The sequence below is a fragment of the Rhinoraja longicauda genome, chromosome 22 (assembly GCF_053455715.1).
Source record: "Rhinoraja longicauda isolate Sanriku21f chromosome 22, sRhiLon1.1, whole genome shotgun sequence".
In the NCBI taxonomy this organism is placed as follows: Eukaryota; Metazoa; Chordata; class Chondrichthyes; order Rajiformes; family Arhynchobatidae; genus Rhinoraja; species Rhinoraja longicauda.
Genome location: NC_135974.1, coordinates 16,918,721 through 17,046,815, shown reverse-complemented (window position 1 = coordinate 17,046,815; position 128,095 = coordinate 16,918,721). Strand labels below are relative to the sequence as shown.

Here is a 128,095-nt window from a genome sequence, read left to right as displayed (position 1 = left end):
ATTAGCACAGCTTCGTTACACTGCTATCTCCCCTCCAGCTCCGGATGCTAAACTTCTCTAGTTTAGTTTAGTTTAGTTTAGTTTAGTTTAGTGTTATGGATGTGGAGAGGACGCTTCCACTAGTGGGAGAGTCTAGCACCAAAGACCACAGCCTCAGAATAAAAGCATGTACCTTTAGAAATGATATGAGGAGGAATATCTTTCGTCAGAGGGTGGTGAATCTGTGGAATTTATTGCCACACAGGTGGTGGTGGAGGCCATCATTGGGTATTTTTAAGGTGCAGATTGACAGATTCTTGAATCGTAAGAGTGTCAGGGGCTACCTGGAAAAGGCAGGAGAATGGGGTGAAGGGGGAAAGATAGATCAGCCGTGATTGAATGGTGGAGTAGACTTGAAGGGCCGAGTGGCCTCATTCTGCTCCTCGAATTTATTAACTTTAGTTCAGTTTATTGTTGTCACGTCTTAACAACTGCAGCATGGTCCTGAGTTACTATCGACCTCATTGGAGACCTTCGGACTATCTTCAATCGGATGTATTGGACTTATTCTTGTACTATATGTCATTCCATTTATCATGTATCTGTCGATTGTAATCATGTTTAGCCTTTCTGCTGACTGGATAGCACATAACAAAAAGCTGTTCACTGTACCTCGGTACACGTGACACTAACTCTAAACGAAACTAGGTGTACTGAGGTACAGTGAAACACTTTTTGTTTGGCTTTAGACTTTAGACAGACTTTACAGATACAGCGCGGAAAACTCCCTTCGGCCCACCGAGTCTGCACCGACATGTGATCATCCCATACACGAGCCCTATCCCACACACGAGTGACAATTTTTACAGCTTACTGAAACCAATTAACCTAAAAACCTGTACATCTTTGGAGTGTGGGAGGAAACCATGGTACAATAGTACAGTGCAATAATAGTATCAATCTTCTCCAGAGATGCTGCCTGACCCGTGGAGTTTCTATAGCACAGTACTGTTGTACCACTGTATAGCATGGTGGTGCAGTGGTAGAGTTGCTGCTTCACAGCACCAGACCCGGTTAAATCCTGAATTCCTGTGCTGTCTATACAGAGTTTGCATGTTCTCCCTGTGATGCGTGGGTTTTCTCCGGGTGCTCTGGTTTCCTCCCACACTCCAAAGATACGCAGGTTTGTAGGTTAATTGTCTTTGGTAAAAATTGTAAATTGTCCCGAGAATGTAGGACAGTGCTAGTGTACGGGGATCGCTGGTCAGCGCGGACTTGTGTGCTGTCTCTGAACTAAACTAACTCAACAGTCTCTTAGTTTAATGTAGTCCAGTCTGGTTTGCTCGCTCGGCCTTCTGGAGCGGCGTTGCAATCTCCCTCCATCATCCTCTCTGGCAGGGCCAACTTGGTGGCTCCCTCTGGCCGAACGAAAAGAGTCCCGACCAGAAACGTCACCATGTCCACAGATGCTGCCTGACCCACCGAGTTCCTCCAGCACTTTGTTTTTTGCTCAAGATTCCAGCATCTGCAGTTCCTTGTTTCTCCCCATACCTGGCACTGGGTCACAGTGTGTAAATCACCACCTGTCCCTATATTATTGAAATTTATGACAGACCCACACCTGATATCCAACCAACATCACCAACATCAGGCATCAGAGGTTGTGGGGAGAAGGCAGGAGAATGGGGTTAGGAAGGAGAGATAGATCTTGCTATTGAGGGAATGCATTCTTGCTATTGAGGGAGTGCAGCGTAGGTTCACGAGGTTAATTCCCGGAATGGCGGGACTGTCGTACGTTGAAAGACTGGAGCGACTAGGCTTGTATACTCTGGAATTTAGAAGGACGAGAGGGGATCTTATTGAAACATATAAGAATATTAAGGGATTGGACATGCTAGAGGCAGGAAACATGTTGCCGATGTTGGGGGAGTCCCGAACCAGGGGCCACAGTTTAAGAATAAGGGGTAGGCCATTTAGAATGGAGATGAGGAAAATCTTTTTCACTCAGAGAGTTGTAAAGCTGTGGAATTCTCTGCCTCAGAAGGCAATGGAGGTAAATTCTCTGGATGCTTTCAAGAGAGAGTTAGACAGAGCTCTTAATGATAGCGGAGTCAGGGGGTATGGGGAGAAGGCAGGAATGGGGTACTGATTGTGCATGATCAGCCATGATCACCGTGACTCGAAGGGCCGAATGGCCTAATCCTGCACCTATTGTCTATTGATTGAATGGCGGAGTAGTCTTGACGGGCCAAATGGCCTAATTCTATTCCTATTACTTATGACCTTATGACCATCCAATGCCTGCAGTTAAGTCTAAAATACACAGTTCAGCTTCACTCTTCTGAGGTTGCCCGGATTCCTGTGGTTTTTGGATTTGTCAATATTACAATTTAACTCGGTCTATAGCAACAGAAACAAACTGGATCCAATTCTGCCCTTCCATCCGTCATAATCATTCATATGTCTGCTCATGGTTTAAATGGCAATTCCAAATTAACTTGTTACCTCCTGCTGTGCTTTCTCAGGGCCTTGAGTGTCTTTGTAAAAAATTAAGTTGAGGTTTATTATTGTCACAAGTACCAATGTAAAATGAATAGAAACATAGAAACATAGAAAATAGGTGCAGGAGTAGGCCATTCGGCCCTTCGAGCCTGTACGCACCGCCATTCAATATGATCATGGCTGATCATCCAGCTCAGTAACCTGTACCTGCCTTCTCTCCATACCCCCTGATCCCTTTAGCCACAAGGGCCACATCTAACTCCCTCTTAAATATAGCCAATGAACTGGCCTCAACTACCTTCTGCGGCAGAGAATTCCACAGACTCACCACTCTCTGTGTGAAGAAATGTTTTCTCATCTCGGTCCTAAAAGACTTCCCCCTTATCCTTAAGGGGGAATAGCTTTGTGTTGAATGCTATCCAAACAGAACAGATATACACAAAGTACTGGAGTAACTCAGCGGGTCAGGCAGCATCTCTGGAGAATAAGGATGGGTGATGTTTTGGGTCATAGGGGTTCTGACCTGAAATGTCACCTATCCTTTTTCTCCAGAGATGCTGCCTGAGCTGCTGAGTTACTCCAACACTTTGTGTCTATCTTCAGCATAAACCAGCATCTGCAAATCCTTCCTACACAGAACAAATATACCATACATAGATACAGTCATCAAATTCAAGTACATTAGATAAAGCAAAGAGGAAGATACAGCACTGCATGGGCAACAGTTCCATAGACAAAGTCCAAACTTGGACGTGCTTTCAAACTTCTTTGAGTGTTTGAAAAGTGCTATATAAATGTAATGCATTATTATTATTATTATTATTACCTTCTGCTGGATGGGAGCATAGAAACATAGAAAATAGGTGCAGGAGTAGGCCATTTGGCCCTTTGAGCCAGCACCGCCATTCAAATGACCATGGCTGATCATCCAAAATCAGTACCCCATTCCTGCCTTTTCCCCATATCCCTTGATTAGGGAGAGGAAGGTGGGACAAGTCTTTGATTATGTTGACTGCTTTTCTGAGGCAGTGTGGTGTAGATGGAGTTAATGGTGGGGAGTCTGGTCTGTGTGATGGACTGTGACCTAGATTTTCCTGTTGTATAAGAAAATAACTGCAGATGCTGGTACAAATCGAAGGTATTTATTCACAAAATGCTGGAATTTATTTTGTGAATAAATACCTTAGATTTTCCTGTTGATCAGGACACCTTGCTCATCTGATACCAAAAAAGACACAAATTGCTGGAGTAACTCAGCGGGTCAGGCAGCATCTCTGGAGAACATGGATTGGTGATGTTTCCGGTTTGGAACCTTCTTCAGACTGATTTAGTAGTGCGGGAGAAAGCTGGAAGAGAGGAGGAGATGGGACAAAGCCTGGCGAGTGATAGGTAGATGCAGATGAGGGGGGGAGGGGGGGTTGGTGATGTTGATTTCAGACAGAGTCCGAGAGAGTCTTAGAGTCATACAGCGTGGAAAAATATCCATAGCCTTCTGTGACAATGAATTCCACAGATTCACCACCCTCTGGCTGAAGAAATTTATCCTCGTCCTCTTTCTAAAAGTACGTCCTTTTATTCTGAGGCTGTGGTCTTTGGTCCCAGACTCTCACACTAGGGGAAACATCCTCTCCACATCCACTCTAACCAGGCCTTTCACTGTTCGTTAAGTTTCAATGAGGTCCCCCCTCATCCTTCTAAACTGCAGCAAGCACAGGCCCAGTGCTGTCAAACACTCATCATATGTTAACCCTATCATCCCTGGTATTGTTCTCATTAGGGCGGTCACGGTGGTGCAGTGGTAGAGTTGCTGCCTTACAGCGAATGCAGCACCGGAGACCCGGGTTCAATCCTGACTATGGATGCTGTATGTACAGAGTTTGTACGTTCTCCGCGTGACCTGCGTGGGTTTTCTCCGAGATCTTCGGTTTCCTCCTACACTCCAAAGACGTACAGGTTTGTAGGTTAATTGGCTTGGTAAATGTAAAAAATTGTCCTTAGTGGGTGTAGGGTAGTGTTAATGTGCAGGGATCGCTGGTCGGCGCGGACCCAGTGGGCCGAAGGGCCTTTTTGCGCGTTGTATCTCTAAACTAAACCTATAAACCAGCAAATGCAGTTCCTATTGTCTACATTCAACTGATACCACTTTGGCTGAGATTCACGTACGACAAACCTCAGTGGTTTCCTTCAGCTCCCTGGGTCCTGCCTCCACCCCACACGGGTGGCCTCGGTCACACATCCTGCATGGACTCCCCTGCTTATTAGTTTAGTTTAGTTTAGAGATACAGCATGGAAACAGGCCCTTCGGCCCACTGAGTCCGCACCGACCATCAATCACCCATTCCATGTTATCCCACTTTGTCATCCACCCCCTACACGCTCGGGGCAATCTGCAGAGGGCCAATTAACCCACAAAACTATGTCTTTGGGATGTGGGAAGAAAGTGGAGCACCCGGAGAAAACCTACACCCACACCTTCATAGGGAGGACGTGCAAACTCCACACATAGACAGGAGCTGAGGTCAGGATGGAACCGGGGTCTCTGGCGCCGTGAGGCAGCGCCTCTACTTGCTGTGCCACTGACCAAGTAATGTGTTCATTGCAGTGGGGTCTAAATCTAGATGGTTTGGATTGGTCTGTGTTATCTAGCTCTACCAGCTGTGTCACTGTGCCACCCCTTTATCTGGAAACAAGCAGATATTAGGATGGCACTGTGGCATAGTTAGTAGAGCTGCTGCCTCACAGCACCAGAGACCTGGGCTCGATCCTGACCTCGGTTGCTGTGGCTGTGTGGAGTTTACATGTTCTCCCTGTGACCGTGTGGGTTTCCTCCAGGTGCTCTAGTTTCATCCCACACTGCAAAGGCGTGCGTGTTTGTAGATTAATTGGCCCTCTGTAAATTGCTATTAATGGGTAGGGAGTGGATGAGAAAGTGGGATAAACTAGTGAGAACGAGAAAATAATGGTCGTTGTGGACTTGATGGGCCATAGGGTCTGTTTCCATGATGTATCGCTAAATGAAACTTTAGACAGGCATATGGATATGCAGGGAATGAGGGATATGGTTCATATGCAGGTAGATAAGAGATGTTCTTAGCATCACATTTAGAACAGACATTGTGGGCTGAAGGGCCTGTTCCTGTGCTGTACTGTTCTGTAGACACAAAAAGCTGAAGTAGCTCAGCGGGTCAGACAGCATCTCTGGAGAAAAGGAATAGATGACGTTTTGGGTCGAGGCCATTCTGAATGTGCTGCCTCACAGCGCCTGAGACCTGGGTTCCATCCTGACCTCGGTTGATGCGTCTGTGTATATGTCTGAAGAAGGGTCTCGACCCGAAACATCACCTATTACTCTTCTCCAGAGATGCTGTCTGACCCGCTGAGTTACTCCAGCTTTTTGTGTCTATCTTCGGTTTAAACCAGCATCTGCAGTTCCTTCTTACACTATACTGTTATATGTTCTATTAAACTATGAGACTGGAATCCTTCTTCTCCATTCAGAAGCATTATGTTACTGGGAAGCGTTTCGTTATTCAAAATGTTGCTGAGCATTTCGCTTGTGCTCGCCTCAGGTTCTGAGCTCCTTTTAAACCAGCCAGGAATGAACCAATTCCTGGAAGTACAATGTGCCCAAACCATTTTGTTTTGATATGTTGGTCTGTTCACGCCCCAAACAGCTGCTTCGGGTTGAAGGTGGCTCACTAGCGCCTTCTTCTGTCAGAAACATCAGTGAACAGGCACAATATTTTCCTGGACATTTATTTCTGTTTTAAAGGTACTGTCCAGTGAGCACCCTTGCTCACGTTATATGTCTCATTGGCTCAGCAAGTCCCATTTGGTTATACAGCCAACAACGTACTTTGTGAAGCCTGTGACACTTGGCATGGTGGTGCAGCGGTAGAGCTGCTGCCTTACAGCGGCAGAGACCCGGCCGGGTATGATCCTGACTACGGGTGCTGTCTGTACGGAGTTGCTACTTTCTCCTTGTGACCGTATGGGTTTTCTCCGGCAGCTCCAGTTTCCTTCCACATTCCAAAGACGTGCAGGTTTGTAGGTTAATTGGCTTCGGTAAGTTGTAAAAATTGTCCCGAGTGTGTGGGATAGTGTTAGTGTACGGGGTGATTGCTAGTCATCGCAGACTCAGTAGGCCGAAGGGCCTGTTTCCGCGTTGTATCTCTAAAGTCTACATTCTACAGCAAACACGCCAGTTAACCTACCAACCCGCTCAAGTTTGATATTTTCATGTTCATAGGAGCAGAATTAGGCCAATCGGCCCATCAAGTGTGCTCTGTCATTCGAGATCATGACTGATCTATCATTCACTGTCAACCCCATTCTTCTGCCTTCTACCCATAACCTTTGACACCATTATTAATTAAGAACCTGTCAATCTCCACCTTAAAAATACCTAATGACAGCCTCCACTGCCATCTGTGACAAGACTTCCACAAGAAATTCCTCCTTATCTCCTTTTATTCTGAGGCTAAGGACTGTGGTCCTGGACTCACCCACTAGTGGAAACATCCTTTCCACATCCACTCTATGTTGGCTTTTCTTGTTTAGTTTATTGTCACGTGTACCAAGGTACAGTGAAAAGCTTTTTGTTGCGTGCTAACCAGACAGCGGAGACTATACATGATTCCAATCGTGCCGTCCGCAATGTACAATATACAGGATAAAGGGTACAACATTTAGTGCAAGATAAAGTCCAGTGAAGTCTGATTAAAAGTCTGAGGGTCACCAATGAGGTAGATAGTAGTTCAGGACTGCTCTTTAGCTAACGCAGATGCAGGGGGAACGTAAAGTCCAATGGATAGTACTGGAGAATAATGAAGATTTTTTTTTGAAAGTTAGAAAACATAGACATAGGAAAAAAAATACATCATGGATCTGGTCTGAAGAAGGACCCCGACCTGAAATGTCATCTACCCATGTTCTGCCTGAATTTTTCTGGAAAAGTCATTCTTTCTAGCTTCACTAGTGTCTTGGTCTTTGGTCTTTAGAGATAAAGCTTGGAAACAGACCCTCCATGCCACCGATTCCGTGCCGACCAACGATCACCCCGTACACTAGCACGATCCTACATGCGAGGGACAATGTCACCGAAGCCAATTAACCTACAAATCTGCACGTCTTTGGAGTGTGGAAGGAAACCGGAGCACCCAGTGAAAACCCACGTGGTCACAGATAGAACACACAAACTCCGTACAGACAGCACCCGCGGTCAGGATGAAACCTGGGTCTCTGGCGCTGTAAGGCAGCAATTCTAACGCTTCGCTTCTGTTGATCTAAATCGTTCTGAGTACTTACTTGTCAAATATGAGGAACCCTGCTAGAGATCTCAGGTCTGTTAAATTACATTTATACCTGCTGCCAGAAGATTATACCTACTGCCTGTGTATCTACCTTTGTTCAGCTGTACCAAGACTAGGGTGATGAACATCTGTGGCCCTTTCTTTGTGACTTCCCTGGTACACACTGGAACCTGGCTGACCTAGAAAGTGGAAAGAGTGCAGAGATGATCTATGTTGCCAGGACTCAAGGGGCCTGAGATATAGGGAGAGGCTGGGACAGCGCCGGGTTTGATCTTGACCATGGATGCTGTCTGTGAGTGGAGTTTGCACGTTCTTCCTGTGACCGCCTTGATTTCCTCCAGGTGCTCCGGTTTCCTCCCACATCCTAAAGACGGTGGGTTTGTAGGTGAATTGCCCCTGGGGGTTAAGGAGTGGATGAGAAAGTGGGCTCACATAGAACTAGTGAGGAGAGAATAAACAAAGTGCTGGAGTGACTCAGCCAGTCAGGTTGCATCACTGGAGAACATGGATAGGTGATGTTTCAGCTTGGGGCCAATGTTCAGACTGATTGTGGTAGGGATTAAGAAGCTGGAAAAAAGGCCTCTGTAATTTGCCCCAAGTGTGTAGGGAATGGACGAGAAAATGGGATAACATAAAACTTGTGTGACTGGCTGATCGATGGTCGACGTGTTTTGTGAGCTTAAGGGTCTGTTTCCATACGGTATGTCTAAACGTAAACAAATCAGTCTGAAGAAGAGCCTCGACCTGAAATGCCGCCCATTCCTTCTCTCCAGAGATGCTGCTTGACCCACTGAGTTACTCCAACATTTTGTGTCTACCTTCTATGCGAAAGAAGGACCCTGGTTATGGACTGTGGTGTTCTCAGGCAATTTAACGTTAATGACCACAGGACACAGTACAGTTTTCAATCACATGAAGTGAATATTTATACTTTAATCCCGAAATATTATCTGATACAATACAATAGTGAAATACCCATTGCTGAGTGAAGTGTTTTAATACAAACCGAAAGAACTTCACAAAAGCCAAAATATATATTTTTCTGTACACTGGCCTGTTTAGATTAAGAAACAAACCCCAGCACAGATCAGGGAGAGAGCTACTGCCTGATCTCCATTCAGTTACAAGAGACATTGACTTTGTTTCTGGGCCATCTCCTGCACCAGTAGTTCATGCAGCCTCAACCTTTCTTCACCAAATCCTACGATCTTCAGCCCACCAACTCCACGGATAGTGAAAGGCCTGGATAGAGTGGACGTGGACTGGATGTTTCCATGAGTGGAAGAGTCTAGGACCAGAGGCCACGGCCTCAGAATAAAAGGACGTACCATTTGAAAGGAGGAGGAATTTCTTTCATCAGAGGGTGGTGAATCTGTGGAATTCATTTCCACAGACAGCTGTGGAGGCCATTGGATATTTTGAAGGCAAAGATTGACGGATTCTTGATGAGTAAGGGTGCCAGGGATTATGGGGAGAAGGCAGGAGAATGGGGTGGAGAGGGAAAGATAGATCAGTCATGATTGAATGGCGGAGTAGAATTGATGGGCCAAATAGTCTAATTCTGCCCCATGAACATAAATTGCAAGAAAAATTGAGCAGGAATGGGGGTGAGGCTGTGATTAAGTTCCAGGGAGATCAAGCTAAGGCTCACAATACTTGGAATCAATCCCATCCCAAATCGACTTGAGGTATACATGGACTCTTGTCAGAAGGCTATGTCAGGGGGGGAGGGGGCACTTGTCAGCTTTTAACTCCATTCTTTTCCAACAATCTTGCTTCCCGCAACGCTTTATAGTCAATTAACTAGTACTGACGTAATCGGTTTGTCCGTGTGCCGATGAAACATCACTTCCTTATTGAAACACAGTGTATGTCCCACACTTAACGGCCCGCTTTTGAGAATGTTCCTGCAATTTAAGATTTCAGTGAGGGTTTGTAGTTAAAAAAAAAACGACAGGACAGTGTGTGAGCTTTGTTCTACTGACACCACTCCAGCCTCCCATCGCACCTGTTTACAAAAAACACAAAGTGCTGGAGTAACTCAGCGGGTCAGGCAGCATCTCTGGAGGGCAGGGATAGGTAACGTTTTGGATCGGGACCCTTCTTCAGTTTTGCAAGGGTGTTGCTTAAGAACATGGATAGGTGGGACCCTTCTTCAGTCGGAAGATTTACCATGCTTTCTTATCCCATTTTCTCATCCATTCCCTAGACACTAGGGACTAATTAGAGAGGCCTCTTTTCCAGCTTCCTCACCCCTACTACAATCAGTCTGAAGAAGGGTCCCAACCCAAAACATCGACAATCTACGTTCTCCAAGGAAGCTGCCTGACCTGCTGAGTTGCTCCTGCACGTTTGCTTTTTTTGTGTAAACTAGCATCTGCAGTTCCTTGTGGACACATTTCTTAAGGTGTGTTTGATCTTTAGGCCCATTAGTTTAACATCAACACAGAAGCCACATGGTTAGATTGCCGACAGGACAGATTAATCACAAGGTTTCAGCCCAATGACTTCTCATGGCCACCAGAAACGTGAGCAGTGTCTTACCCTTTCAAACTGTGTTGCCTTGTTGTTCAGTTGTTTAGCTTGGAGTTTACAATACTGCAGATCTTGAGGAAGGCCTCTATTGAAGGTCTCTTCAGTTAACCAGGCATTAACACCAGCAGGAAATGCCACCCACCTTGCCCAGCCCGCATCAGAAGGGAGGGAGGATATCTTATCTCACCTGCCTGGGGTCTAAGGAGCAGGACCGGGTGACAGGCAAAACATGACACTCCTAACAGGTGGATTGGGCAGAGGGCAAGAGAGAGAAACCCAAGGATAAATACTATGCTATTTCAGGTTGGAGGAAGGACTCGGGTTATCCTAGTCACGACGATGATTGGCACTAACGCTTCTGCAACCGAGTGAGGGAAGTGTTTGGGCCCCTCGGTTAGACGGCACCCTCTGGTCAGAGTCCCACATCATTGTAGGCTGGCGCCTCGGGCTTCAGCACGCTCTGGGGGTTGTCCTCCAGTAGAGGTCGCCACTTGACCTCTCCTGTAAGCAGCAGGTCCAGCCCATTCATCGAGTCCAGGTACTGCATCTGCAGAGGGAAGAGAAAGCGTCACAGAGCTACACAGCTTGGAGACGGACTCTATACGTGATTCCCTTTATCCTGCACGTGTACACTGTGGACGGCTTGATTGTAAACATGTATAAAATGGCCGATCTGGATGGAGGCGACGGCCGCAATGGGCCAGCTGCAGCTGGAACTGTGAAAACAGCACCAAACCCTGGCGACTCTTGCATCTGGACTCAGTGGGCTGTTTCTTTGTATTATGCACTTAATCAGGGATTGTACTTATATACGGCAATAATCTTACTGATTTATATGCAAAAAAGGAATGTCACTGTATTTTGGTGCGTGTGATAATAAAGGAACCATTGAACCTGACAATACCACGCTTTAGGCCCTGCCCCAGAACTGTTCCCCTACCCTGAAACACTGCGGAAAGTCACGACTGATAGGAAGTCAAACCTTAACTCAAGAGTCAAGAGTGTCAACTTCCATTAATTGTCACACCCACTTGATCCAGAACAATTATTTTTTTACTTGCTGCAGCTTTAAAAGCACATTAAATGCAACAAGGCAAAAATTAAATACCCAATACACATTTTCGGTTACTCAAGGTAAACCAGACTATGACAAATCAAGCCAAAGTATGAAGTGCAACCTTGGAGAAAGGCTGTAGTCCCACCCCGCTCACTCCCTCTTCTCCCCATCCCCACCTGAAAGATGTACAGCTCCATCCAAGACTGCAAGAAAGTGCAGACGTGGACGCAGCCCAGACCATCACACAATCCAACCTCCCTTTCTTTGATTCCATTGACTTCACGCTGCCTCGGCAAGGCCACCAGCATAATTAAAGACCAGTTTCACTCTGGGCACACCCTCTTCAATTAGGCAAGAGGTACAGAAGTGTGAAAATGTACACCTTCAGATTCAGGGACAGTTTCTTCCCAACTGTTTTCAGGCAACTGAACCATCCAATCAACAACTAGAGAGCGGTCCTGAGCTACTATCTATCAAATTGAAGATTCTCTGACTATCTTTAATTGGACTTTACTAGACATTATCTTGCACAAAACGTTCTACCCTTTATCCTGGATCTGGACCAAAATGGCGGCGCTGCCCTAGCAGCTGCGGCTCACCTGCAGTCCATTTGTCTTTGTGTTTTTGTTGTTTTTTTTGTCTTAATTGTAGTTGTGATGTGGTGTTTTTGTGTTTGTGTACTATGTGTGTGTGTGGGGGGGAGGGGGGGAACTGTAACATTGTAAATATGTGTCCCTTCCGAACGGAGACCCGACCTTTGTTTTCTGGGTGGTGTCTCCGTTCCTGCTGCGGCCTACCATCGGCCCAACTCCTGGAGCTGTCGGCCTCCAGGGCTCTGGTTCGCAGAGCCCGCGGATCGGACTTACCATCACCGGAGCCGGCCGTCCTCGGAGGCAGCGGGAGCGGCTGCGACTCGCCTTAGGCTCGGGCCGCGTGGATGCCGACATCGGGAGCTCTGGCAGCGGCAGCGGGTTCGCCCACCCCGGATCGCGGGGCTTGGGTTGAGGACATTTCACCGTCCGGCGCGGCCTAAGATATGCCGCGGGATATTTCTCTGCTGGGCGGGGGCTTCAATGTCGGGAGCCACGACCGCCCCGACGTGCAGCAACAGCAGCAGCGTGTTCGCCCGCCCCGGATCGGACTTATCATCGGCGGAGCCGGCCGTCTTCGGAGGCTGCGGGAGCGGCTGCGACTCGCCTTGGGCTTGGCCCGCTGTGGACCGTCCGGTGCGGCCTGCAACCACAACAACCTGACTGCGGGCGAGGACAGCAGGAGAAGGGAAAGACATTGTGGCCTTCCATCACAGTGAGGAGAGGACTGGAGGAGACTCACTGTGATGGATGTTTCTTTGATGGATGTTTCTTTTTTGTGTGTTTTTGGGGTTGGGTAATTTGAATGCCTATTTAATGCTTTTATTGTTGGACTGTGTTTTTTGGGGGTTTTGGGGTTGTGTAATTTGAATGCCTATTTAATGCTTTTATTGTTGTACTATGTTTTTGGGGGTTTTGGGGTTGGGTAATTTGAATGCCTATTTAATGCTTTTATTGTTGTACTATGTTTTTGGGGGTTTTGGGGTTGTGTAATTTGAATGCCTATTTAATGCTTTTATTGTTGGACTGTGTTTTGGGGGTTTTTGGGGTTGTGTAATTTTAATGCTTATTTAATGCTTTTATTGTTGGACTGTGGGTGACTGAATTTCGTCCAATATTGGATGACAAATAAAGCTATCTTGAATCTTGAATCTTGAATCTTGAATGGCTTGATTGTAATCATGTATAAGTCTTTCCACTGACTGGTTAGCAAGCAACAAAGGGCTTTTCACTGTACCTCGGTACACATGACAATAAACTAAACGAACAAACTAACTAGTAGATAGACACAAAAAGCTGGAATAACTCAGCGGGTCAGGCAGCATCTCTGAAGAAAAAGAATAGGTGACGTTTTGGGTCGGTGCTGAATTAGGGTTACATAGAAACATAGAAAATAGGTGCAGGAGTAGGCCATTCGGCCCTTCGAGCCTGCACCGCCATTCAATATGATCATGGCTGATCATCCAGCTCAGTAACCTGTACCTGCCTTCTCTCCATACCCCCTGATCCCTTTAGCCACAAGGGCCACATCTAACTCCCTCTTAAATATAGCCAATGAACTGGCCTCAACTACCTTCTGTGGCAGAGAATTCCACAGACTCACCACTCTCTGTGTGAAGAAATGTTTTCTCATCTCGGTCCTAAGAGACTTCCCCCTTATCCTTAAGCTGTGACCCCTGGTTCTGGACTTCCCCAACATCGGGAACAATCTTCCCGCATCGAGCCTCTACAACCCCTTAAGAATTTTATATGTTTCTATAAGATCCCCCCTGTTTTCTAAATTCCAGCGAGTATAAGCCTAGTCTATCCAGTCTTTCTTCATAGAATCTAGCTGGTTGTGGTTAAGGTTATGTAAGGTGGTTTAAGAATCTGATGGTCGATGGGAAGAAGCTGTTCTTGAACCTGTAAGTCACGGTTCTCATGCCCCTGTACATTCTCCCCGATGGTAGCAGTGAGATGAGAGCTTGGCCAGGGTAGAGTGGGACATTGTCAAGGTTTCTCTCTCCACAGATGTGCCTGATCTGATGAATTTTGAGGCGTTTTTTGAATCACTTCACCAAAATGATTCCAGGTTGTAACTAAAGATTGAACAGAGTGGTATTCCATTCTCACTCAGAGGGTAATACAGGTCCAACACTGATTTTCTGGCAACTGGTGGTCCGGCTCCTCCTTTAATCCGGACCCCCTCCCCCCGGAAGTTCCCCCCAAAATGTGGCGGCCTGGGTGAGGCAGCTGTTCCTGACCTCACTGGCAGTCCCGCACTAATCGGCTGGGGATCTGGAAATCCGGTAAAACGGATAATAAGGCAAAGCTCTGGAACCAAATGTGCCAAAAAATCAGTGGTGGACCTGTAAAAGATCTCCAGGAAAGGATTCGCAACGGGAGAGATGGGGTTAGTGTTTCCACTTGTGGTCTGGAATAGACCCAAGGGAAATAAATGTGAGGTGGTGAGAAATTCATTCAGTTTGGAAAACTATCTTCCACCCTGGGAGGGCTGTGCAAATACACCTGGTGCTTCCGAGGAGAATCTAGCTGTTGCCTGATGTCAAAAAAGGGCTGTTAAGTTCCTGGTCAGATGAAGAGGTTCTTGAAGGAGAGTGATGTGGATAAAAGTGATGGTTGAAAGATACAGCATGGAAAGAGGCCCTTCAGCCCACCGAGCCCGTGCCACCCAACAATCACCCGTACACTAGTTCTATCCTACACATTGGGGACAATTTACAGAAGCCAATTAACCTACAAACCTGCACTTCTTAGGAATGTGGGAGGAAACCGGAGCACCCGTAGAAAACCCACACGGTCACGGGGAGAACGTACAAACTTCGTACAGGCAGCACCCGTACTCAGGATCGAACCTGCATCTCTGGCGCTATAAGACAGCAGCACTACCGCTGCGCCACTGAGCTGCCCAATGTGATGAAGAGTGATGTGGAGCAGAAACCAACTGTCCCATTTCTCTGTTGTAAATTCTTGGTGTTAAATCTTTGGGGTGTAATGCCAGGAATAGGGCTACATCAGTTCCAAATCTCAAACACAAAATTCAGCAAGGAACAACAGGTTAAAGCACAGTCTGTCAACCCCACCATTGAAGGGATCTAGAGGAGTTGCTGTCTAAAAAAATGCAGCTAGCATCATCAAAGACCCACATCACCCTGGCCACACTCTCATTTCACTCCTACCAAGATTAACTTCTTCTCAACAACCATCAGGCTGTTGAACACAACACACTAACCCCGACTGTGAACTGGGGAGTGTCTTTGGTTGCACTAAGGACTTTTGAGTTCTTATAGTTATAGTTTATTGATTTTTTTGAACATAGAACAGGAAGAGGCCCTTCGGCCCATGATGTCCATACCGTACATGACTCCAAGACCAACTCTTAACTACTTGCACGTGATCCATATTCCTCTATTCCCTGGATATCCACGTCCCTATCCAATCCAAAAGTCTCTAAAACTATCGTATCTGCCTCCACCCCCGCCCCCGACAGCACGCTCCAGGCACCCACCACCCTCTGTGAAAAAAACTTGTCTCGCACATCTCATTCAAACTTTGTGCCTCTCACATTAAAACTATGCCCTCTCATATTTAATATTTTCCATCCTGGCAAAGATTCTGGATGTCTACCCTATCTATGCCTCTCATAATTTTATATACTTCTATCAGCTCTGCCCTCGACCTCTTGCATTCCAGGGAAAAAAGTCCAAGTCTATCCCACCTCTCCTTGTAGTAAAGAACCCCCTATCTCAGGCATCATTCCTGTAAAACTGAAGAAGGGTCCCGACCTGAAACGTCACCTGTCCATGTTCTCCAGAGATGCTGCGAGACCCGCTGTTACCCCAGTAGTCTGTGTCTTTTTTTAACCTTCTAGTAAACCTCCTCTGCACTCTCTCCAAAGCCCCCACATCCTTCCTGTAATCTTTATTATATTTTACCTGTGCGGATTGTGTTTACAAGCCTGTGAAGCTGCTGTAAGTGAGAATGTAGTTGTTCCGTTGTCAGTACATATGATCATTAAACATTCTTGACCCTTAAACAGCAACAGAGCTGTAGAAATGGCTGTGCTAGATTATTGCCCATTCAGCTATGAGTGTAAGGGGTTAATGCAGTGAAGGGTTTGCTTCAGTTTTTGATTGACTCCAAGGGGAAAATAAAACTGGCAGTGAAGGGAGGTGAATGATGGTCACTGCCCGGTACTGTGCAAAGCAACGTGCCCCTCCCTGCCTGACTCTGCTGACTAACTTTACCTGACTTCACAAAACCCTTCTCCCCCTGTCAAACCGGTTGAGAATGGAAGATCAGGTAATTGTTCACTTCCTCCTGTTTGAATGCGCACTGAATGTACGATTCGCAGCCCCAACACATCCCAGCGCCCAAGGTTTATGTTTTAGAAAGGAAATTTCTCGGATGATCTGACCGCACTGGTCACGGCTCTCTCATTCCCCCGTGGTGGTGAGTACAAGTCGCCGTCTGTTCAGTGACACCTTTCAATGCGGCTAAATCCCCGGCACTTCCAGAAATTAAAAAAATATTCTTTCCTGTCGGGATTGCGGCTAACCTGGAGGAGGAATTCACAGCACATGTTCGTGTTTTGCATCGAGAGCCCTCCCTTAGCGCAGAGGTTTCTTTGAGGAAGGTGTGGAGCGGGGAGGAGAGGGTTTTATTTGAGCCCCATTGCCAACCAATCCTTGTGCACACATTCACATTCACGCTTCCCATCTCCGGGGCTGTTGTTGGATTCTCACAACATTTTTTGCTTTTACCATTTTTAAGGGGCAGCTTCCCTTCTATTATCAGGCTTCTGAATGGTCCTTCCATAAGCTATGGAACTGTCAGATTCACCTCTACCCCATTGCAGACATTAGACTTTCTCTGGAACTGGTGTACCACAATGCTGAGAACCATATTCTGCACTCTGTACCTTTCCCTTTGCTCTACTGATTGTACTTGAGTTTGATTTGATAGGACACAAAGTGCTGGAGTAACTCAGCGGGCCAGGCAGCATCTGTGGAGGGAATGGACCGAAGACATAGAGTGATACAGCATGGAAACAGGCCCTTCAGCCTGTCCATGGACCATGCTGACCAAGATGCCCCATCACATCCAGTCTGTCCACCCCACCATTGAAGGGATGTGTAAGAGTCGCTGCCTCAAAAAGGCAGCCGGCATCATCAGCGACTCACATCAGAGACCCACACCAGAGACCCACATCAGAGACCCACACCAGAGACCCACACCAGAGACCCACATCAGAGACCCACACCAGAGACCAACACCAGAGACCCACATCAGAGACCCACACCAGAGACCCACACCAGAGACCCACACCAGAGACCCACATCAGAGACCCACACCAGAGACCCACACCAGAGACCCACATCAGAGACCCACACCAGAGACCCACACCAGAGACCCACACCAGAGACCCACATCAGAGACCCACACCAGAGACCCACACCAGAGACCCACACCAGAGACCCACATCAGAGACCCACACCAGAGACCCACACCACCCTGGCCACACTCTCATTTCACTCCTGTCCGGCAAGAAGCTATAAATCTTGACCATCGGGTTCAAGATGAATTTCTTCTCAACAACCATCAGGCTCTTGAACACGACACAACTCTAATGCCCCCCCACCCCCACTAGCATAAATGAGGCCCTCAGACATGTCTCCTCTGTATCCCGTAGCTCCGCATTTGGTCCATATCCCACTAAGCCTTTCCATCCATCTCAGATTTCCGGTTAGTTCAGACTGATCCATCTGAAGAAGGGTTCCAGTCCAAAGAAACGTCTGTCCACAGAAGCTACCTGGGCCTCTGTTCCTCGAGCACTTTGTACTTTGATCAACACAACAGGTATTGGATTGGCAAATTCATTTTGAGATGAATATGTGATGAATCAAATCTTGGAAACAAAAGCAGGGGTTTCAATGTATTTCAAAAATATGAATCTAAATAGAGTGCAGGAACAAAGATCAGGGGATACCGATAAATCAGAAAAAGCAGCATTGCATGCTGCCAAATAAAAGCTTTATTTTTAGAGAGATGGAATTTTGAAGGCAGTGAGGTGATGTTAAACTTGCGATGAACCTTGATTGGAACTTAAGGCCAATACTAAAGCTGTGAAACAATACCCAAGATAAAAATAAAATGCTGGAGTAACTCAGCGGGTCAGGTAGCATCTCTGGAGAGAAGGAATGGGTGACGTTCTGAGTCGAGACCCTTCTTCAGACTGAGAGACAAGGAAAGGTGGAGCCCACAATGGTCCATTGTTGGCTGTGGAAAAGGTGATAACAAATTATACAAACAGTGAAACTCAACAGGACAACAGTGAAACTGGTACGACGACTAGGGTGGGAGAGGGGTGGGGAGAGGGGATGTAAGGGTTACTTCAATACTATACTTGATACTATACCTTTTGGTTTGGCTAAACGTACTGGGTTTCTCTCTCTCTCTCTCTCTCTTTAAAAGAGAACCCTGCAGGAGTTTTAATGGAGACCCTTAAAACTAAAGCATGTCTACGACAACATTGGCTCACAGTTGCCAACTGCGTGTTGGCCAAATAAAGATACCTTATGTTTCCTGTTCAGGTTTAAATCAAGAAGTTGTGTTTATTGTCATAGGCACAGATACAGTGGAAAAAAGTTTTTCCTCATCTCCGTTCTAAATGACCCACCCCTTATTCTCAAACTGTGGCCTCTGGTTCTGGACTCCCCCAACATTGGGAACATGTTTCCTGCCTCTAACGTGTCCAACCCCTTAATAATCTTATATGTTTCGACACCCATGGCTGGCTGATCGAGGTACGAGTGCCACAATCCTTGCCGCTTGTTTCATACACCCTCTCCAGAAGCCCCCAGGCACCCGAACACCTCCAGCATTTGCCATTCCCACTCCTGATTTGGACTTTATTACAGCGCGGAGACGTCCTTCAGCCCACCGAGTCCACGCCGACCAAACGATCACCCCTTATACTCGCATTATCCCACACGCGAGGGACAATTTACTATTTTTACGACTTAAAGAGCCAATTACCCACAAACCTGCACGTCTTTGGAGTGTGGGAGGAAACTGGAGCACCCAAATAAAACCTGCGTGGTCCCAGTGACGGCGTGGGTTTTCTCCGGGTGCTTCGATTTCCTTCCACACCCCAAAGAAGTGCAGTTTTATAGGTTAATTGACTTCTGTAAATTGTCCCTATAGTGTGGGATAGACCTAGCATATGGGTGACCACTGGTGGGCACGGACTCGGTGGACTGAAGGGCCTGTTTCAATGCTGTATCTCTAAACTAAACTAAAAGTTCCCTTTGCTGTTGGTTTGCTCCATGGGTCGAGCTTGCTATTGAGCTTGCAAGCTGGAGGGCTGCCAAACAGGATCAGTTTCTAGCTGAGCCAGAGTTTGGTTATCTGACACTATTCCTAGAACTGTTTTAGCTGGTTCTTGGAGGGCAGACTAACTCTGCGGTTGTTAAGAGAGGGTGTATTATACATCTATAAATAGGGAGTGCCCCTGAAATTACTGGGAGCACTCTGTACTGGTAGTAACATCCTACCACTGGAAACTGCTGGGGCCTCTTGTGGCTTGTACTGAATAGAAACTTTTCTTACTCAGTATCCCAGTCTTTGCCAAGTGGTACTTCTATATCTGAGAAAGAGAGAGATACAGATAGAATAAGAGAGAGAGCGAGAGAGAGAGAGAGAGAGAGAGAGAGAGAGAGAGAGAGAGAGAGAGAGAGAGAGAGAGAGAGAGAGAGAGAGAGAGAGAGAGAGTGTGCGTGTGCGTGTGCGTGTGCGTGTGCATAAAACAGCTCTTTCAACTATTGTCAGCCTCAACTACTAGTCAGTCAGAATCACACCAACGTACAACCTCTAGACTTCAGACTTTACAGATACAGCGTGGAAACAGGCCCTTCAGCCCAGAGTCCACGCCGCCCAGTGATCGTACACTAACACTATCCTACACACTAGGGACAATTTTACAACTTACTGAAGCTAATTAACCTACAAACCCACACGTCTTGAGAAACCCCACGCGGTCACAGGGAGAACGTACAAACTGGGTGTAGGCAGCGGCTCTACCCGTTGAACCAGTGTGCCGCCCCGGTGAAGTGCTGCTTGTATTATTGTAAAGTTGTGGCTCTGTCGGAGATTGGAGTTCGTCAGTGCAATTTAGTGACAATGTTCTGTACCTGTTTGCGGACATATTCAACCATCAACTCCAACTGTCTTGGGTCATCGCACTGTTTACTGAAGAAATGTCGCCATAGGGAAGCAGCTAACACACGGTCATCCGATAAAATCCCCTGATCGAAGGAACAAAACCAAGAAGACATCATCACACCATTGCATCTGTCCTGCATTGTACCTGTGCCTGTGACAATAAACACAACTTCTTGACTTAAACCCCCTGAACACGATACATAAGGTATCCAAGAGTTTAGTTTAATTTAGTTTAAATTAAACTAAACTTGCAGTGCTTTGTCTGAGAACCATTAATTTGCAGCCTTTGAACCTCAAAAGTAAGAGCTCTCACTGGGCTGACGATGAAATGGGTAACGTAAGGAGCAATAGTGAATTGAAAAATATATTCAGCACCAGAATGAGTAAAGCACTCAATGTCCAGCAGATCATTAGGTCATAAGGCATAAGGAATAGGAGTAGAATTAGGTCATTCGGCCCATTAAGTCTACTCCGCCATTCAATCATGGCTGACCTATCTCTCCCTCCTAACCCCATTCTGCTGCCTGAAGAGCTGGAGGCAAGACAAGACCAGGAACAATCAGGGCCGGCCACAAATGACCTCAGGTGCCTGGTGGGTCAATTGGTGGCTGGGGAAGGTGTGATCTTAAGAGAAACAACGTGGAGAACTGTGGAACTAATAAAACAACTAGGGTGGAGTAAGGGGGCGTGAAGGGAGGGGGAGGGGAGGGGAGTATGAGATGAAGTTACTTAAAATTAGAGAATTCAATGTTCATGTCGCTAGGTTGCAAGCTATCCAAGCGAAAATATGAGGCGCTGTTCCTCCAATTTACGTGTGGCCTCACTCTGGCAATGGAGGAGGCCCAGGACAGAAAGGTCAGTGTGTGAATGGGAAGGGGAGTTGAAATGCTTGGCAACTGGGAGATCCAGTAGGCCCAGGCGGGCCGAGTAAATCGGGCGAGTTTAAATCACCTCTGACTTATACCATCCACTGTTCTGACACCGACTTATGGCAAAGACCGAAATTGCTTCTCAATTGGATCACAAAGCCATTCCACACACTGTCCTCAAATCCATTCAGAGGTAACAAAGTAGCAGGGAAAGTGGACACTCATTTTGCCTCTGCACAACTCAGTTTATTGAGGCAGGATTCACGTAGAAAGTAAGTACGGAAATGTACAAGTGCCTAATGGCATTTCACAGAGATGAATTCCAAACAAAATAAAGCAAATCAATGTCGAATGAGTTTGGTCTGGAAGCACAGTGTAGGCTTGTTCTTTTGATGGAAGCCGTATTATTTTAATACCTTGTGGATAAAGCATATATAAAAGAGTTTTGGCTGCTGGAAAGGTCAGATCAGGAGCGAACATCCTAAACCAGGGGCCATCAAGAGAGAGGGAGGGGGAATGTGGACACAAGGAACTGCAGGCACTTGTTTATAAAAAAAACACAAAATGCTGGAGTAACTCAGTGGGTCAGGCAGCATCTCTGGAAAATTATTAGTAAGGGTGTCAGGGGTTATGGGGAGAAGGCAGCAGAATGGGGTTTAGAGGGAAAGATAGATAAGCCAAGATTGAATGGTGGAATAGACTTATGGAGAATATAGATTACTGACATTTTAAGTCGGGACGCTTCTTGAGAGAGTTTAGTTTAATTTATTGTTATGCGTACCAAGGTCCAGTTAAAAGTTTTTGTTGCATGCTGACCAGTCAGCGGAAAGACTATACATGATTACAATCGAGCCGTCCACAGTGTACAGAAACATGATAAAGGGAATAATATTTAGTGCAAGATAAAGTCCAGTAAAGTCCAATTAAAGATGGTCTGAGGGTCTCCAATGAGGTATACAGTAGATAAGAAACAATCTCGAGTTCTTGAGAGGACAGTTCAGTTGCTTGATAACAGTCAAGAGTTTTATTGTCAGATGTACAGACAAAGGAACAATGAAATTCTTGCTTGCTGCAGCATAACAGTCTCATAAAGCACACAGATAATATATAGGAAACAAAGCTTAAGTTCAATAAAATAATAACTACAATACGTGCAGAAACATAGTCTTTTGACCAACAAAAATCTATAGAAGTTTAAGAATTTTGCGTGATTCCATCCAATCAGATGGAATACAATACATAATTCAAGCCAAACATGGGTACAATAGGTAGAGCAAAGAGAAGATACAGAATGCAGCATATCGTTCTTAGTTCTTAGCATAGCACAATTTATTTTGATCCATAGACAAAGCCCAGTCCTCAGTGGGGTGGAGGTGTTGTGTCGTGTTCAAGAGCCTGATAGTTGTTGGGAAGAAGCTATTTTTCAACATAGGGCACTTACTAAAAAACCCAAATGAGAGCTGGGATGTATTTTTACCTGGAGAGTGGCAAGGATGCGGCTGGTAGAGCTGCTGCCTCGCAGCGCCAGGAACCCGGGTTCAATCCTGACCTCGGGTGACGTCTGTGTGGACTTTGCACGCTCTCCACGTGACCGTGTAGGGAGTGGATGAGAAAGTGGGATAACATAGAACTAATGTGAACAGGTGATCGATTGTCGGCATGAACTTGCTGGGCTGTATCTGTATCTTTCAATCAATGAATTAATTAATGGCAGCTAGTCAGGAGAGGGCAAATCCATGGCACCCAAGATAGCAAGGGAATTCCAAAAGGGTCTCAGTGAGAGAAGAGAAAGGGCAAGAGTGAATAGGATTAGTGAGTGGAGGGCTGTGTGTTGTGGGACTTCACTGGGCTCAGTGCTCGGTCCCTTGCTTTGTGCAATGCACAAACACTAATAATTTGGTCTTAAATATCATTGTGCAAATGGAAGTCAGAGGTCCATAAATTCAAAGATAAGAAACACTTACCTCGTCGTACCCGAAAATGGCCGCGTAGAAGTTTTGCGTCATCATTCGTATATGGTCCTTCAACATTCCAGATTCAATCTGAGGAGCACAAATAGAACCATGAATGAGCATTGTGCAAAAGAGAGTAGACTGAGAAATGTGGTTCCCAGCAGCGGACCATAGCAAGTTACAAGGGCATCCTTAAGTGGTCAGGTTACCCCCATTGCAACGCACTGATAACCTGGTGGCTTACATTATAAAGAAAAACACAAAGTGCTGCAGTAACTCAGCGGGTCAGGCAGCATCTTTGGAGAACATGGATAGGTGATGTTTCGGGTCAGGGCCCTTCTTCGGACTGATTGTGGGGGTGGGGAGGGGGGGAGGTGGAATCTGGAAGAGAAGTGTGGGCAGGACAAAGTCAGACAAGTGATAGGTGGATACAGGTGAAGGGGTCTGAGTGGCAGATGGGTGGACATAAGCTAGAGATGAAAAGATAAAAGGGTGTGAGGTCAGGAATAAAGTGCAGTCAAATGTGAAGCCAGGTGAAGGGATTTAGGTGGAAGGGGATGGGGGTAAAGGGATAGAATTGTGGGAGAAATGGGTACGCATCCTGGTGGGGCACAGGGAAGAGAGGGAAAGGGGGAAAAGGGTGGAGGCGTTTACTTGTGGGTTACTAGCTTGCATTATAAACTGCTCAAACTTGAGCTTGGACCAGTTGGGTAAAGACCCGGTTCTGATCTGTACATTTTGTACAATAAAACAAAAAAACACGAAATGCCGGAGTAACGTCAGAACAGCAAAGTGGCTCAGCGGTAGAGTTGCTGCCTTACAGCGCCAGAGACCGGGTTCGATCCTGACCACTGGTGGCCTGTATGGTGTTTGTACGTTCTCCCTGTGACTGTGTGGGTTTCCTCTGGGTGCTCCGGTTTCCTCCCACACTCCAAAGACGTGCAGGTTTGTAATTAATTGGCTTCTGTTAATTGTAAATTGTCCCTAGTGTGTTAGACAGTGCTAGTGAACAGTGTGGTCGGTCGTTGGTCGGCGTGGACTCGGTGGCCTGAAGGACCAGTTGCTGCGCTGGATCTCTAAAATCTAACTGAGTGGGTCAGGCAGCATCTCTGGAGAACAAGGACAGGTGACGCTTCGGGTCGGGACTCTTTTTCTGACAAATATTTCATATAATATTTATTTTTTTCCCTTTATTGCAGCTCTCAGTATTCTCAGCCACTTATTTCATCCCCCCCAACCACTACACCCTGCCTCGGTCCTTTTTCCATTAGGCAAAACAAAGGCACACTTGTGTACCTAACTGGGTGAACTAGAGAGGCAACACAGAGGTCACAGATGCTTCAGAAATCTGAGTCAACCCAGTTTGCATATATTTCAGACATGGGCAGATGAAAGGTGGTGTTCAGAGTTGAGTGTAAACGCAGTGAATGAAAGGCTTTTACCATGGAGGGATTGTTACAACGTTCCTCGCGGAATGTCTTTTCCTTGCTAGAGGAAAAACAAATGTCAGTGCTCTTAATCCTTGGATCCATTTCAAATCGGACCAATGTCAGCACCTCCTTGTTTGGCTGCAGATCTTCCATCATTGCTCCTAAGGCTTGTGAGGGATTGTAAATTAGAGAGACAGTCCTCGGGGAAGAGCTGGATGGTGTTGGTGGTTAGCATGCTGACTGCTCCTTGCTGTAATATGACCTTCCTTTCCCATCGATTTCCTTTGCCTCATTCTTCACACGTTCCCTCTCTCCAGGATATTAAGCTTCTTGGCCAAGGATTTTTCTCGGGCTAAAAGATGGCCCAAGGCTTCAGTTGAACTCACTGCTCATCATGGTGGACTAGTTTAATTTAGTTTAATTTAATTTAAACATACAGGCCCTTCGGCCCACCGAGTCCGCACCAACCAGTAATACCACTATCCCACACACTAGGGACAATTTACAATCTTTACCGATGCCAATTTACCTACATACCTGCAAGTCTTTGGAGTGTGGGAGCAAACCAGAGCATCCAGAGAAAACCCTTGCGGTCACAGGGAGAACGTTCAAACTCCGTATAGCACCCCATGTCAGGATTGTACCTGCATCTATGGCGCTGTAAGGCAGCAGATCTACCACTGCGCCACAGTTTACAGATAGTTTAGCAATAGAGTGCAGAAATAGACCCTCCAGCCCACCATTCTGCACTCTGTATCGTCCCCTTTGCTCTGCTTATTGTATTTGAGATTGATTTTATTGTATTGGTATATAGTATTATATGATCTGATTGGATAGCATGCAAAACAAAGCTTTTCACTGTACCTCAGTACACGTGACATAACTAAACCTAAACATCAATAGACATACTTCAGCAGAGAGCATGTGGAATATGTGTCAGGACAAATAGTCATGGGGTTGATACAGTGGTAGGATGTGTAATCTAAGGAGCTGTTTGCTAAAGTGCGCCAGAACTTTACACTGGGGCTGGGCTGAGTTAACAGGAAGGAATATAACCAGCTTAGGTTTAGGTTTTCCGTGAATATTGATGCAAAAGAAATATCCGCTTATCAGGCACCTGAGTGTGATTTTTGGACTGCTATTGCCCAGTCACCAGGACCTCTGAATATAACCAGCTTAGGTTTAGGTTTAGTCCAGGCTTTCAGAGGTTTTGTGGATCCTAGTGGAAGCGGACTGCATTGGTTCAGCAACTGCAAGGTAACTCTCTTGTGTAAGGAAATGCAAATGCTGGTTTCCACCGAAGATAGACACAAAATGCTGGAGTAACTCAGCGGGTCAGGCAGCACCTCTGGAGAAAAGGAATAGGTGACGTTTGGGGTCAAGACCCTTCTTCAGACTGAGAGTCAGGGGAGACGAGAGATATGGAAAGGTACATAGAACAAATGAATGAAAGGTATGCAAAAGGACAAATGGAAGCCAGCAACACACTCTTATTCCTCTCCAGGCAGTACCATGGAACGTTTTACTTCCATCAGAAAGGCATATTCAATCTCCAAGAACTTCTCCACACCGGCATAAACACATGATAAGAGGTGGAATTTCTCGGTCGACTTGTGGAGGTAAACATTTTGGACTTTTAGGAAAAACTGGATGCCTATGTAGCAGGGAATGGTCTAGGAATCATGCTGGCTGAATGAATTAAGATAGCCTTAACGACTTGGGCAGCACAGTGACACAGGGGTAGAGCTGCTGCCTCACAGCGCCAGAGACCCAGGTTCGATCCTGACCTTGGGTGCTGTCTGTGTGGAGATTGTACGCTCTCTCTGTTATCACGTGGGTTTCCTGCAGGTGCTCCAATTTTCTTCCACATCCCAAAGACGTGCGGGTTTTGTACATTAATTGGCCTTCTATAAGTTGCCCCTAATGTATAGGGAGCGGGATAATATGGAACTAGTGTGTGGGTGATCGTTGTAATCGGTGGGCCGAAGGGCATGTTGCCACGCTATATCTCTAAACTAAACTGAACTAGAAACAGAAAGATAGACACAAAATGCTGGAGTAACTCAGCGGGTCAGGCAGCATCCCTGGAAAAAATGGACAGGTGACATTTTGGGTCAGGGTCAGTACATAGTCTATCTCGTGTGATGGAGACAGAGAGATTGAGAAGGGTCCTGACCCGAAACCCAAAATGTCACCTGGTTCATTTTCTCCAGGGATACTGCCTGACCCGCTGAGTTACTCAAGCATTTTGTGTCTACCTTCGGTATAAACCAACATCTGAAGAAACAGAAAGAGTTGTTTTTCCACAAGTCAGAAGCAGGCTGCCTGCAAAGCACCAGTCAAACTACATTTGGCCAGTACTTCAAGAGTAAAGCTGCTGTCAATTAAAGGCAAAGCAAATGGCTCAAGAGCTGTGAACAGCCCTGGCCTCTGGGATGGGTGCTGTGCCTTGTGATGCCAATTGCAGCAGCTTTAGTGCTGCACGTTCATCTGTCTGTGAGGGAACATACAGCTTCAGTTCTCCCCCCCACCCCCCTCCCCCTTCCATCCCACATTGCTTGGAGCAAGGGAGCAGTGGCAGGCTGGAATATATTACAAGCTGAATGCAAGCAGTAGCTAAAGTGCCAGCCTCCAACAAGGAGGGAAAACATTCCCTCATTAAATAAACTGACAAAAAAAAGTAGTAGAAATAAAACAACATAGCACCAGCTCTTGAAAGAGAACCTAATTAAATAACATTCTTTTAACCCTTGCAATAATTGGTTGAAATGATGGCTTTCAGCACTCAACTGAAACATCTAAAAACCTTCAGGATGAATGCACTACTAAAGTGATAGAGCTATGGCTTTTCAATCAAGTCCTAGTTTATCCACATTTTATGAGACTGAGCAAAATCGGCATGTCTCCAATGGCTTTTACAGATGCACCATAGAAGGCATACGATCGGGTTGCATTACAGCTTGGATTGGGAACAGCTCTGCCCAAGACCGCAAAAAATTGGAGAAAGTTGTAGATGTAGCTCAGTGTATCTCACAGACCAAACTCCCTACCACTGGCACCATCTACACTTCATGCTGCCTTGGGAAAGCAGCCATCAAAGACTTGCCCCACCCCAGTCATTCCTTCCTCACCCTGCTCCCATTGGGGAGAAGGTACAGAGGCTTGAAAGCGTCAGACTCAGGAACAACGTTTTGCTGTTATCAGACTTCTGAATGTTTGACATGGACTTCACGGGTCAATGACCATAAAACATAGGAGCAGAATTAGGCCGTTCAACCTATCGAGCCTGCTCCACCTTTCAACTATTTCTGATCTACTTTTCCCCCTCAACCCCTTTCTCCCCGTAACCTTTTGACAACCTTCCTAATCAAGAAACTATCAAACTCTGTTTTCATAATACTGATGAAGGGTCTGCTTCCATGCTGTATCTGTAACTAACCAACCCTAAATCCATAATGCCAAGGTCTAGAATTAAAGCAAACCTTCACCTAAATCAATGGCACATCGTCCACAGATCCATCGAGCATTCAAACTATGTGTAGGGAAGAACTGTAGATGCTGGTTTATACCGAAGATAGACACAAAGTGCTGGAGTAACTCGCAGGTCAGGCAGCATCTCTGGAGAAAAAGGATGGGCACCGTTTTTGGTCAGAACCCGTTTCAGTCTGAAAGTAGAGGAGAGGGGGAACTGGAGGTAGGAAAAGGCCAGAACAAATCAGGGCTGACAACAGATGACCAAGGGTGGAGCCCATAATGGCCCATTGTTGATTGGTTGGCAGCCAACAATGCAACATTCAAACTATTTGGACTTTAGAGGAAAACGTCAAATGAAAACTGCTTGTCATAATGCATTTTGTTTTGAATGAATGTTATATTAAGGTGGTCGACGCAAAATGCTGGAGTAACTCAGCGGGACAGACAGCATCTCTGGAGAGAAGGAATGGGGGACATTTCAGGTCGAGACCCTTCTTCAGACTGATTACCCCAGCATTTTGTGTCTGCTGAGTTACTCCAGCATTTTGTCTACCTTCGATTTAAACCAGCATCTGCAGTTCTTTCCTACACATATTATATAAAGGTGGAATGAATCCTTTAAGGGCATAAGCAGCAGTCTGGCAATGCACCTGTTCTGATAGTCAACACAATTGCTGTTGTTCTTGGACCTTAATCACTCACCTGCCCAATCCAAGTATCCCCTGAACATCCAAATGTCTCTCAACTCAGCCTTGAGTTTACCAGCACCGTCCTCAATCCTCAGAGAAACCATCAAATCTATACAAACCAGCTTTGTCTCCAATCAGTTGCTGGCAAGATCCTGGAACTCATTATTAAATACTTGGTATGAGCACTTTAGAGTTTAGAGAGAGATAGCGCAGAAACAGGTCCATCAGCCCACTGAGTCGGCGCCGACCAGCGATCACCCCGTACACTCGCACTATCCTACACTCTAGGGATCATTTATAATTTTACCAAAGCCAATCATCCAAAACCTTATGCTTTAGAGCGTGAGAGGAAACCGGAGAACATACAAACTCTGTAAAGACAGCATCTGTAGTTCGGATTGGACCTGGGTCTCCGGCACGGTCAGGCGGCAGCTCTACCGTTGCGCCACTGTGCTGTCGTTCCACTATGCCACTTCTCAACCATAAAAAGTCAAAACGTATTGTAACTTCACAAAGGAAAGTCTTGTTTGACAATCCTAACGTTAATGTCACACTTCCTGACAAGAATGAATTTGCATTGAATGCTACCTTTCTCACACTGTCTCCGCCCATTTAATAGTTACCAAGCATTTGCAGAAACAAAGACCAGTGTAAATTGTGCAAGCAAAATCCCACACCCAGCATTAAAGGATGAAGGAGTTCAGTTGAGCGGCAAGACTTGAGAAGCTGGGGTTGATTTCCCTGGAGCAGAGAAAACTACAGAGAAATTGGTGAATTATGATTAAGAGGTCCAAAACAGAACAATATAGGGATCAACTATTTCCACCAAGTAGGGGATACTTGGAAAATTATAATTTGAAAAAGAGCCACTGGATATTCTTTTATATATTAAAAAAGCACAGATTTGCTCAAAACACCAACTCAGCGGGTCAGGCAGCGCCTACGGAGAGAATGAACAGACAACGTTTTAGGTCGGGAAGATAGGGCATAAAGTGCTGAAGTAACTCAGCGGGTCAGGCAGCATCTCTGGAGAAAAAGGATGTGTGATGTTTCGGGTCGGACCCTTCTTCAGAATCCTGGAAAGAGTGCAGAGAAGATTTATGAAGATGTTGCCAGGACTTGAGGGCCTGAGCTGTAGAGAGAGGTTGGACAGGCTAAGACTTTATTCCTTGGAGAGCAGGAGAATGAGGGGTGATCTTAGGGATGGGGATTTTGGGTCGGGAGATTAAAGTGAGACGAGAAGAAGGGATAAGTCTGAAGAAGGGTCTCGATTCGAAATGTCGTCTCCACAGATGCCGCCTGACCCGCCGAGTTCCTCCAGTGCTTTGTGTTTTGTCATGACTGCAGCATCTGCAGTTCCTTGTGTCTGCAGATTTGCTCAGCTGGATAGCACCATCTGAAAGGGCAACAAGTATGGACGTAGGAGTATATCTTAAGACATAAGGAACTGCATATGTTGGAATCTTGAGCAAAACACAAGTCTTGCAGTGACTCAGTGGCTTAGTCACCATTGGAGAATTGAAACAGTAATTTGCACATGCAAGTTTTATGCTTACTGGGTTAAAATAATCAAAACAAGTTTCTGAGCTGGAGCTGGAGCCAAACGCAAGGGAGACACAAGTACAGATGCTGGAATCTTGGGCACAATACAAAGTCCTGGAGGAACTTATGAAGGCCAACGTGGCATGTTGGCCTTTATAACGAGAGGATTTGTGTATAGGAGTAAAGAGGTCCTTCTGCAGTTGTATAAGGCCCTAGTGAGACCACACCTGGAGTATTGTGTGCAGTTTTGGACTCCTAATTTGAGGAAGGATATCCTTGCTATTGAGGCAGTGCAGCGTAGGTTCACAAGGTTAATCCCCGGGATGGCGGGACTGTCATATGAGGAAAGATTGGAAAGACTGGGCTTGTATTCACTGGAGTTTAGAAGGATGAGAGGGAATCTTATAGAGACGTATAAAATTATGAAAGGACTGGATGAGCTAGATGCAGGAAAAATGTTCCCAATGTTGGGGGAGACCAGAACCAAGAATAAAGGGGAGGCCATTTAAAACTGAAGTGAGAAGGAACTTTTTCACCCAGAGAGTTGTGAATTTGTGGAATTCTCTGGGATATGGGGAGAAGGCAGGCACAGGTTACTGATTGTGGATGATCAGCCATGATCACAATGAATGGTGGTGCTGGCTCGAAGGGCCAAATGGCCTTCTCCTGCACCTATTTTCTATGTTTCTATGTTTAACTTAGCGGGTCAGGTAACATCTGTGGTCAGGACCCTTCTTTAGAGTGAGAAGAGATGGGGAAAGAAAGCTGGAAACAAAAGGTGAGGGGAGGACAAAGCTGGCAAGTGATGGGTGGATGCAGGTGGGGGGGGTTGATTGGCAAATGAGTGGAGTAAGTGACAAAAACTAGAGGTGTCAAGGAGTCAAAAAGGGCATCAGATAAGGAGAGAAGAGGAGGAATGAAGTGTAAAGCCAGAGGGAGGGATATGGCTGGTTGGGGATGGGGGGTCAGGGAGGTGGGGGGGGGGGGGGAACGGGAGGGAGGAAAAGAGGGGGCAAAAAAGAGGGGGCGGAGAGGAAAAGAGGGGGAGGGGAGGGAGCGGGGAGGAAAAAGGGGCGGGGTGCGTGGAGGAAAAGAGGGGATGGAGAGGAAAAGAGGGGGGAGGGTACAGGGAAGAATAGAGGGGAGAAAAGAGTATGAAAGATGGGAAAAGAGCAGGGTGACTGGGAAGGGGTGGGAGATGGAGGGCAGAAATGGGTGGAAGGGGTAAAACTGGAAAGAAAGGGGGGGGGGGGGATAACGTTTGAAATAAAATCTCAACGGAAACAAATCGGATAAATGACCTAAAGTTATTCTGCAGTCTTGATCAATCTCACAGCTTTCCTTTCTTTGAAAAAAATGCGCAGCCTTAATGAAACTTGACTAAAATAGTTGAAAGCGCTGACTGAGGTCAGGAGCTCTTTGCGATGTTTACACAGCTGTGTCAATTTTTCGATTCTCAAACTTCAACCAGTTGAGCTCAAGCTGCCCTGATTAATTCAAAGACGTGCAACCAAGAGGGGAGCCTCTTACCAAGACCAATGGTAAGCGTTTTATCCGCGCTTCAAATCTCCGAATTTGATGACCTAAATTCAAACAAACATTAGCTATCTAATAATGGTTGCCATATGTGTGCTGTTAAATTGCAGGCTACACTGGGATTGAGGGTTTGTCACAAGAACGTTTCAGTAAAGAGCTATTTGGAAATTTTCTTTTGAAATCCCCACTTTCAAAAGGGTCAGGCAGCATCCCTGAAGAACGTGAACAGCTAACATTTTGGGTCAGGTCCCTTCTTCAGACTCAAGGATCCCGACAGAGAAAGGAGAACTTCTTCAAAGTAGGCATACCTTGAGGTGATTTTGCAGTGGAGCTGTAAAATTGTAAAACAAACAAGGAACTGCAGATGCTGGTTTACAAAACAAGACACAAGGTCCTGCAGTAACCCAGCCGGCCAGGCAGCTTCACTAGGGAATATGGATAGGCAATGTTTCGGGTTGGGGCCCTTCTTCAGACCTGGCACATCATGTATCCATCGTTCAGACATTGCCTGGTCAGCTTTGATAGGCTGCAGGGATTATTAGGACAGATGACTTGGCCACAAAAAGCTGGAGTAAAGCTCAACGGGTCAGGCAGCATCTCTGGAGAAAAGGAATAGGTAACCCTTCTTCAGGCTGAAAGATAGAGACGTTTTGTTCTGGCCTTCTCCATCTTTCAGTCTGACAAAGGGTTCCGACCTGAAATGTCATCTATTCCTTTTCTCAGAGATGCTGCCTGACCCGCTGAGTTACTCCAGCATTTTGTGTCTATCTTCAGTATGAACCCATATCTGCAGTTCCTTCCTACACAGGTAACTTGGCCAATGTTCTAGGCTTTAACGAGTATCACAGGGGAGGAGAGGTGGAGCAGATACATTTAAGGAGGGATCTCCAGAGTTTAGAGCTTTGGTTGCAAGTGTGTCAGTGTAAATTTGGGATTACATTCATGGCTAGAATTGGATGAGCCGAAAGAGAGCACCAGGTGATTAATGAGGTGTGAAGGGGTGGGAATATACTCATGGAGGGAAGATAAGAATTTATGTTTGAACAGGGGGCAGGGTCGTACTGCCCAGAAACTATCCCTTCGGCCCAACTCATCCATGACTAAGATGCCCCATCTAAGATGCCCCATCTAAGAAAGTCCCAATACCCTCGTTTGGCCCATATCCCTCCAAACCATTCATAGCCAGGTATTAATGCAACATTTAAGAAACATTTTAGACAGGTACATGGATAGGATAGGTTTAGAGAGATATGGACCAAAAGCAGGCAGGTAGGGCTAGTGCAGATGGGGCTTGTTGTTCAGTGCGGGCAAGTTAGGCCAAAGGCCTGTTTCCATACTATATGACTCTATGGCAAGCCATGTATCTGTCGGTGTCTTTTAAATACTATTATAGTATCTGCCTCCTCTGGCAGGTCCTCGTTTTGTTTTCTTTCCATCTCCTGCCTTTGTCCACACAGCTGCCAACTAACCCCCACACCTATATCTACCCATCACTTGCCAGGCTTTGTCCTGCCCCCAACTTTCTTCCCCCCTCCCTCCGCCATCATTACAATCAGTCTGAAGAAGGGTCCTGACATTAAACGTCATTTACCCATGTTCCCCTGGGATGCCTGACTCGCTAGGTTGTTCCAGCACTTTATATATTGTCTCAACACCTACATCTTTTCCGGGAGTTGACAGGGGCAGCAGAGATGAGTGTGTTTGGGCACGAGCAAGCACAAGTGAAAGTATTCCTTTCGCATCTGGGACAATGACTCATATCCAGTTCTGACTAGGGTTGAGGGATCTCCTCTGAGAGTCATAGGAAAGTGATGGAAAGGTAATTCTAATCCAGCTCCTGTTGGGCATCAGTTCACAAGCCTAACTGCCCATAATTTGGCACCTATGGTCAATTTCACTCAGCGAGGCCTTAGGGATGTCTGCTGTGGGAATTGAAAAACATTCCAGACATTTTAGACTCACGAATGTGGAGGAGTGGAGGGAACATCCAAACTGCATCTGACATATACTAAGCGTTGCATCGGGGAGTGCTAGAACTGAAAATGGAAGTGTGTTCTCTTTTACATCTCTCGGCTGAGTGGTACCAAAAATAAATTCAAACAAGTTCACTGCCATTCTACACCAAGCCCTCTTGCCAAATTGGCAGTACAATAAGCGTCCAAGTTAATGTGGACGTAAATAGCCCCATGTTAAAACAAAGCTGCACTGTTTGGTGCTAGAGGGAAGGAACCTCTCAGATTGTCTTGGACTATTTGCATTTGACCTGCAGCCCAGTGATAGGGATGTTGCAACTGGCCTCTGCTCATTTCTAAGCCGTTGACTTCATATCAATCAAATTAAGTGCCTCCTGTTTTTTTGCAAAGGCATTTTATTGCCCATGCACACACGTGTATAAACCAACTCAGAGTTGGTTTTTCCAGTGGCACTTGTCAAGTTTTGCTTCATATACCTCAAGGCCCCCCAATCCATCGCTCCTTTAACCGACATCTGTTTACTCAGCTGATTCGAATGGTTGATCAGAAATGCAATTTGCCAAAAGATTTTGAGTGGTGTCTAAAGGGAGGTTATTTCTCAGCTCGGGTTTGAGGAAAGTATTTGGACCGGAGTAATACTACCTCGCACGGAAGGCTCATTGGTCGGCAGGACCTTGCCCAAAGACTCGTTGGTCGGCAGGACCCGCCTGAAGATTTGTCAGTCTATGAGACCAGGAACCCGCCTGAAGGCTCGTTGGCGGTGGTACCCACCTGAAGGCTCATCAGACCGCAGACCCGCCTGAAGGCATGGCAGACGGCGGGACCAGTAACCTGCTTGAAGGCTTGTCTAACGGTGGAAGCGTGAGGGAGCTGGGGATGTCAGTTGCTGGGAGCAAAGGCCGGTAGAAGGGTGAATCGGGGTGACACCTCCAGCGCCTTCAAGGTCGGCTGCAGGAGGCACCCCCGGGACACAAAAATGGCTGGGCCAGGAGAGGAGAGGGACGCCTCACGGTTCATGGGAACTGCTCATGTTCTTCGAGCACACCAGACGACCAGATTTTGAATGGTGCCCAAAATGGCGGCGCCAGCATGTGTAATGTAGGGAAAAAGAATTTCACCGTGCAGTTGCAAAGTGACTAATAAAGCACCATTAAATAAAGCATCATTGCACCATTGAATGAAGCATTGGAATTTCATGGTTTGTCACCTGCGCTCATGTCTGTGGAAGTAAATTCAGGATGAATTAGCAGTGCAAGAGAGAGATCACAAGCTCTGAATGTGGACACAATGTTGATATCTGTAGTGATCCTGCATTGCCCAATAACAGTATTCAATGCAAATGTTTAATGATTCCAGTGGCTTAAGATGCACTAAAGATAAGACATAAAATGCCATTGTAACTCAGCTGGTCAGGCAGCACCTCTGGAGAACATGCATAGGTGACGTTTTGTGTCGGGGCCCTTCTTCAGGCTCAGCATAAGATGCACTGTTTAATATATTAATCTGTTCCGCATGTGGATTTCTCATGGTGTTTTTGTTTTAGCTTACAGATACAGCATGGAAACAGGCCTTTCAGCCCACCGACTCCATATCCATCATAGATCACCCGTTCACAATAATTCTGTTATCTCACTTTCCCTACACATTAGGGGCAATTTTACAATTAACCTTCAAACCTGTACGTGTTCGGGAAGTGGAAAGAAACTGGAGCACCCGGAGAAAACCCACGCGGTCGCAGGGAATGTGCAAACTCCACACTGACAGCACCCGAGGTTAGGATTGAACCCGGGTTTTGGGCGCTGTGAGGCAGCGGCTCTACCAACAAAAGCTTTCCTCTGTACCTCGGTACACGTGAGAAAAAACTAAACTGTGCCAACCTACATTGGGAAATCACCCTGGCTCAGTTTAGACTTTAGAGATACAGTACAAAAACAGGCCCTTCAGCCCACCGAGTCCATCCTGACCAGCGATCATCCCGTGCAATAGCACTATTCTACATACTATTCTACACACTGGGGACAATTTACAAATTTGTTTTACAGAAGCCAATTAACCTACAAACCTGTACATCTTTGGAGTGTGGGAGGAAATCGGAACACCCAGAGGAATCCCACGCAGATACAGGGAGCGTATACAAACTTCCTACAGATAGCACCCATGGTCAGGATCGAACCCGGGTCTCTGGCACTGTAAGGCAGCAACTCTACCACTGCGCCACTGTGCTGCCTCAGATCGAAACTTAATGTGAGTGAGTATTCAAGGGTCGCATGACTTCATCTGTCTGATTTGCCAGACTTTATTGCTCAAACACTAATGCTGATAAGGCCAAGGATGTAAAAATTCATCCAGCAATTGAGTTGCACACGCACAATGTACTGGTGTTCATGGGCTGTATTCCCTTCCATGAAAGTTAATACAAGCAAACTTCAGAAGCAGAAGACAATGTGCACATTTAGCAACAATTTCTACGTGCAAGTTTCTCTGGACTTCTTGCACGATTCAGTGATCTGTCCATGGCGATCAGCCCAGTGCCTGCAGTGCTCAAATATTTTTCTTACCCCGTGATAGCCTAAAATGTCTGAGAGACACAACATACTAAACAGCGTGTCGAAAGGAACTGCAGATGCTGGTTTATACCGAAGATAGACACAGAGTACTGGAGTAACTCAGTGGGTCATGCAGCATCTCTGGAGAAAAAGGATGGGTGCCGGGCCTAATTTGTTCTCGTCTTTTCCTACCTCCAGTTCCCTTTCCTTTATTTTCAGTTTGAAGAAAGGTTCTGACCCGAAACGTCACCCATCCTTTTTCTCCAGAGATGCTGCCTGACCCGCTGAGTTACTCCAGCACTTTGTGTCTACCTTTGGTACACACTTAACAATTTGGTTTAAGTCTAACTTTTTTGTTGTTGTTTACAGCTGCCAATGACAATACTGGTGCAAGGTTTGAAGGATCTCAGTCACTGTGTTTCTAACTTATGTCGGTAATAAGAAAGTTTCTGTGCCGAGTTTCTGTGTGTATGTATAAACACGCATACCTCCACATTCAGGGACAGATTCTTCCCTGCTGTGATGAGGCAACTGAACCATCCTCTCACCAGCTAGAGAGCGGTTGCGACCTACCATCTGCCTCATTGGAGATCTTCGGACTATCTTTAATCGGACTTTTCTGGACTTGGACTTGTACTAAATGCTATTCTCTTTATCATGTATCTGCACACTGCGGACGGCTTGATTATAATCATGTATAATCTTTCCACTGACTGGTTAGCACACAACAAAAAGCTTTTCACTGTACCTCGGTACACATGACAATAAACTTAACTAAACGAAACAAGTCTGAAATAAGAGTAAATGCTGGGAAAATGCAGGGACGAGGCTTCCAAACATTAGCACCCTCTCCCCCATCTCTCTCCACAATGTGCCTGACGGGCAGATATCTTTGGCCAAATATCTTTGGCCAAATATTGCAAGAATTGGGACTATTTTTTTGTCTACAATTTCTTAGTCTCTAGCACTACCCCCCTCCCTTGCCTGAACAACTTTGTGGACAGATTGGAGGTGGAGGGAGAGGGAGAAAGAAAGAGCTATAAGTCTCTTCTGCACTTGCATGAAAGGTTGCTGCCTGACATCACCTCTACATGACTTAAGGCTTCATCCCAGAGCTCTGTAAAATACCCAACCTCAAAGCTGATGATCTCATGGACCCGAGGGAAACTGGGTTGAAAATTTACGAGCTCGGGTAAAAAACAAATCAAATTAATTCAGCCAGGCACACTTCTGTGGTTATTGCCAGCGAACAATAAAATCCAAGAGGTGTATTTTATTTGTGGAGCGAATGTCAGGTAGATGACAGGGTCTGGTCATTCTCTTTACATGCATTTGCAAATAAGTACTCATAGCAGTATATAATCAGTATGCAATGCCATATTTAATCAAGCAACGTGAATTCTCCTTCTGAGTCAGTTGTACAAATTCTTCAATATTCTGCATAGAATCAGAATATTTTAGTCTTGACAGTTTATTGTCACATGTACCAAGATATAGTCAAACAATTTATTTTGCATGCTATCAATGGAGATCATACCATTATACATCAAGGTAGTGCAAAAGAGGAAAGGAAACAGTGCAGAATATTGTGTTATAGTTCCATTGAGAATGTGCAGTTTAAACAAGTGCAAAGAGGAGGGGGGAACAGGGGAGTTTGGAGTTCTACCCTTGACATATGAGAGGTCTGTTTAAGAGTTTGATATCAACAGGGAAGGAGCTGTTCTTGGATCTGGTGGTACGTGCTTCCAAGCCTTTGTATTTCCTACACGACAGGAATTTAGTTCAGTTTACTTTAGAGATACAGAGTGGAAACAGGCCCATCGAGTCTGCGCTGACCAGTGATCACCCTATACACTAGCACTATCCTATACACTAGGGACAATTTTTAAAACTTTTACCAAAGCCAAATTAACCTACAAGCCTGTACATCTTTGGAGCATGGGAGGAAACCGGAGCACCCGGGGAAAACCCACGTGGTCACGGGGAAAAGGTACAAACTCCGACAGCACCCATAGTTAGGATCAAACCAAGGTCTCTGCCTCTGTAAAACAACTCTGCTGCTGCGCTACCAAGTCGCCCTCTAAAGGGAGAGGGAAAAAGAGAGAATGATCGGTGTGAGAGTGGCCTTTGATGATGCTGGCTGCTTTCCTGAAACAGTATGAAATGTAAATGGAGGGTGGGTAAGACTGGTCTGTGTGATGGACCGGCTACTTCTACAACTCTCTACAATTCCTTGTGGTCTTGGGCAGGGCTGTTGGGTTTCACTCAGCCAAGCTCTGGTGCATGCCGATGGTGTGCTTTCTTTGGTGCATCTGTAGAAGTTGGTAGGAGTCATTGGAGACATGCCCGTATTTCCTTAGCTTTTTGAGCAAGTAGAGGGGATGGTGTGCTTTTTTGGCCATAGCGTCAATGTGGTCGGATTAGTACCAGTCATTGGTGATATCTACACCTAGGAACTCGAAGTTCTCAACCATCTCCACCTCGGCAACACCAATGCAGACTGAGGCATGACCTCATCCATAAGTAGCATGACCTCTTCCTGAAGTAAAAAATCAGCTCCCTCATTTTCATGACATTGAGGGAGAGGTTGTTATCTTTACTCCATGCTACTAAACTCTCAGTGTTCTTCCTCTAGTGTGTTATCATTACTTGAGATCTGGCGCAGTATGGTGGTGTCTTCAGCCAACTTGTAAGTTGAGTTAGAGCAAAATGTGGCTTGTATAGGGTGGTAGTAACGAGTGTATAGTGTGCATAGTAAGGGGCCAAGGACACTGCCTTGCTGGGCTCAGGGGTTGAGATTTATCATGGATTGCTTTGTTGCTTGTTCTTACTGATTGTGATCTATGAATCTGGTATTCAAAGATCCTGGTAGAGGGGAGTACTGAGACCTAGATCCAGGAGGTTCGACATGGGCTTGGATGGAATTACGGTGTTGAATAATGGTTCCGGAGCTGTAGACAACGTAGTCTGACATGGATCACCTTGTTATCCACAGGTTCAGGTGGGTCTGAGGTCATTTGTGGCTGGCCTTAATTGGTCCTAGTCTTTTCACACATCCAGCTCTGATAAATTCATAAGCTGTAGGGTAGGAATTAGGCCATTCGGCCCATCGTCTACTCTGACATTTAATCATAGCCGATCTATCTTTCCCTCTCAATCCCATTCTCCTGCCTTCTCCCCATAACTTCTGATACTTTCCTAATCATGAATCTATCAATCTTCGCCTAAAAGATACCCATTGACGGCCTCCACAGCCGTCTGTGGTAATTAATTCCACAGATTCACCCCATTCGGACTAAAGAAATTCCACCTCATCTCCTTTCTAAAACTACGTCCTTTCATTCTGAGGGTATGGGCTCTGGTCCTAAACTCTCCCACTAGTGGAAACATCCTCTCCACGTTCACTCTATTCAGGCCTTTCACTATTCGGTAAGCTTCAATGAGGTCCCTCCTCATCCTTCTACACTCCAGGGAGTACAGGCCCCGTGCCTTCAAATGCTCATCATATGTTTACCCAATCATTCCTGTGATCATTCTCGTAAATGTCCTCTGGCCATTCTCCAACGCCAGCACATCCTTCCTCAGATATCGGACCCAAAATTGCTCACAATACTCTAAATACTGTCCAACCAGTGCCTTATAAAGCCTCAGCATTACATCCCTGTTTTTGATTCTAGCCCTCTCATAATAAATGCATTCACCTTGCTGACTAACGTTTCAACTTGCAAATTATAGGAATCCTGCACCAGCACTCCCAAGTCCCATTGCACCTCTGATTTCTGAATTCTCCCCCATTTAGAAAATAGTCTATGCCTTTAGTCCTACTACCAAAATACATGACTCCCTTCTCAGCCCACTCTGTTGGCCTGTCCAAGTCCTTCTGCAGAGTCCCTGCTTGCTCTACACTACCTGCCCTTCACCTATCTTCGTATCATCAGCAAACTCTTCACACCCCACCCCCCTTCCACCCCCTACTTTCAGTCTGAAGAAGGGTCCCAATCCAATTCATCACCCATCCATTTTCTCCAGAGATGCTGTCTGATCCACTGAGTTACTCCAGCAATTTGTGCCTACACTTGGATTGATCACTGGCATGTAGCCTCAACTCTTACTGATGGAGCCTGTGTCAGCAGTTGCATGCTCACTTAGATTGACCAACGTCTTTGAATATGGGCCAGTTCCCCAACACCAAACAGTCATGAAGAAGCTGATGGACCCGGATGGTCTATGCTGCACCTGAGCCTCCTTGTGTAACCACATCAACATATCCATGGCTCTTTCTGTGGAAAGCCACATTCCATTTCCCTCCTAAAACACCTCATTCATGCAGCAGTAAACTTCACATTCCAACTCTTGAGGCAAAGAAGAAAAATGAGACTGAAGGAAGGTCCCAACTTGAAACGTCACCTGTCCATTCCCTCCACAGATACTGCCTGACCTGCTGGGATCCTCCAGCATTTGTGTTTTGCTCAAGACTCTAGCCTTGTGTCTTTGGGGTAAAAATGGTTCCCTTGAATTTTTGACCATCATGGCCTCTCTCGCAAATGGTACAACCTTTGATATATTGATTGAACTGATTGAAAGATTGGTTGATGGAAAAGTACACTAAGGAAACAGGCTCTGGACCACTCCGCCATCATGAGAGGAATAGATTGGGTAGATGTACAGAGCCTTTTATCCAGAAAAAGGGAATCGACAGCCTGAGGACATAGGTTTAAGGTGAGGGGGGAAAGGTCTAATAGGAACCTGAGGCCATTTTTCTAATACAAAGGTTGGTAGGTATTTGCCGGAGAGACAGTTGAGGCAGGTACTATCACAAGGTTTAACAACTTGAACAATGAGGGGCGGCACAATGGCAAAGTTGCTGCCTGACAGCGTCCTAGTCAGGTTTGATCCTGACTTTGGCTGCTGTCTGTATGGAGTTTGCTGTGACCGTGCGGGTTTTCTCTGGGTGCTCCAGTTTCTTCCCACATTCCAAAGATGTGCAGGTTTGTAGGTTAATTGGCTTTTGTAAAATTGTCCTTAAGAGTGTAGGAGTGCTTGTGTATGGGGATCGCTGGCTGGTGGGCTGAATGGCCTCCTTCAGCGCTGTATCTCTAAAGTCCAAACAGTTAGACAGGTAGATAGATGGATGGGATAGTTTTATAGGGATATGGGAAAATTCAGGCAGGTGGGACTAGTGTAGATGGGGCATGTTGATCAGCATGGGCAAGTTGGGCTGAAGGGCTTGTTTGCATGATGTAACTATGAATCAGTTTGTGTCCATTATTTTAAAGAAGGGACAGCAACATTGGAAATAAAGCAAGCCATTGTTAAAGAGTGGGGTGGGGGTGGTATATGTGTAGGAAGGAACTACAGATGCTGGTTTATACTGAAGATAGACACAAAATGCTGGAGTAACTCAGTGGGTCAGGCAGCATCTCTGAAGAAAATAGGTGACGTTTCGGGTCGAGACCCTTCATTAGACAGGATATATCTACCTTGTACCATCAATTAAACTGCCTTGTGGAAGTGAGACACCACCATAGGCTTGCAGAAAGAAGCTCTGAGGCAGATTTAAAACTGAACACCATATAATGGCAAGGCTGCATGAGGTCGCTGGCAAAGGAGTCAGCAGTGGCGAAGGAACCACTAACACTCAAAGTTTAATTTGGACTAGTTTATTTGGTTTGCATTTCACAGACCATATTTCAGAATGCTCCGGTATTACTGAAGGACCCCTATTGTGCTGCCATATTGGAAACAGGCACTTAAAAGAACGCAAGCTAGTTTAACTGACCTGCATTTCCAGGGAGGACAACTAATCATAGAGAATGCTTTCATGGAAAACTGGCTCCCGTTTTATAACTTCTCTTTTCATTCTAGTCTGCCCTGCACAGATGCCAACCGACAATTTGAATCAAGTTTAAATATTTCCTTAGATCGGAGATTAGTAAGACTTGTTTGAAAAAGTGGATGTGGGATCCCACAAAATAATCTTAGGAGGGAGTTGGATGGGTAATGTTGAACAAGGATTTATAGGATGTGTAGAAAGGAACAGCAAATGCTAATTTATAACGAAGATAGACATAAGGTGCTGGAGTAACTCAGCGGGTCAGGCAACATCTCTGGAGAAAAAGGATGGGTGATGTTTTGGGTTGGGACCCTGCTTCAGAGTGATCCTGTTATAGGATAAATGGGCAAAAGCAGAGAAGTTGCACAAATGTGATTGCTGTCAAACATGCGGTGGTGATGGCACAATGGTCTGAATGGCAATGTTTTTAAGCAAGGGTGGCTCGGTGGCGCAGCTAGTAGAGCCGTTGCCTCACAGCGCCAGAGACTTGGGTTCGATCCTGACCTCGGGTGCTGTCTGTCTGTGTGGTGTTCGTATGTTCTCCATGTGACTGCGTGAGTTTCCTCCAGTTGCTCTGATTTTCTCCCACATCCCAACATGTGCGGGTTTGTAGATTAGACTTTAGAGATACAGCGTGGAAACAGGCCCTTTGGCCCACCGAGTCTGTGCCGACCACAATCGCCCCGTACGCTAGCACTATCCTTCACGCTGGGGACGTGGTCACAGGGAGAACATACAAACTCCGTAGACAGCACCCATAGTCAGGATTGAACCCGGGTCAAACCCGGGCACTGTAAGGCAGCAACTCTAGTAAAATTGGGGTAAGAATGGTTGATGTGGACTCTTGACAAGTTGACCGAGGGTACTAATTCCGTGCTGTACTTCACTGTGAGTTATCAAACACGGTGAGAGTATTTTGGAGCCATTCATTCATGGAGAGTTGTAGAGTCATACAGCATGGAAATAGGCTCTTCAGTGCAACTCTTCCATGCCGACCAAGATGCCTAATCTAAGCTCATTCCATTTGGCTGCGTTTGGCCCATATCCCTCTAAACCTTTCCTATGCATGTACCTGTGCATGAGTTCATACACCTCTGTAAGATCACTCATTAGCCTCCTGTGCTCCAAGGAATAAAATGCCAGCTTTCTCAATCTTTCCCTATAGCCCAGGCCCTCGCGTCTTTGCAACATCCAGTATAAGAAAATAACTGCAGATGCTGGTACAAATCAAAGGTATTTATTCACAAAAAGCTGGAGTAACTCAGCAGGTCAGGCAGCATCTCAGGAGAGAAGGAATGGGCGACGTTTCGGGTCGAGACCCTTCTTCAGACTGATGTCAGGGGGGCAGGACAAACGAAGGACATAGGTAGAGACAGGAAGACAGTGGGAGATCTGGGAAGGGAGAGGGGAAGAGAGGGACAGAGGAACTATCTAAAGTTGGAGGTCAATGTTCTTACCAATTGACACAGAGCACTATTCTTCATCAAATAAAAATTGAATTTATAAATTGAAAATACGTACTCTAAAGAGTCGATTGCAAGAATTACAAAGTTGTTTTTTGGTAAGTTGAGGAATATCTGTAAAAGAAAAGGTCACAATGTGCTGGAGTTACTTGGCGGGTCAGGCAGCATCTCTGGAGAACATGGATATGCAAAGTTTCAGGTTGGGAGTCTTCTCCAGTCTAAAGACTTTCCAGGCTTTGTACCACCTCTACCTCTTTCTAGCTTCCTCATCCTTGACCACAATCAGCCTGAAGAAAGTCCTAACCCGAAACGTCACCTATCCTCCAAAGATGCTGCCTGACCTGCTGAGTTAGTCCAGCACTTTGTGTCCTTTTGTGTAAACCAGCATCTGTTGTTCCTTGTGTCTACATGAGGAATATCTGTACACATGTTTAATTTTACCTGAGTTTTATCAATTCCCAGATTCGTCATGAAATTACTTCCAGGCCGGGGAGATATGTCAGATATCTCTTTGAAATGAAGCAAGCTACGAGTATTTAGAGTGCAGAAGAGTGACCTTTTGTGCACTGGTTCCAGTCCCGTGTGGACTGCTCTGAAAGAACAAACCCTTCATTCAGCTGCAGAGTTGGTGGGTTTTACACTTGTGCTTGCCAGCTTGTGATGACTCTCTCTGCCTTCAGTACACTGACTGGGCAAAGGTGGAAACACCCAGTCACAACCTATGACAACTTTCTGACCGGCAGAAGTATATCAAATGACAAGATGCATGGACAGGGTAGACAGTCTGAATCCCTTCCCCACGGTGGAAATATCAGACTAGAGGACATAGCTTTTAGGTAAAAGGGGCAAAGTTTAAAGGAGACGCGCAAGGCCATTTTTTAAACATAGAATGTAGTAGTTGCCGGGTGTGGTGGTGGAGGTAGATACGATAGTGGTGCTGAAGAGGCTTTTAGATAGGCTCATGGATATGCAGTAATCTGGATCATGTGCAGGCAGAGATCAGTTTAGCTTGGCATTATGTCCAACATGGATATTGTGGGCTGAAGGGCCTGCTCCTCTGCGGCACTGATCTATGACAGTACACAGAGAATATGTCTTGCCTACAATCAGCTGACCAAGAAAAATCAGCCCTGAAAATGAACATTCACGAGACTATCACCAAAGGAATAACAAATCAGGCTTGGCAGTTTGGATTTGTATTTCTTATGAGTTTAGAAGAATAAGGAGTGATCTTATTCAAGCACATAAGAATACAAGATTCTTAATTCCGTAGATACAAGAAACTGCAGATTCTGCTTTATAAAAACAGTCACAAAGTGTGGGAGTAACTCAGCGGATCAGGTAGCATCTCTGGAGAGTCTGAACAGGTGCCGTTTCAGATCAGAACACATTTCAGTCTAAAGAAGGGTCCTGACCCGAAACGTCGCCTGTCCATGTTCTCCAGACATGCTGCCCCACCCGCTGAGTTACTCCAGCAGTTAAGCTGGAAAGGGTGCAGAAACGATTTACGAGGATTTTGCCAGGACTCGAGGACATGAGCAATAGGGAAAGGTTGAGCAGGCTAGGACTTTATTCAATGGAACGCAGGTTTGCCAAAAGGCACAAAATGCTGGAGTAACTCAGTGAGTTAGGCAGCATCTCTGAAGAACATGGATAGGTGGTTTCGGGTCAGACTGATTGTAGTAGGGGGGGAGAGACCTCCCTACTACACCCCGCCCTCATTTCTCCCCGTGTCTTCCCTGTGCCCCACCCATTTCTCCCTTCCCCTCTTTTTCCACCTATATTTCTTCCTCTGGCTGCAAATTTCACGCTTCTTCTATCCTTATCTCCCAATCTCATATTTTTTGTCTTTTCAAATCAAGCCTTTGTCTAACCGTCAGCCAATCAAATCCCCGCTGACCTGTATCCACCTATCAGTTGTGTAGGAAGGAATTGCAGATGGTGGTTTAAACCGAAGATGGACACATTAGAGGCAGATAACATGTTCCCAATGTTGGGGGAGTCCAGAACAAGGGGCCACAGTTTGAGAATAAGGGGTAGGCCATTTAGAACGGAGATGAGGAAGAACTTTTTCAGTCAGAGGGTGGTGAAGGTGTGGAATTCTCTGCCTCAGAAGGCAGTGGAGGCCAGTTCGTTGGATGCTTTCAAGAGAGAGCTGGATAGAGCTCTTAAGGATAGCGGAGTGAGGGGGTATGGGGAGAAGGCAGGAACGGGGTACTGATTGATAGTGATCAGCCATGATCGCATTGAATGGCGGTGCTGGCTCGAAGGGCTGAATGGCCTACTCCTGCACCTATTGTCTATTGTCTATTGTCTATTGTCAAAATGCTGGAATAACTCAGCAGGACAGGCAGCATCTCTGGAGAGAAGCAATGGGTGACGGGTGAAGAAGGATCTCGACCCTAAACGTTACCCAATCCTTCTCTGGAGAGTTGCTGCCTTTGTCTTGCTGAGTTACTCCAGCATTTTGTGTCTATTTTCCACGTGTCAGTTGCCAAACCGTATCTTGCTCCTCTGTCTTCCAGCTTTCTCCTCTCTTCGACAAGCAATCTGAAGAGGGGTCCTGACCCAAAGCACCTATCCATGTCCTCCAGAGATGCTGCCTGACCCACTGAGTTTCTCCAGTACTTTGTTGATGCTGGCTTACAAAGAAAATACACAGTGACACAGCGCGAAAGCTGCTGGCTCACAGCACCCGAGACCCGGGTTCGATCCTGACTATGGGTGCTGATTGCTCGGCATTTGCACTGTGACTATTGTCCCACATAGGAGATTAGTGGGCAAAATTAGGGCACATGGTATTGGGGGTAGGGTACTGACATGGATAGAAAATTGGTTGACAGACAGAAAGCAAAGAGTGGGGATAAATGGGTCCCTTTCGGAATGGCAGGCAGTGACCAGTGGGGTACCGCAAGGTTCGGTGCTGGGACCCCAGCTATTTACGATATACATTAATGACTTAGACGAAGGGATTAAAAGTACCATTAGCAAATTTGCAGATGATACTAAGTTGGGGGGTAGTGTGAATTGTGAGGAAGATGCAATAAGGCTGCAGGGTGACTTGGACAGGTTGTGTGAGTGTGCGGATACATGGCAGATGCAGTTTAATGTAGATAAATGTGAGGTTATTCACTTTGGAAGTAAGAATAGAAAGGCAGATTATTATCTGAATGGTGTCAAGTTAGGAGGAGGGGGAGTTCAACGAGATCTGGGTGTCCTTGTGCATCAGTCAATGAAAGGAAGCATGCAGGTACAGCAGGCAGTGAAGAAAGCCAATGGAATGTTGGCCTTCGTAACAAGAGGAGTTGAGTATAGGAGCAAAGAGGTCCTTCTACAGTTGTACCGGGCCCTGGTGAGACCGCACCTGGAGTACTGTGTGCAGTTTTGGTCTCCAAATTTGAGGAAGGATATTCTTGCTATGGAGGGCGTGCAGCGTAGGTTCACTAGGTTAATTCCCGGAATGGCGGGACTGTCGTATGTTGAAAGGCTGGAGCGATTGGGCTTGTATACACTGGAATTTAGAAGGATGAGGGGGGATCTTATTGAAACATATAAGATAATTAGGGGATTGGACACATTAGAGGCAGATAACATGTTCCCAATGTTGGGGGAGTCCAGAACAAGGGGCCACAGTTTGAGAATAAGGGGTAGGCCATTTAGAACGGAGATGAGGAAGAACTTTTTCAGTCAGAGGGTGGTGAAGGTGTGGAATTCTCTGCCTCAGAAGGCAGTGGAGGCCAGTTCGTTGGATGCTTTCAAGAGAGAGCTGGATAGAGCTCTTAAGGATAGCGGAGTGAGGGGGTATGGGGAGAAGGCAGGAACGGGGTACTGATTGAGAGTGATCAGCCATGATCGCATTGAATGGCGGTGCTGGCTCGAAGGGCTGAATGGCCTACTCCTGCACCTATTGTCTATTGTCTATTGTCTATTGACTGCGTGGGTTTTCTTCGGTTTCCTGCCACATTCCAAAGACCTGCAGGTTTGTATGTTGATTGGCTTTGGTAAAAATTGTCCTTCGTGTGTAGGATAGAACTAGTGTATGGATGATCGCTGGTACGTGGAGGGCCAAAGACCCTGCTTCCACGCTGTATCTCTAAACTAAACTAACTAAACAAGCTTTCAAATAAAGGAATAAGAGGACATACCTTTAGAAAGGAGATAGGAAGAATTTCTTTAGTCAGAGAGCGGTGAATCTGAGGAATTTATTGCCACAGATTCTTGATTAGAATGGGTGTCAGGGTTTACAGGGAGAAGGCAGGAGAATAGGGTTGAGAGGTAAAGATAGATCAGCCGTGATTGAATGGTGGAGTAGACTTGATGGGCCAAATGACCTCATTCTGCTCACAGATCTCAAGAAATTATGAACAAATGCAGGACAGGATCCCAACGTCTATTGTCAATTATTTTCTTGATTAATCTCACACCGGGGCGACTAGTTCACATGAACTGCGTACTCTCAGGTGTCATGCGATGCTTCTTACACATCCGTTATACATCAGGAGAAAATATCTTGCAGATTTGCTGACTTACCCTCATTACTTTACCCCGTTGCTCCAGATCTTCCCACATAGAGTGTACAATGTACTTGCACATATACTTGCCCTCTCGGCCTTCCTGCTTCATGCGTACCAACGCCATCCTGCAAGCACAACAGCAAAGTTTGACTCATCTGCACATCGATCATCCTCCCATCTCCGTTAATCCTTCTCCCTGCTCCTGTCCGACAGAAGGTACAGAAGCTTGAAAGCGCACACCACCAGACTCAGGAACAGCTTAGAGCCATAAAGTCATACAGTGTGGAAACCAAGCCAACCAACATGTCCCATCTGCATTACTCCTACGTGCCTGCGTTTGGCCCATATCCCTCTAAACCTGTCCAAATGTTTCTTAAACATTGTGATAGTACCTGCCTCAACTATCTCCTCTGGCAACTCGTTCCATACACCTAACACCCTTTGATTGAAAAAGTTACCCCTCAGGCTGGTGGGACTAGTGTAGATGGGGCATGTTAGTCGGCGTGGGCAAGTTCAGCTGAAGAGCCTGTTCCATGCTGTATGACACTAAGATGCCCCAAGATGCCCATTCACAAATGTAGTTAAATACACAGGTAAAGATGCAAAGAGGATTGGGGAAGATCTTGATCTATCTACGTTTATTGAATTAAATCTCATTATGAAGTGGGGCATTTCACAGCACAGGAGTGACCTTGCACTCCTAGGGACCTCTTTCCATTGCACCTAGCAGTCTCAGCATTGCCACGCTCTCCAGGGACCTAAGTCCATGGCACACAGTGGCCAGCCAAACTGCCTGCACTTGGGATTTCTCAGCCAATTTTTATTGAAACTACCTGCATAATGTAACACCTCATTTACTAATTTGAAGCTGCAACTGGGAACTTGTAGACAGTGACTTCACAATCTGGAGCATTCACCTGTGAAACCAGCCCCCGTAGTGTGTACATGACCTCACTCCCACATTCAGTGTTACATGATGTCACCATTCAGAGCCCATATTTCAAGAATGACTCGCACTAACATGCCTGCGGTGTCTGTGTTGACAGAGTTTACACTTTAAAGTAGAGGAAACAGCACTAGTTATGATGGGCATCAAATGCTGGCGTAATTCAGCGGGTCAGATAGTGTCTCTAGAGAAAAGGAATAGGTAAAGGTTTCGGGTCAGAAACCTTCGTCAGACTTTCCGATCTGAAACGTCACCTTTTCCCTTTCTCCAGAGATGCTGCCTGACCCGCTGAATTATCCCAGCATTTTGGTCTATCTTTGGTATGAGCCAGCAGTTCTTTCCCACACACTCAGTTATGTTAACTAGCTCCACAATGGCACTTTGGACTATTTCAGTGTGGCAGCACAGTGGCACAGCAGGTAGAGCCGCTGCTTCACAGCGCCAGAGACCCAGGTTCAATCCCGACCTCAGGTGCCATCTGCATGGCGTTTGTGTGCTCTCACTGCGACCGCAAGGGTTTCCCAGATGCTACACTTCCACAACCCAAAGACGTACGGGTTTGTAGGTTAATTGGACATCTTTTAATTTGCCCCTATTGTGCAGGGATTGGAAAATGTGGAACTAGTGTGAACAGGTGTTTGATGGTCAGTGTGGACTTGGTGGGCCAAAGGACCTGTCTTCTTGCTCATAGGTTCTAGGAGAATTAGGCCATTCGGCCAATCAAGTCTACTCCACCATTCAATCATGGCTAATCTATCATTCCCTCTCAACCCCATTCCCCTGCTTTCTCGCCCTAACCCCAAACACCCTTACTACTCAAGAATCTGTTAATCTCCACCATAAAAATGTCCATTGATTTGATCTCCACAGCCATTTGTGATGCTGTTTCTTTCAATCAATCAATCAATCAGTACCCCTCTTCCCTTGAATGAATAACCTCAGCACTCTGACAATTATTCCCCTAACATTTTCAGGTCTTTGCTATTGATAATTGGTTTCCCATGTACCAATACTACACCACGTTCCGAACTAAAGTCCTTCATTGGTTACACGATGCTTTGGCCACCTTTAAGTCAGAAGAGGTGCTACAGCAATGCAGCACGATGGAGAGGTTGCATTGACAGCGTTGATATACATCAGATGGGATGGCAACATAGATCTCCCGACAGGGGTGGACTACCGATCTATTGACAACATCTGAGAAAAGGATATTGATCCCAATATGCATCTACAGTTATTATCAGTCAAAAACAGCAACTGTAGATCTTTCTACATTCAAACTGATTGCTATCTAAAGATAACAAATCAAAAGATAAAGAAATTAGCTACAGGGGACAGTAGGGTGGACAGACTGGGATTGTTTTCTTGAGAGTGTGAAAGGTTGAGGGGAGACCTGATAGTTGTATATAAAGTTATGAATGACATAGACAGGGTAGACAGTCAGAACCTTTTTCCTGGGGTGGAAATGTCAAATATTATAGGGCATTGCTTGAAGGTGAGAGGGGTAAAGTTTAAAGGAGATGTTTGTTTTGTTCATACACAGGGTAGTGGATGTCTAGAAAGCATTGCCATGGGTGGTGGTGGAGGCAGATACGATAGTTTAAGTGGCTTTTAGACAGGCACAAGGATATGCACAGGGTGAAGGGATATGGATCACGTGCAGGCAGAGGAGATTAGTTTAACGGCATCATATTCGGCATGTACACTGTGGGCCGCAGGGCCTGTTTCTGTGCTGAACTTTTCCATTTCTATGTTCAATGAGAATTTGAGATATTGAGATAATGCTCCTAGTGTCCATCTACAATAAGCATCAGCCAAAAACAGAACACTGCAATTGAAGATAGATACAAAGTGCTGGAGAAATCAGCGGGTCAGGCAGCATCTCTGCAGAAAAAGGATAAGTGACGTTTCGGATCGGAACCATTCTTCAGACCTGAAACATCACCCATCCTTTTTCTCCAGAGATGCTGCCTGACCCGCTGAGCTACTCCAGCAGTTGTGTCTATCTTTGGTCTAAACCAGTACCTGCAGTTCCTTTCTACACTGCAATTGAAGAGCTTTCTACATTCAAATCAATGGCCGATTTGCTGAAAAAGCATTCCACCGATAATCAAGAGTGGGAAAAATCAAAATTAATCTGTTGGAACAATGCTGTGAGTGGTCCAAACTCGGCATAGGCTTGCTGTGGGCACGGTGTTAACAGCTTGTGAAGGAGAGATGAATTTCAGACAGTGACGTTCTGATATCCAGTGTTACATTCCCAAGTCCCTCTCTTACTATGCACCCAAAACAGCTGCTTCATGAGGAATTATACATACACAAATCCTTTTGTAAATTATGTCCTATATCCCACCTATCATAAAAACTGTCCGGTGCCCTGTTTATCTTTGACTTTGGCCTCTCTTGCTGTTCTTAAAGCTGCAACTGGAGGGACTGAACGAGACTGAATTTTGTAACGTCAGTAGAGGGAGCCATTTACCACCTGCACTATTACTGCAAGCTGAGCCTGCACTGGTGCCTTGCTGCATCCATTCAGGTGGACATTGGCACTGTGCATATCTTCCAGGAATAGCACTCAGGGCTGCGGTTCCAGTAACTGAGTTAAGCCTTACTACAGAAGCTGGAAAATTAAAATTGCATTAATGAAGTAAATCAACAATAAAAATCTGCTCTGCCCAATCCATTTTACCACCACTGCAAAATCTACTCAAGATGTGCCTACTTTGAACAAGTTCTCCTTTTCTCTTCAATCCATTTTACTTCTCCACTGCAAAATCTCTTCAGGGTATATCTACTTTGTGAAAGGTACACTGAATGCTGCAGTAACTCAGCAGGACAGGCAGGCAGCATCACTGGAGAATATGGATAGGTGACATTTTAGGTTAAGACCCTTTGTTTCTCCAGAGAGTTGACTGCCTTCCTGATTTACTCCAGCATTTGGTGTCCTTTTATGCATTAACTAGCATTAGTAGTTCTTTGTTCCTACTTTGAACATGTTTTCCTCCTCTCTCCGGGCCTGAAGGGCCCAGGCCTGAAATGTCACCCAGTCATGTCCTGCGGAGATGCTGCCTGACCTGCTGGGTTACTCTAGCACTTTGCGTCCTTTTTTCATAGTAGACATACCCTGAGCAGATTTTGCAGTGGATCAGTAAAACACATTGGAGAGAAAGTCAGTCACACAACTTAGAAACAGGCCCTTCAGCCCATCTAGCCCACACTGGCCAACATGCCCCATCTACACTAGTCCCACCTGCCAATGCTTGATCCAAAACCCTCTAAGCATATCCCATTCCCGTTCCTGTCCAAATGTCTCTTAAAAGAGACATTTGAGAGTTACTCAGGCACTTTGAATTCTACGCAAGGTTCCAGCAGCTGCAGTTCCTTGAATTCAATAATAAAAAGCTCTCTGATTGACGAGTGTTTTTTATGGATGAAGTCTGCCATGGTTAATCACCCAAGCTACACATTGACTTCTGACCAATGCATCAAGGCTGCCTTCTGAAACTGGCCAGCGAAGCATCAAAAGTGTTGCCCCTTGCAAAAACATCTGTATCACATAGATTGCCGTGATTCAAGGTAAAGCTCAAAACCATTTTCTCAGGGATTCAGAGGAATTGTCCAGCATTGCTGGGCTTGTCAGTGTTTCTGAAGCCAAAAATGGGAAAATAAAATGATTCCCAGGATTTTATACTGCAACTGATTTGCTACTCAGTCGTACAGCGTGGAAACAGGTCGTTTGGCCCAACTTGCCCACACGGACCAACGTGTCCCATCTACATTAGTCTCACCTGCCCGCGTTTGGCCCATATCTTTCTAAACCTATCCTGTCCATGTACCTTTCTAAATGTTTCTTAAACGTTGCCTCAACTACCTCCTCCAGCAGCTTGTTCCATACACCCACCATACTTTGTGTAAAAAAGTTACCCCTCAGGTTTATAAGATCACAAGTGACAGGAGCAGAATTAGGGCATTCGGCCCATCAAGTCTACTCCGCCAATCAATCATGGCTGATCTATCTCTTCCTCCTAATCCCATTTTCCTGCCCCTATAACCTCTGACACCCATACTAATCAAGTATCTATTTCTCCCTTAAAAATATCCACTGACAGCCTCCACAGCCTTCTGTGGCAAAGAATTCCACAGATTCACCACCCTCTGACTAAAGAAATTGCTCCTCATCTTCCTAAAAGAACGTCCTTTAATTCTGAGGCTCTGACCTCTAGTCCTGGACTCTCCCACTAGTCGAAGCATCCTCTCCATCTCCCCCCACCCCCCCACTTCTGTAATACTGTGTTGGAAAAAGTATAATGCTATAGAATACCATAAATATAATGGTATAAAACACCGTACACAAGTGGCACAATTAATTGTACTTGCCTCATCAAATGATATAACATAATGGTACAATAGACAGAACAATGGTGAGTGGTAGAGTTGCTGCCTAACAGCACCAGAGACCCGAGTTCGATCCCGACTACAGGTACTGTCTATGCTGGGTTTGCACGTTTTCCTGCCTCGGTGTGGGTGTCCTCCGGGTGCTCTGGATTCCTCCCACATCCCCAAACCATGCGAATTTGTAGGTTAATTGGCCAAAGTCGCGTAGGTTTTGTAGGTGAGGTGGACTCTGTAAATTTCCCCTAGTGTGTAGGGAGTGGATGCAAATGTGGGATAACATAGAAATAGTATGAATAGATGATGGAACGAGGGGCCTATTTCCATGCTGAGTCTTTCATTCAATGAAGTGTTACAAAGCAAGACTGAAGTCCAAGACTGAAGATGCAGTCTCACCCTTAAACACCTACATTTTAATTGAGTAACACAACTATTGACAGCACAAAGTCACTGCAAGCAAAATCATTGATGACAAAAGATATGAGAAATTAGCAAAGAAAACAAATTTGGAAGACAAAAATAACAAGAAAGTAATCAACCTTCAGTTAATATTCGTCATCCCTGATCAATATCATGGTACTCGACCTTCTCACCATCAGACTTCTGCTCCCAGTATTTAGATGGTGCTATCACCCTTGAATGACTCTTCCACTCCAAATCTGGCATATTTTCAGTCCCCCACTTTAAAAAGCCATGAGCTCAAACATCTCTCCCAAACCTGCTTTTCCATGGATAAATTCTTTGGTTATCAGCTTCTTTTTTAATTCAATTTTAAAAAATGGTTAAAATGGTACTTTATTTATTGCATGTACCAAGGTACAATGGAATTCATTTTTGTACAGTTCAACTATGATTGTACATAAGCACTTGCCCACATCTTAGATAAGCATGTCAGATACAGTACAAGTGTACAGCAGTAGTGCACTGAGGCAGTATACAGAGTCGCCAGTTTGGCACCATTTTCAAGTCCTGGTTGTATGTGCAGGGTTTCTGCACTAGTGTTTTAATAGTTCCTGTGAAGCACCTTTAAGTGTTCAACCTTGACAAAGGTGCTATATTAATTCATGTTTAACTAGTGTGTTGTTCTTACAATTAAATTATTTTCCACACGAGGCTTTTATCAGTTCACAAGTTGAGTTTATTATTATATACTCAAGTACTGTGAGGTAGAGGTGCAATTAAAATCTTGCATCACAGGCACACAGAGTCAGACCAAGGTACAAAAACATAAGATAGAACAAAATTCTAGAGTAACACAGCAGGTCAGGCAACATCTCTGAAGAAAAGGAATAGGTGACGTTTCAGTTCTTCAGACTGAAGAAGGGCCTCGACTCGAGACGTCACCCATCCTTTTTCTTCAGCGATGTTGCCTAACCAGCTGTGTTACTCCAGCATTTTGTGTCCATCTCCGGTGTAAACCAGCATCTGCAGTTCCTTCCTATACTAAAACATAAAACCTACAAAAATTATACAAGATACTGAAAAGAGAGACTGCAAAAATATTAATGCAATTAGAAAATTAGCCCATTGTAGTTTTCTGTTATTGAGGAAGGATTAGTGTTGTGCAGGTCGGCTCAAGAACCTGTAGGAAAATAGCTGTTCCTGAACCTGGTGGTGTGGGACTTCAGGCTTCTGTACCTCCTGCCCGGCAGTAGCAATGAGAAGAGGGCATGGCCCGGATGGTGGGGATCCTTGGTGGTTGATGCCGCCTTCTTGGTGGGGAGGGCTGGACAGGCACCACTCAACCATGCGTTCAATCTCTCTCCTGTATGCTGCCTCATCACCCCCTGTAATTCAGCCAGCAGCAATGTCCATTGTCAATGAATTTGGTTGGTGAAGTTATAAATGCATCAGAGCTGTGCTTAGCTGCAGTCATTGGTGTAACGAGGGTAGAGCACAGAGCTAACTGTGCAACCCTGAGGTGCAGCTGCATTAATGATGAGCGAGGAGAAGATGCTGCTTTCCAATCGTCACTGAATGAGGAGTGCTGAATGCCGTGCTGTAGGGGATGAACAGCAAGCAGACATATGTAATTCCGTTATCCAGATGGCCCAGAGCACAATGGAGTAAGATAGCATCTGTTGTTGAGTTGTTGAGCAAATCAAACCAGATCCAGGTCATTCTTGAGGCAGGAGTTGATTTACACCATAACTAAATTCTCTTTAGACTTCAAACTTTAGAGTTACAGCGTGAAAACAGGCCCTTTGGCCCACAAAGTCCATGCCAACCAGCGATCACCCCGTACACTAACACTATCCTACACACTAAGGACAATTTTCAATTATTCACCGAAGCCAATTAACCTATGTTTTTGGAGTATTCTTCCCACATCCCAAAGATATGCGGGTTTGTAGGTTAATTGGCCTCTGTAAGTTGTTCCGTAGAATGTAGGCAGTGGGAAAGTGAGATAGCATAGAACCAATGTGATCGGCATAGACTTGGTGGGTTGAAGGGCCTGCTTCCCCGTTGTATCTATAAACGAAATGGACTTTAAATTAATCCCACGTCTCAGCTCTTTGACCATAAATAACTGCAGGTTATGCTCTTTGAGTGCCTTAACTGAGCTAAAAATGCACCTCCCTCTAAGATTGTATAATTCAACACACAGAAGGACATCAGTTGACCCACTGTGGTTGTTCCAGCTCTTGGGTAGTACTGGTCTTTTGTCTCAATCCCGCATTGTCCGATCCACACGCTGTGAATCACAATGCCCTTGCTCCAGAAAGCAGCTGGCATGCTCCAGGTTCCATTTGAGTCACAAATACCATGCTTATTAGTCATCATTTCTCAACCAGGTTTGGTGACTGGAACCCGAACAAGAGAAGAACCATCTGGCCAAAAAGGTTCCAGTTACAAAGACCGGTTGCATAGAGCTTGGCGGCATTTCCCTTGCAAACAGAAGGTTAAGTGATGATCTAATTGGGATGATTAGGACTTGCAATTGGATGGAGATAAAATATTTCTTCTGGTATGCAGGGGTTTGATCCAGGGCCCTGAACAAGGAGGAAAAACCTTAAAATTAGAGCCAGCTGGACCCCTTCTCAAATATATTTGGAACACTTTCCAAAATAAAACTGGAGACTGCAGCTCACTGGGGAGTTTCAGAAGTGAGATTGATAGACTTTTGTTAGGCAAGGGTATTAAGGAATCTAGGTGGATAGATGGTGTTAACATGTTATGGGTGGTGGAACTGGGTTAAGGGATTTTATAGGTCACTGCTGCTTCCAAAGAGCAATACGCCATATAGACACATAAGTTCATAAGTCATAGGAGCAGAATTAGGCCATTCAGCTCATCAAATCAACTCCGCCATTCAATCAAGGCTGATCCATCTTTGCCAACCTCATTCTCCTGCTTTTTCCCCATAACCCTTGACACCTTACTAATCAAGAATCTGTCAATCTCCGTCTTAAAAATACCCAATGACATGGACTCCACAACCGTCTCTGGCAATGACTTCCATAGATTAATTGACTTAAGAAATTCCTCCTCATCTACTTTCTAAAAGGCACGTCCTTCAATGTTGAGGCTATGGTCTCTGGTCCTAGACTCTCCCACTAGTGGAAACATCCTCTCCCCATCCACTCTATCCAGGCCTTTCACTATTTGGTAAGTTTCAATTAGATCCCTCCCTCATTCTTCTAAACTCTAGCGAGTACAGGCCCAGTGCTGTCAAATGCTCATCATATGTCACAAGGAACTGCAGATGCTGATTTACCAGAAAAAAAGTGCTGATTAACTTTGTTTACTTCTGGTAACTTGACATTCAGGTTTGTAGGTTAATTTGTTTCTGTAAATTGCCCCTATTGCGTAGGATGAGATGGAATAGAACTAGTGTATTGATGGTTAGTGTGGATTCAGTGGGACAAAGGGCCTGCTTCCACACAGTATCTCTAAACTCAACAGGTCATGCAGCACCTCTTGAGAACATGAATAGGTGACATTTCGGGTCGGGATCATCCTTCATCCTAACCCAGACTGAAGAAGGGTTCCGACCGAAACATCACCTATCTAATGCACTCCAGAGATGCTGCCTGACTGGGTTTAGAGATACAGCAAGGAAATGAGCCCTTCACTCCAGGCTGACCATCAATCTCCCGCACATTAGTTCCATGTAATCCCATTTTTGCATCCTATGCACAAGGGGCAATTTACAGATGCCAATTAACCTGCAAACCTGTACGTTTTTGGAATGTGGGAGGAAACTGGAGCACCCGAAGAAAACCCAGGCGATCACAGGAAGAGCATACAAACTCCACACAGACAGCACACGTGGTCAGGATCGAACCCGGGCCTGGTGCTGCAAGGCAGCAATCCAGCAGCTCGACCGCTGCGTGTTTTTCGCTCAAGATTCCAGCATCTGCAGTTCCTTATGTCTGCTATAAATCTGCTGTAACTGGATCATAAATACCCTGAAATATCCCTGGGGTTTACTGCCAAAAAAGCACAAGAGGGACTAGTGGAAATTCAATAGTGTTGACAATACAAAAATTATGAATCATCTTACTCGATTACAGATTAATGAGAAAACAACATTTCAAAATAAACAAAAAGTTATTGCCAACGGGTATATTCACACAGGAAAAGGCACCTGGAATTCCAGTGTTCTTCTCATAAAGTTATCCAAACCACCCGATTAGATTACACCTAGTAATCACTCCCAGCTATCCATTATTCTACCACTAGTAATGTTTTTCTTTAAGTCACTCATCTCAACAACAATCACCAAGCCTGCTGTGCAAAGGTTCTGAAAAGAAACAGATTTTCCCCAATCATTCATTAAAGTGCATGGATGATATAAAAAAGGACACATGGGAGGGAGGAGGGAGGATTAAAAGGCAATCATAAGATCGCTGCTAACAAGCAAAGACTGATGAAAACTCCCAACCTAACAGCCTCACCAGACTTGGAAAGTGAAGTTTTAACCCACTTGCAGGTGCATAGTTTAGAAGGATTTTTTTTTTAAAACACACTTGTGTATTGCAAGAGAGAAGTGGAAACGATTCAGAGAAGTTAAAAAAAATGCACTTAAGTAGTCACGGAGAGAAAATAAACAATTATGGGCCGCTCAATCGTCCTTTACTGCTCCGTGGATTTGAAGGACTTTTAAAAACAGCAAGATCCAATCTCTTTGGAGAACGGGGCCTGATACTGTGGTGGAGCTGAAATAACACACTTAAGGTGAGCCCCATTAGATTAATGGCCATTTCTCTCATGTTAACTTAGCTCCCTTCCTGTTATTGCCAGACTCTAACACACTCTGGTACCTCCAATGACATCGCTACTCAGCGTTTTCATAAAATATCCACAATGCTGCAGTGGACCGAATAAAGAAATCCTTCATTCAGACCATGGCCCTCTGTAATTAATTACATTTTAAAAAAAAGAGGGTTCGCTGATGACAAGAGGTACAGTGGGTGTACACTGCACACGACTGGCTGCTGTGTTTCTCTGCATTACCACAGCAACTAAACTTCAAAAGTATCTCACTGGCCGTAAAGTGGTTTGCAACACCCAGGGATCACAAGGAGTACTGCATTACTGTGCACCCTTCATAACACTGAGATACATCCTTTTATTGGAAAATAAACCAAATTCAGGCCTTGAAGACCAAACACCTTTGGCAAGGTGGCGCAGCGGTAGTGTTGCTGCCCCACAGTGTCAGAGACTCGGGTTCATTCCAGACTACGGGCGCTGTCTGTATGGCATTGTATATTCTCTCCGTGACACGCATTGGTTTTCTCTGGTTTCCTTGAACACTCTTAAAGACATGCAGGTTTGTAGGTTAATTTGCTTCAGTAAAATTGTAAATGATCTCTAGCGTGTGTGTGGGATAGTGTTACTTTGCGGGGATCGCTGGTCAGCCTGGTCTTAGTGGGCCGAAGGGCCTGTTTCCGCACTGCATCTCAAACAAAAAAAAACCTTTCTCCATCAAAAAAAGACGCAGTGCTGGAGTAACTCAGCAGATCAGGCAGCATCCCTGGAAAACATGGATTGACATCGTTTCGGGTTGGGACCCTTCTTCTGAAATGTCAGCTATCCACGTTCTCCAGAGATGCTGCCTAAACCACTGAGTTACTTCAGCACATTGGGTCTTTTGTTGTAAACCAGCATCTGCAGTTCCTTGTGTCTTCACCTTTCTCCATCTTTTCCTTTCCCGCCAATCCTTATCCTAGCCTCTCCAGAAGAGCACAATTTGTCCAGTTTTGTTTAAGATACAACATGGAAATAGACCCTTCGGCCCACCAAGTCCATGCCGACAAACGATCACCCGTTCACTAGTTTTATGTTATCTCACTTTCTCATCCACTCCCTACACACGAGGGGCAATTTTACAGAGGGCCAATTAACCTCCAAACCCACACATCTTTGGGATGTGGGAGGAAACCCTCGTGGTTACAGGGAAAACACGTAAACTCCACACAGACAGCACTTGAGGTTAGCATTGGACCAACAGAAGTCACGTAATAATGATACAATGCAAACTCGGTCTCGGAAGTCAGCTCTGGGAAGGGCTCCGCCCACGCCGGAGCTCCAGAGCCCCAGCTGCAGGGAGCAAATTCGAGCCGTTGATCGGCTGCGGAAGTCACGATGAGGTCGAGATCGGCCACCTCACCCAACCTAGAAGTCACATTTTTGGGAGGACCTAAAGGGGTGGGTGGAGGGGGGGGGGAGATTTTAAGCGTGCTCTCGTAATTTTTTCTGGATTAAAGGAGGTGCCGAACCACCAGTTGCCGGGAAAAAAAAATCAGTGGTGGTGGACCTGTATTTAGGATGATTAGCAACTAAAAGACTTTGAATACACTTTAAAAGAAACCGCAGTGGAGCCATTTCACCAGCTCAGTCCCCATCATCCACTTTCTCCCTGCACTGTGTCATTCCCGAATAAATCACGTCAGTCATACAAAATTTTCTCACCCACAGGAGTCCGCTCACTTGACATATTGCACAGCTTTAGCCTCATTAATCAGAGATTACAGGAGGGTGAGGTAATAAGGCCGACCATTTTCCTTTTTAAACTGCTGCCGTTTATTATGGTGACTGTCACAGGTTTCTCCTTGCATTAACTGTTCTGCACGCTTAACGTATTGTGGCACTGATTAAAAGAAACACTCATACAGTGGTCAATTGTCACCAGAACACTCGACTGAAAATGCTCCCTTTCTCAAAAAAAACGTTAAGTCAATAATTAAATTAAAAGGAAAACATTCAGAACCTTAATCAAAGCCATTAAAGCAACCACATAAAAACAAATCACTGCTGATTGACCAAAGATGTTTCATACAGTTTGGTATTTGGGCAAAGACTTGCTACAGGAATTAGTGGTTATGGCATTGCCCGAGAATACTGCAAAGAGACCTTCATGGAGTTCACTTACTGCCTTATGAAGGGCTCTTTTGATGATCTAGGTTTGGCTAAAGTTGGTCATTGCTTGACTTTAGAGGAGGTTTGTGTTTCTGCCTCCGTCACAGTTCTTGCAAAACCCTTTGACTCTCCACTCCTTCCCCTCGACTTCCCATCCCAACTGTGTTTAACTATACCACCAAACTTGGCTATGGCTATGTATACTTTTATAGATGTAGAGATTAACATTTGAACAACTTTACAAAGCTGTTTTGAGCAGCAATGTGTTTATCCTCAAGCCACATTTCATTACTCTTTGAAATAAATGTGCTCAGATTTAGCAAAGTGACTATTAGCAGACGTGCATGAAATAGCCTTGTCTGTTTTTTTTATATAGACAAGGTGATGTTCTGTTGACTCAAGCGCCTTGATTAAAATAATGGATGCGCAAATTTTATCCGGTAAACCAAGACTGCAGATCCACAACACTTTGAAGGGGCGGCACAGTGGGAGAGTTGCTGCCTTACAGTGCCAGAGACCCGGGTTCGATCCTGACTACGGGCGCTGCCTATATGGAGTATGTATGTTCTCCCTGTGACCGCGTGGGCTTTCGCTAGGGGGCTCCGGTTTCGTCCCACACGCCAAAGACCTACAGGTTTGTAGGTTAATTGGTTTTGGTAAAATTGTAAATTGTCGCTAGTATGTAGGATAGTGCTGGTTTACAGGGATCGCTGGTCGGTGCAGACTCAGTGGGCTGAAGGCCCTGTATCGCACAAGTAAAGTAAACTAAAGCAACTTTCCTCCCTCAATAGCACATTCTAATTTCCTCTAACGGTAATTTCCTTCATCAATTAAACTCTTGAAGCTACTCCCTAAACTTCTTCCTCTCTTCCTGCTCCCCTTAATCAGTTGTTAAAACCTACTTGTTATAGGAAAGATGTTGTCAAGCTGGAAAGAGTGCAGAAGATTTACGAGGACGTTGCCAGGTCTCGAAGGCCTGATCTCGAGGGAGAGGTTGAGCAGGCGAGGGCTTTATTTCTTGGAGCGCAGGAGGATGAGGGGTACAAAATCATGAGAGGAATAAATCTGGTAAATGCAGTCTTTTGCCCAGAGTAGGGGAATTGAGAACCAGAGGTCATAGGTTTAAGGTGAAGGGGGAAAGATTTAATAGGAACCCGAGGGGTAACCTTTTTTTTAAACATAAAGTGAGGTGGATGTTTGGAGCGAGCTACTGGAGGAGATAGTTGAGGCAGGTACTATTGCAACATTTAAGAAACATTTTAGACAGGTACATGGTTAGGATAGGTTTAGCGGCCAAACGCAGGCAGGTGGGAAAGTTGGACAGAAGGGCCTGTTTCCACACTGTATGACTATGACTGCCACTTTTATCAAGTCTTTATCCCCATCCATCCCATCAGCTCTCACATATGTTGGTCAAAATTATTCACGTAAAGTTCCAGAGAGGAGCTTTGGTGTTAGAATGTTACGGTGTTATTAAAGTTTAACTTTGTTGTTCCTTCATGAATGAAAAGCCTGTAATCACCCAAATGAAGCGCTGGTGATATAATTATTACAGCTCTTCCATTTCCCAATGGCGAGCTTGCTTTAAATCTGTTCGGAACACCAGTGCCCAGAGGACCAAGATAAATAAAGAAATCCATTATTCCAAGGCAATTCCAGACATGAGAATTGTGACCAGATTATATACAAAAAAAAGAGTGACTGAATGTTGCCTTTGGTTCGGCTCCAGTTTTCCAAATAAGACTGGGGTCAGAATAGTCAAGGTAACAAGTGACTAGTCATTGACAATATCAAGCAAGGAAAAATCGAACCAATTTACAAGCGCCGTGGCTCAGCCTGAAAAAAACCTCTCTGATAGATTGTGTCACAATGCCAGAATAACCTGGGGTTGAACACTGCCCATTCACTTTTGTAGTTTGTGTTAAAATAAACCCCAGTCTCATTCCCTCGCGCTTTTCCTACGATGGAAACTCAGCTGCTCAGTGCCAGCGCCACCTGGATCTGAAGTACAGATGAAAGTCGACAGAAGTGGGTAGCAGCTGTGCGTTCCCTGGCACCGGTGAATACTGGGCGCAGATGACGCTGATCGACCTGGCCGGCTGCACACTCAACCCTGCCAGTTTATTCAGCTGCTGGCATAGCCACACAGAAGCTCCAATCGACCAGGCAACGGTTTGAATGGGAAAGGAAAACACTTAACATTAATCTGAAAAGAGAAAGTAGAATACAAAAGTAGTCTACAAAGTTACATAAAGGTAGGGCAGCACAGTGGTCGGGTTGCTGCCTTACGGAGCAAGAGGCCCCAGTTCGATCCCAACTACGGTTGCCGTCTGTACGGATTCTGTACGTGCTCCCTGTGACTGCGTGGGTTTGCTCCGGGTGCTCCAGTTTATCTCCCACACTCCAGACATATAGGTTTGTAGGTTAATTGTCTTTGGTAAAATTATACATTGTCCCAAGTGTGTAGGCTAGTGCTTATGTACTAGCCTACACACTTGGGATGATCACTGGTCAGTGCAGACTCGGTGTTTCCATGCTGTATCTCTGAACTAAATCCCGCTCTCATACTACCTCCAAGACTCCTTCATAGAACACAAGGAGTTGAAGTATCTTTAGAAGACATGGGCAGATGACGTTTCAGGTTGGGACCCTTCTTGAGATTGATTGTGGTGAGGTGGGAAAAGGGGAGAAAGCTAGAAGAGAGGAGCTGGCAGGACAAAGCCTGATGAACGATAGGTGGAAAAAGGACACAAATTGATGAAGTAGCTCAGCGTGTCAGGCAGCATCTCTGGAGGACATGGATTGGTGACATTTTGAGTCGGAGCCCTTCTTCAGACTGTAGTGGGGGCAGAGAAAGCAGGAAGAGGGGTGGGCAAGACCATCCCCCCTCTTTCTCTTACTTCTCTGCATCTACAGCACACTCAGATGACGACCAAAAGGCACAGCCTCAGAATAAAAGGACGTAACTTTAGAATGGAGCTGAGGGGGAATTTAGTTCGCCAGTGGGTGCATTGGTGGAATTCATTGCCACTAGACGGCTGTGGAGGCTGACATTAGGTATTTTTAACGTGGATAATGACAGGATCGTGATTAATAAGGGTGTCAAAGGTTAATCAGGATCAAACCTGGGTCTCTGGGGCCTTGAGGCAGCAGCTCAACCACTGCATCACCCCAGTGCCATTGTACTTGGCTCTTTACAACTTAATTCTTGAAGACGGGCTTACTCACCAGACATGAAGCTGTGCAACAAGGAACCAGGAGTTCAAAGTGTCAGGCAAATTGCATCCTGCATGCAACAGAAACATATACATTTCAGTGTTATTAACATATAACAGAGGATAGTTTCTTCCCAGCCGTTATCAGGCTATTGAACCATCCAGTCACCAATTAGAGAGTGGTCCTGACCAACCATTTACCTCATTGGAGGCCCTTGGACTATCTTTAATTGGAAATTTACTGGACTTTATCTTGCACTAAACGTTATACCTTTACTCCTGTACCTACATTGTGGATGGCTTGATTGTAATCATATATAGTCTTTCCGCTGACTGGATGGCATGCAACTTTAGTACATGTGACAGTAAACTAAACTAAAATATAATATAAAACACAGAAAACCTCAATTTGAGTTACATCCCACCCAAAACAGAAAAAAAAGATCCTTCCCAAGAACGACAAAAGACTACTGCCAATCTGTGAGAAGTTCAAAATTAGTGTTCCCTGATTCCAGTCGTGGTTCAGGAAAGAAGACTTTGATGTAATTTGTTTTTTTGATACAGGGCATGGAGTCCATGCTGACCATCGATCACCTGGTCACACTAGTTCTATATTATTCCACTTTCTCTCCCATTCCCCACACTGAGTCAGCAGCTCTACCTGCTGCGCCACCCTAATTAATAACCTTTTGATGCAGGCAGAACTTATGGAAACCCGATTTTCCAATTTACTTCATTGTGGATACTTGACTTCTTTTCTTGAACCGTTATACAACAATGATGAGAACTATAATCTGCATTCTGGTATTTTTCTCTTTGCTTTCCCTGTGTACTTGTGTATGGGTTGATTGAACCGTCGAGCTGCCGCTGCAGGAGAGGTTTCCACCGAACGCGTCCACGGCTCGCTCTGGCCGACGCGATGGCTGCCCGGGGTTGGAGTGAGTGGCTCCCTCTTCCCTTTCCTCTTCCCCCCTCGCCCGCCCAAAGCCCCGGGGGAGACTCCCAGGCTGGCAACAGGCCCACGGGTCCTCAGTTGGGGGAGGGTTGTGGGCCCACAGGAGAGGTTTGAACCCAACGGGGGTTGCTGCGCCTGCAGGAGAGGTTTGGACCCAATGGGTCCACGCCCGTCTAGTTTATGTATAAAGCTCCTATGCAAGGACAGAGTGCGATCCCTACCAAGGTCTAATAGCCTTCCCATGGCGACTGCAGAGAAATATGGCCACAGAAGCCATGGGGCTTAAGGCTGGAGATGCAGGGGAGAAATCAATGGGCAGAGTGGCGGGTCAAACGCAATCATTTTAAAACCACCAGAAGGCGAACAGAACATAAGGTGAAGTTAACCTCCTAAATCAATGAAAACCCATACGGAGATATCTCTTGGGTTATTAAAAAAAAACTCTGATTTTTCAGGAAGTACAAATGAAAGAAAATATTATGCAGAAATGGAGAAATTAATTAGTAAAGCAGTCATGTGGGGGTCACAGAACGGCGCAACCTGTCGACACCAAGCCAATTTTCTACTTCGTACTAACACTGCCTTGCTTTCATTTGGCCTACGTTAGTTAATTCTAGTCAAAGAAAGGTGTGTTTCATCACGGAGACCATGTAAGGACACTGGAATTGGAAAGTTCAATGAAGAGGAGGTGCCCCTAAAACTGTCACTCTTCATATTCCCGTCAATAGCTCCAGGCATTTATCCAGAGTCGAGGTAGGTGCCAACTTTAATCCCCTGCTCCATTCTCACTTAGACCTCGAATTAGAGGACTTGTAGTGTGCCAGCAGTTAGTTAGGCTTGTTCTCCTTGAAGCAAAATAAGGTTGAGAGGTGATGTGATAGAAGTGCATAAGATCGTGACTGACAAAAGTGACAAACAATACGATATTGGAAAGGGAATGGGAGAAACACATTGTTTTGATGTTGAGAGTGGCTCTACTCTGGAGCTCACTGCTGAAAGATAGTGGAGTCAAAAAGGGTTTTTGAAGGAGAGGCAGACAGGCACTTGGAGGGGTTAAAGTAAATTTATAAGACCAGGGCAATGAAACGACCGAGGAAGGGAAATAAAAGAGACAGAGTGCTGGAGTAACTCAACAGGTCAGGCAGCGTCTCTGGAGAACATGGATAGGTGACATTTCAGGTTGGAATACTACTTCAGACTTCCGAGTCGTAGAGCAGCAGGAATCAGAGAGGGGGAGCGGTGAGAGAGGGTGCCACAGAACTCCTGTCGGAGAAAGGAGAACTTCTTCAATGTAGGCATACCTTCAGGAGATTTCGCAATGGAGCAGTCAAAATGTAGAAATGAGGAGTGTTTACAAAAAATGACAAAGTGCTGGAGTTACTCAGCGGGTCAGGCAGCATCCCTGGAGAAGGTGGGTGGGTGACGTTTTGGGTCAGGGCCCTTCTTTAATGAACTATTCCTGTACTACTCCAGAATCCCTAGGTTAATGAGGTGAAAAAATGGCTTGGGGTTCCTAGCACCAGCTAGTTTATCTCCTGCCCCTTGTTATAAATGGTCGTGAGGCAGATCAGAATCCAAGTCACGTAGCCTATTTGCTGACACGATATTCAGACTCAAGGCAGTGTAGTAAGAAACTGCAGATGCTGGTTTACACCAAAGATAGATACAAAATGCTGGAGAAACTCAGTGGGTCAGGCAGCGTCTCTGGAGAAAAGGAATAGGTGACTTTTTGGGTCGAAACCCTTCTTCAGACTCAAGGCTATTTGGTTGTGACATATGGATGTCCATTAACACTTCTTACAAGTACACCCCGATAAGTCAAAATCATTGAGGAGTGAGGAGATTAACAGGAAGAGAGGTGCAATCCACTTCTTGGTATTGATTTATATTCTATAAATAATAGTTTAATTGTTGAAGTTTAACTTTCGACTTTAGGGATACAGCGTGGAAATAGCCCCTTCGGCTTGCCAAATCCATGCCGACCAGCCAGCACGCCATACGCTAGCACTATCCTACACACTAGGGACAATTTACAGAAGTCAATTAACCTACAAACCTACACGTCTTCGGAGTGTGGGAGGAAACCGAAGCACCCAGAGAATATCAACATGGTCAATAGACAATAGGTGCAGGCCATTCGGCCCTTCGAGCCAGCACCGCCATTCAATGTGATCATGGCTGATCATTCTCAATCAGTACCCCGTCCCTGCCTTCTCCCCATACCCCCTGACTCCGCTATCCTTAATAGCTCTATCTAGCTCTCTCTTGAATGCATTCAGAGAATTGGCCTCCACTGCCTTCTGAGGCAGAGAATTCCACAGATTCACAACTCTCTGACTGAAACTTCAAACTCTCTGACTGATACTTCAAAATGGCGGCGCTGCCCTAGCAGCTGCGGCTCACCTGCGGTCCATTTGTCTTTGTGTTTTTGTTGTTTTTTTTTGTCTGAATTGTAGTTGTGATGTGGTGTTTTTGTGTTTGTGTACTGTGTGTGTATGTGGGGGGGAGGGGGGGAACTGTAACATTGTAAATAGATGTAAATAGATGTCCCTTCCGAACGGAGACCCGACCTTTGTTTTCTGGGCCGTGTCTCCGTTCCTGCTGCGGCCTACCATCGGCCCAACTCCTGGAGCTGTCGGCCTCCAGGGCTCTGGTTCGCAGAGCCCGCGGATCGGACTTACCATCACCGGAGCCGGCCGTCTTCGGAGGCTGCGGGAGCGGCTGCGGCTGCGACTCGCCTTAGGCTCGGGCCGCGTGGATGCCGACATCGGGAGCTCCGGCAGCGGCAGCGGGTTCGCCCACCCCGGATCGCGGGGCTTGGGGCGCGGACATTTCACCGTCCGGCGCGGCCTAAGATGGCCGCGGGATATTTCTCTGCTGGGCGGGGGCTTCAATGTCAGGAGCCACGACCGCCCCGACGTGCAACAACAGCGGCAGCAGCAGCATGTTCGCCCGCCCCGGATCGGACTTATCATCAGCGGAGCCGGCCGTCTTCGGAGGCTGCGGGAGCGGCTGCGACGCGACGCGCCTTGGGCTTGGCCCGCTGTGGACCGTCCGGCGCGGCCTGCAACCACAACAACCTGACTGCGGGCGAGGACAGCGGGAGAAGGGAAAGACATTGTGGCCTTCCATCACAGTGAGGAGAGAGAGGACTGGAGGAGACTCACTGTGATGGATGTTTCTTTGATGGATGTTTCTTTTTTTGTGTGTTTTTGGGGTTGGGTAATTTGAATGCCTATTTAATGCTTTTATTGTTGGACTGTGTTTTTGGGGGTTTTGGGGTTGTGTAATTTGAATGCATATTTAATGCTTTTATTGTTGGGCTGTGTTTTGGGGGTTTTGGGGTTGTGTAATTTGAATGCCTATTTAATGCTTTTATTGTTGGACTGTGTTTTGGGAGTTTTTTGGGGTTGTGTAATTTTAATGCTTATTTAATGCTTTTATTGTTGGACTGTGGGTGACTGAATTTCGTCCAATATTGGATGACAAATAAAGCTATCTTGAATCTTGAATCTTGAATCTTGAATCTTGAAAACGTTTTTCCTCATCTCAGTTCTAAATGGCCTACCCCTTATTCTTAAACTGTGGCCCCTTGTTCTGGACTCCCCCAACATTGGGAACATGTTTCCTGCCTCTAACGTGTCCAACCCCTTAATAATCTTGTACGTTTCGATAAGATCCCCTCTCATCCTTCTAAATTCCAGTGTATACAAGCCTAGTCGCTCCAGTCTTTCAACATATGACAGTCCCGCCATTCCGGGAATTAACCTAGTAAACCTACTCTGCACGCCCTCAATAGCAAGAATATCCTTCCTCAAATTTGGAGACCAAAACTGCACACAGTACTCCAGGTGCGGTCTCACTAGGGCCCTGTACAACTGCAGAAGGACCTCTTTGCTCCTATACTCAACTCCTCTTGTTATGAAGGCCAACATTCCATTGGCTTTCTTCACTGCCTGCTGTACCTGCATGCTTCCTTTCAGTGACTGATGCACTAGGACACCCAGATCTCGTTGTACGTCCCCTTTTCCTAACTTGACACCATTCAGATAATACTCTGCCTTCCTATTCTTACCACCAAAGTGGATAACCTCACACTTATCCACATTAAACTGCATCTGCCATGCATCCGCCCACTCACACAACCTGTCCAAGTCACCCTGCAACCTCATAGCATCTTCCTCACAGTTCACACTGCCACCCAGCTATACAAACTCCCTACAGACAGCACCCTTAGTCAGGATCAAGCCGGGTCTCTGGCACTGTAAGGCAGCAGCTCTACTGCTGTGTCACTGTGCTTTTGCTGGCTATTTCAATGTTGTATCCTTTGTTTTGGGTTTCGACTGCCTCTAACCACAGCTATTTCAAGCAATTATCTTAATACTGTTGGGCTGCATCCAATCACAGATATACCCTCCACCTCGTCCTCTCTACTGCCTAAAACACGTCCGTTCTGCCTGTTCTGAAGACAGGGTGGGACAACTCTCCAGAGAGGCTTCTTGTCTGACCAAGCATTGAACAATTCCTGTTTTTATAACACCTTTTATAGGATAGGGAGAAGGGAGCTTGGACTCAGTGTGAGAAGAAATCAAATACAATTTGGTTACCAATTCCTATTTTTTTAAGCTTCAAAATTATTTCTTTTTAAAAGGACCCAGAAATTTGCTCAAGCATGAAACTGAGGACTGTGAGATCTGCATGCAGCCCAAACTCTTTATTTCCTGACATATCTCTCATCTCTGTGCATGCCAGAAATCTAACCCCTACTCCCCTGCCTCTAGCTCCCTTCCCTAACCCAGTGTCCCCCACAAATGTGCTACACAGTGGCCCAGCTGGTAGAGCTGCTGCTTCACTGGGCCAGGCAAACAAAGAACAACAGACGCTGGTTCACAAAAGAAGAGTGCTGGAGTAGCTCAACAGGTCAAACAGCATCTCAGGAGAACACGGATAGGCGACATTTCAGTCTGAAGAAGGATCCTGACCCGGAACGCCACCTATCCATGCTCCCCTGAGATTCTGCTTGACCTGCTGAGCTACTCCAGCATTCTATGTCTGTCAGAGGCCTGGCTTCGATCATGACCTCGGCTGCTGTCATTGTGGAGTTTGCACATTCTACTTGTGACCACGTGGGTGTCCTCTGTGTACATTGGTTTCCTCCCAAAGATGCATAGATTTGTAGGTCAATTAGACTCTAAATTGCCCGTAGTGTGTAGGGAGTGGATGAGAATGTTGGATAACATAGAATTATTGTGACCGGGTGATTGATGGTCGACGTGGACTTGGTGGGCCGAAATGTCCGTTTCCATGCTGTGTCAATGCTAACTAATCTAAATCCCTCTCTCACACTACCTACAAGGCTCTTTCTTAGAACACAAGGTGCTGAAGTAACTCAGCGGGTCGGGCAGCATCTCTAGAGGACAGGTGATGTTTCAGGTCGGGATCCTTTGTCAGACTGATGGCGTGGGGTGGGTGGGGAGAAAGCTGGAAGAGAGGAGGGAGCAGGACAAAGCCTTGGTGAGATAAAGAACACAAAGTGATCAAGTAAGTCAGTGGGTCAGGGCGTATCTCTAGAAAACATGGATAGGTGGCATTTCGGGTCAGATCCTTTCTTCAGACTGGTTGTAGTGGGGGAGAGAAAGCTGGAAGAAAAGTGGGTAGGACTCTCTCTCTCTCTCTCTTACTTCTCTGCTTGTACGACACACTCAGATGAGGATCGGAGGGCACAGCCTCAGAATAAAAGGATGGACCTTTCGAATGGAGAAGAATTTCTTTAGCGAGAGGGTGGTGAATCTGTGGAATTCATTGTGATTGGCAAGGGTATCAAAGGTTATGAGAAGTCAGGAGAATGTGATTGAGAGGGAAAGATAGATCAGCCGTGAATAAATGGCGGAGGGGACTCGATAGGCTGAATGGCCTAATTCTGCTTCTTTGACTTGTGGAGCCAACTTGAATCCGTGGTTTATGAGTGGGTTGCCCCTGATCCAAACCCGGCTAGAAACACTGGCCACGTCAGGCCTGAGTCAGGGACCCCAGCTCTGAAAGGAGCTTATTCCCAAATGCATCATATGGACACAGACTTTAAAAACCGAGAGTTAACAGTAGCCAAACGACATGAAAGAGTTCTACATCCACAACCCAAATTCTCAGGAGTCCCACCAAATGCTTTCCATGTTACAAAGCAACTCCAAAAAAGGAAGAAAAAGTTTAAGTGACTTTTCCTGACCTTATTTTCATTGCCTGCTTGGCTGCAATGCAGTTCTCCACTGGAATTCTATCTCGCAAGAAATTTCAGGAACAGGAAAAGGTGATTAGCCCAACAGGCTGGTGCTCTTTCCATGAATCAAACCCACTGATCAGACCCCCGACTGAATGCCACAATGCTTCCCTACTCCGAAACAAGCCATGTGGCTCTTTGTCTGTCTTCAGAACATGCAAACACCACACAATCAGCACTGGAGATCAAAGAACCATACCAGCACCGAAACCGGCCCTTCGCCCCCACCCGCCCATGCCGACCCAGATGCCCCATCTAACCTGGATCAATAGAGCTTCAAAGCAACAGCTCTACCAGATGCACCACTGGTTCACATTCACATTCCCCACATCACCCGAGTCTGAAGAAGGGTCTCAACCTAAAACGTCGCCTGTCCATTCTCTCCACAGATGCTGCCTGACCCGCTGAGTTCCTCCATCACTTCCTAGGCCCTCATTCACTTACCTCTGAATTATTTTATTTACCTGTAGTTCAGTTTAATGATCCATGCACTTGGATTACTAGCCGCATACAGCCTCTAGCTTTAGGTTGATTATTATTATGTGAACAGAGAAAAGTTTTGTTTTGCATGCTAACCAAACAGGTCAGAGATACACTATACATGAATACAATCAAGCCAAACTCAAGTACAATAAATAGAGCAAAGGGAATGATACAGTTCCCAGTACCATTCACATCATTGTAGTGTATCAGTTCCAGAGTGTAATGTCCTCACTGGGGTGGAGGTGAATCAGACAATATCCTAAGTATTGGAAGGACCATTCAAAAGAGGGGAAGATGCTGTTCCCGAGTCTGGTGGTGCACGCTTTCAAGCTTCTATCAGTACCTTCTACTGGATGGGAGCAGGGAGAAGGAGGAATAACCGGAGTGGGAAAAGTCTTTGAATATGTTGGCTGCTTTTCCAAAGTGTAGGTGGGAAGTCTGGTCTACACTTTCAACATTTGGAGAAGGCTCCTCTCTCCCCTTTTAATCTGGAAAGCAGCTGAGATCCTACTTGCGTACATCCATATGTCGACCGGCCTTTCACTTAATCTATTAACGTCTCAGTGCTTTTAAGCTACCATCTTATTGCAACCATTATAACAGTAGATTTAATTTTAGCATTACACCTTAGACTGCCTAACACTGGTAGAGTAGAGGGATCTCGGAGTGCAGGTACATAGTTCCTTGAAACTGACATCACAGGTAGATAGGGTGGTCAAGAAGGCTTTCGGCATATAGGCCATCAGTCAGGGTATTGAGTATAGAAGATGGGAGGTCAGGTGACAGTTGTATAAGACATTGGTGAGGCCACATTTAGAGTACTGTGTTCAGATTTGGTCATCATGTAATAGGAAAGATGTTGTCAAGCTGGAAAGGGTGCAGAGAAGATTTATCAGAACACAAGGGCCTGAGCTATAGGGCGAGGTTGAGCAGACTAGAACTTTTTCTTTGGAGCACAGGGCATTGAGGGGTAATCCTAGAGGTGCACAAGATCATGAGGAATAGATTGGGTAAATGCACAGAGCCTTTTGCCCAGTACAGGGGAATCAAGAAGAGGATATAGGTTTGAGTTGAGGTGAGGGGAGATTTAATAGGAACCCGAGGAGTAACTTTCTTTTTTTCACAAAGGGTGGTGGGTGTATGGAATGAGCTGCCAGAGGAGATAGCTGAGGCATGTACTATTGTTACGTTTAAGAGATATTTGGACTGGTACATGGATAGTATAGGTTTAGAGGGTTATGGGACAGGCGCGGGCACATGGTGCTAGTGTAGATGGGGCACGTTGGCCGGCGTGGGCTAGTTGGGCTGAAGGGCCTGTTTCCACACTGTATGACTCTATGATACTGATGCAATGAGATATAACTTTGGGTGTCAGGAGACAACTTTCAACAAAATGCAAATCTATATGCCAAATTAAAAAATAAGCATCAAGTACAGCTTAGTTGGATAAACGGCAGAGGCCCATGACTATACGTACTTTCAAAGAGTTCTTCGTAGTCGGTTTTCTCCACACAGCAAGTGTACATGCGCAGGCCAGCAATCTTAATTTTCTACAGAAAGAATAAAGGAATGTTGACAAGGGTAAAACCGAGAGGGGAAAAAGACCGAGATGCCAGGCATTGTCATTTTACATACAGTCCACAGAAAATGAGTCACGTTTAAGCCAATAAACTTAACCCAAAGATTTTCTATAGTTAGAAACAAGGAACCGCAGATCCTGGTTAAAGTGCACAAAAGGACACAAAGTACCGGAGCATCTTAGTTTAGTGGTAGAGTGTGGAAACAGGCTCATTGGCCCACTGAGTCCGCACCGATCAGCCAGCACCTATATAACTAGTCCTGTTCACTAGGGACAATTTACAGAAACCAATTAACCTACAAACCTGCATGTCTTTGGAATGTGGGAGGAAACTGGAGCACCCGGAGAAAACATACATGGTCACAGGAGAACGTACAAACTCCGCACAGACAGCACATGTAGTCAGGATCAAACCCAGGTTGCTGGTGCTGTGAGGCAGCAACTCTACCACTGCGCCACTGTGCCGCAGGATCTCGGAAGAATATGGAAGGTAAATTATTTTTTACTTCATTTGCCACTCGTTCTCCTAGGGCACCTTTAAGAGGGGAGATATATACGGTAAGCTCTCATTATCGGGAAACATGGCGTCTGAAAAAGGGTCCCAGCCTAACAGTCACCTGTCCATGTTCTCCAGAGATGCTGCTTTAACCCGAGTTACTCCAGGACTTTGTTCCCCATTGTCAGAAACCTGACAATGTTCAGGTGGCCACAAAATGGTGGAGTAACTCAACGAGTCTGGCAGCATCTCTGGAGAGAAGGAATGGGTGACGTTTCGGATCGAGACCCTTCTTCAGACTGATGTCAGGGAAGGGGGCTGAACAAAGATAGAATGTAGTCGGAGACAGTAAGATGAGTGGGCGGACTGGGAAGGGGATGGAGAGAGAAAGCAGCGGCTCTTTGAAGTTACAGAAGTCAATATTCATACCGCTGGGGTGTAAACTACCCAAGCGAAATATTAGGTGCTGTCCTCCAATTTGTGCTGGGCCTCACTCTGACAATGGAGGCCCAGGTCAGAAAGGTCCGATTGGAAATGGGAGGGGGAGTTGAAGTGCTGAGAACCGGGAGATCAGGTAGGTTAAGACGGACTGAGCGGAGGTGTTCAGCGAAACGATCGTAGAGCCTGCGCTTGGTCTCCCCGATGTACAGAAATTGACACCTGGAACAGCGGATACAGTAGATGAGGTTGGAGGAGGTGCAAGTGAACCTCTGCCTCACCTGAAAGGACTGTTTGGGTCCTTGGATGAAGTCGAGGGGGGAGGTATAGGGACAAGTGTTGCATCTCCTGCGCTTGCAGTGGAAAGTACCCGGGGAGGGGGTGGTTTGGGTGTGAAAGGATGACTTGACCAGGGAGTTTTGGAGGGAACGGTCTCTGCAGAAAGCAGAAAGGGGTGGAGATAGGAAGATGTGGCCAGTAGTGGGATCCAGTTGCAGGTGGCGAAAATGTTGGAGGATTATATGCTGTATGCGACGGCTGATGGGGTGGAAGGTGAGGACAAGGGGGACTCTGTCCTTGTTACGAATGGGGGGAGGGGGACCAAGAACCCCCTTTTCCTAAAGAATGAAGACATCTCCGATGTCATGGTATGAATCACCTCATCCTGGGCGCAGATGCGGCGTAGACAGAGGAATTGGGAGTAAGAATAGAATCTTTACAGGAAGCAGGGTGGGAAGAAATGTAGTCAAGACAGGGCCGTCTTAACGCATGGGCCTGATGGGCACTTGCCCAGGGGCCCACGAGCATAGGGGCCCCATGCTGATCTGTGAATGTTAAGTGACTTGCAATAAATAAATACTACTTTAAAAATGTAGGTTCAATAAGTGCTTTTTTCGCAACATTTTCGGTCCCTAAGTGCTTCTCCCAGCGATCTGTAAGTGCTTTTCGCAACAATGTAGCACCCTAAGTCCATCGCTAAGTGCTTTTCGGTAAGTGCTTTTCGCCGGCACGACAGGGGGGGGCTGGTAGGGAAAGGGGGGTGGGGGAGAGTAACGGGAGGGGCCCCAGTACACTGCTTTGCCCGGGGGCCCATAATGCTGTAAAAACGGCCCCGAGTCAAGATAGCTTTGGGAGTCAGTGGGTTTGTAATAGATGTCGGTCAATAGTCTGTTTCCTGTGATGGAGACGGTGAGATCTCAAAACGGTTGGGAGATGTCGGAGATGGTCCGTGAATTTGAATGCAGGATGGAAATTAGTGGCAAAGTTGATGAAGTCAGTGAGTTCTGCATGGGTGCAGGAGATAGCACCAATGCAGTCATCAATGTAGCAGAGGTAGAGCTCGGGGATAGGGCCAGGGAACGCCTGGTCTGGGATTGTTTGATGATCCCTACAAAGAGGCAGGCATAGCTAGGGCCCATGCGAATACCCAATAGCTACGCCTTGGATTTGGAGGAAGTGGGAAGAGTCAAAGAAGTTGTTGAGGGTAAGGAGGAGCTCTGCTAGGCGGAGGAGAGTATTGGTAGACGGAAATTGTCTGGTTCTGCGTTCGAGGGAGAAACAGAGGTCTTTAAGACCCTCCTGGTGGGGGATAGAGGTGTAGAGTGACTGGATATCCTTAGTAAAAATGAGGGGTCTGGAAAATGGAAGTCACTGAGGAGATGAAGAGCACGTGAGGTGTCTTGGACATAGGTAGACAATTTCTCTACATCGTCGAGACCAAGCGCAGGCTCGGCGATCGTTTCACTGAACACCTCCGCTCAGTCCGTCTTAACCTACCTGATCTGGTGGCTCAGCACTTCAACTCCCCCTCCCTTTCCCAATCTGACCTTTCTGTCCTGGGTCTCCTCCATTGTCAGAATGAGGCCCAGCGCAAATTGGAGGAACAGCATCTCATATTTCGCTTGGGTAGTTTACACCCCAGCGGTATGAACATTAACTTCTCTAACTTCAGATAGCCCTTGCTTTCCCTCTCCCCCGTCCCAGTTCTCCCACTAGTCTTACTGTCTCTGACTACATTCGATCTTTGTCCCACCCCCTCCCCTGGGTTACGCCAGCATTTTTTTCTATCTTTGGTTTAAACCAGCACCTGCAGTTCCTTCCTAAGCATTTCTGGAGAACTTGGATAGGTGACATCAGAAGTCAGAACCCCTCTTCAGACCCAAAAAGTAAATTATTTTTCTCTAGAGATGCTGCCTGACCTGCTGAATTACTCCAGCACTTTTTCTATCTCTGATATAAACCAGCATATGCAGTTCCTTCTTACACAAGTAGAGTTAAAACATCATGTGGTGTTATTGGCCCAGCTTTGCTCTTCTTGGATGTGATATTTTATGTACACTGAACATAAAATTGAAATAGGTTACAGATGATCAGAGTGGCTATGCCCGTGGGCGATTATGCAGCAAATAATTAAATAACATAGAGAGATTTTGCCAACCAGTATTCTATTCTTTGGTACCTTGAAGGTCAAGTGGCAATTTGGTTCTGCTGGCAATGCTGGTGTTTATGACCCAAACCTAATTGTCCCATGAACTACACGACATGCTAAGCTTTCGCACAGGGCAGTCATCTGCATCGATGAGTCAGGATCACGTAAAAGCCAGTCTGATGCTCCCTGACCCGCTGTTTTCTTCCAGCAGTTTGTTTCTCATTGTAAGAATTTTGTTGTTCTGTTTTGGGACAAATGATAATAAAATACTCTTGACTCTTGTGCAAGAGGGAACTGCAGTTGCTCCAAAGATAAAGTACCAAAGATTGACACAAAATGTTGGAATTACTCAGTGGGTCAGGCAGCATCTCTGGAGAAAAGGAAAGGTGACGTTTCTGATCGAGACCCTTCTTCAGACTGAGAGTGAGGGGGGGGGAGGGAAAATAGAGGTATGAAAAGGTACAGAACAAATCAAAACCGGCACCAATGACTCAGGAAAGGTGGAGCCCACAACGGTCCATTGTTGGCTGTGGAAGAGGTGATAATGAAGGGATACAAACAGTGAAACTAGCAGGACGACTTGGTGGGGGAGGGACAGAGAGAGAGGGAATGGGTTACTTGAAATCAGAGAAATCAGTATTCATACCACTGGGTTGTAAGCTGCAACTTGGAAGGGTGTTCTGCCAGAGCTACTCACTTGCTGATGAAACATTAAGGCAAGATCCTCCGTTCCTTTCCCACAGAACATTAAAGCTTTTTTTGTTAGAAAGAAATAGAGCTAAGGCCTATCCTACCCCAGCCCAACGTTCTGGCCGATATTTACTCCACAAGAAGCAGTTCAAGAGTTGATCAGCCATGATCGACCTGCACCGTCAACCTGGCTTGGGGGCTGATTGTCTACTCCAGCTCATAATTCCTTGTGTAGGAAGGAACTGCAGATGCTGGTCTACTCCGTAGACACAAAATGCCGGAGTACCTCAGCGGGTCGGGCAGCATCGCTGGAGAAAAGGAGTAGGTGATGTTGCTGATTGGAACCTTTCTTCAGACTGAGAGTAGAGGTTGGGGGGGGGGGGAAATAAACTCACTGTGAGAAAAGGCCAGAACAAATCAGGGCCGGCCACAGATGATCTCTCTCTCTCCTTCCCTCCCCCACGCTAGTCGTCCTACCTGTTCCACTGTCCGCATCCTTGTATCCCTCTTGTTGTTACGCCTTCCTCAGCCAACAGTGGGCCGTTATAGGCTCCACCCTTCCCGAGGTCATCTGTTGTCGGCCCTGATATGTTCTGGCTTTTTCTCGCCTCCAGTATATTCCCCCCCCCCCCCCCACCCCTCGCCCTCTCCTAAATCCTACTTTCTGTCTGAAAAAGTGTTCTGATGCAAAAAGGCACATATTCTTTTTCTCCAGTGCATGACCCGCTGAGTTACTCCAGCATTTTCTTGTGTTCTTGACTTAAAAATCAAAAAAGGAATAACATGGTCATTGTCATAACCGTGGTGAATATTTCCTGCACTACCTCAGAAGGGCTTCAGTGGCTGTAAAGTCCTTTGGAATTCCCCAAAGTCACAACAGCAGTGAACGCCTGTCTTTCTTTGGTAAATGAGTGCCATTGATCTTTGACTAGAATGGAGTCATCGATGTGAAGTTTTCCAAGAGTCGGGTTGATGCAAGATAAAGTCACAAAGGGCATTCTGCATCTAGCCAGATGAACAAGATTCACATCATGTGCAGATCAGATGCTGATTGTTAAAATGAAACGAGGAAGATAGATCAGTAGAAAGAAGGAACTGCTGATATTGGATTATAAAAAAACCACAATAGGCAACATTTTGGGTCAGGACCAGATCCGAGACGCCACCTATTCACGTTCCCCAGTTGTTTGTAGGTTAATTGGCTTCTGTAAAACTGTAAATTGTCCCTAGTGTGTAGGATAGGAGCAGACGGTGGGCCAAAGGGCCTGTTTCCACACTATGTCTCTAAAGTCTAAAGATGCTGCCTGACCCACTGAGTTACTTTGTGCCTTTTTTTAGCTTGAGTCCACTCCGTTTACCCGCAGAGAGAGCTCACCCCCTCCCCACTCATCGGCACCATTGCAAAATTAAAGCAGTACCCATTTGCTGTACTTCAGAGGTCCTGTGAATCCTAGTGCTTCAACCAGTTTTGTGAAGGGTCCCACTTGTTCCTCCACAGGCCGAGCTGTATCTTTCACATTGTAAAACTGTTAAAGATAAAACAGACATGTCAGTGACCAGTCACCAGACCATTATTATTTACGCAAACTTGAACTCAAATGCCAAGGACAACAATAAATTAACCTGGATAATCAAAGAACTGCAGATGCTGGTTTCCAAAAAGTAACCGTTGTGCTTTATAGACTTTAGATACAGCACGAAAACAGGCCCTTCGGTGCACTGAGCCCGCGCCGATCAGCGGTCAACCCGTACACTAGCACTGTGCTACACACTGGGGACAATTTAGTGTTTTTTTACTGAAGCCAATTAACTCAAAACCTGTACGTCTTTGGAGTGTGGGACGCAGTCACATGGAGAACATACAAACTCTGTACAGATAGCACTCGTAGTCAGAATCTAACCCAGGTAGATGATGTGTGTTTGTCGGTTAATTGGCCCTCTGTAAATTGTTCCGCATATGTAAGGAGTTGTTGAAAAAGTGTGATAATGTAGAACCAGTGTGAATGGCCGATCAATGGTCAGCTTGGAGTCAGTGGGCCAAAGGGCTTGTTTTCATGCTGTATCTCTAAACTAAACTAAGTAACCTGCATTTATATTTAATAGGAACCAGAGGGGCAACTTTTTCAAACACAAAGAGTGATGGGTATAAGGAACAAGCTGCCAGAGACGGTAACTGTGGCTGGTACTATTACAGCATTTAAAAGACACTTGGATAGGTACATGAATAAGAAATGGTTTGAAGGGATATGGACCAAGTGCAGACAAAGTAACAGGACACCACAAACAGAGTCTGAAGAAGGGTCCCAACTTGAAACGCCACCAATCCATTATCTCCAAATATGCTGCCTAGACCCTGCCTGAGGTACTCCAGCACTTTGTGTACTTTTTTTGTAAACCAGCACCTGCAGTTCCTTGTTTCTATACCAAGCAACATCAGCCACATATGCTGCAATAGTAACGTTGAAAATCGAGTTGTGGTTTTGGACTAAATTTAACTGAACTCAAGATTCACTTCTTGAACTGCATGATGTGATTCATCCTAATCTTTGGTGGAAATTCAGCACAGTAAATTCAAATTCAGTCAATTGAGGGGAATAGGTAGGGTGAATGCACAAGAGTCTATTATCCAAGCTACCCAACATGGGTTTAAGGTGTGAGGGGAAAGATTTGATAGTAACCTGACAGGCAACTTTTTCAGAAGGTGGTGGTTATATGGGACGAGCTGCCAGAGTAGGCAGTTGAGGCAGGTACTATAACTGCATTTAAAAGACACTTGGACAGATACATGGATAGGAAAGATTTAAAGGGATATGGACCAAACGTGGGCAAACGGGATTAGTGGAGATAGGGCATTTTGGTTGGCATGAACGATTTGGGCTGAAGAACCCGTTTCCGTGCTGTGTGACTCTATGATCAAGGTCATAATTGGACTGCACAGTACAGATTTTTAGGATAGAGTTGGGGAAGAGGGCAATTACTTATACACTCAAGATTTTTCTGTTTTGAATTGAAAGTACTGCTAATAAAAGTAGACACCTTGGCAACAAGGACAATTTAGTACCAAGGACACTAATTCTGACGCTCTACATGGTTTGTTTACCCGGATCGATTGGCACAACTTTGGCTTCATTGGTCAGGGAACTGTGTACAAAGTCAGGAAGTCATGATGCAGCTTTATAGTACTTTGGTATATTGTGTGCCGTTCAGGAAGAATATGGAAGCTTTGGAGAGGATGAGGTTCGCTGGTCATTGCCACCGCCATCCAGAAATACCAGCAAACAAGGTTGTGCTGTGGGAACCCACCCATGGAAGACGGAACCCAGGACGACCAAACAAGACGATGCTGAAGGCGTTGACAGAAGACGCATATGTAGAGACAAAAGAGGAGATGGCCAGCTGTGTGGAGGACGAAGATGTGTGGGGCGTCCGTCACTGTGCCCGACGGAAACCAGCACCACTGCGTCGCTAATATTTTAAAACAATTTTAATTAATTAATTAATTTGGAGAGGATGCAGAAGAGGTTTACCGGAAGGCTACCTGGTTTTAGCAGATATTTGGTTAAAGGAGAGGTTGGACAAACTTGGATTGTTTTTTCTGGAAACTCAGAGGTTGAGGGAAGACCTGATGGAAGTATATAAAATGATGAGAGTCATGGATATGATAGACAATCAGAACCTTTTCCTCCCAAGGATGGAAATGTCAAAGACAGTGATGCAGTGTTGAGGTAGACACAAAATGCTGGAGTAACTCAGCGGGTCAGGCAGCCTCTCGGGAGAGAAGGAATGGGTGACGTTTTGGGTCGAGACCCTTCTTCAGACTGAAGGTTGCAGTGCTGAGGTTTTATAAGGCACTTGTCAGACCACGTTTGGAGCATTGCGAGCAGTTTTAGGCCAAATATCTGAGGAAGGTTGTGCTGGCTTTGGAGAGGGTCCAGAGAAGGTGTACACGAATGATTCCAGGGATGATTAGATTAACATATGATGAGCGTTTGATGACACTGGGTCTGTACTCGCTGGAGTTTTGAAAGAAATGGGGGGACCGTCATTGAAACTTACTAAATAGTGAAAGGCTTGGATGGAATGGATGTGGAGTAGATGTTTCCACTAGTGGGAAAGTTTAGGACCAGATACCATAGCCTCAGAATAAAATGACGTAAGTTTAGAAAGCAGACGAAGAGGAATTTCTTTAGTCAGAGGATAGTGTATCTGTGGAGTTCATTGCCGCAGACGGCTGTAGAGGCCAAATCATTGCCTATTTTTAAGGCGGAGATTGTCAGATTCTTGATTAGATAGGGTGTCAATCCTAGGGAGAAGGCAGGAGAATGGGGTTGAGAGGGATAGATAGATCAGCCGTGATTGAATGATGGAGTAGACTCCATGGGCCGATTGGCCTACTTCTGCTCCTATGACATGAAAAACTGGAGGATGTATGGTGAGAGGGGAAGTGGTGAGTGCCTGGAAAGTGCTGTCAGGGGTGGTGGTGGAGGCAGATACAACAGTGACATTTAAGAGGCTTTTGGACTGACATCTGAACAGGAGGGGAGTGGGGGGATATGGACGACATGCAGACAGAGGAGACTTGTTTAACTTGGCATCTTGTTCAGCACAGACATTGTGGGCTGAAGGGCCTGGCAAGGCAGCATCTCTGCAGTAAAGGAATAGGTGACGTTTGGGGTAGAGTCCGAAGATGGGTCTCGACCCGAAATGTCACCTATTCCTTTTCTCCAGAGATGCAGTCTGGCCCGCAGAGTTACTCCAGCTTTTTGTGTCTATCTTCGGCCTGTTCCTGTGCTGCACGGTTCTGTGTTGTAACCCACCGTTGGCGTTGAATGAACGGCCCGAAATGGCAGCGGGTGTCCCGGTGAAGCATGGAGCAGCGCAAGGCCCGAGGCAGGAGTGGCGAGCCTGAGAACGTTGCCGCCGATCCCCAGACTGCGAAGCACCGCTCGAAGCTGAAAGAAAACAAGAAACCAATTCAGACCTGCGCCATTGGCAAATACCAACAGTGGCCACTGTGGAAGTGAAAGACGAAGAGCTACATTTCCCCCATCTCGTTACCTGCTGTGAATTTTTACTCATGCTCATAAAGGAAAAGTGTAAGTAACTGACCTCACCAGGTATATCACTTAATTAGAAACCAGAGTGTATAACAGCATTGTGCCACCTTAAACTCCCCCACCACCTGCTCCAGCGTCATGCAATGAAATGAGTTTACCCATGAGTATAATCCAATATCTAGAAGCCTTCTTGATCCTCTGCGATGGCTGTAGTACCCATGCACGACTTCAGCACTGGTGCTCCCTGCAAAGTTTAACTAGCAAGCAAATTATGAATACTAGCCCATTGACACCAAGTGTGTTAAACTATAGGGGCAGGGCATCACAGTGATGCAGCGGTAGACTTGCTGCCTTACAGCGCCAAAGACCTGGGTTTGATCCTGACTACGGGTGCTGTCTGTACACAGCTTGTACATTCTCCCTGTGACCGCGTGGGTTTTCTCCAGGTGCTCCAGTTTTCTCCCACATTCCAAAGATGTGCAGGTTTGTAGGTTAATTGGCTTCAGTGTATAGGATAGTTCTCCTGCAAAGAATGATCGCTGGTTGGTGCAGACTAGATGGGCCGAAGGGCCTGTTTCCACACTATATCTCTAAAGTTTATAGCATCATATAGCCCTTCAGCCCATCTCATCCATGCCAACCAAGATGCCCCATCAAAGCTTGTCCCATTTAGCTGCATTTGGTCAGTTCTTTCTTTAGTTCAGTTCCTTCTCTAAATGAATCTGTCTCCATTGCCTCGTTAGCACCTGTGTGGTTCCAACCTAAATAAAAACACGGGGCAAATCCAGCTGGTTGGGTGACAGGTTCGAATCGTGGAGTTACACAGCATGGAAACAGCACCTTCAGCCCAACTAGTCCTTGCAGACCAAGAAACCCTATCTAAGCTACATACCAATTGCCCGTGTATGGCCCACATCCCTCCAAACCTTTCCTATCCGTGTACCTGTCCAAATATCTTTTAATTGCTGTTATAGCACCTGCCACAACTACCTCCTCTGGTAGTTTGCTCCATACACTCACCACCCTCTGTGTGAAAATTCGGCTTCCGATTAAATCTCCATCTCTCACCTTAAACCTCTGCCATCAAGTTCTTTACTCCCCCTACTCTGGGGGGAAAAGACCCTATCCAGACCTCCCAACATTTGATTTTACAAATTCATAATTTTGATATCCAAAATTCAGAATTTTACATCAAAATACATAATATGGCGCGTAATGCAACTTTTCAGCAAAAAGAAAAGTATGCACGCCAAATGCGCGTACGCGTTGCGCTACATTCATGTGTGAAAAACGACTATTATTTCCAACAGTCTGTAGTTCTTGGACTACATGTACAATGTCAGGCCTATCATGAGTATATTCTGCTATTTATAGAAAGGTTATTGAACAGAGATACTTTCTGCAACACAAAGAAAAAATTGTGTTGTTTTATTTTTTCTATTTTGCTTTTTCCTGACAAATCCCAATTCTCTTGGTATTGAATAAAAGAATGGTCGGAAAATGTATGACTATGAGTTGATATATGCGACTCGACTAAGCATACGGAAGTACTTGTTGAAGTAAATTCGCACATTAATTGATAATCAGCCCAAAAATGTGGTAATTTGCTTTTCTGCTGTGTTTTATATTTTAACTCCGTCTTAATTAATATAGTTAGTTATATAATCTTGCACTTAAATTTAATATTTACTCATTACAGTTCCACCACTGATTTTCTAGCACGCTTGGTTCCAGAGCTCTGCTGGTTTATCCAGCCGGCCAAGGAAGACGGCTATGGGGATAGATGTGCTGGCTCCAGCTGGGCTGGAGTTCCAGAGCCCCCGGCCACAGGCTGCAAATTCAACCCACCGATCAGTCATGGAAGTCCAGATGAGGCCGAGATTGGCTGCCTTGCCCAGCCTGGGTGCCACATTTTCGGGGAGACTTCCAGGGCGGGGAGATTTCCCGCGGAACCCCTAGCGACCGAATTGACAAATTGGCCATGGCAATCCCGATGAGGTTGAGATCAGCTGCCTTGCCCAGCCTAGGTGCCACATGTTCGGGGAGACTTCCAGGGCGTGGAGGATTTCTCGTGGAACCCCTAGCGACCGAATTGACAAATTGTAATTACTGATGGTTTTGCGGAAAAATGTGAGACGAAATCGGAATGGCGGAAATGAAATGTGAGGCGAAATCGGAATGGCGGAAATGAAATAAGAAAGCGGAAACTTTCCGCCAAATTCGGTAGGGTTGCCTATCTATTGATTCTCCCATCTTGGGGGAAAAGACACTATCTATTGCTCTCATGTTTTAATACACCTCTATAAGATCACCAAACTCAGCCTCCTATGTTCCAAGGAATAAAGTCCGAGCCTGCCCAACTGCTCCCTGTAGCTCACGCCCTCAGGTCCTGGCAACAAATGTGAAGATTGCATGGTTTATGTATTTCCAATAATGAAGCCACATAACTAATGCACTCCCTTTTGAAAAATAGAAAGGTTTGACAGGAGCACGAGACCGTCGTGGAATGACAAACTGTTTGTTCCATTACCATGGCTACCTCTGTAATCCTGAAGCAAACCAAAACTTGGAGAAAATACACACCATCAGCACAAGGGAATAGAAATACATCAAAGTACTCTCTGACCTTATTCCAATTGGAAACATCAAGAAGATGGCACTCCCTCTCTGTTGCAACAGTCAATTTGGTACCAAATCCCAACGGCAATTCCGGGGAAAGATTTGTTACAGCTCTGAGACATGCAAGTCTTTCTGAACCACCAAAATATTTCCTCATGGTAGGTCATAGATAAAGTTACTACATATTCAGCAGAGATATTAAACTTGTTTACAGCAGCCAGATTATTACACAAAACATATCCTTTTATTCTGAGGTTGTGCCTCTGATCCTACTCTCTCACTAGTGGAAACATCCTCTCCACATCCACTCAAGCCAGGCCTTTCACTATTCGGAAAGTTTCAATGATGAAATACCAAAGAGTGAAAGGTCTAGACAGAGTGGGTGTGGAGTGTTTCCACTAATGGAGGAGTCTAGGACCAGAGGGCACAGCCTCAGAATAAAAGGACGTACCTTTAGAAAGGATATGAGGAGGAATTTCTTTAGTCAGAGGGTGGTGAATCTGTGGAATTCATTGCCACAGAAGGCGGTGGAGGCCAAGTCATTGGGTGCTTTTAAAGCAGAGATTGACAGGTTTTTGATTAGTAAGGGTGTGAAACGTTATGGGGAAAAGGCAGGAGAATGGGGTTGAGAGGGGAAGATAGATCAGGTATGATTGAATGGTAGAGTAGACTAGACTTTAGAGATATAGTGCCGACCAGCGATCCACCTGTACACTAGCACTGTCCTACATACTAGGGACATTTCAAAGGTCTTTTATTGTCACGTGTACCAATTAAGGTACAGTGATATGCGAATTACCATACAGCCATACTAAAAAAGCAACAAGACATACAACTACATAAAAGTTAACATAAACATCCACCATAGTAGCTTCCCCACATTCCTCACTGTGATGGAAGGCTATAAAGTCTAATCTTCTTCACTCATTTTTTTATCAAAGCCAATTAACCTACAAACCTGTACTTTTTTGGAGTGTGCGAGGAAACAGGAGCACTCTGAGAAAACCCACGCGGTCACAGGGAGAACGTACATACTCGGTACAGATAGCTCCATAGTCAGGATTGAACCCGGGTCTCTGACGCTGTGAGGCAACAACTCTACTGTAGAGCCACTGTGCCTTCCCAGAGTCCTCGATGGGCCGAATAGCATAATTCTGCTCCTATGACTTATGAAAACACGTAGCAGGGACTGTTCTGATATGCAATGTGATCAAGGGAGATTCAACAGGAACCTTAAAGGCTGTTGGATAAACACTCGAGCGGCAAATTTGTAAAGGTATTGGGAAGCAGCAAGGGAATGTGACCAAAAAATTTAAAAAAGAGAGAGAGAGAGAGATGTTCCTCCAATTGCAAAGTGACCAATTGGATAAGCTTTTCAAAGACCTACCATAGACTGAACAGGCCGAATGGCCTCCTGTGCTGCATCCTCTATGATATAGATGCAGTCAGTGATGGTAGTCAAGCAGCAGGATGCATGTGTCTCTCTGGATCGTAGTGCGACTACCAAACCCGAGTCCAATGGGTCCAAGGTGGGTAAAAAAAGGACACAAAAGCTGGATCTGTGAAGTAAATGGACAGGCAACGTTTCTGGCTGGGTCCCTTCTTTGGACTTATTGTAGTAGGGAGGGAGAAAGCTGGAGGAGAGATGACGGAACAAAGCGTCAGGTGACAGGTGGATACAGGTGAAGGGGGAGAGGTTGATTTGTAGATGGGTGGACAGGCCAGAGATGAAAAGGAGCAAAAGGCAGTGAGATAAGGAGAGAAAAGACATGAAATGCAAGGCCCTGGGGAGGGATGAGGTGGAAGGGGAAACGTGGCAGATTGTGGGAGAAATGGATATGCATCCCGGTGGGACACAGGGATGGGAGGGGGAGAAAATTGAGGGGTAGGTGGGTTTGTTAGTAGGTTAACCAAAATTGGAGAATTCAATGTTCATACTGCTGGGGTATAAGCTACCCAAGCGGAATATTAGCTTGCGTGTGGCCGCACACTGGCAATGGAGCAGGCCCAGGACAAAATGGTCAGTGTGGGAATGGGAAGGGGATTCAAAATGGTTAACAACAAGGAGATCCAGTTGCTCGGAGAAACGGTCAGAGTCTGTGCTTGGTCTTGCCGATGTAAAGGAGGCCACATCGGGAGCACCGGATGAAGCCAATCTCGGTGTTGGGTTCAGGTCTCGGTGTTGGGTTCAGGCTTCAATTACATTACAAAATAGGAGGAGGCTATTTGACCCATTAGTTCAATTCCCTCTCCCAGATGTGTGAATCAATCAGTCCCATCCCACCTCATTGCTCTCTGCAAAAGAGCTACATCCCACTAAGTTGCAAATCCATTGCATTTGACAGAAGAGATTGGTGGAGAAAATAGGAAACTAGGCGCTAGCAACTGCAGTTGCCGGTTTACAAAAAATGCTGAAGTAACTCAGTGGGTCAGGCAACATCTCTGGAGGACATGGATAGGTGACGATTTGGGTCAGGACCTATTTTGAGACTAAGGGTTCCGACCTGAAAATAGAAATCTACATTATCTAGAGATCAATAAACCAGAGAACATTGACTGAACTGATGGCAAAAAACAAGACAATAACTATTGGAGGGACTCAGACCCAAAGACTCCGGCGATTTATAAAAATTACGATGCTGTCAGATTTCTCCCTCTCCTGCCCTCTCCCATCAGGCAAGAGGTACAGAAATGCGAAAAGGCACACCTTCTAATTCAGGACCAGTTTCTTCCCAGCTGTTATCAGGCAACTGAACCATCCTAACACCAACTAGAGAGCAGTCCTGAGCTACTATCTACCTCATTGGAGTCCCTCAGACTATCTTTATTTTGCACTAAACATTATTCCCTTTATCCTGTATCTTTACACTGCGGGTGGCTCGATTGTAATAATCTATAACCCTTCTGCTGACTGGATAGCATGCAGCAAAAGCTTTTCACTCTACCTCAGTACACAATAAAGCAAACTAAGCACTCCTGAAGCACAATGCAAGACATTCAAAAGGCAAATTTCAGCTGCAGGAAACATCAGTAAAGGGAACAAAGCCATTCAGGAAAGCTGGGAAAGAGTCACCAAATGCAAATAGGCGGTTCCACATGTGGTACTGGTGTTCATTCCAAGTTGTGTAACCACGCCCCAGAGCAGTGTGTTGGTTGCACTAATATCCAGATGGTTTTGTATAATTTGTGTATAAATTTTCTCTCTCAATTCCATGACCATTACTGCTGCACTGAAATATTAAGGTTTCCAAAACATTGAACATGGAACAGTACAGCACAAAAGCAGGTCCGTCACCCCACAACATCCGTGCCAAACCTGGTGCCAAGTTTCACTCGTTTGTAGGTACTATCGCAACATTTAAGAAACATTTAGACAGGTACATAGATAGAATAGGTTTAGAAGGATATGAGCCAAATGCAGGAAGGTGGGACGAGTGTAGATGGGACATGCTGGTCGTTGTGGGCAAGTTGGGCTGAAGGGCCCATTTTCAAGCTGTATGACTTTATAGTACATGATACCATATTTAAAAAATAAAATCTCTGTGCAATATCTGGAACGGCAGCCACTAATTCCAATCATGCGTACCTGGCTGTGATAACAGGTGAGTATATGCAGCTTTGCCTGAGGAGGCCCAAAGCTCATTCCAAAGTCTCGTGGTATTTCTCATGTTACTGGAAGCTCCAAATTAAATCCAGAAAGTGCCTAGTTATGACACAAAGTGCTGGAGTAACTCGGCAGGTCAAGCAGCATCTCTGCAGATCAAGGATAGGTGACGTCTCGGGTCGGGGCCCTTCTTCAGACAGATTGTAGTAGTTGGGAGAAAGCTGGAAGAGAGGTAGGGGCGGAACAAACCCTGGCAAGTGATAGGTGGATACATGTGACACAGGTTTGATTGGCAGATGATTGGACAAAGACCAGAGATTAAAAGGTGAAGAGTAATGACCTGCTCCCACCTCTCTTCCAGCTTTCTTCCCACTCTCCCAGAGACTCTCCCACTCTCGGATATCCACTGTGAATCTTAATATCATTCCAACAAGAACACTCCCACCTTTCAACTCCACTCTAGTTGTAATCCTGTGAATTCCATTCCTCTGCTTTTGTGGTCTGGTAAAACATCCCCCTCAAACATCCAGGGAATCCCTTTCGGAATGTCCCGATTACCTTTTTGGTCTCTTGCATGCAGTGAAGTTCATATCGTAACGGCAAATTTTTTTTAAATTCTGCATTGCCCCAAGCATTTGCCCATTGTATTGAATCTCAACTGCAAAGAGAAATATCTTCACTCTTTCTACTCCACGTAAACCCTTCACGACAGGATAACGGATTTCAGCTTCCAGTTTAGACTGGGGAAAATAAAGTTGAGTGAAGATTTGATAGTGATGGACAAGATCATGCAGACACAAGGTATTGCTTGTCCATTCCCTCCACAGATGCTGCCTGACCCAGTGATTTCCTCCAGCACTTTGTGTTTTCCTTAAGATTCCAGCATCAGCATTTCTGTGTCTGCATGATCTTGTACATCTTTATCAAATCTTTGCTCAACTTTAGTTGCTTCAGTCTACACTGGAGGTTGAAAGCCCTTATCTCTAGAAGTCAGGGCCATCCTAAGATGGCGAATGAGACTATATCACTTTAGAGACACAGCGTGGAAACAGGCACTTCGACCCACTCAGCCCGCACCGACCAGTGATGCCTGTACACTAACACTATCCCACGCACTAGGGACAATTTACAATTTTACAGACGCCAATTAACCTAAAAACCTGCACGTTTTTGGAGTGTGGGAGGAAAGCAGAGCACTGGAGAAAACCCACGTGGTCACAGGGAGAATGTACAAACTCCGTACAGACGGCATGCGTAATCTGGATCGTACCCGGGTCTCTGGCACTGTAAGGCAGTAACTCTGCCGCTGTGCTGCTCTGTCTATTCCCTCCACAATGGAATACTTGTTGCTCTAACGGAGGAGTGATTAAACCGGTTGGATTTATACTCTCAACAGATTGGGAGTGAGGTTCCATCGCAGTGAAACATCATGAGGCTAGACCGCTGGAAATAGGGGCGAGAGTTCTCCTGTCTAGGCATCTAGAATCTCAACCTAATACATTGGCCTTAAGATGATGAGAACTTTTTTTCACTCAAATAGCGAATCTTTCGGAATCTCTAAGCAAGAAGGATGTGGAGGTTCGACTGGTGAGTATATTTGTGAAAGAGAATGGTATATTTTTTGATTTTGAGGGGATTGAAGTGTGACATTAGTGCAGTAATGGTGGTAACAAGGTGAAAGACTCTGCACGGTCTTTGCAAAACTTGGAGCACTCAAGTTGTCAGAAATTCACCCCTCTCGATAGAACAAGAACGTTTTGCACTCTGTTTACTTGTAAATACAATCCCAGAAAGTTCAAAAGCTGGCATAAACCTCAGATCCGAGTATGTTCTTAGAATTTCCGAATATCACATTAGTATTCTGTGGTAATGGTGGTCTTGCTGTTTTCAATCAGTATCATTTTCAGCATCACTGTTAAATATCACCAACATGGTTTTCATTTCACTGAAGCCACCGTTTATCAGCACATATTTTGAAAACTGCACACAGTAGAATGGTTATGAAAGCCACACCTAATCTGAAAAGTCACAGAAATCTCTTGACCTTCACCCTCTCTCGTTCCATTGTACCTACAAGGGAATTTGTACGTTAGTTCCCTCAGAGGGAAAACAAAATCCTTCATAAGCTCTTCTAAATATCACTGCCCAATATATATTCATTGAGCAATGTTAACCAAATGTAGTTTGAAAATTAAAAGCCTCCAGGGAATGTTGCGGAGAGAATCCAATCAAGGGGCCAGTACAGAAAGCGAGCTGGGAGATGGATACCATTTATGTTTGACACAGAGCGGCATCGCATCTTGCAAACATCACCAAGCAAATGAGTCTACCCCCCCTCTTCATTCTCACACAGGCATTAAGGACCCCTTAACACAATGGTACAGAAGTGTGAAAACGCACACCTTCAAATTCAGGGACAGTTTCTTCCCAGCTGTTCTCAGGCAACTGAACCATCCTGTCACCAACCAGAGAGCAGTCCTAACTTACCATCTACCTCATTGGTAACCCTCGGATTATCTTTCATCAAACCTTACAGAACTTTATCCTGCACCTGTGCAATGTGAACAGCTTGATTGTAATAATGTATAGTCTTTCCGCTGACTGAATAGCACGCAACATAAAAACTTTTTTACCTCAGTGCATGTAACAATAATAAACTAAACTATCTATGAAGGAGGACCCTAACTGGAAACATCACCTATCTTTTATCTGTTAATGCAAACAAAAGCTTTTCACTGTATCTTGGTACACGCGACAATAATAAATTAAAGTAAATAATCTATGAAACAATCCTGACCCGAAACGTCACCTATCGTTTATCTGTGCACGGTGAACTAATGGATTATATTCATGTGTAGTAGCCTTTTTTTGACTGGATAGCGTGCAAACAAAAACTTTCCACTGTACCTCGGAACACGTGACAATAAACTAAACTAAACCATCTATGAAGTAGGGTCCCGATCCAAAACGCAACCTACCCATTTTCTCCCGAGATGCTGCCTGAACCGCTGAGTTACTGCAGCACTTTGTACCTACCTTTGGTATAAACCAGCGCCTGCAATTCCTTTTTATTATATCTATCCTTTATTATAATATCTAGGTTTCATATTCGACCATGGCAAGATAATTTTCCCCTTCCCTCCCTCCTATCCCCTTCCACATGATGTCAGAACAATAGCCTCCTCAATGTCAGCGAGACGAAGGAGCTAGTTATTGACTTCAGGAGGCACAGTGGAGCGTCCCATTCAGCTTCAATGGTGCGGAAAAGGAAATTGTCGAGAGCTTCAAGTTCCTTGGCGTTAATATTATCAACTATCTGTGGTGCAACAGCCAAGAAGGCACATATTCACCTCTATTTCTTGAGGAGTGAGGAAATTCAGCAATGATTCTTACAAACTTCTACAGATGCTCCAAAGAAGGCATATTGTCAGGTAGCATCATAGTTTGGTTTGCTCTGCCCAAGGCCACCAAAAAAAGTGAGAGTTGTGGATGTAGCCAAGTCGATCACACAGACCAGACTTCCCACCAGTGTGATGAGCTATAAAAGCTGACCTTGAGAATAACGTCCAGCAAAGACATCCTACTTATCACAACACAAGAGGCCATTCAGCCACCAAGTCTTTGCAAGGAATCTTTGTGCCCTGAAATCCATCTACCTTCTTGAAGACATGAGGAACTGCAGATGCTGGAATCTTGCATAGAACATAAAGTGCTGGAGTAACTCAATGGGTCAGGCAGCATCTCGAGGACATGGATTTCTGGTCAGGTTTAAGGATGGGACCCAACCTGAAACATCACCTATCCATGTTCTCCAGAGATGCTACCTGACTCGCTGTTTCTCCGGCACTTTGATCGCTGCACCCTCTGTGGCACTTTCCACTGCTTCTCCACATCTCAGCAGGATATATCTTATCCAGATTCAAAAGAAGACCAGGATTCTTCCCCAACGCCCCCACAGCCCTGGATACACCTTCCCTACCTCCAGCCTGTCAAGCCTCCACCACAGAATTTATTCAATAAGCCCATTTTTTCTTCCAGATCTTATCCTCGAAATCAATCACTGAGAAATCAACACCTTCTCTGGCTTCATCACACAAAAGGCAGAGAATCCATTTGCTTCCATAAACACCCGTCCTCTCCCCTGCACTCAGTGCCATCCTCAGAACGCAGCCCCACACATGCCCACCTTCCAGACCCTCTCCCCTGTCTGCCCTCCTCTCCCCTGCTGTTCCTCCCACTTCTCCCTCTCCACTCATCCCCTCCCCTCTGCACTACATTCCCAATCTCCCACCCTACTATTCCCCCCAGCCTAAGTATCCTTTCCCCAATCTCCTTCTCACATCCACATATTCCACCTCTCTCCATACTCCACCCTTTCCCCACCCTATCCCTCCTCCCCTTTCTCATCCCTTCTCCTACCAATCCCAACCCTCACACCTCCATTAACCAATCCCAACCCTCACACCTCCATAAACCAATCCCAACCCTCACACCTCCATAAACCAATCCCAACCCTCACACCTCCATAAACCACTCCCTACCCCTTATCCCTAAACCCCTCCCCTTCATCCCACCTCTGCCCTTTATCCTTCCACACCACCTAACTCACTCCACATCACATCCCATCCCTCATCCACAACTCACTCCCGGAGTCTCTGTCCCCTCCACACTACTCTCCCCCGCCCCCTCTCTCCCGCCCCACTCTCATCCTCACCCCCTTCTCCACCCCACCCCCCGTCCCCCTCTCCTCTCCCTTACCAGAGGGCCGCCACTCATCCCCCCGCCGATCTTCCCCTGACCTTCTCCTCCGGTTTCCGGTCCGTTAACGCCGCCCGTCCGACTCCGACCTGAACCCCGTGTCCCCCGCTCCCCGCTCCGGAAAACCCGGAATGCAGCACCAAGGTTCCCGCTGCGGTCGGGTCCGGCACGAGTCTGCGCTGCCTTGGGGAATGGAGACCGTCCCTGGGAATTCCCCACCTGCACTCACTCCAGCAGCAAATAATCGGGTTTATTGCCCCCTGAAGCTCGTTAAACTACTTTATTATCAATAGAAGCACAAGAGACTGCAGATGCTGCAATCTTGAGCAAAAAAAACCCCAAACTGCTCAGTTTGTATAAATAAAGAACTGCAGATGCTGGTTTATACCAAAGATGGACACAAAAAAATGGAAGTAACTCAGTGGGTCAGGCAGCATCTCTGGAGAAAAAGGATGGGTGGCGTTTTCAGTCAGGAACCTTCTAGATGACCGGAAACATCATCATCCTTTATCTCTGGAGATGCTGTCTGACCCGCTGAGTTACTCCATCACTTTGTGTCTATCTAAACTGCTCAGTTTGTTTAGTTTCTTTAGTTCATAGAAACAGGCTCTTTAGCCCACCCAGTCCATGCCGACCATCAATCGCCCATTCACACTAGTTCTACGTTATCCCACTTTCTCCTCCACTCCCTACACACATGAGCGGCAATTTTACCAAAGCCATTAACCTGCACATTTTTGGGAAGTGGGAGAAAACTGGAGCACCTGGAGGAAACCCACGTGGTCACAGGGAGAATATGCAAACCACACACAGACTGCACCCGCGGTCAGGATCAAACCTGGGTCTCTGGTGCTGTGAGGCAGCGGCTCAACTCAGTGCACCTTGTGCCACCCCTTTAAAAGTAAAGTTTTAAAAACAAAAAACTGCTGGAACAATTCAGTGGGCCAGGCAGCATCTGTGGAGGGAAATGGAGAAGGGTCCTGACCTGAAACATCGTCCGCCCATTTCACTCTTTGTTCTTGGCAGTGCCGCCCAGATTAGTATGGGTGTCAAAGGTTACAGGGAGAAGGCAGGAGAATGGGGTTGAGAGGGAAAGATAGGTCAGCCATGATTGAATGGCAGAGTAGACTCGATGGGCCAAATGGCTTAATTCTACTCCGATATATAATGGTCTTATGGTCTAACTTCAAGTTGCTAAATGTAAATATCACCAACAATTTGTACTGGAAATTCACATTGATTCTATGGCAAGAAAGCACATCAAGGACACCATCACAGGAGAAGGATCCCGACCCGAAACGCCACCAATCCACATCCCCCAGAGATGCTGCCTGACCAATGAGTCACTCCAGCACTATGTCTTTTTTATTAACTAGCATCTGCAGTTCATAGAACATAGAGCAGTACACCACAACAACAGGCCCGATGGCCAACAACACCTGTAACAAAAAGATACAGTCAAAGAAGAGGGTGTGACACATCCTTGATTATGCTGGTGGCCTTGCCGTGGCAGCGTGAGGTGTATAAGAAGGAACTGCAGATGCTGGTTTAAAATGAAGATAGACACAACAAGCTGGAGTAACTCAGCGGGACAGGCAGCATCTCAGGAGAGAAGGAATGGGTGACATACTGTCGTATGTTGAAAGGCTGGAGCAATTAGGCTTGTATACACTGGAATTTAGAAGGATGAGGGGGGATCTTATTGAAACATATAAGATAATTAGGGGATTGGACACATTAGAGGCAGTAAACATGTTCCCAATGTTGGTGGAGTCCAGAACAAGGGGCCACAGTTTAAGAATAAGGGGTAGGCCATTTAGAACGGAGATGAGGAAGAACTTTTTCAGTCAGAGAGTGGTGAAGGTGTGGAATTCTCTGCCTCAGAAGGCAGTGGAGGCCAGTTCGTTGGATGCTTTCAAGAGAGAGCTGGATAGAGCTCTTAAGGATAGCGGAGTGAGGGGGTATGGGGAGAAGGCAGGAACGGGGTACTGATTGAGAGTGATCAGCCATGATCGCATTGAATGGCGGTGCTGGCTCGAAGGGCTGAATGGCCTACTCCTGCACCTATTGTCTATTGTCTATTGTCTACAATACGGGTCGAGACATTTGGGTCTGAAGAAGGGTCTCGACCCGAAACATCACCCATTCCTTCTCTCCAGAGATGCTGCCTGTCCCGTTGAGTTACTCCAGCTTTTTGTGTCTATCTTCAGTGTGAGGTGTAGATGGAGTCAATGAAAGGGAGGCTCGATTGTAATCATGTATAGTTTTTCCGCTGACTTTATAGCACGCAACAAAAAAGCCTTTCATTGTATTTCGGTGCATGTGACAAATAAACTAATACTAAAATAAACTTGGGTAGGCTACAACCCAACGATGTGAACATTGAATTCTCCAATTTTGGGTAACTAACCTGCAAACAGCCACCACCCCTCAGTTTCCTATTAACTCTTTCCCCTCTCATGGGTTAACGTATGATGAGCGTTTGACAGCACTGGCCCTATATTTGCTGGAGTTTAGAAGATGGGGGGTGCACCTCATTGAAACTTACCGAATAATGAAAGGCCTAATAGAGTGGATATGGAGAGGATGTTTCCATTAGTGGGAGAGTCTAGGACTAGAGGTCATAGCCTCTAAAATAATGCACTTTTAGACAGCAGATGAGGAGGAACGGCTTTAGTCAGAGGGTGGTGAATCTGTGGAATTCATTGCCACAGAAAGCTGTGGGGTCAAGGCAATGGATATTTTTAAGGCAGAGAATAACAGATTCATGATTAGTACAGGTGTCAGGGGTTATGGGGAGAAGGCAGGAGAATGGGGTTGAGAGGGAAAGATAGTTCAGCCATGATTGAATGGTGGGGTAGGCTTGATGGGCCGAATAGCCTTTCTGCTATAACTTATGGATTTATGAACTCACCTTAAACCATTGCCCTCTGGATCTTGATTCCACTTCTCTGGGTAAAATAATCTGTGCATTCACTCTATCTATTCCCCTCCTGATTTTATACACCTCTACAATCATCAAATAGTCTCTGGAACAATATTTTCCAGGCAGCTACATCAAAAGACTGCACTGTTCATTAATAATCCCCGTTTTTCCCACCGTAATCCAAAACTGGAGCCTTTCCGCTCCCATCGAGATGTAACACTCCACAGTCTGAATCCACTACTCTCAACACAAATCTCTCTGGAGCTCATAACTCTGAGAAAACAAGCTGGAATTCTCAATTGCTTAATTAATTGCTCCCGAGACCCTCAAGATAATAAATGCTTCCTCCCTCTGGATAAGGGTTAGAATTGTCTCACGTTCTGCCTCTGAAGGAGTCTACTGTATATAAATCTGCTGATCGTCAAATCAGATCTTCCAATGCACAAACAGCAGTGACTCAAAATATTCAAGACCTTTAATAGCAACATAGAAACATAGAAAATAGGTGCAGGAGGAGGCCATTTGCCCCTTCAAGCGAGCACCGCCATTCATTGTGATCATAGCTGATCATCCACAATCAGTAACCCGTGCCTGCCTTCTCCCAATATCCCTTGATTCCGCTAGCCCCTAGTGCTCTATCTAACTCTCTTTTAAATTCATCCAGTGAATTGGCCTCCACTGCCTTCTGTGGCAGAGAATTACACAAATCCACAACTCTCTGGGTGAAAATGTTTTTTTTCATCGCAGTTTTAAATGGCCTCCCCTTTATTCTTAGACTGTGGCCCCTGGTTCTGCATTCCCCCAACATTGGAAACATTTAGCATCCAGCTTGTCCAGTCCTTTTATAATTTTATATGTTTCTATAAGATCCCCTCTCATCCTTCTAAATTCCAGTGAATACAAGTCCAGTCATTCCAATCTTTCCTCATATGACAGTCCCGCCATCCCGGGGATTAACCTCGTGAACCTACGCTGCACTGCCTCAACAGCAAGGATGTCCTTCCTCAAATAAGGAGACCAAAACGGAGCACAATACCCCAGATGTGGTCACCAGGGCCCTGTACAAATGCAGAAGGACCTCCTTACTCCAAATCCTCTCGTTATGAAGTCCAACATGTCATTAGCTTTCTTCACTGCCTGCTGGACCTGCATGTTTACTTTCAGTGACTGGTGTACAAGGACACCCAGGTCTCATTGCACTTCCCTTTTTCCTAATCTGACACCATTGAAATAATAATCTGCCTCCTTGTTCTTGCCGCCAGTGGATAACCTCACATTTATCTACATTATACTGCATCTGCCATGCTTCTGCCCACTCACTCAATCTGTCCAAGTCACCCTGTGACCTCCTAGCATCCTCTTCGCAGTTCATACCGCCACCCAACTTTGTGTCATCTGCAGATTTGCTAGTGTTACTTTTAATTCCATCATCTAAATCACTAATATATATTGTAAATAGTTGCGGCCTCAGCATTGAGCCTTGTGGCACTCCACTCACCTCTGCCTGCCATTCTGAAAATGACCCATTTATTCCTACTCTTTGTTTCCTGTCTGCCAACCAATTCTCTATCCATGTCAATACCCTACCCCCAATACCATGTGCTCTAATTTTGCTCACTAATCTCCTGTGTGGGACCTTATCAAAGGCTTTCTGAAAGTCCAGATACACTACATCCACTGGCTCTCCTTCATCCATTTTACTTGTCACATCGTCAAAAAAATCCAGAAGATTAGTCAAGCAGGATTTCCCCTTCATAAATCCATGCTCTCTTGGACCAATTCTTTTACTGCTATCCAAATGCGCCGTTATTACTTCTTTAATAATTGACTCCAGCATCTTCCCCACCACCGATGTCAAGCTAACTGGTCTGTAATTCCCCGTTTTCTCTCTCTCGCTCCTTTCTTGAAAAGTGGGATAACATTAACTGCCCTCCAATCCCCAGGAACTGATCCTGAATCTATAGAACATTGGAAAATGATCACCAATGCGTCCACATTTTCTAGAACCACCTCCTTGAGTACCCTGGGATGCAGGCCATCAGTCCCTGGGGACTTATTAGCCTTCAGTCCCATCAGTCTACCCAATACATTTTCTCGCCTAATGCAAATTTCTTTCAGTTCCTCTGCCTCCCTAGATCCTCTGTCCTCTAGTACATCTGGGAGATTGTTTGTGTCTTCTCCTGTTCAACTCTTCTGCCATTTCCTTGTTCCCCATAATAATTTCACCTGTTTCTGCCTTCAACGGACCCACATTTGTCTTTACTAATCTTTATCTCTTAACATACCTAAAGAAGCTTTTACTATTCTTCTTTATATTCTTGGCCAGCATACCCTCATACTTCATCTTTTCACCCCATATGCCCTTTTTGTTACTTTCTGTTGTCCTTTGAAAGTTTCCCAATCCTCTGGCTTCCCACTACTCTTTGCTATGTTATACACCTTTTCTTTTAGTTTTATTCCATCCCTAACTTCCCATGTCAGCCACGGTTGCCTCTTATTCCCCAGAATATTTCTTCCTCTTTGGAATGAAATGATCCTGCATCTTCTGGATTATTCCCAGAAATTCCTGCCATTGCTGTTTCACAGTCATTCCTGCTAGGATCCTTTCCCAGCTCTTCTCTCATGCCTTCATACTTTAGACTTAGATTTAATAGGAACCCGAGGGGTAACATTTTATGGGTTTCTGACACAATGAGGCAGCAACTCTACCACTGTGCCACAGTGCCACCCATTTCAATGTAAAATGGCAACCTTTTGTTTTTAGTTTCATCAAACAACCTAATCCAATTACTGTTTATTACTGAACCATCCTACCAACAACTAGAGAGCAGTCCTGAACTATTATCTACCTCATTGGAGACCCTCAGACTATTTTTGATCGGTCTTTAGCGGCTTTAATTTGCACTAAACGTTATTCATGTTATTCCACTTATCATAACACACTGTGGATGGCTCGATTGTAATCATGAATTGTCTTTCCGCTGACTGGTTAGCACGCAACAAAAGCTTTTCACTGTACATTTGGAACACGTAGCAAAAAACTAAACTCAAACTCAAACATGACTCTCGTAGAGTCTTACAGCACAGAAACAGGCCTTTCGGCTCACTATGTCCATGCCAAGGAAGCATCCTTTGGCTTGAGTTGCAAACTATCTAGGAATATCTTCTGGTGGCATGGTGGCACAGCGGTTGGGTCACTGCCTCACAGCGCCAGAGACTCAGGTTCCATCCTGACCATGGGTGCTGTCTGTATGGAGTTTGTCCATTCTCCTTGTGACTGCGAGGGTTTTCTCCAGGTGCTCTGGTTTCCTCCCACATCCCAAAGACTTGCAGGTTTGTAGATTAATTGTCTTCTGTAAACCGTCCCTAGTGTGCAGGATAAATCCGGTGTGAATGGGTGATCACTGGGTGGCGTGAACTCGGTGGGCCGAAGGGCCTGTTTCTATATTATCACTAAACTAAACCAAAACAAAACTAAACTAAATTTTCAATGGAGGGGAGTACTGTGCCTGTGATGGACAGGCTGAGTTCATCTTCAGACTTGAGAGATACAGCATGGAAACATGGCCTTCAGCCCACCAAGTCTGCGCTGACTAACGATCACCGCATACACTAACACCATCCTACACACTATGGATAATTTACAATTTTACCGAAGCTAATTCACCTACAAACCTGAACATCTTTGGAATGTGGGAGGAAACCGGCGAACCCAGAGAAAACCCACGCAGTCACAGGGAGAACATACAAACTCCATACAGACAGCACCCGTAGTCAGGATCGAACCAGGTCTCTGGCATTGTAAGACAGCAGCTCTACCACTGAGCCACCATCCCTCGAGATTGGAGACAGGATGCCACAACCATAATTCTTTAATTTCTTTTGTTTTACGGTGGCTCAGAGCTTCAAGAACTAAGACTAGCCCCCTCCCACCACCTTTCCCTGTCTTATCTTCTAACTGTTGCAGGTTTCTTGAATCTCAGCAGCTTATTTTCTGCATTCCACCTCAACGCTCTTAACATTCCTCGTTCCCACACATACTGCGATCGCCACAAATATTGACATTTTAATTTACATCCATTTATTAAAACCATTTCTTAGTGGCACAGAGAACAGAATTCCTGAGACTGACCCTGGGATTCTTGTTTGGTTGACCCTGTCCAGTCCGAGCTATTATTCCTAGCTTTGGCAGATTGTTCCTTACAGCTTAGCCCATGTATTAAAAATGAAGTACATCCCCTAAGTCTCGCAGGCCCAGCATTATTCACTAGTCCCTTGAGAGGCACATTATCGAATATCTTCTGTAAGTCGAGATACAACATTCCACCACCGATCCTGTTTAGCTCTTTAAAGAATTCCAATAAATATGTTATCCATCACCTACCCTTCACAAATCCATGTAGGTTTAGAATTATTGCCTTTATGCTTGTTAAATGAACTTGAATGTTTCCTTGCTAACAGACCCCATGTTTATTTTCCTGATAATAAATGTTAAGCTTACAAGCCTGATAATTCCCAGGATCAGGCTTTTGACCTTGCGCTGAAAGAAAAAGGAACGTTAGACTTTTTCCCATCTCCTGCCTCTATCCTGAGGCTTAACAAGCTTGGGATATAAAGTCAGGCATCTGTTCACTCTCCCACTTTCCCCTCAATGGGCTAGAAGATAAAATAAACAAATACTTCACTGCACGGCCAGAGAAGGAACACAGCAGGTATAGTCACTGCCTCACAGCACCAGACACCCAGGTTTGATCCACACACACACACACGCACTGGCTGTGTGGAGTTTTGGAGTCTGTACGTTCTCCCTGTGACCGTGTAGGTTCCTTCCGGGTGCTCCGGTTTCCTCCCACATCCCAAAGACGTGCGGGTTTGTAGGTTAATTGGCCCTCTGTAAATTGTCCCTAGAGTGTATGGAGTGGATAAGAAAGTGGGATAACATAGAACTAATGTGAACGGGTGATCAATGGTCAGGGTGGACTCGGTGGGCTGAAGGGTCTGTTTCCATGCTGAACCTCTAAACAAAACTAAATAATATAGAGGGGGGGGGGGAAGGAGATATAAAGGAGGGGGAGGGGGGGGTAAAGGTTTAAGTTGTACAGAACTAAGAGACAGAGCATTCAGCATGTTACACTCCAAACTGGACTCTAAAACGTGTTTAATTGTCATATGTATCGCCAATGGAAGTATTAAATTCTTATTTAGTGCAGATTTCCAGGCCTGTTAACATAATTACACACAGATAAATATATATAACAAGATACAATACAATAAATGAATAACTGTAATATTAGGAAACCATAATAGCATAAAATCAAAGTCTGTAGATGTTATAAATGCAGTAAAACCAAATAACTGTGCAGGAGCCACGAGGTTCATCAATCAGAATGACTTTACACACTAAAGTCAGGTTTCTGGCTCCCGCATCCCAAAGACATGTGGGTTTGTAGGTTAATCAGCAAACTCCACGCAGACAGCACCCGAGGTCAGGATTGAACTCGGGTCTCCATCGCAGTGAGGCAGTGGCTCTACCAGCTGCGCCACTTGCAACAATCAAAGAGTTGAAACTCAAACCAAGATAAAGGATGATCTTTGTGCTAGAGGTTAGGAAGCTTTTAGGAAGACATTTGAACATGGATAGGAAAGGTTTTACAGAATATAGGCCAAACACAAGCAGGTGGGACTTGTGTAGATGGAGCTTTTTGGTTGGCATTGCAAATTGGACTGAAGGGCCTGTTTGACTGACTCTATGAATGTTTGAGAGGGAAATACTTGGTCTATGATAGAATAAAGAGAGGTTTCGAGTTGGAGGTCAATGAAAGAACCAGGTTCAAAGGTTTAAATGGAGGTGTGAGGAACTGCAAATGTTGCAATCTTGAGCAAAATACAAAGTGCTGGAGGAAGTCAGCAGGTCAGGCAGAGATTGTGTAGGGAATCAGTCTGAAGTAGAGCCCCAACCATAAATGTACACAAAGTACTGGAGTAACTCAGCAGATCAGGCAGCATCTCTGGACAGACGACATTTTGGGTTGGGACCCTTCTTCAGATTTATGGAGTCTGAAGTGTCCCGACCCAAAACGTCACCAATCCATGTTCCTCAGAGATGCTGCCTGACCCGCTGTTACTCCAGCACTCTGTGTCTTTCTGTTGTATTAACCAGCATCCACAGTTCATTGTTTCCACATCCCGACCATAAGCAATGTTCTCAGTCTGAAGAAGGGTCCCGACCTGAAGCATTGTCTGTCCATTGATGCTGCCTGAGTTCCTCCAGCATTTGGTGTTTTGCTGAAGATACCAGCATCCACAGTGTCTCCTGTCTGCAGGAAGAACACAGCGGGTCAGGCCATATCAATGGAGGGAACGGACAGGTGACGACTCTATGGCTCTAACTTTCCCAAGGCAACCGGGGAGGAACAAACCCAGGGGCAGGAATAATATAAAATGGAGTGGAGCTGATGCCAGGCGAGCATTGAAAGCTGGGGATTAATCACCGTTGGCGCATGGATTGTCGTACTTGGATTTCAGGAAAACTTGAAACAAGTTTTAAAGTTTTCAGCTTTACAAACTGAATTCCAATTTTTGTTTTGCAAAAACAACGGAGCAAGTTTTCTCATACTGGGGGTGGTTTTCAATCACTCTGAACCAAGCCAAGATGGCAGTATATCACTGATACTAGTCCCAAGATGGCCATCAAACAGTATTAACTCCTCTTAGTTACTGTCCAGCTGAATCTGAAATATTGCTCGGTTTAAAACGCAGATCTTACGTCGGTGTTAAGGGACAGCACAACTGTTTGCCCTGCCCAACACTAATCTCCCTCCTTCCCTCTCACTCTCACTCCTCCCTCTTCCCTCTGCCATCTCAAACCTCCTTCTGTTTAGCCATTACAACACTCTTTCCCTCACTGCCCGTACCTCGAGTTGCCATAGTTACTTTAGGGCTAACGTTTTATGATCAGGCCTTAAAGTAATTTTTCCCAAGTGAGCTCTTTCCTACAGTTCGGATCAAGCTCGCTGAAAGCATTTAACAGGCATGTACTCGACGAAATCTAGCGCTTACCTCAGCTAATTACTTAACCTGTACTTTTCCGAGATCTCCACACTGGTTTGTTCACAAGGCACGTGTTGTCAGTGAGAGAATCAGTCACCCTGTTCATTCTTTAATGACCCCCGTCTATGCAACACAGACCCTCTGCCAGTGAATCAGGCTTGGCACAGTGGCGCAGTTGTGAGCTCCAGCGACCCAGGTTCGATCCCAACCTCGGTGTGCTGTCTGTCTGACGTTTGCATGTTCTTCCTGCCTGGGTTTCCCCTGCCTCGACTGCCACATGGGTTTGACTGGATAATTGACCACTCTAAATTGCCCCTGGTTTAGTTTAGTTTATTTTAGATATACAGCACGGAAACAGGCCCTTCGGCCCACTGTGTCCGCACTGACCAGCGATCCCCGCACATTAACACTACCCTACACACACTAGTGACAATTTTACATTCATACCAACCAATTAACCTACAAACCAGTACGTCTTTGGAGTGTGGGAGGAATCCGAAGATCTTGGAGAAAACCCACGCAGGTCATGGGGAGAACGTACAAACTCCATACAGACAAGCACTAATAGTCAGGATCGAACCCGGGTCTCTGGCGCTGTAGGGCGGTAACTCTACCGCTATACCACCATGGTACCCACCTGGCATTTTAGATTTAGAGATACAGCAATGGAAATAGGTTAAAGATAGACACAAAGTGCTTTAGACTTTAGTGATACACGCAGACAGAGCGAGGGGGGACTTGGCCCACCGAGTCCAGGCCGACCAGTGATCACCTCGCACACTAGCACTATCCTACCCTCTATGGACAATTTACAATGTTACCAAAGCCAATTGGTCATAGGGAAAACGTATAAACTGTTGGTGGGTCTGGAGCCACGTGCAAGTCAGAATGGGTCATAGGTATGTTTTGGTTAAGGGAGAAGGATAGTTATATAAGTTATTGGTGTCCTAGAAAGTTGGAGCCTAGAAGGCTAGAACAAATGCAGATGAGTGGGACTAGTATGAAGTATATGAATGTATATCAACGGTTTAATGCTACCTTTATTATCACCTGTGCAAACGCACAGTGAAATTCTTTCTGACATGCAGTCCAGTATAGTATTGTCTCTCCTTCGTTCATGGTGCCCCCCCTCCCGCCCTCCCACTGGGTCTCCTGTTTGTTCCTGACCCCCTCCCCCCCACCGCCAGGTCCCCTCTTTGTTCTCGATGGCCCCCCGCCAGGTAGCTCTCGGCGGCCCCCATCGTTCTCGGCGGCCCCCCTCGCTCTTGGAGGCCACCCTCGCTATGGGCGACCCCCCTCTCTCTCGGCGGCCCCCCTCGCTCTCGGTGGCCCCCATTGTTCTCGGTGGTCCCCCTCTCTCTCGGTGGCCCCCCTCTCTCTCGGCGGTCCCCCTCTCTCTCGGCGGCCCCCCTCTCTCTCGGTGGTCCCCCTCTCTCTCGGCGGCCCCCCTCTCTCTCGGTGGTCCCCCTCTCTCTCGGCGGCCCCTCTCTCTCTTGGTGGTCCCCCTCTCTCTCGGCGGCCCCCCTCTCTCTCTCGGCGGTCCCCCTCTCTCTCGGTGGTCTCCCTCGGTGGTCCCCCTCTCTCTCGGTGGTCCCCCTCTCCCTCAGCGGCCCCCCTCTCTCTCGGTGGTCTCCCTCGGCGGCCCCCCTCTCTCTCGGTGGTCTCCCTCGGCGGCCCCCCTCTCTCTCGGTGGTCCCCCTCTCTCTCGGTGGTCCCCCTCTCTCTCGGTGGTCCCCCTCTCTCTCGGTGGTCCCCCTCTCTCTCGGCGGCCCCCCTCTCTCTCGGTGGTCTCCCTCGGTGGCCCCCCTCTCTCTCGGTGGTCCCCCTCTCTCTCGGTGGTCCCCCTCTCTCTCGGTGGTCCCCCTCTCTCTCGGTGGTCCCCCTCTCTCTCGGTGGTCCCCCTCTCTCTCGGTGGTCCTCCTCTCTCTCGGTGGCCCCCCACTCTCTCGGCGGTCCCCCTCTCTCTCGGCGGCCCCCCTCTCTCTCGGTGGTCCTCCTCTCTCTCGGCGGCCCCCCTCTCTCTCGGCGGCCCCCCTCTCTCTCGGCGGCCCCCCTCTCTCTCGGCGGCCCCCCTCTCTCTCGGCGTCCCCCCTCTCTCTCGGCGGCCCCCCTCTCTCTCGGCGGCCCCCCTCTCTCTCGGTGGTCCCCCTCTCTCTCGGTGGTCCCCCTCTCTCTCTCGGTGGTCTCCCTCGGCGGCCCCCCTCTCTCTCGGTGGTCCCCCTCTCTCTCGGTGGTCCCCCTCTCTCTCGGCGGCCCCCTCTCTCTCGGCGGCCCCCCTCTCTCTCGGTGGTCCCCCTCTCTCTCGGTGGTCCCCCTCTCTCTCGGCGGCCCCCTCTCTCTCGGCGGCCCCTCTCTCTCTCAGTGGTCCCCCTCTCTCTCGGTAGTCCCCCTCTCTCTCGGTGGTCCCCCTCTCTCTCGGTGGTCACCCTCTCTCTCGGTGGTCTCCCTCGGCGGCCCCCCTCTCTCTCGGTGGTCCCCCTCTCTCTCGGTGGTCCCCCTCTCTCTCGGCGGCCCCCTCTCTCTCGGCGGCCCCCCTCTCTCTCGGTGGTCCCCCTCTCTCTCGGTAGTCCCCCTCTCTCTCGGTGGTCCCCCTCTCTCTCGGTGGTCCCCCTCTCTCTCGGTGGTCACCCTCTCTCTCGGTGGTCTCCCTCGGCGGTCCCCCTCTCTCTTGGTGGTCCCCCTCTCTCTCGGTGGTCCCCCTCTCTCTCGGTGGTCCCCCTCTCTCTCGGTGGTCCCCCTCTCTCTCGGTAGTCCCCCTCTCTCTCGGTGGTCCCCCTCTCTCTCGGTGGTCCCCCTCTCTCTCGGTGGTCCCCCTCTCTCTCGGTGGTCCCCCTCTCTCTCGGTGGTCCCCCTCTCTCTCGGTGGTCCCCCTCTCTCTCGGTGGTCCCCCTCTCTCTCAGCGGCCCCCCTCGCTCTTGGTGGCCCCAACACTCTCGGCGGTCCCCCTCGCTCTCGGCGGCCCCCCTTGCTCTCGGCGGCGCGAGTCACAATGCCCTCGCCTTGTTTGGGACCAAGTAGATGAGATGGTAATTGGGGAGAGCATGACTCCATCCTCTCTGCGTTATTATGATCCCGTGAGCCCTTTATAATCTGACACAGCGCACCGGGCAAAAGTTGAAGAAACAATTCCAAGCACCAATGCCACCATCAATCATCTTAATGGGTATACAATTCACCCACCAAAATAAAGTATAGAAAATAGTCCTCAGGTCCACTTCATGCCAGCACTGTGAGATTTATTTATCATTACTCTGCAGCACACTCACTCGGTCAAGTCACACATCTTTTGCCAAGAAACACTTCTTGCTTTTTCAAATTTGTTTTTCTCAAAATTGGAAAAACCCAAGATTAATATTCTTGGAAATTAAACTTGGTCGCATAAAATCAGAGCCCGCTCCTTCCTTTCCAAACCAAGCAAAGTTTATGGTCTTGGAAGGCCGGTGGTTGGATTGAGATTGGCCACTGTGGGTTACTCGGGCAGTTCCAAGATGTCCTGGCAAGCGGGATATGGGCTGGAGTACAACGTCATGGATGCCGGCTGGATCATTGCAAAGACGAAGCCATGCAACTTCGAGGCAGCTTACAACACATTCCCACACTGACCTTTCTCTCCTGGGCCACCTCCACTGTAGTCCGGATGTCACTGAGCTGGAAAGGGTGCAATGGTACAATGGTACTTTATTTGTTAAGCATCTCAGATACAGTACAAGTATATATCAGTAGTACACTGAGACAGTATACAGAGTCAACACTTCTCGGTGCCATTTTCCAGTCCCAGTTTGTAAGTACAGGGTTCTTGACCTGACCATGAAGGCACGTTGTCCTGGCAGCGTTGCAGGGTCGGCCTAACTGTGGTGTCCTCCGCCGCTGCTCCACCACTGTGGGCCACGTCTGGTCCACGTGCTCGGCCTCTTGGAGCGGCGCCCGGTCCAGACACACCCAAAGCTGCTGCAGGGCCTACACTGTCGAGGCTGTGCACTCCCTCCTGTAGCCGGTCTGCTTACTGGCCCTGTGTCTGACTCCATCCTCTCTCAGCAGGCGGGCAGGTCGAGCCTGCTGGCGGGTACAGCCGCGGTACGCCAGGAGCGACTCTCTGCCGTGAAGAGGTGACCGGCCTCACTCCTTTCAACTGTCATCACCAACTCCCTCCTCTTCCATACTCTGGTCTATCCAGGGGACGAGCGGGGGCTGGGCTCAGCGGCCACCATCCATGCAGACCACGGCACGGCGGGACCTCCTGGCTCTGGGTGGGTCCCAACAGTCAATGGTTCAATGATGCTTTACTGTCACATGTACCTATGTACGGTGAAACGCGTTGTTTTACATACAACCCAGTAAAGTCATACAGCACACTCACACTATCCTACACACTAGGGATTATCTATAAGTTACTGAAGCCAATTCACCTACAAGCCTGCATGTCTTTGGAATGTTGGAGAAAGCCGGAGCACCCGGGGAAAACCCATGGGGTCACAAGGAGAACGTACAAACTCCATACAGACAGCACCCGTAGTCAGGATCGAACCCGAGTCTCTGATGCTGTAAGGCAGCAACTCTACTGCTGCACCACATTATATGTCCCACGTTATATGGACAGGCTGGAAATGTATTCCTTGGAGCGTCAGAAGCTGGGAAGGGACATTGTTGAGGTGTACAACATCATGAGGGGCACGGCTAAGGTGAACACTCACAGTCTTTTTCCCATGTGGAGGATTCTAAAGCCAGAGAGCATAGGTTAAAATAGAGAGGGGAGAGGTGTGCAAATGTGTCACTCTGAGGGGAGTCCATATCTGGAATTAGCCACCGGAGGAACCTACAGAAGCAGATACAACAACAACTTTCAAAAGACATTTAGACAGACACATGGACAGGAAGGATTTAGAGGGCTATGAGGCAAATGTCAGCAAACGGAACTAGCCCAGAATGCCAATTTGGTCTGCATGGCCAAGGTGGGATGAAGGGTCTGTTTCCAAGGTTTAGGACACTACGATCTGTGTCACAACCATAAAGGCAGGCAGCATCATCAACGACACACACCACAGTGGTCACGCTCTCATTACACTCCTTGTCCGTTCAGTCCAATAGGCTAGTTCCATTTGCTCACATTTGCCTCATACCCCTCTAAATCCTTCCTGTCCATGTATCTGTCTTTTGAAAGTTGTCGTTGTATCAGAGGGGTGGGAGAAGTCTCTTGGGATGTGTCATGGAGAAAATTGGGCATCTTGTTCCATCTGCCCACCATCCACTCAGTGAAAAGGTTGCCCCCCCCCGGGTTTCTATTAACTTTTTCCTCTCCCTGTGAACCTATATCCTTTGGTTCTTGATTCTCCTACCCTGCGTAAAAGACTGTGTATTCACCCTGTCCCCCTCATAGAAACATAGAAACAAAGAAAATAGGTGCAGGAGTAGGCCATTCGGCCCTTCAAGCCTGTACGCACTGCCATTCAATATGATCATGGCTGATCATCCAGCTCAATAACCTGTACCTGCCTTCTCTCCATACCCCCTGATCCCTTTAGCCACAAGGGCCACATCTAACTCCCTCTTAAATATAGCCAATGAACTGGCCTCAACTACCTTCTGTGGCAGAGAATTCCACAGACTCACCACTCTCTGCGTGAAGAAATGTTTTCTCATCTCGGTCCTAAAAGACTTCCCCCTTATCCTTAAGCTGTGACCCCTGGTTCTGGACTTCCCCAACATTGGGAACAATCTTCCCGCATCTAGCCTCTCCAACCCCTTAAGAATTTTATATGTTTTATATGTTTCTATAAGATCCCTTAAGAATTTTATATGTTTCTATAAGATTTTACACACCGTTATAAAATTGCCTCTCATCCTCCTGCGCTCCAAGGAATAAAGTCCTAGCCTGCCCAACCTCTCCCTATAGCTCAGGCCCTCAAGTCCTGGCAACAACCTCATAAATTGTTGTTGCACTCTTTCTAGCTTAACAACATCCTCCCTACATAGAAACAAGGAACTACAGATGCTGCTTTACAAAAAAAGACCCAAAATATTGGAGTAACTGCATGCAATTCTCCAAATCTGTCCTAACCAATGTCCTGTAGAGATGCACATGACATCTTTGCAATGACACACTGCCACATTTCTTGACCCAATGAAGGGTGGAAATCTTGGCAAGCACCATTCTACTGAAAAAGAAACAAGTTTAATGAATATTTGAGAAGTGGAATGAAAGGGACATTCTCTTGTAACAAAAGCGCTTCGAAGAAAGCCAGTCGCACACATTGCTTTTGCAAACACACTTCAGGAATTTTTCATGTCAAAAACATGAAATTATTTTGCACCAATGTGGTGGGAATGTGTGGAAGATGTGGCCGGCTTTGCTTTCTTAAACTTTCAGCATCAGAACGTAAAGCAGTCAGCTGCTCGGTGGAATGCAGGGACACGGAGACTTTGCTGAAAGTGCGCGGCAGTTGCATTCACACATCCGTGCAGTTTTTTCGCCTGACTTGAAGTAGACAAAAAAATTATTAATTCACCAGAGTCTAATGGGACAATTGTGGTCAAATTATTCTTTGTGTACTTGAACTTAACTTACTCCAACAAAAGATACGGTGTGTGCGGCTTTCAGTAAACTTGATAAAACACAGAGGAATTTGAAAGAAAAGCCCAAAGTATTAAGTCACACGGGCTGTTCGAGCCCTCTGTGTTAGTGCACTTTATGGATTCCAAATTTTAAAATAAGCAAAGACATGCACTGATGGGTCTTCAAATTGTTCAAAGGTGCAGAGGCATCGAGCGGCTTCCTGAGAGCTAACGCTTTCCAAAATTCATAACATAAGCAATGCTCGCTGTTTGGGGGACTGGGAAGCGTAAAACATGAAACTGCAGAGCGCACAAACACACGCACACACGCACACGCACACGCACACACACACAGGCACACACACACACACATGCACAAAGACACGCACACACACACACACACACACACGTACGCACACACACATACACGTATGCACACACGAATATGGACAGGCACACACACACACAGACAAACAGACGGACGCTCGCATGCACGCACAGGCGTATGTGCACACACATGCACACACACACAGGCGCACGCGCACTCATACTCACACACACACACACACACACACACACACACACACACACACACACACACACACACACACACACACACACAAGCGCACGCGCACACATACTCACACACCCACAAAAACACACATACACACACACACACACACACACACACACACACAAGTAGAATGATACAGACCTGCTAAGGGAGCACGTTGAAGTGGGCATTTTGCACAGAAGGACCAGTGTGAGGTAATGTTTTCTCTGTCTGGGAGTTATTCTTTCTGCTTTGTTTATGGGAGGAGAGAGCTCTCATCTGCTTCAGAACATAGAATGTGGAACAGAATAGCGCAAGAACAGGCCCTTCAGCCCACAATGTTCCTACCAAACATTTCAATTAATCTTTAGAAACAAGGAACTGCAGAAGCTGGTTAATACACAAAAGGTCACACAAAGTGCTGGAGTAACTCAGCGGGTTAGGCAGCATCCCTTGAGAACATGGATAGGTGGTGTTTAGGGTCGAGACCCTTCTTCAGAAAAGGACAAAGTGTGGCAGGTAATATGTTGATATAGGCAAGGGGGGGGAGGGGGTTAGATGAGCAAATGGTTAAATTAATATCCTCTCCCTGCACCTGATCTATGTTGATTTATTGAATGATCCAGCATGGAAACAGGCCCTTCTGTCCCCCAAGTCCACGCTGACCGTCGGTCAAGGACACAAAGTGCTGGAGTGTCTCAACGGGTCAGTCAGCATCTCTGGAGAACATGGCTAGACCATTGACTCTCTGTCCATCAATCTCCCGTTCACACACGTTCTATGTTATCCCACGTTCTCATCCACTCTCTGCACACTCGGGGCAATTTACCGAAGCCAATTAACCTACAAACCCTCACGTCTTTGGGACGTGGGAGGAAACCAGAGCACCCAGAGAAAACCCACATGGTTACAGGGAGAATGCACATACTCCGTACAGACAACACCCGTAGCCAGGATTGAACCCGGGTTTCTGGCGCTGTAAGGCAGCAACTCTACCGCTGCGCCACTGTGTTGCTCTCTTTGAATTACCTGATGTACGTGTACAATTTTATTTTACTCATGTGTAGTATGGTTTGCCTGGATAGCACGCAAACAATGTTTTTCACTGTATCTAGGCACATGCGTCAATAACAATCTAATACCAGTACCAAAGACCAGATTTCTGTTCATTGTATTCTCTCAGCAATGGATGTGTTTGTATTAATGTTATGGCACTAGTCTAAATGCTTTGTGTTGGAACTGGTTCACCCGTCTGAATATTCTTTGGGTCATTTGAGGTTTTAATCCCATAAATCATTTCAGGAATCAATGTTTTGAAATTACAAACCTATCAGAGAGGGTGAGAGTATTTGTTGATCCATCAGAGAGGGTAGAAGAATTTAAGATTGTATGGGGAAAACTTAAAAATTAAATTGAAGAAGTTGGAGTGGATTTATTTTGACAGAAGCTGACTTGTGCAATTATGAAAAGCTACACAAAGTTTACAAATCGCTTTATTTTAGTTGGATTACAGTTGAACAGAGTCTTGTTTCCTTATGCTGGAGAACACATTCACTGAACATTGTTACAGACTGGCTGTTGTTCAATTTCCAACCCTCTTGTCTCAGACTTTGGAGGCTGCAGCTTCAAATCCCACTCAGTGTTTGGACAGAAATATCGCAGCACGTTCCCCAGTATGAAGCATAATCACCCGCAGAAACATTGAGACACATGCTGGCCTTTTCTCGCCTCCAGTTTATTCCCCCCCCCCCACAAACCCCACCCACCACCCCCCCCCCCCCCTCCACCACCCTCTACCTCTACTTTCAAATCTTTCCCAGTAAGAGTTTAGTTTAATTTAGAGATACAACGTGGAACCAGGCCCTTCGGCCCACCGAGATGCTGCCTGACCCGCTGTGCTCCTTCAGCACTTTGTGTTTTGCTCAGGAGTCCAGCATCCTCAGTCTCTCGTGTCTGCAGGAAGAACTCAACAGGTCAGGCAGCATCTTTACTTTACTTCAGACTTTGCTTTGGAGATACAGCGCGGAAACATGCCCTTCGGCCCACCACGTCCGCGCCGACCAGCAATCACCCGTACGGTAGTTCCATCTTACACACCAGGGACAATTTACAGAAGCCAATTAACCTACAAACCTGCACGTCTTTCGAATGTGAGAGAAAACCGGAGCACCCGGAGAAAACCCATACGGTCACAGGGAGAACGTACAAACTCCATGCAGACAGTACCTGTAGTCAGGATGAAACCTGGGTCTCTGGCGCTATAAGGCAGAAACTCAACCGCTGTGCCACCGTCCCGCCCTGCAGTAATAGAATATAGAACATGGAACAGTACAGCACAGGACAGGCCCTTAGTTCCACAATGTCTTTACCGAACATGATGCCAAGCTAAACTAATCTCCTCTGCCTGCATGTGATCCAAGTGCCCCCGTTCCCTGCATATCCATGTGCCTATCGAAAAGCCTCTTAAACCCCACTATTGTATCTGCTTCCACCACCACAGCCTGGCAGCGCGTTCCAGGCACCCACCAGCCTCTGTGTAAGAAAACGTCCCACACATCTCCTTTACACGTTGTTCCTTTCACCTTCAAGCCAGGCCCTCTAGTCTTTGACATCTCCACACTGGGAAAAAGGTTCTGTTCGGCTACCCTATCTATGCATCTCATCATTTTATTTACTTCTATCGGGTTTCCTCTCAACCTCTGACATTCCAGAGGAAACAATCCAAGTTTGTGCAACCTTCCCTTACTTCTGATATCCTCTAATCCAGGCAGCATTCGGGAGGATTTGTGGAGACAGTGATAAGTGCCCAGTGGTTTGAGCTGCTAGTTGTAGGTCATCTGTCATGGCAGCTTGTATCTGTGAAGAGTAGTTAAACTCTGTGCATTCCCTTGAAGGGCTGTAGAAAATACCATGATCTTGTTTTGATGGTGAAATGGGCTTTCTTAGGTATTTATTTTTCTAGCTCTATTGCTGAAATAAGAAAAAGCTCCAAGCTCTTGCAAAGGTATGATCCATATAGTGCCTGTGCACTTTAGACTTTAGAGGCACAGTGCAGAAACAGGCCCTTCCGCTGACCAGGTGTACTAGTGAGTTACTCCGGCACATTGCATCTTTTTTTGTAAACAAGCATCTGCATTTCCTTGTGTCTATATACCTCCAGATTCAGATACTGTTTCTTCCTAGCTGTTATCAGGCAACTGGACCATCCTAACACCAACTAGAGAGCGGTCCTGAGCTCCCATCTACCTCATTGAAGACCCTCGGACCATCTTTAATTGGATTTTACTGTACTTTATCTTGCACTAAATGTTGATCCCTTTATCAGGTATCTGTACACTGTGGACGGCTCGATTCTGATCACGTATAGTCTTTCTGTTGACTGGATAGCACGCAACAAAATAAAAAGCTTTTCACTGTACCTCGGTACATGTGACAATAAACTAAACTATATAAGATGGTAACTCCTTATTCTGAAACCATGCCCCCACGTTCTAAAGATTGGGGCTTTATTTTGGAAGCAAAGATAAAGCAGAAGTCCCTTCTAAGCTCAATTGGAGTCGTACAACATGGAAACTGGTTCTTCGGCCCAACTTGCCCATGACGAGCAACATGCCCCATCTACTAGTCCCAACTGCCTGCATTTGCCCTCTATCCCACTAAACCCATCTTATCCATATACCTATCTAAATGTTTCTTAAACATTGTGATAGTACCTGCCTCATCTGCCTCCTCCGGCAGTTTGTTCCATACACCCACTACCCTTTGTGTAAAAAAGTTATCCCTCAGGTTCCTATTAAATCTTTCTCCTCTCACCTTAAACCTCTGGTTCTCGATTCCTTTGCTCTGGGCAAATGATTCTGTGCTTTCACCCGATCTATTCCCCTCATCAATTTGTACACCTCTATAAGATCACCCCTAATCCTTCTGTTCCCTAAGGAATAAAGTCCTAGCCTGCTTAAACTCTCCCTGATGCTCAGGCCCTTGAGTTCTGGCAACATCCAGGTAAATCTTTTCTGAACCCTTTCAAGCTTGACAACATGGTGTCCTTTCCTACAACATGGTGACCAATAAGGAACACAATACTCTAAATGTGGCCTCACCATCTTATGCAACATGACCTCCCAACCTCTATACTCAATACTCTGACTGATCTAGATGAGAGCTGCATTAGCACAAGGATGATAGTATCGAACTGCCTGCTGGTTGCAAACTACCTTAAGCAGGCAGTGGAAATGAATATTTGGTACTGTGTATATCCAGCAAGAAATTCAATATCTCACACTTGGCACCACTAACCCAGACAGATCCCTAACCCAAAGACGACTCAAAAGTAAGAGAGTTTGGTTCATTTTATTTGGAGAAACGTGAATTGAAAGCTGTGCGACACATGTTGACTTTGATTGACGATGTCTGGGTTAGTCTTACTTTGAAATGCAAAGTTCCTTAACTCTTTCAACAGCCGTTGTAAGCTGTGCTCTCTAGTAAGACATTAACCCTGTTCTTAACTCGCTAAGCAACAGCCTGAGCATAAACAATTTGGGCATTATTAAATTTAAGTTCTTTTCCCATGGCGACAGAAGGGAATTAAGAATAGAAAAATTAACCCATTGGGCTCCAATTTGGACGCACAACAAATCAAATAGTCTGAAGAAGGGTCTCGACCCGAAACGTCACCCATTCCTTCTCTCCAAAGATGCTGCCTGGCCCACTGTGTTACTCCAGCATTTTGTGTCAATTTTCGATTTAAACCAGCATCTGCAGTTCTTTCCTACAAAACAAATAGTTTATTTTATGCAGACTGTCAAGGTGGACCAGGATGTGTAGACGTTACTGGCTGAGATAAAAAGGCAGCAATTTTCAAAACTTAAGAACTCGTCTGTGAAGAAAGTGGAGTTCAAATGTCAGGGAGTGGTTACATGTTTCAACTTAAGACTTTGCTGATCGAAGGTTTGGGATCAAGGTGAGGGGGGGATGTTTTGAAGGTGTCCCCTGAACTTGTAACAAAAGGGCGGCACTGTGGCACAGCAGTAGACTTGCTGCCTTACCGCGCCAGTTCAATCCCGGGTTTGATCCTGACTATGGGTGCTGTCTGTAAGGAGTTGGTACGTTCTCCCTGTGACTGCTCGGGTTTTATCCGGGTGCTCCGGTTTCCTCCCACACTCCAAAGACATACAGGTTTGTATGTTCATTGTCTTGGTAAAATCGTAAAATTGTCTCTCGTGTTTGGAGGACAGTGTCGGTGTGCAGGGATCGCTGGTCGGCGCGGACTCGGTGAGCCGAAGGGCCTGTTTCCGTGCTGTATCTCTAAACTAGACTAAACTAAAATTGTAAAAAGGGAAACAGGATGTGGTAGGTAATAGATTCCACACCAGAAGCGAATTATCCAAAGGTTCTAAATCAAGTTTTATTGTCACCTGCCAGCTGTCAGTGCGGAGTGAATGGAGGGATTGACGGTGAGGTGTGTTTAGGCTGTGCGCTGCCCCCTGACATCATTCAGTGGGAACTGTTCCAAAGACAAGTGTGCAGGCAGTGATGGAGTAATGGAATCAACGAGCCAGACCTGCAGTGACAGGTCCCCATCACAACCACACACAGCACGTGGCAGGAGCGGGGCTCAGTCAGTCGGTGAGGAGGGGGGGGAGGGAGCCCATGGAGGGGATCTCCCTATTAGTTTGTTCCTGGGGACTCGAGGGTCCTGCCCGAGTCGACTGCCTGCCCCTCTACCTGGCTGACGTCTGTGTCCGTGTGTCCCCGCCACGGGGTGGGGGGATAAGGATGATAATGTTGTAGTCTGATGACTGATTGATTGATGTTTGCAAACTGCGCAACAATTTTGTTCTTTCCAGTACCCTGTAACTGTGATGAATTGAAGAAAATCCCCTCGTTAAGGAAAGAATAAAGGTGGCTGCAGGTCATAAACCTTAGGACGGCACAGTGGCGCAGTGGTAGATTTGCTGCCACACAGCGCCAGAGACACAGGTTTGATCCTGACTACCGGTGCCATCTGTACGGAGTTTGTACATGCTCCCTGTGACCGCGTGGGTTTTCTCTGGGTGCTCTGGTTTCCTTCCACACTCCAAAGAAGTGTGGGATTGTAGATTAATTGTCTTCGGTAACATTGTAAAATTGTCCCTGCTGTGTAGAAGAGCGTTAGTGGAGGGAATGGGCAGAAGCATTTCAAGTCGGGACCCATCTTCAGACTGAGAATGCTGTTAATATTGTATGTAGAAACAAAGAATTGCAGGTGCTAGTTAATACAACAAAAGGATACAAAGTGCTGGAGTAACTCAGTGGGTCAGGCGGGATCTCTGGAGAACACTGTCAGACGACATTTCGGGTCACCACTCTTCAATCTGAAGAAGGGTCCCGACACAAAACGTCACCTAATCCATGTTACATCGAAACTTAGAAACATAGAAAATAGGTGCAGGGGTAGGTCATTCGGCCCTTCGAGCCAGCACCACCATTCAATATGATCATGGCTGATGATCCTAAATCAGTACTCCGTTCCTGCTTTCTCCCCATTTCCTTGATTCGGTTGTCCTGAGATGCTGCCTGACCTGCTGTTCCTCCAGCAGTTTGTGGTTTGTTCAAGATTGCAACATCTGCAGTTCCTCACATCTCCATTGAAACCTTTGAACCTGGTTCTTTTGTAAAGCTCTCCAATTCAAACTCTCTTTGTATTCTATCTTAGACAAAATATTTCCCTTTCAAACATTCAAAAAGTCATAGAATCATACAGCGTGAAAACAGGCCCTTCGGCCCAACTTACCCACCCCGACCAACATGCCCCATCTACACTAGTGCACCTGCCTGCGCTTGGCCCATGTCCTTTTAAACCTGTCCTAGCCATGTATCAGCCCAATTGCCTCTTAAACGCTGCATTAGTACCTGCCCCAACTACCTCCTGCGGCAGCTCATTCCATTCACCCACCATCCTTTGGGTAAAAAAGTTACCCCTCAGGCTTCTATTAAATTTCCCCGCCTCACCTTAAACCTCTGTCCTGTGGTTCTTGATTCCCCTACTCTGGGCAAGAGACTCTGTGCTTTTACCTGATCTAGTCCTCTCATGATCTTATACACCTCTACAAGATCACCACTCATCCTCCTGCGCTTCAAGAAATTTGATTTCATTGAATTGAAAATGAATGGAATTTTCCTATCAACTAAACCTACATTCACTTTCCTTGTAGGTGTGTAGGATAGTAATAGTCTGCAGGAATGGCTGGTCGACATGGACTCGATGGGCCGAGGGGCCTGTTTCCGTGCTAAACTAAACTAAACTTGCTTTGTAAATAAATTTTCCCTGTTCGTCTATCTGCCGACTACCTCAAACTTTTGCTCTCTGTTCCCCGATATTAATCACGTATAATCTTTCTGCTGACTGGATAGCATGCAACAAAAGCTTTTCACTGTACCTCGGTACACCTGACAACAATTAAACTAAACTATATTGCTGCTGAACGCAGTTTGTCCTGTTCCCTCTCGATTTCAGGCAGCTTTTCTTTTTGAACGTGTTAAATGTTCCTTCCAATTGCTCCCGCAGGAACAAGTGGTGTTGAAGGAACAGCAAATCGAGACCAAATATTTTGGCCGGGATTTTATTTGGACATTGCCTTAACTGACCATTCAGAAAGAAAAGCCTCTTTGATAGGCCTGAGGAGATTATTTTGTGAAGGGAACTTTAAACCGCAGAGTTATTGCTTCCTGGTCAGCGTGTTAGCTCCCAGGCTCCATTTTCCATTTTACTGACATATTTCATTTGAGTCTAAGGAGTGAAATATGACATTTGAAGTGAGAGAGGAAATTAGAGGATCGAAGGTCTCGGTTCAACAGTGTTTGAGACCTTGGGAAAGCAAGCACTCATAAATTATTGGGGTCCTTAAAGCCTCGTTCGCTTTTCCCTCAGACTGCTGAAGGACTTCTCTCTGCTTTTATATTCCTCTGGCATGTAGCAAAAACCTTGATGCACCATGCACTCGAGGGCCTGAGCTACCGGGAGAGGTTGGGCAGGTCAGGACTTTATTCCCTGGAGCGCAGGAGGCTGAAGGGCGATCTTATAGAGGTGTGCAAAATCATGAAGGGAATAGATAGGGTGAATGCAGAGTCTTTTACCCAGGATAGGGGAAAAGGGGACACAAGAACCAGAGGACACAGGTTTATGGTGTGAGGGGAAAGATTTAATCGGAACCTGAGGGGCAACATTTCCATTCATCTTTCTTCCCCCTCTTCCTCCCCCACTTACAATCAGTCTGAAGAAGGGAGTTGACCCTTTCCATGTTCTCCAGGGATGCTGCCTGACCCGTTGAGTTACTCCAGCACTCTGTGTCATTTTCACTCAGCGGATGGTGGGTATGTGGCATGAGCTGCCAGAGGAGATAGTTGAGGCAGGTACTATAACGACATTTAAAAGACACTTGGACAGGTACATGGATAGGAGAGGTTCAGAGGGATAAGGACCAAACGTGAGCAGGTGGGACTAGCGTAGATGGGACATGTTGGTCGGTGTGGGCAAGTCGGGCCAAAAGGTGGAAGGGAAAAAAATAAACCAGATACTTAATTGAAGCCAAATACACAGAGAGCTCTCAGATCAGCAACGCACGTCACAGTGCAATTAACAAACGGGCAACATTTGACTCTGATATCTGCAAGCAACGTTTACCAACCTTGCCATTCTCCATGCTCAAAGGAATAATCTGTCCACCCTGTCCTAATTTAGCTTAGTTTAGTTTAGAGATACAGCGTGGAAACAGGCCCTTTGGCCCATCGAGTCTGCACCGACCAGCGATCGGTAGATTAACACTATCGTGCACAAACTAGGGACAATTTACACTTACACCAAGTCAATTTACCCACATACCTGTACGTCTAGAGAACATGGATAGGTTCGGGTCTGAAGAAGGGTCCTGACCCCAAATGTCACCTATCCTTTGTGCCTTATTTTGTAAACCCGCATCTGCATTTCCTTGTGTCTCTATCTGGTGAGTGATAGGTGGATGCAGGTGAGGGCGGAGAGGCGGTAAGATGGGCAGATTGTTGAACAAAGGGCAGGGACGAAGAGACAAAATGTCCCACCTCCATCTCTCTTCCAGCGCTCTCCCCCCCTGCTACAGTCAGTCTGAAGAAGACTCCTGACCCAAATCGTCATCTATCCATGTCCTCCAGAGACCGGCTGAGTTACTCCAGCACTTTGTGTCTTTTTTGTCTTGCTCATACATCAACGTCTTTGATCGATTTGCTGCAAGTAGTGGACTGGCACGTCTCCGCACATAACATGTTTTATTTGTGAAAGCACCACTTGCATGGAAATGAAGGTCTTATTTCAACAGCAATGGGAACACAGGGGTGTCAGAACAGGAGAAATGTTCCCCCAAGGATCAATTGTAGGATCAAGTGTCAGCATTGGGAAGGTGAGACCCTCGACAGGCCAATTTCAGCAAAGCAAATTTTTTTTCTTTCAAATTGGAAAATCTTACTTGCCCCCGAGAGGAAACCTTAGTGTAAACACAACTTTGTTCTGTTATTTAGCCAACAGCAAGGATAAGTCAGGGTCACAGAGTTCCTCAAATAATATTTCAAGAGGTTTAAGGTCCATTTGGTTGGCAAATGATCTTCATCGGGTCCAGTCATTGTGGCCGGCTTTGTATACGACAGAGACACAGGTGCCAAGTAGCATGGTGCAGTTGTAGAATGGTCAATGATTCAATGGTTCCTTTATTATCACATGTACCAACGTCCAGTGAGATTCTTATTTTGCATACAGACCAAAGGGGCGGCGCAGTGGTGCAGCGGTAGAGTTGCTGCCAGAGTGCCAGAGACTCCATTTCGATCCTGACTATGGGTGCTATCTGTCCGGAGTGTGTATGATCTCCCTGTGGCTGCATGTGATTTCTCCAGGTGCTCCGGTTTCCTCCCACACTTCAGACGTACAGGTTTGTAGGTTAATTGGCTTCTGTAAGCTGTCCCTAGTGCATAAAATAGTGCAGTTGAACGGGGTGATCGCTGGTGGCTGCGGACTCAGTGGGGCAAGGGGCCTGTTATCATCCTATATCTGGTTTCGTTTACTTTATTGTTACCTGTACTGAGCTAAACGTTTTTTGTTGCATGCTAACCAATCAGCGGAAAGGCTACACGATTGCAATTCAGCCGCCCACAGTGTGCAGGTACAGGATAAGGGGAATAACGTTTGTGCAAAATAAAGTCCAGCAGTCCGATTAAAAACAGTGGCTAAAGTAAACTAAACTGTAGGAAAGTAAAGTAAAGAAAATAAAAGTAAAGAGAAGTAAACTGAAATAAACTAAACTAGAGTAAAGTAAATTTAAGTTAAGTAAACTAAACTGAACTAAAGTAAAGTAAAGTAAACTCTACTAGAGGAGATCGTGTTATCAGATACAATGATGACATTTAAGAGGCATTTAGATGGACATTTAAATGGGCAAGACACAGTTCCTTGTGCCGGCTCAAAGTGTGAAACTGGAAGAGAGGTTTGGAGCTCAGAGTGCAAGGCGAGTGAGTAGCAGGAGCCTTGCTGCGTCTCTGTGCGGATTGTTTACTGATTAGGTAAGCTGCTGTAATTACTGGCAGAAAATGTGACTCACCAGCGCGAGTGCCCTGGCTGCCTGGCACCACGCTCGCCTAATCAGTGTGATGGATGGGCCTCTCACATGCACTGGAGCATGACGGCACAGAGGGAGGCCTGTCGGCCCGTCCTGCCAGCTCCTGGTACAGCGATCCCTGTCCGTCCCACTCCCCTCCCCTCACTCTGTAATGCTATGGTGGTTATGGGAGATTTCAACATGCAGGTAGACTGGGAAAATCAGGTTGGAAATGGACACCAGGAAAGAGAGTTTGTAGAGTGCCTTCGAGATGGATTCTTAGAACAGCTTGTACTGGAGCCTACCAGGGAGAAGGCAATTCTGGATTTAGTGTTGTGTAATGATCCTGATCTGATAAGAGGACTAGAGGTAAAAGAGCCATTAGGAGGCAGTGATCACAACATGATAAGTTTTACTCTGCAAATGGAAAGGCAGAAGGGAAAATCGGAAGTGTCAGTATTACAGTATAGCAAAGGGGATTACAGAGGCATGAGGCAGGAGCTGGCCAAAATTGACTGGAAGGAGGCCCTAGCAGGGAAGACGGTAGAACAGCAATGGCAGGTATTCCTGGGAATAATGCAGAGGTTGCAGGATCAATTTATTCCAAAGAGGTGGAAAGACTCTAAGGGGAGTAAGAGACACCTGTGGCTGACAAGGGAAGTCAGGGACAGCATAAAAATTAAGGAGAGGAAGTATAACATAGCAAAGAAGAGTGGGAAGACAGAGGATTGGAACTCTTTTAAAGAGCAACAAAAGTTAACTAAAAAGGCAATACAGGGAGAAAAGATGAGGTACGAGGGTAAACTAACCAATAATATAAAGGAGGATAGCAAAAGTTTTTTTAGGTACGTGAAGAGGAAAAAAATAGTCAAGGCAAATGTGGGTCCCTTGAAGACAGAAGCAGGGGAATTTATTATGGGGAACAAAGAAATGGCAGACGAGTTAAACCGTTACTTTGGATCTGTCTTCACTGAGGAAGATACACACAATCTCCCAAATGTTCTAAGGGCCGGAGAACCTAGGGTGATGGAGGAACTGAAGGAAATCCACATTAGGCAGGAAATGGTTTTGGGTAGACTGATGGGACTGAAGGCTGATAAATCCCCAGGGCCTGATGGTCTGCATCCCAGGGTACTTAAGGAGGTGGCTCTAGAAATAGTGGAAGCATTGGAGATCATTTTTCAATGTTCTATAGATTCAGGATCAGTTCCTGTGGATTGGAGGATAGCAAATGTTATCCCACTTTTTAAGAAAGGAGGGAGAGAGAAAACGGGTAATTATAGACCAGTTAGTCTGACATCAGTGGTGGGGAAGATGCTGGAGTCAATTATAAAAGACGAAATTGCTGAGCATTTGGATAGCAGTAACAGGATCATTCCGAGTCAGCATGGATTTACGAAGGGGAAATCATGCTTGACAAATCTACTGGAATTTTTTGAGGATGTAACTAGGAAAATTGACAGGGGAGAGTCAGTGGATGTGGTGTACCTCGACTTTCAGAAAGCCTTCGACAAGGTCCCACATAGGAGATTAGTGGGCAAAATTAGGGCACATGGTATTGGGGGTAGGGTACTGTCATGGATAGAAAATTGGTTAACAGACAGAAAGCAAAGAGTGGGGATAAATGGGTCCCTTTCGGAATGGCAGGCAGTGACCAGTGGGGTACCGCAAGGTTCGGTGCTGGGACCCCAGCTATTTACGATATACATTAATGACTTAGACGAAGGGATTAAAAGTACCATTAGCAAATTTGCAGATGATACTAAGCTGGGGGTAGTGTGAATGGTGAGGAAGATGCAATAAGGCTGCAGGGTGACTTGGACAGGTTGTGTGAATGGGCGGATACATGACAGATGCAGTTTAATGTAGATAAGTGTGAGGTTATTCACTTTGGAAGTAAGAATAGAAAGGCAGATTATTATCTGAATGGTGTCAAGTTAGGAGGAGGGGGAGTTCAACGAGATCTGGGTGTCCTAGTGCATCAGTCAATGAAAGGAAGCATGCAGGTACAGCAGGCAGTGAAGAAAGCCAATGGAATGTTGGCCTTCATAACAAGAGGAGTTGAGTATAGGAGCAAAGAGGTCCTTCTACAGTTGTACCGGGCCCTGGTGAGACCGCACCTGGAGTACTGCGTGCAGTTTTGGTCTCCAAATTTGAGGAAGGATATTCTTGCTATGGAGGGCGTGCAGCGTAGGTTCACTAGGTTAATTCCCGGAATGGCGGGACTGTCGTATGTTGAAAGGCTGGAGCGATTGGGCTTGTATACACTGGAATTTAGAAGGATGAGGGGGGATCTTATTGAAACATATAAGATAATTAGGGGATTGAACACATTAGAGGCAGGAAACATGTTCCCAATGTTGGGGGAGTCCAGAACAAGGGGCCACAGTTTAAGAATAAGGGGTAGGCCATTTAGAATGGAGATGAGGAAGAACTTTTTCAGTCAGAGAGTGGTGAAGGTGTGGAATTCTCTGCCTCAGAAGGCAGTGGAGGCCAGTTCGTTGGATGCTTTCAAGAGAGAGCTGGATAGAGCTCTTAAGGATAGCGGAGTGAGGGGGTATGGGGAGAAGGCAGGAACGGTGTACTGATTGAGAGTGATCAGCCATGATCGCATTGAATGGCGGTGCTGGCTCGAAGGGCTGAATGGCCTACCCCTGCACCTATTGTCTATTGTCTATTGTCTATTCCCTGTCCCGCTGAGCCAATTCAAAGGGTTCAGAGAAGATTCACATCGATGTTGCCAGGACTCGAGGGCCTGGGCTACAGGGAGAGGTTGAGCAGGCTAGGACTTTATTCCGTGGAGTGCAGGAAGATGAGGGGTGAACTAATAGAGGTGTATAAAATCTTGAGGAGAATAGATAGGTAAATGTACAGCATCTTTTACTCAGAGTATCGGAATCAAGAACTAGAGGACATCATAGCAATTGCCAGGACTCGAGGGATTGAGCTATAGGGAGAGGTTGGACAGGCTAGGACTTTATTCCTTGGAACACAGAAGGTTGAGGGGTGATCTTACAGTGGTGTATAAAATCATGAGGGGAATAGATGATGGGAATAGATAAGGTGAATACACAGTCTTTTACCCATTGTAAGGGAATCAAGAACTAGAGGACATCGGTTTAAGGTGAAGGGGGGGAAAGATTTAATAGGAACATGAGGAGCAACTTTTTTACACAATGGATGCTAGGTATATTCACTGAGCTGTTGGAGGTGGTAGTTGAGGCTGGTACTATCGCAACATTTAAAAAACATTTAGCTACATGAATAGGATAGGTTTAGAGGGATATGGGCAACAGGCAGGCAGGTGAGACTCGTGTAGATGGGACATGTAGGTTGGTGTGGGAAAGTTGGACCCAAGAGCCTGTTTCCATGCAGTATGAATCTGTCTCTATATTTCCCTTCCCAGGGCTCTAACCGGTTCTGATTTCACCTCAGTTTAGTTTTTTAGCTTAGTTTAATTTATTATTGTCACGTGTATCTAGATAGAGAGAAAATGTTTTGTTTGTGTGCTATCCAGTCAAAGAAAAGACTGTACTGTACATGATTACAATCATGTCATTCACAGTGCGCAGACAAAGGATAAAGGGTACACCACTCAGTGCAAAATATAACATTGAAGTCTGATAAAGTCTGATTAAAGATAGTTCAAGAGTCTCCAATGAGGTAGGTGGGAGGTCAGGACCGCCGTCTAGCTGGGGAGAGGATGGTTCAGTTGCCTGATAACAGCTGTGAAGAAACTGTCCCTGCTTCCAGATCTTATCCGCTCTCTGAATACCTTCCCTCCTGCATCTCTTGCCCGACGTGTTAAATATGTAATGCTGGTTTCTACAACATCCAGTATCACTGGATCAAGGATCCACAGATGCTGGTTTATAGAAAAAAGACACAAAGTGTTGGAGGAACTCAGCGGTTCCGCTTAATCCAGGCCTTTCATTATCTGGTAGGTTTCAATGAGGTCCCCCCTTATCCTTCTAAACTCCAGCGAGTACAAGCCCAAAGCTGGCAAACGCTCCTCATACGTTACCCCCCTGCTAGTCAGCCAAGGACTCTAACGTTCTGGGTCTCTGTGACGTCCATCTTCACCCATGAATACATAGAACAGGACAGCACAGGAACAGGCCCTTTGGCCCACAATGTCCGTGCTGAACATGATGCCAAGTTAAATTAATCCCCTCTGCCTGCTCGCCATCCGTGTTCCTCCATTCCCCTGCATATCCATGTGCCCGTCCAATAGCTATTTAAACCACTATCTGCCTCTTCCACCATCCCTGGCAGCTCGTTCCAGGCCCCCTTCATTCTTCATGTAAGAAACATGCCCTGAGTGTTACAGATTATTTTAGTTTAGTTTAGTTTAAAGATACAGCGCGGAAACAGGCCACCTTCAGCCCACCGAGTCGGCGTCAACCAGTGATCACCCCGTACGCTAGCACTATTCAACACACTAGGGGCAATTTACAATCTTTACCAAAGCCAATTAACCTACAAACATGTACGTCTTTGGGATGTGGGAGGAAACTGGAGCACACGGAGAAAACCTACGTGGTCACAGGGAGAACGTACAAACTCCATACAGACAGCGCCCAGCACAGGCTCGAGCCGGGGTCTCTTGCGCTGTAAGGCAGCAACTCTATCGTCCCGCCACTGTGCTGTCTGGATTAACCTCTTCCCAATTTAAATTCTCACATATCATCCTGCTTTAAGGCTCCTGTTTCATCTTCTTCCCAACAACCATCAGGCTCTTGAACACTGCACAACACTAACCTCAACTATTAACTTCTATGCACTTTCTTGGGTTGCACTAGTATTATTGTTATTAACTTATTGAAATTTTGTATATTATCTATGACAATAGACAACAGACCGTAGACAATAGGTGCAGGAGTAGGCCATTTTGCCCTTCGAGCCAGCACCACCATTCAATGTGATCATGGCTGATCATTCTCAATCAGTACCCCGTTCCATGTGTGCCGCTGTTATGCCGCTGCAAGTAAGAATTTCATTGTTTCGTTGTCTGTACATATGACAATTAAACTCTCTTGACTCTTCTCTGCCTCAGATAGTCTCTGCTCTGTTACCCTGGCAACGTTTCCAGGACCCTCATAATCCATAAGTTACAGAGCAGAATTAGGCCATTCGGCCCTTCAAGTCCACTTCTCCATTCAATCATGGCTGATCTCTTTCCCTCTCAACCCCATTCTCCTGCCTTCTCCCTGTACCCCTGACACCCGTACAGATCAAGGACCTGTCATTCTCCATAGCCATCCATGGCAATGAATTCCACAGATTCACTACCCTCTGATTAAATAAATTCCTTTTGATCTCCTTTCTAAAGATACGTCCTTTTATTCTGCGACTATCCCCTCTAGTTCTAGACTCTCCCACTGGTGGAAACATCCTCTCCTCATTCACTCTATCCAGGCCTTTCACTATTCGTAAAGTTTCAATGAGGTCCCCTCTCATCCTTCTAATCTCCAACGAGTACAGGCCCAGTGCATTCAAACGCTCATCATACCAGCCCAATCATTCCCGGGATTATTCTCGTAAATCTCCTCTGGACCCTCTCCAATGCCAGCACATTATTCCTCAGATATGGGGCCCAAAACTGCTCACACTACACCAAATGCTATCTGACCAAATGCTATCACCAAATGCTATCTGACTAGTGCCTGATAAAGCAGCAGCATTATAAGTATCTAATTCCCTTCAGAAAGTTACTTCTGAGTCAGCTTCACCTGTTCCCTCGAGCACACCTGCTTCTTCTTTCTTCAAGAGTCATAGAGCACAGAAACAGGGCCTTCAGTCCACCTCGTCTACGCTGACCAAGATTCCCAATCTAAACAACCCACTTACCTGCATTTTGTCCATATCCCTCTAAAACTTAGAAACAAGAAACTGCAGATGTTGGTTTACACAAAAGGTCACAAAGTGCTGGAGTAACTCGGAGGGTCTGGCAGAATTTCTGGAGAACATGGATAGGTGATGTTTCAGGTCAGGACCCTTCTCCAGTGATCCTCATCTGTATCCACCTCTCAGTCGCCAGGCTTTGTCCTGCCCCCACCTGTCATCCAGCTTTCGTCTCAGCAATGTGGGAGGAAGCCATAGCACCTGGAGAAAACCCATGTGGTCACAGGGAGAATCTGCAACCTCCACACATAGACAGCACCCGGAATCTGGATGGAACCTAGGTCTCTGGTGCTGTGAGGCAGCGGCTCTACCAGCTGCACGCTCTCCCGCCCTGTGTAGTTTAGAGATACGACACGGACACAGGCTCTTCGGCCCACCGAGTCCACGCCAACCATCGGTCCCGCATTGACACCAGTTCTACCATATCCCATTTTCCCATCCATTCCCTACACACTAGTGGCGATTTACAGAGGGCCAATTATCCCACTTCCTTTCCACATAACGGCCATCTATATTTGGGCCTCAGAAGACCGAGCGTGTGCCAGTAACTGCAGCCAACGTCAGGTGAAAGGAAACCGCTCACGAACATCTGGCGCAATGTGGCTTGCATCTGTCCGGCTGCCAGCTGCTGCGTAGACACTTCTGTAAGGTGGACCCACTGTGTGCCCACACGCCGCTCAGCTGAACCAGGCACAACACGGGGAGGGAAACGGAGATTGGACTTGGACCAGGAAGCTGGTGGTTGCCAATATATCTGCTGACCACATCCAGCTGCCACCTGCCAAACACATCACGCAAAATATTTACTCAAAGTTTGAGTGTGAACTTGCATGCGTATGACTTAAGTTATGGATACAATGCTTGATTCATGTGCGCACAACCTTCAAGACCTTTGATTTATCTGACTGCTCCCAACCTTGCTCTCCTGCGCCCCCTGCAGCTCGGAGGCTCCTGCCTCAAGTGGGGGGACCCTTCTCCACCTCCATCCCAAAATCAGATCTTTCGTAAGACCATAAGACCGTAAATCAGGGGTTAAAAAAAGGGGCAACCTTTTTACACAAAGTGTGGTGGGTGTATGGAACGAGCTGCCGGAGGAGATAGTGGAGGCAGGGACTATCGCGATATTTAAGAAACAGTTGGACAGGTACATGGATAGCACAGGTTTAGAAGGATATATGGGCCAAACGCAGGCAGGTGGGA

The 128,095-nt window shown here is 46.1% G+C and overlaps 1 protein-coding gene across 1 annotated transcript; it reads right to left on the bottom strand.

Annotated features, from left to right (window-relative positions):
- Nucleotides 1-8,708: 8,708 nt before the first annotated feature.
- On the bottom strand, nucleotides 8,709-93,413 carry uqcc1 (ubiquinol-cytochrome c reductase complex assembly factor 1). The gene is made up of 9 exons (XM_078418852.1): nucleotides 93,319-93,413; nucleotides 82,098-82,232; nucleotides 78,699-78,806; nucleotides 73,127-73,199; nucleotides 63,951-64,008; nucleotides 48,036-48,144; nucleotides 23,032-23,109; nucleotides 20,168-20,281; nucleotides 8,709-10,875 (listed from the first exon to the last, which is right to left on the bottom strand). The coding sequence occupies exons 1-9, from the start codon at nucleotides 93,334-93,336 to the stop codon at nucleotides 10,741-10,743; spliced, it is 828 nt and encodes a 275-aa protein (XP_078274978.1). The 5' UTR covers nucleotides 93,337-93,413; the 3' UTR covers nucleotides 8,709-10,740.
- Nucleotides 93,414-128,095: the final 34,682 nt, after the last annotated feature.

Excerpts from the sequence above, each read along its gene's own strand:
- uqcc1 (XM_078418852.1), bottom strand. Across the intron at positions 73,200-78,698 it reads CTCTGAAGTACAGCAAATGG|AAAATTAAGATTGCTGGCCT; the intron begins GTACTGCTTTAA and ends TTCTTTCTGTAG. Across the intron at positions 20,282-23,031 it reads CCATTTTCGGGTACGACGAG|GGGATTTTATCGGATGACCG; the intron begins GTAAGTGTTTCT and ends TCCTTCGATCAG.